General features: G+C 48.4%; 6 protein-coding genes across 16 annotated transcripts; 2 read left to right on the forward strand and 4 right to left on the reverse strand.

Moving 5' to 3' along the window:
* Positions 1-723: 723 nt before the first annotated feature.
* On the reverse strand, positions 724-52,431 carry MBTPS1 (membrane bound transcription factor peptidase, site 1). 3 transcript variants are annotated; one of them, XM_045191740.3, is made up of 24 exons: positions 52,220-52,431; positions 47,392-47,542; positions 41,124-41,609; positions 40,148-40,405; positions 36,930-37,133; positions 35,257-35,367; positions 34,685-34,794; positions 33,305-33,421; positions 32,810-32,877; positions 29,119-29,221; positions 27,231-27,382; positions 24,546-24,707; positions 19,586-19,730; positions 16,668-16,856; positions 15,955-16,127; positions 14,413-14,528; positions 13,720-13,876; positions 12,826-12,950; positions 12,094-12,171; positions 9,571-9,711; positions 7,577-7,708; positions 6,101-6,227; positions 2,982-3,112; positions 724-1,600 (listed from the first exon to the last, which is right to left on the reverse strand). In XM_045191740.3, the coding sequence occupies exons 3-24, from the start codon at positions 41,284-41,286 to the stop codon at positions 1,404-1,406; spliced, it is 3,159 nt and encodes a 1,052-aa protein (XP_045047675.1). In that variant the 5' UTR covers positions 41,287-41,609; positions 47,392-47,542; positions 52,220-52,431; the 3' UTR covers positions 724-1,403. The 3 variants fall into 3 exon arrangements, with proteins under 3 accessions (XP_045047675.1, XP_024411805.1, XP_045047676.1); XM_024556037.4 differs by lacking the exon at positions 47,392-47,542; XM_045191741.3 differs by lacking the exon at positions 47,392-47,542 and having other exon boundaries at positions 52,122-52,431.
* Positions 52,432-54,068: 1,637 nt separating this feature from the next.
* On the reverse strand, positions 54,069-73,377 carry HSDL1 (hydroxysteroid dehydrogenase like 1). Of its 6 annotated transcripts, XM_053915539.1 has the most exons (10): positions 73,270-73,377; positions 69,978-70,082; positions 68,740-68,863; positions 68,360-68,461; positions 64,977-65,035; positions 62,621-62,720; positions 61,756-61,981; positions 60,629-61,074; positions 60,188-60,415; positions 54,069-56,831 (listed from the first exon to the last, which is right to left on the reverse strand). In XM_053915539.1, the coding sequence occupies exons 7-10, from the start codon at positions 61,973-61,975 to the stop codon at positions 56,733-56,735; spliced, it is 993 nt and encodes a 330-aa protein (XP_053771514.1). In that variant the 5' UTR covers positions 61,976-61,981; positions 62,621-62,720; positions 64,977-65,035; positions 68,360-68,461; positions 68,740-68,863; positions 69,978-70,082; positions 73,270-73,377; the 3' UTR covers positions 54,069-56,732. The 6 variants fall into 6 exon arrangements, with proteins under 6 accessions (XP_053771514.1, XP_053771515.1, XP_053771517.1 ...); XM_053915540.1 differs by lacking the exons at positions 68,360-68,461; positions 68,740-68,863; XM_053915542.2 differs by lacking the exons at positions 68,360-68,461; positions 68,740-68,863; positions 69,978-70,082 and adding an exon at positions 65,885-65,991 and having other exon boundaries at positions 73,270-73,348.
* Positions 73,378-73,476: 99 nt separating this feature from the next.
* DNAAF1 (dynein axonemal assembly factor 1) lies at positions 73,477-92,342 on the forward strand. 4 transcript variants are annotated; one of them, XM_045191877.2, is made up of 12 exons: positions 73,477-73,753; positions 75,587-75,722; positions 76,180-76,271; positions 77,831-78,052; positions 78,193-78,359; positions 81,085-81,206; positions 84,199-84,365; positions 85,340-85,606; positions 88,017-88,123; positions 89,798-89,866; positions 91,003-91,366; positions 92,216-92,342. In XM_045191877.2, the coding sequence occupies exons 1-12, from the start codon at positions 73,618-73,620 to the stop codon at positions 92,305-92,307; spliced, it is 1,941 nt and encodes a 646-aa protein (XP_045047812.1). In that variant the 5' UTR covers positions 73,477-73,617; the 3' UTR covers positions 92,308-92,342. The 4 variants fall into 4 exon arrangements, with proteins under 4 accessions (XP_045047812.1, XP_045047813.1, XP_045047814.1 ...); XM_045191878.2 differs by having other exon boundaries at positions 73,477-73,714; XM_045191879.2 differs by lacking the exon at positions 89,798-89,866.
* Positions 90,972-101,989, reverse strand: TAF1C (TATA-box binding protein associated factor, RNA polymerase I subunit C). Its single transcript, XM_045191875.3, has 15 exons — positions 101,835-101,989; positions 99,408-99,546; positions 98,222-98,303; positions 97,914-98,011; positions 97,752-97,841; positions 97,586-97,659; positions 96,725-96,963; positions 96,477-96,593; positions 96,283-96,400; positions 96,125-96,196; positions 95,846-95,981; positions 95,539-95,682; positions 94,719-94,893; positions 94,494-94,631; positions 90,972-94,416 (listed from the first exon to the last, which is right to left on the reverse strand). Exons 2-15 carry the CDS (start codon positions 99,543-99,545, stop codon positions 93,314-93,316), a joined length of 2,724 nt encoding a protein of 907 aa, XP_045047810.2. The 5' UTR covers position 99,546; positions 101,835-101,989; the 3' UTR covers positions 90,972-93,313.
* A 3,158-nt stretch (positions 101,990-105,147) lies between these two features.
* ADAD2 (adenosine deaminase domain containing 2) lies at positions 105,148-109,694 on the forward strand. The gene is made up of 10 exons (XM_024555857.3): positions 105,148-105,592; positions 107,160-107,300; positions 107,633-107,680; positions 107,770-107,895; positions 107,981-108,131; positions 108,217-108,384; positions 108,509-108,741; positions 108,841-109,084; positions 109,366-109,486; positions 109,573-109,694. The coding sequence occupies exons 1-10, from the start codon at positions 105,148-105,150 to the stop codon at positions 109,675-109,677; spliced, it is 1,782 nt and encodes a 593-aa protein (XP_024411625.2). The 3' UTR covers positions 109,678-109,694.
* A 10,180-nt stretch (positions 109,695-119,874) lies between these two features.
* Positions 119,875-130,818, reverse strand: KCNG4 (potassium voltage-gated channel modifier subfamily G member 4). Its single transcript, XM_024555837.4, has 2 exons — positions 130,063-130,818; positions 119,875-120,688 (listed from the first exon to the last, which is right to left on the reverse strand). Exons 1-2 carry the CDS (start codon positions 130,810-130,812, stop codon positions 119,918-119,920), a joined length of 1,521 nt encoding a protein of 506 aa, XP_024411605.2. The 5' UTR covers positions 130,813-130,818; the 3' UTR covers positions 119,875-119,917.
* Between the last annotated feature and the right edge of the window lie 9,832 nt (positions 130,819-140,650).

The raw sequence follows: 140,650 nt of genomic DNA on the forward strand, positions 1-140,650 counted from the left end.
AACGAGGCAGCCACTTGGAAACGAGGGGTCCCGCAGTTCCTCGGAAACTCGGGCCCAAGAGCTGTGCGATTTCCCTCCTGTGCGTCCACTCGACAGGCGTGAAAACTCACATCCGTCCAAAAACTCGTGCACGTGCTCAGAGCAGCACTGCTCCCAGCAGCCAAAAAGGGGACAGCTGCGATGTCTGCCGGCTGGGAAATGCATGGACAAAATGAGGTTATCCACTCAACGGGACGTTACTCCACCGTAAGAAGGAACAAGGGACTGACCTGCTACAACAGGAATGTCTTGAAAACGTGCCAAGTGTCGGAAGCCAGTCACGAAAGGCCAGGTGCTGCGTGGTTCTGTTTATACAAAACATTCCCCAACAGGCGAATCCGCACAGACAGCAAATCAGTGGGTGCCATGGGCTGTGGGGGAGGGAACAGGGACTGACTTGCAGACAGGTGCAGGGTTTCTTCTGGGGGTGACAAAAACGTTCTGGAATTAGAGGGGTGACGGCTGCATGACCTTGTGAATATACTGTAAGGCACTGACCTGTACACTTTAAAATGGAGATTTTGGAAGTGTATGAGACGACGAGATTACGGAGAAATCATGATGGGAGAAATGGAGACTACGGAAGGCCAAAATTAACAGGCTGCCACAGAACCATTCCGGGGCGTCACCAAAGGGAAACGGGACAGGTGGAAAAACAGCCCATGACACACAGTTCTCTTTCACTTCATACAGGTAATGCATATTTATTGAAAATTTGCTTCACCGACAATGGTGAAATCAAGACCCCATTATTACAAAACATGATGGCTGTTGAGACTTACAAAAATAAAGCGAAGGTCTATGTTTCACAGATCTGTGCAATCTGCCTTCAAATCTCAGGCTGTCCTTTCATCAAAAAGGAGATCACGGATCTAGTATTCCTCATGACGGAACAGTAAAAAACCGCATTCCACTGACAAAAAAATAGCTTTGCTTCCAAATAGCACAAGTCTTTAAAGTGACTTTTTCCCAACAATAAATATAGAAAATAGCCTTAATGAGCGCATCTTAGCTTGGTCAGTTGTGTTGTTTCCAAGTACATCCTCCCTCTTGGGTCAGGAGACCCCAGCCAGCCTCTGCCGTTCTCCGAGTCTTTGGTGCATGCAGCGGCTGGGTGCAGTGCCCCCTGAGGCTGATCTGTGGAGCCCCTCCTGTGGGACCCTGGCCACAGCACACTTCAAGCTGTATGTGAGCCTCCATGCATCACAGGGGGAGGCCCTTGTACAACGGACTCCCAGAGCCCCACAGGCTGAAGATTCAGGCCCTTTAAGCAGGCGGCCCCTCTGGAATCATCACAGCTCCGCCTGCACACCAAGGCGGTCAGGAAAAGGCTCTCTCTGGCTCTCTCAGGCAGTGGCCTGATGTCACACAGAAGGGGTCTTTGGTGGGTGAACTTGCTGCATGAGCTGTGGGCGCTTCACCCTGGGTTTCCTCCGCTTCGGCCTGCTTTTGGCCTTGTTGATCTGTACCACAAAGAAGGCCAGGACCACCATGGCTCCCAGGAAGGCAAAGACGGGAATGGTCTGGCCCACCTCCTGGTTGTAGCGGCCAGGCATGATCCCTGCAAGAAGACAGCAGGGAATGATCAGTAATACCACAGCTCCTTCTGCCATGATAGGCAGGCTCACCAGAAACAAAACGCTAAGCTCATTAGCTGGGCTTGCAGGGCAAACATAATTTTTAAACGTCAGTTAAACAGCCCAGGCCATTAGGAGAGAATGACTGAGAGCGACCTGCACCCTCGCTGTTCAGACTGGCAGCTTCTGAGTGCGTGTGCGTGCATGTGTGTGTCTGGGCAGGAGGTGCAGGGAGGTCTTCACTCCTCCCCATGCTCACTTCAGACAAAGACCAGCACTGGCCTCCCTTCTGTCACACAGAATCTACAGCGGAGCTGCCCCGAGCTGCTTTTTGTTTAAAAACAATGAAAGATAGACACGTTTGGATGCTGGGAAGGAGACAGGGTGCTTCTTTCCTAGCTGAGTGGAAGGAAGGAGGGGGAGGCCAGGCAGGAAGTTAAGGACGGTTGGCTGTGGCCCCACCTCCTGGGAAAGCCTTCCACAGAGGACATGTGTCAGAAATGAAGAGTGGCCACTGGAGAACCCTGCTTCACAGTCAGAATTACTCTGTAACTGAGCAGTGCTGGGACCCCATAATTCCTGCCCGCAGCGCACCCCAGGACCTGCAGGTGAGGCCCTCAGGGGCTCGGCACCAGCACACAGAGTTCCGAGGGTTGCACTGAACCAGCAGGGGCGCCCCCTTCTAGTCTCTGGACTTTCTGGCCAACTCCTGGAACCAGAAGAAACGCTGCTTGGGAGCGGCACACGCCTGGAAGAGCACAGGGTACCCAGAGCAGGGGCTGCCCGCACACTGCGGAGATGACTCTGTGCCAACTGCCCCGGGTGAGGGAGGGTCTGTCCCACAGGCCAGTCAGGCCACGGACCGTTATCTGTAGAGGGTACATCTGAGGTCACTCAAGGTGAGGGAACAGAATCAGGTCAGATCTCCTGAATGTAACTGAGAGCCCTGCCCAAGCAGGACAGGGCAGAGCATCAGTGGAGACCTCTGGGCAGAGGGCTCAGGGGCCCCAACCAGCTGATGACAGGCACCTCCTAGGGTATGTAATACATGCATGTTTGCAGAACTTCAATAAAAATGTGCAAGTTACTCTGTTGGAAAAAATTTATGTGTAATATTGGGCCATCATAAAAGAAATTCAAATGTGAAAATCACAGAACTTTCTCAGGGAGATGATGCTGTGTTACTCTCTTAGGCCTGCTTACGGCCTTGCTGACTGATCCCACGAGGAAGGCCAGGAAGGCCAAGACCGCAGTGCCTCTCAGGAAGGCAAAGAGGGAACTGGGGGCCTGCCACCTGGGGAGGGGAGACAATGCTAAACAAAGAAGCAGGTGAGTCAGCACAATGCGGAAGCACTAAGAACTGACCTCCAGGGATGTCCCAGGCTCCACTTTCTCCGGGAGATAAGGGTCTCACTTGAGGGCGATTTGATCGGAAGTTGGGTAATACCACTTTGTCCAGGTCGATGGAGAGTAACTTCTGATGTTTCCAAAGATTACTTCAGGAAAATGGATTAAAACAAAATAAAAATAAGCAACCAGCCTAGGAAGCTTACTTAGCCAATACCTAAGAAACAAAGTGATTTAAAGAGAAGTGTGAAATGTCGTCCCATTTACATCTCCCTAAATGCAACTGTGTGACAGCTGTAGTGACAATGACCAGGTCCTGAGGGAGAAATGTCAAAACTGAGTCCATACCCACAGGACTTTAGTGCCGGAGCAGGGATCAGTCCTGCTGGGTCTGTAACACTGCCACCTGGGAAATTCGCTAGGCACTGGGAGAGGAAACGACACCTCAACCTCCACAAGGAGCTCAAGCCAGAGGCCCGTGGAGGTCTCTGCCTGGAGACGCTTTCGGATGAATGCAAACCAATGCAGCAAAGGTGGCGACCCCCTTGGCCAGAGGCTGTCTCTGCCCTCAAGGACGGCACCAGAAGGAAGGAGAGTAAGCGGACACACCGGAGCCCAGGAGCTGGGAGAGGCAAATGGGGAGGGGCAGCTGGCCCCTGAGCCAGGACGAGGAGGAAAGGGAGCACGGACTTTGTGAAATGTGCTGGACTTGTTACAGCAGCGCTACGGTTATTCATTCTTAGACCAGAAGAACTTGTTTAGGCCAATACAACTCAGACCTGAAGAACAGAGAGGTTGACACCCTGCAAAGATCAATAGGGAGCTTGGGAGGATGCCTAGATGCAAGAGCGAAGAATGCAAACGGGAAAATGTGAAAACAGTTCCGGCCAAAGTGAGGAAATGAAATAAATGTGTTTGCAAATTATGAATTCCACATTTTTCTGCTTGTTATTTTCATTTGGAAATGGCTGGTCTGTCTCTTACTTCGGCCAAGTGAAAGCAAAGACGTTCAGTCCCACTGGCAATCAGAGGAAGCCGGTCACGCTAGGCCGGCGGAAGAGCGGATTTCTGGGAGGGGAGAGATAAAGTACTATCCGCACTTCCACCTGGGCGACTGCCTGGGAAATACCAACGGGTATGACAACCCGTTCCATTCCGTACGATTCACCCTCCGTGTCAGGCTTACTCAGTCTGAAAATTAAACAATGTTAAATTAAGGAATCAATGACATTTAAGCTTTATGACTCTGTAGCTGAAGATATGTGGGGCTATATTTTAATTCTAGTACGTGATACCTACTCTGGAATCTACGTCTCTGGTAATGGCATTTTCTAGTTAGGCAACTGTGGTAACAGTGCATGACGTTATCATTAGAGAATTTCACAAGGTTCTGATGGAAGGAGAGAAGGGGAGCCTTGCCCAGGGGTTTCCAGTGGGGGGGGGGCGACACTCCTGCAGCTGCTCTGAGGACCCCAATGCTCAACCAAGATACCAGGGGAATGAGCATGAGTTTCAGAAACCGACCAGAAACTGGCACTCAGCACTGATGGACACCCAGGCCCTTCAAAGGCTGTCTGACACTGTCTCAGATCTCTCCAGAGATTCAGAACGTAGACCTAGGTCTAGGTCTCTGAGCATTGAGGATAATATTCAACAAGATGTTAAATGTGAGATGAAGGTGAAGCCTGGTGGGTGTATAAGGAAGGAGTTCCTGAGCGCCATCGTGAAAATCAAATTCTAGGAGCAGTGTGTTATCGGCACGCCTGAGAGATTATCTGATGTGGACCGGGAGACCAAGGATGCTCTTATCGGTTTCTCAGAACCCTGGACAGCACCCTGGAGAATAGCTGGGTTTCGGAAACTTTAGCCAACAACAACTGTTCAGTGCGTATGAACTGCTGACCATGGCTGGAATTAAAGTCTGGTGTGAATGCTAGGATAGATAATGGTGGGTTATAAATAGATGACATGTAAAAATGGAATCTTATCAGAAATTTTTAAACAATGGGATGGTGACTGGAATGGAAAAGCACCCAGCAACCAAAGTCGTAGCAAAACTGCTGACGAGAAGACAGTGTGACGACCCTACGATTCCCGGTGTCTGTTAAGCAGGCTCTAAACCAGACAGGTGGTCTGTCAGTGGCGCACTCAGTGCTTCTGTTCACAGCAACAGCTCAGCGGAGCAGGCGCCAAGGTCCCCAGGCAGGCAGCCTCATTTTGGTAGTTCGCAGCAAAGGTGGTGGTCCTCTGTCCCCTGCCACATGCCCATTAGCCACACCAACACCTGTACACACTGAGACCCAGACAAAGGGGGCAGTCTGACGGCGAGGAGAAAGGAGCCTCCCTCGAGGGGAACCTGCTGCCTGAGGGCCGTGGGGGCGCTGTGCTACCTGTGAGGGGAGGGCGGTTTCTCACAGCCCCCTCAAAGGAGGGGGGGGCCTACTCCACAGCTGTACCAGGACCCCAAGGCAGGAAAAACCCCCACTCTCCTTGACAGATCAGGATACTGTCTATAGATCACTCGAATTGTGGTTTCCGAAAAGAAATGATGCAAATTAGAAGATCAAGTCCGACAGTAAGATGGAGACCCACAGGTCAACAATGCACACCACGCAGAGAAGTGCCCTGACTGACAGCAACCCTGTCACGGGAGGAGGTCGCTCTCCCAGGCACGGGCACCGCACCAGCCCAGGAGGAGGGCACCACCGTCCCTTCAGGCCAGCCTGGACCAGCTCTGCCGTGAGCAGCCCCAGACCCTTGGTGTGACAGAAAAAGGACCCATCTGTATTTCAGGATCAGTCGCAAACAGGGAGCATGCAAACCCCGAACCCCACGCCCAACGAGTCAGAGCTCCTGTTCAAGTGACGTCACTATCAGATCGCAGCTTTTCAAGCAAGAACAGACCAAAACCTAAAAATGCCAATTACCCAAAGCACATCTTCATGCAGAACACCACCAGAGCGCAGAATTCTAAAGGTCAACATGGGGGCTCACTAATTTAAATCACCACCACAGATGACAAGCTAGAAGACTTAATTATTTGATAATAATGCCAGTAAAATTCCATTTTCTTATATAAAAAAATAGTAATGAATCATAAATCCTGCAGGAGTGGAAAAGCACAGAAAGACACGAACCTGGGAGCCGTCTCATTTAAAGGCTGGGGCTTGGCCCATGACAGGTGCGGACAGGCTGGCAGGGCCCGAGGCTCTGGGCCTCCCAAACGGGCCTCCAGGACCTTGGAGTAGCGGTGCAGGTGGTTCCCTGGGCAGTGTCGGCGCCGACAGCAGGCAAAGGTCAGTGTTGCGAAGATGCAAGGGGGAAAACGAAGCTTCGTTAGTTTGTCTGTCTGCTTTCCTGCCAACAGGCCCAGGGAGCGCCTCCATTAACCTGTCCTTCAGGTGCTTCAGGAGTGAGACCGGACTGGGGCCGCCTGAGATGTGCGCTCACTGCTGCAGGGAGGGAGAGAGCAGCCGCTCCCTGTGAAGCGGCCACACGCACTCGGGCAGCGGCTGGGCCGCCCAGTCTGACTGCAGTTACACACCCCGGGCTGTACCTGAGGGTTCTAACCTACAGAGAGGATGCACAGAAAAAATCTCTCTCTTGAAATATTTAATTCTCGGTCCGAAAAAAGAAATCTGCATTTTTAAACTTCAAAACTTTTTATTTTTTAGATCTATGCTGTCCAATACTGTAGCCACCAGCCACACACGGCTACTGACCAGAGGAAACAGGGTGTCACGTGTTTAAGTAGCAACACTGTGGTGTTCCAGGCTGAAGGATTTTGTTAAAGTGAGTTTCACCTGTTTCCTTTTATTTTTAACGTGGCCACTGGGAAGCTGGGCTGCGTGCAGCGTGCCCCACACGCTCCTATGGACAGCGCTGCGAGGACCACCACGTCGGGCTGTGAGGGCTGCAGGTCAGTCCCGCCTGCGGCACACCTGCGGGAGGCCGCAGTGCCCACACAGTCTTTTCTTCAGGCTCCAGGGCAGAACCACTGGGTGCCTTGAGCAGGTACTGTATTTGGCTGTGTATAATGTGCACTGTTTAGCCAAATTTTTGAGGGAAAAATAGGATGCACATTATACATGGGTACAATAATCCCGTGTATAACGCGCACAAAACCGTGGGTGTGCATTATACACGGCACTTAACTTCCCTCAGCTCCTGTTTCTTCACTGGTGAATGGAAAGAATAGTCTCTGTTTCCTCGGAGTTCTGGGAGGGCCTAGCGAGGGACTCTGTGTAAAGCACCCCTGGCCTGGTGCCTAGTACCTAGTGAGAGCTCAAAGATGTTGGCCATCCCTCCCAAAGACCACCAGAAGCCAGGGTCTTCGTCTGTGAGTGGGACACAAAACAGTAACTTGGGGTGGTGTGAGGACACTGGAGTGAGCACAGGAGAGCACGTGACACTCCAGGTCCTTGGGACGTGCCCATCCTGTGCTCGGGAGTAGCCCCGTCTAGAGGTTAGAGCTACAGGCCCCTATTCCGCCTGCGGTCCTTAAGAAAAACCACAGTGGCACCACGAGCTGGCTCTGTTTTCTGGCAGGCATGCCTATTTCCTGAGCCGGGCTCCACCCAATGCCCGCACTGAGCGCCTGTGAGCCCACTCACCTTCCATCCTCTCTGGAGTGGCCAAGCCCGCCCCACTGGGAGGGCGCTGCCGGTGCCCAGAATGGCTGAGGCTGGGAGGGGTCACCCCATACGACGTGTACTGAAGGAGCGCGTCCAGGAGCCAAAAGCAGTCTGTGGGTTCAACAAGCATGCTGCTTAGCAATTAGATTTTTTAAAGAAATTTCTACAGGAAAACAAAAGTTAGCCCCCAGAGTGAGGGGGTGGGGGAGATGGGAGGTGAAATTAGACAAAAAATAAAACCCTATTCTTGAGACACATGCATTCTCCACAGTCAGCACCAGCTATAGAGAACAGCAAGAAACACGACCAGGCCTAGGCCTCACCCCAGAACCAGGGCTCAGGCAGGGCGGCAACACTGCGCCCCGGCTGGGCAAGTGGCTGCAGCACCACGGGGCTCTGGGCACCTCACGATGAGGACGGAATCCAGCTCATCCAGGGATGGCGAGACCACGCAACACCCGCCGAGAAAAGAGTTGGGACTCCAGAAAAGAGGAGGAGAAAGGGGTGCTAAAGCTTCTGTCAATGGCCAAGGCTGTCCTGGGGGGGGGAGTATCCTGATTTATACAGTGAGGGCAGAGCCAGGACCACAGTGTGTGCTCCACAGGGAGGTGGGTTCAAGGTCAACACAAGTACAGAGTCCAATAACTTCAGCTGTCCTCTGAGTTGGTGGCCCCCACCCGAGTGTGAAAACAGAAAATCTCAATGACTCTGGGACACACCACAGGGAGTCTCGGTGCTGGTCTGTGATCACCACTCCCACCACTGAGCTGCGTGGGTGGGCCCTTCTATCGAGAGACAGATGCTGCTGTCCCTGATTCTGGGATCGCTGCTTCCACCCCAGTTTTCCCTGCACTGCAACTCCAAGCCCCGTCAACACCAGCCTGGACCAGATGAGACTCCCAAGAGGTGACACCACCCCAGGAAGCACCTGTCGCACTGAAAAGCGCCTCTGGCCGAGTGCTCGGGGCCCCGAAGGTCCTCTATGCTGCCGTCTGAAGTGTAAGGACTGGGACATTTGAAATTTTAATAGAAAGTCTTACCAGGAGATTTTAAGTCTTAAAAAAAAATCTCTGTGGAAATAAAACATTAACCTTCTTTGAACTGTGACTTTAACCATCACCTTTGATTTTTAAAAATACCAATCTGATGCTAAGGATGCACATAAAATACTAGAAATTCAGTCAACTTTAAGTCAGAGGAGAGGTGCTCCACACAACTCCCAGTTCACGCTCTCCTGGCCTCGCTTCTTCCAGCTCAGCCTGTCCTCTGTTTGCCAGGATGAGGGGGAGACTCCTCAGGTTCCCCTCAACCCAGTTCTGCAGGGAGTTAGAAGACGAGGTTTTAGTCCTGGTGTTGCCAGCATCTGACCAGGGAAAAAGATGAAGCACTTGCACCATTCCGTTTCCACCTTCATAAGAAGAGAAACACAAGCTATGCCCAGATTTGGAGGCTGCAATGAGAGATGCTGAAAAAGAGAGGACCAGCTCCCTCACTGGCGAAGGCTCCTAACAGCCAAAATGCCCTGGTCTGGAGGAGAGCGAAGTGCTGGCCCTCCCGGGCAGAGTGGGCCCGACCCGAGAGGAGCACCTGCAGCAGTGGCAGTGGCAGTGACGGACAGACCCAGAGGGGGAGTGGACAGCGCAGGCTGGGTGGAGCAGCAAAGGGTCTCTCCACTGAACTATGGTGGTGCTGACCCCTGCTGGCCCCTGGACAGCGAACACGGAGGGGAAGGCAGTGGAGGCAGTAAACAGGTTTCACTTTGCCGATTAAATTCATCCGGACTCACGAATCTGTCAAGATATTCCAAGCAATCAAAGCAGCAGGGACTGCCCCTGCCGCCCCGGCCCTCGAGAGCAGGTCTCTACTAATTTAACAGCAACTTGGCAGTGCCTTTTCGGGGACAAGGGGAGAGGGGATGCGAATGTCAAAGTCACAAAGCGCAATCCACTTTCCAGCCACAGCAGCATTCTCACCCTTCTGTCGGTGACTGTCATCCAAGCAGTTGGAGTCTCCGTACAACACAATCCGGCCTCCGCCCTCAGCTGGAATCTGATAAAGTCCCAGGATGGGGACGTTCTCAACAACTGCTGTTTCTTGCTTTAAAACCTCCAACCCTGAAACAACACAACAAAAACAATGAGAATTCCTGTCGAGGAATGAATTATCTTCCAGTTGCCACGTAACTTGACATGTGACAAAGAAATCATAGCAAAATCCACTCTCCAATCACATTTTAGCAAAATTCACTTATATGTATGTACATACATTTCCATATCCAACCTGTTTCTTTCATTTTCACTTGAAATTGTGGTAACAGTATTTATACTTTTAAAGGTCTCAGTTTCCCCCTTTTATATTAAAACACAAACTTGTGTCCCTTCTCATGCTGAAAGGCTTATGTCCTTGGACCGCACCCACTAGGGGCAGCCGGCCAGGCAGCTCCTGCTAAACACACAGGTACATCCACATAGACGGTCACAGATACTCGCATCCAGTTCTGTGTCTTATTATTCAAAGCTAGGACAAACACAACTAATCTTTAATATATGCGCCCACATATTTTAGATTTAGGTTTAAGATATCTGTCATATCAACCTCACAAATTCAAATGTTCCAAAGCACAGCCTTCTTATCTGTGCCCAAACTGACAGCACAATGTACAACGTTTAGTGAACCAGAAGTCAAAATCGCACACTCGCCAGAGGCAGCACCTGCCGGGGACACCATCACAGACTCCAGGCGTCTCTGCCCCGGAAGGGAGCGCATTCCTCGGCACTAGAAGATGCCTGTCTTCCTCAGGACCCAGTACTTAGCGTGTTGGGAACCTCTAAACCGTCTGTGGCTACTAAAATGCAGCACGTCCTGCGCTCTGTGTTTAACCCCACTCGGAACTGAGTGGGGAGAGGGACAGAGCGGCAGACAGGGGAGTGGGGAGCACACACTGCACTGCCACGGGCCTCACGGCCTCGTGTTTCAGTTTTGCTTCTGACAATAAGATCCTTTGTGATCCAGGGTAACCCAGATTTTCAAATCCCTCTTGTGCCCAACAGATCATTCAACTTAAAGCCTGTGTGCAGATAAAAATCCTACAAAAGGATTTCAAGGTAATTTTCATTTTCAAGCTAGCAGAACTCCAAAATGAAGTATGTACCCATAAGTCTGCCTTTGATTCCTCTCCCAAGAAAACGGGGCACTACCAGCTGGCCCCCGTTTGGCCCCTACCAGAAATGGCACTGCCCCGTGAGAAACCGACTCCGGAAGGACCACTAACACACAGCACTGTGCCACGTGACGGGAAGACATGACCATGTACGTGCTCGAAGCGGAAACAGGGCCCTCCGAACACAGACCTAGTGATCGACCTGCCTGGGTGAAGGGGAAGTGCCCTTCTTCAGGCAAGACTCCTGGGAATACAAAAATACATTCTACCTCACAGCTGCAAACAGATGACTGAGAAATCCTTTCTGCCTCCTTGTCATTTTCAACCAATGAAACTCCCTAATTACCAATTACAGCAAATGGCAAACTTTGCAATGGAGGGGCCTTCCATTGTGAAATTTTAAAAAATACCAGCTTGCATGGGGAAACAAATACTTCCTGGAAATCCGCACAGGCCTGCCCTGTTGGGCAGGGGCAGTCTCACAACTCTAGCAGAGGTGAGAGAGGCACACGGGGCACAATCCGAGCCTGGAGCAGGGGCTGCAGGAAGATGGCCCGCATCGGGGCAGGTGGACGGCTTCCCGCCTCCGGGGAGGACGGGGCAGCCCAGGTTGCGCTGGCTCTGCCTGCTCCGCAGATTCGCTCAGGGCACTCGGCACAGTCCCAGATGCGAAGGGGAGGGGGGCTGCAGCATTTGCCTTCTTGGGTGATGCCCGGCTACAGTTAAAATAAACAAAACTGAAAGGGAGGGCCTTTCTTTCCTTCAAATTCTTAAGGGAATTTTAAGAGAGGACTCTGTAATTAGTATTCTTTACCTTTATACAGCTAAGAACAACAACACAAGGTCAACATTTTTCAAAATTTTAGGAATCTGGCAATCATGGATGTAGAAGAATTTACAGATAGTAACAAAAACTTTAAGCAACTTTAAAGGTAGTTTTAAAGAATATCTACATACATTCAACAGCCCCTCCCGCAGGAAATCTGATTTAGTCTGCAGTGCTCAGCACACACACATACTCAAACTGCCAGCAAGGGGCTGTCGTATCTATCTCTGCATCTTTCAGAGCTGCTTCCCAGGAGTCTTGCCTGAAGTAGGTGCCGTGCAAGTGGTATTGCAATAAATTACAAAAACAAAACTGTTCATGAGTTTGGGGATTTCTTTTCGGGGTGATGAAAGTGCTCTGGAAGTAGATGGGCTGATGAATGCACCACTGTGAGAGTACACTAAACATCACAGAATCGCACCCTTTAAAAGGGTGAATCGTATGCAATAAAACTGTTACTTCAAAGGAAAAAAGAAAGAAAACCAGAAAGCACATAACAGCTCTCCTTACCTTGGTCTTTAAAAGTCTGTGTAATCACTATGCCATCTTCTGGGAACTTAGCGATGCTGCACCCTGACGCATAATACACTGGAAAGCAGTTATGGGAACACAGAAACACAGCATTTTATCAACAGCTACTAACGTACCTAAAATGCACTCTTCAAACATTATGTTTTCTAAAATTGTTTTCAATCTTAGGAGAGGAGCCGCTATTACTGCCTGGTCACACTTAAACTACAAGAAATGACCTCCAAGTTGAAGTTAAAAAAATACCACGAAGATAAAGTTTCCGGACGGGTGCCAGAGTCAGAGCTGTCGCAGACCTGCGGTGGCGAAGGCAGGACGAGCAGCGGCAGTAGCGGCAGTGCTCACTGTCCTGGGAACTAGCTCCCACCACCAGTCTGGGGAAACTTCTGACAGGAGGTTTGCAAAGCTACTGCACAAACAGCATTACACAGATAACAGGGACCTGTGAGGTATTCCCTATTTGGGAAAATACAGGATACAGAGCACCGTATAGGTGGCACTAAAACCAGAAACACGTGCAGAAAATTCTATCATTAAAAAACCTGGACAGGCCTAGCGTGGTTAGCACCCAGCCTTCCAGATGTTCCCCATGAGGATACTGAACCATTCTCTCCGCGGAGCCCAGCTTCTTCAGGAAGCACACTGTCCCGCTCTCTGAAACTTAGACTCTCCTGGAATAACGCATTCCATTAAAACAGAGGCACAAAACCTTACTGTCATGGCTTGCCAAGGTAAAGTCCCCTTCGTACAGGCCATCGCTGAAGGCCATGTTCCAGACAGAGAGAAGTTCGTTCAGAGCTGGGACGTTGGCGCCCCCGGTGTCGGGCATCCACCACTGCCTGCGAAAGAGACGACAGGCGGGAGGAAGGAAAGAGCTGAAGTGCTCGGTACACACTGGGTACACACTGTCTTCACGACAAGACTAAATTTCCTCTGCCAGAGCCCAGTCCGGCCATGCTAAGGTTTCAGCTGAAACTAAAAGCCACGGTTTGAGCAATACTGTGGCGCTGATGCTTCAGCCAGTGGGCAGAGTAAATCAAAGTACATGTATTTCATGAAATGCACCCCACGTGACATGAATACACTGCACATTAAGCCTAGACCTCAAGAGTGTCAGTGACGAAAAAGAGGTAAGGAAGAAGCTTGTAAAATTCGTCACAGACTCTAAAGAAAAAAATCCAAACTATATTACTGGGATGACATTCACAATGCACTGGGAATCCTTGGTTAGTAACTAATTTACTAGAAAGTTTCTTTAAATAATAGGTCCTTTGGTGCATTTAAATTTGTCTAGATTCAGTAATACGGCAACAGAAGAATGGGAAAGAACCAGACAGAAATTTAAAGCTCGAGTATCTACAATCAACAAGGAAAGACAATGAGCTTTTAAATTAGCACCTGGAATCAATGAGCACTTTACTGACTTCACAAGCGGCTGTCAAGAACATCTCTACTACATGGAGAGAGAGCTTTCTATAACCAAGGGTCGGAACCTGTCTCTAACAGCTAAAAAGACCGCCATGGGTCAGACAATTTACGTATTTGCTAGGTAGAACTTAACTCCCCAAAAGTGAAATTTCTTATTCAAATACCAACTCATATCAATACCTTGTGTTTTCATCGTAAAACTTGACTTTTCTCATGACAGACGTGTTGTACCAGTCACTGAAAACGATGAGAGAGAGGCCATTATCCACGTCCCGCCGCAGTTTGGCCACCTCCTCGGGGAAGTACTCCTCCTCACTGTCCACCAAGAGCAAAGTTCCTGAGGGACAAAGTGCCGAGCTCTGAGAAATTTCACCTCCGAACGACAGAATGTCACTGTTTCACAAACACAATGTTTTACTGGCAGCCACACTCCAGGTACTGGCTTTTGACATTTTGTTCTGTGCCCCCTGAACCACGTTAGAGGACGGTGGGGAAGAAGGGGCCAGCGCCCTGCAGTACAAAGATACCAGTTGGCTGTGGCCTTCTGCTTCGTCTGTGATGCCCCCACAGATATTTCACTTACTGGAGAAGGAGCAAAAGACGGGGCTGGAGCTTCTTTTCATTAAAAAGAAATGAACATACTAAAAAATGTACAAGTGTCCTTGTCCCCAGTCATTCCAATAGTGCTGCATTTCATATGAACATTACCGCTGCACCGGTCCGCTTGGCGCCTCGCCTGGCCTCCAATGGGACCGGGGACCCCACGTGCGCCCTTTGCTGGCCTCTCATTTAAACCACGATTCACCTTTCAAACTTTTCATAACACCCAACAGAGAGGAAAGAACCCCTGGCCAGCACCTCGCTGCTGCTCACCGTACTGACTGGCATCAAAGCACGTGAAGGGGGAGCCGAGGACTTCGACAAAGTAGCCCATGCTTCTCAAGTGCTGGTACATGTCCCTGAAGTTGGTGTGGATGTGGTCACCATTCCTGGAAAACACAAGTCCTGGCATTTAAATGATCGGTCTCCACTCGTAGTAACGGCTACCTAGCCACAGAGTGAACTCCTGAAGGCCGGTTGTGTCTGTGGGAGCACAGCTCTGGCCCCAGCAGAGGCCTGGGGGCGGACGGGGGTATGCGGGCGGGGGATGGGGGGTGGCCGGCCACAGGCGCAGCAGCCCGCAGTCACACTCAGACTGGTGGGGTCGGTGCATGAAATGGGTGATAGGAAATCGTGCTCACGGCACAGGAGTGAACCGGTAAGATGACAAGGAGAAATGGCCAAAGACATGTGCTGAGGCATCACTTTAGTGGTGGCACGCACGTAAATGGCCCGCCAGCACTAGCATTTGGCAAATTCAGTGTAGGAACGCAGACCTGCAGGACAAGCCACAAAGGGCAAGAGAACTAAGATAGTGACAAATAGTTAACTTTACATCACCACTACTAATCACTTTTCCATCCTTTCTCCTCAACATGCTTGTGTTCCTACTGTGTACTCTATGTCGGCCACCTACCCAAGTGCCCCAAGGAACACTGGGCATCATTCTATCTGCCACCCCCACCTCACAGACCATCAGAGACTGCCTCCCATGTGTTCCCCTCTGGGCCCACAGCCATTACCCTGTCAACTTCTCCTCACTTCTTGTCTACCTGCCTCTGGTCTGAGCCCCTCTAAACTGCCTTCCAGACATCTTTGTAAGAACTGACCTTTCAAGTGTCCTGCTCAACTCCATCATTGCTGCTCACCGTTTTCAGGGTCAAGCCCAAACTCCTTTACTTACACTAAGGCAGAAACGAATTTGGCATATGGGCAGGAAAGTCGGCCCACCTGCCCTGAAAGGGCTGTGACGGGGCAGGGCCTGGAGGCTTGCGGAGGACACACCAGGAAGCCTGGCACATGAAGAGGTCTGGAGAGGCAGCCACTGCAGTTTTAAGCAAGCTGCAATGGAATTTATGTCTTCAGGTGACCAGGGATGCTGCATGAACAGTGGTACTTAAGGGAGAGACAGTGGCAGCAGCCACTCGTTGGGAAGTGACTGATGCCATCCAGGCAAGATATGACGATGGCCTGAACAAGAGTGGGAGTGGAGGTGGCAGCCACCAGATAGGGCAGGAATCAGGACATGGTCTGGAGAGAGGACTAACAGGATCGGCTGAATGATTCAACAGGAGAAGCCAGGGAAGGAGAACAATTAAGGATGAGCTCAAGGCTTTTTACGGCACAATTGTGCAAGTCTGAAGGGGAACGCGTGGGGGGCCTAAGAGAATGACGGGGACCTGCAAAGTCTGGGGTTGCGGGAGTCAGGCTCAGTCAGGAGCAACGTCTGCTTCCCACAGGGACACGACCCCTAGGCCTGCTGTGGAAGAACTGGGGTTGGGGGGGTGACGAGCACCATGTCTGGTGGCTGCTTACCAGTCCAAAGGATCATTCTTCATCCTCAGATTATCCCTGGGGAAGTAGCCGGGTGGATAGCGGAGGTTGTGGTACTGGTCCCAAAGAATTCTCTTGCTTCGAGGAGGAGCAGGAATTATCTTCACCTTTATTGGGAGCTTCACTGTGGAAGTCTGTTCTGCACCATTTTTTGACTGAAAAAAATAAAAGAAACTTGAGGCGCCCCTTTTGTTCAGAAGGTTTGGGGGTTTGTTTAAAATGTTGATTCTATTTATCAATTTAATCCTAACAATTTGAACACAAGAATTTCCAATAACAAACGTGGAAAGGAACCTTCGTGTATTGCAATTAATTCCATTCAAAACCTCAAGAATTTGAGACCGAAAATTTAAATCATCTTGTTCCCAAAACACTAGTGCTACATAGGATTAACCCTACATTCCCATTTAGAGAACACATATTTTCTACAATCATTCAGAGCTTGAAATTTGGCACAAAATATTTCTATCTGCTGTTGCTCAGCAACAGAATCAAAGGCACCATCACTCATTACTGAGCTGGCTTTTAAACTCCAGCTGCTCTACAGGCCCTGGAATCAGCGATGATTGCCTTCAAGCCTAATCACACCAACTGTGCTTCCAACCCGGAGCCCCTGGGCACTCAACCCGCCCCTCCCTTCCAGGCTACGGATGTGAAAGGTTCAGAAAAACCAGCACCTCCTGCTGTGCACTCACTTCCGCCTCTGCTGGGGAAGCCACAGTGATCATGACGTGCCCCTGCGCAATGCCTTCCCAGGAAGCCGCCTTCTTGGTGACAGAAATGGAAATGGCCAGGTAGCCTGACCAAGGCCACAGCACGGAGGAGTAAGAGAAAGCCACTTCGATGTTGTCTCCATTCTGTGGTAAGTAGGGCTGCCAGTCAGGCTGCAGAAGAAAAACCAGCAGAGGCCGAGGTGTAAGTGCTCACCTCCTCAATTACCTACAGCAGTTTCCAAGAAATACTGCATATTTTAAATAAGGCAAAATGAAATTATACAGATACCAAGCAACCTATAACCCATGCAGCCCATGGAGCGTCTAACAATCATCCACTAGGAAAGGCTAGAATCCACTATTTCTGAGAGCCTCCAATTTTAAAGAGAATTTCCCCCCCAAAGCTTAAAAAGACAAGGGACATATCATTTAATGCACAACTTGTATCTGATAGAGAGCTTCAACAGAAGAAAACTCCCAGGTTCGAGGTCAGATCCCACTTAGTTGTACGCTTAAAGAACCACATTAACAGAAAGGACTCAAATAATAAAATGACGTGGATGCAAACTGTCCCCAAATTCTGAAGCCAGTGATGGGGCAGGTGGAGGTTTACAGGACACCCACAGGAAGGGCTAGCTGGGCCCTTTCAGCCCCTCCCAGGCGTGAGGAAAGCCAAAAGGGAAGCGTGAGAGGAGAGCATCTGGAAGAAACATAAATGAGCTCTTATTCCAATTTTTCAACATTTCCATAACCAGTATTTGAAACTAACCTAAATTACTAATGTCCCTCACAAGCCAGAGAGCAACAATATACTACCCAAGTGAGTCAGCATACTTTAAGAAGTTCTCAAAAAGGAGAAAAATATTTGTAGGATACAGTATCACAAATAATGAAAAGGAGAGGGATTTTTAATAAATGTTCTTGAGATCACTGGTTAGCAATTGATAAAAAATGTTAATTTTCACAGATAAAAACATTACATATTTAATTACATATTTAAGAAACATAAAAATCAGTAGAAAATGAAATTGAGATTTTTATTATATCTGTGGAGAAAAAGTTTCTAATTTTTGAAACAAAAGAAATCACCAAAGGTCAAAATTCAACTACATGAAAATGTGAAACTTTGCAGAACTTCTACCCCAAAATAAAAACCACCACTGAAAATTAAACAATGATCTGTGGGAATTTTTTGCATAAAATACAACAATGGCAAATGTCTCTATGATAGGAAGATCTTGCTTAGACAGATTGGGAAAACCTAAATTCCAGTATCAAAAAATGGGCCCAGGCAGTACAAAGCTAATTCACATAAGAGAAAATACAATCGGTAAACAGACCTGGAGACAGTCACCTCACAAATAACTGAAATGCACAATGAACAAGGTACCCATTTTACCCCTCTAAACTTAAAGTTAACAGATGAACCGCCCAGAAACACACCCAATGCCCACTGAACAAAGTGAGGTCCATCCCTACCGCGGACTACGACTCGGCCACGAACAGGAACGAAGCACTGACATGCTGCGACACAGACGAGCCTTAAGGACATCACGCGTGGTGAAAGAGACCAGTCACAACAGACCACGTGTGCAGGTTCCCATGTAGGGAAACCCAAGAGAGGACGTGTGTTCATGGTGGCCGGGGGTTGGGGTGGGACGGAGAATGGAGAGTGACTGTAAATGGGTGCATCTTCCTGGGGTGACAAAAATGTTCCAGAATTGTATAGTAGTGATGGTTGCATCATTACTTATGAATACACTTAAAAACTACTGAACTGCACAATTTAAAAGGGTGAATTATGTTAAGTGAATTTTATTTTTTTTAAAAACCTCATGGAATTGAATAAAGAAAAAAATGTACCACCCAGTGCAGGCCTAGTGGAGATAGTGCCTCTGCAACCACCGGCAGCAGCCCGAGATGGCGGGCTCTTCTCCTGGGAAGAATGGTGGGGAGGGTGTACCAGGAGCCCTAATAATGTCCACAGCCTCTGGATTCAGGATTCCAGCCCAGAGGGTTATGTTAGGGAAACAATTCAGAAGAAAAGGAAACCACATGTGCAGAGATACTCAGTGAGACGGTTACATTTGAAATCCACCTGTTTTTTAGTTCATACAAAGGAAAGTAGTATGCAAATTATTATTTGGCAGTTCCACGTAATATTAAATAACCATTAAAAAGTATTGGTGTCTGTATACGTTTTTAAATGTTTCCAACATAATGACAACTAAAAAAAAGGAAAGACTAAATTTTTGCCTATTTTGCATAATCATAACAAAAAATATATATATCAGGTAAGGGCTGCAAAAGAATATTTAAAAAATAGTGGCTATGACCACTATGCTGTGCACTGGAAACTAATACAAAATAATGCTGAATGTACACAGTACTTGAAAAATAAAATAAACCAGCTGATAATGCAAATTAAAAAAACAATGGCTATGTTCGTGTGCTGGTGCTGGAAGTAATCTGTTCTCTTTCCCTATCCTTTAATGTTGTGACAATGCTTATGCAGTAAGTATAAAAAACATATAAAAACAAAATTCAAAAAAGGCCATACCTTTTAGACCTTAAGGCCCATTACTCATTAAAGAATAAAATAACTACAAATGGGCCTTTAATTATAGGTGGGGAATAATAAAGATAAAAAATCAAATATAATTAGTTGATTCAGAAGTCAAACTAAGATGCCGAAGTAAAACAACAGCAAATGGGTTTCACTCACTTATCCCTGACTTATGTGTAAGTCAGGCTTAGGGAAACATAGACCACTGCTTCCAACACCCTGGCATCCCGGACAGGAGGAGGGAATCTTTTCGGTTTCAATTTCAGGAGGAAATGCTAAGGCACCAGGGTCTGGGCCAGGACTAAGTTCGTTGAAAGTCAGAGAGCAGCTTCACCTTGTCCACAATTCTTCCTGTGACGCCCATGCCGTTGAGGATCGTGACGTTGACGATGGTCGGCATCCCTCCATAGTAGATGGGCTGGGAGCAGTAGGGCCACATGTAGGGGCACTCGGTCAGATCTATGTAGCTGGGGCTCAAACTGAAACAAAGAACACAGTGTGAAGAGTACAGCGTGCTGGAGAACAACACTCAAGTGGCATAACTGTGTAGGGAGAGTCAACACTGTGGATCTGAGCCTTAGAAGGGCCTGCTTGCAGGGCTGCTCTCAGCAGGCATCTGGGAACTTGGCTTTGAAACGCCCCCTGCACCGAGCAGGTCACCGGGCCAGCTTGCCTGGACTGTCCCGTACAAACAATGGGATGGTGTGAAACACCTCCTTCCTTCTGCAAGGCTGGAACTTTGGTGGCTGTAGCTTACAGAGAATGTGGACGCGACCAGCTCCACTGAACGCCTCAGACTCAAGGAGTCTCAAATCACTGGGGCAAAGATGGACTTTCTAATAAATCCAGCTGTGACAAACGGGTGGATCACTTGGCAAAAAATAAAGTTACATTCATACCTCACACCACACACAAGAATGAACCCCAATGGATCATGGCATCTCAAGAAAATAAAAAGAAAGCAAACAAGTATTAGAAGAAAGCATGTGTGAATTTCTCTTTCATCTCAGTGCAGAAAAAAGCTTTCTGTGAGTCAAAACCCAGGAACAACAGCAACAGACTAGTAACATTGGCTATTTAAAAAAAAAAAAAACTGCATGGCAAAACCATACAAAATCAAAAGACAACTGACAAACTGGGAAAAACATCTACAAATATATATCACCAACAAATGGTCACTAACCTTAATGTATGAAAAACCCTTAACAACCAAGGGACCAAAAGCCCCAGAAAAAGGGGAAAAGAAAGGAAGAGACACTTAGCAAGAAAGGTATAAATATGGCTGTTAACTACAGACAAACGTGTTCAAGCTCACTCCTAACTAGAGAAATGCGAATTACAATAATATTGAGAGACCTTTCTCACCACTCAGGTTGGCAGAAAGTGACCAGCATGACAGAACTTTCTGCCGATGAGGCTCTGGGAAAAGACACTCACGAATCGCTGTGGAATATAAAACAGACACAATCCTTCTGAGGGGAATGGAGCAAAACCTCACAAAGCTCCTTCACCCAGCAATCCCACTTCTAAGAATTTTCTCTGAAGACTCAGCTTCAACAAAACTAAAATACTAGACACAAGGTTATTCGAAGCAATAGTTCATAACTGCAAAATACTGGAAACAATTTAAATGCCCAAAAATAAATAAATGAATGAATAAACTATGGTACAACCACACTATACAGCTGTAAAAAGAAGGAAGATCTCTATGAATTAATAGAGTGATTTTCAGGATACTGTTAAGTGAAAAAAGCAAAGTGCAAAGAATATTTGTAGTAATGCTATCCTTTGTGTAAGAAAAGGAACATAAGAAAATATAGGGTGGGCAAGTTTACAGTTGTAAGTATGCAAAACAGAGTTTGTTCTTGTATTATTATTAATTCTTGTATTATTTTCCATACCAACAACTGTAAACCTACATTTGCCTACCCTGTATACATGTATCTGTTCATTTGTGCAAAAAGAAATACACGAAAGATAAGCCAACAACTGAGACTGTTACCCACAGGGGCTGGGGGAATAGCGTGGAGAGAATGGGGGAGTGGGAACAGGGGCAGACGGATGAGGTCACAGTTGTGTGCAGTTCTGACCGTAGAGCCACGGTAATATTTCGCATACCCGATGCATAACTAGTTGAAATCAACCAGAAAGTGGGGGGAATCTAAAAAGAGAGACAACACTGACAGGTGAGTTCAACTGTATTAAAACTGCCTAGCAAAACCACACTGATGGGGTGCAGGACAAAAAGAACTAAACTAACTTTGGAAAACAGTATGACTATATTCTGTAAAGTGAAAGATAAAAAGAACTCAATATAAATACTGTAGTCAAGTTAGTAAATTTGTTTTTTGCAAGGGCGTGGGTTCAAAAACTACTCAAATGCATATACTAGGACAGAGCAGATAAACACATTGTGGATAACGACAGCCAGGTTTCTCGCTGTTGGAGAGGAGCTACAGATAAGGAGAGGGGAGACGAGGCTGAGAATCGTGGCGTTGGGTGGGATCGGGAGACAGATAAACTCCTGGTTTTAGCAGATCTGCAGAGAGCTATATCAAGAAATAGGCACAGACGTGTGAGCACACAGACACTTCCTGTCTGCTGAAAAGGCCGAGGAACAATGAGGGGCACAGCTGCAAGGAGCGCACCAGGCACCCAGGTGCTAGTTTCTCAACACCACTCTCCAATGAACGGACCCAGGCTGCCTGGAGAAAGAACTGAGACCAAGGCTGAACATGTTGTGCTGCCAAAAAGAAAAACCACTCAAAAAATGATGGAGACATCTGAAAAGAGACAGGAGACAACCAGAAGGAGCTCACATTGGCCAAATCTGGTACAATTTGAGCAAGAAAATAAATGATATTATTGGAATGTTACCCACAGAGTCAAATAAGTATCTGTGTTTCTATATTGAATAAATAAGTAAATGGAAGAGACAGCTCTTCCTTACAGCAGAATTCAAATTAATGAGTGAGAAAAACACAAAGTCGCCATGGGGCAACCTCTGCAGTACTAATCACTACAGGCAAGAACCATCAATGGGTGTTAAAATTAGTGAGTGAAAATATGTTAAGAAGCAAGATCTTCTGAAAGTGAACCCCAAGTGACACTTAGTACTCACAAAGGGACAAACAGTAACTGCAGTGGAGAACCCTGGCAGATGCCACCTAAGGCAGGCACCAGGGGCCATGCTGCTCCGATCTCCTGCTGCAGCAGCATAGCTCTATGGACACCTCCAGCTGCTGCCCCTCCAGACCCCCAACCAGCTCTGTGCCAAGGCCCCGCTTCTCCCCGAGTCTCCGAGGGCTGCTCCTATCCAATGACGGAACACACAGGGGCAGGAGGGCAGGCCTGCCCCTGTGGGACAGAGGGTCCTCTAACAGGTGACTTTGGTGCAAGGATCCCCCATTAGCAGACACGTTTTCAGACCTGTGCTGCAGCCTGAGTGCCTCCCTCTGTAACCCTCCTTCCTCCTACCTCTTTTCACAGGCGCTGGGTCAGCACGGCCATCCTGATACTCTTTCCTGCCTCTTCCTGCCTCCTTCCCTTTATCTTTCACAGGCCCTTCTCCCCCAGCAGATCTCTTGGGCAGCTAACCCCAACTCAGGGTCTACTTCCTGGAGGGCCTGGACTGACACATCACCTAAATTAAACAATGCAAATGAACTCTGCCAGTAATGAGAGGAAGAACGCTAAGGAAGTATCCTCAATTGGAGGAGACCAAGGAGACCTGACGATGAAATACAATGCCAGGCGCCAGACCGCATCCTGGGCCAGGAAAAGGACAGTAGTGGGGCAATGGGTGAAAACTGAATACAGCCTATAGATTAATCAATGGTAATGTATCGACTGATTTCCAGGCTTTGAGGCTTATACTACCGGGTGGAGCAATAGTAGATTTACAGTTGTTCGCATAGAAAATGCAATAAATAAACACTTTATTTTGCTGTGTATAATGCGCACCCATGTTTTTGGTCCAAACTTTCAGGGGAAAAAAACTTTCAATTTTTAAATTCAGTTATTTATTTATATTTAGAAACAAAACTGATTATTGTATTCCAGGATATTATTTTGCATACGGATATCATTATTGCTTTCTAGAGTTATACTTTTAACACATACGCATAAATAAAAAAATTAAAAACACTTATATAGACACTGAGTTAGTACTACCCATGTATAATGCGCATCCTTGTTTTTCCCTCAAAAATCTGGGCAAAAAAGTGCACATTATACACAACAAAATACGGTAATAATAGAAGAACAAACTCTGTGTTTCAGGTACAACTATGAACTTACTTTTTGCCCACCTCTGTACGGTTATGTAAGATGTTAACATTAGGGAGAGCTGGGTGAAGGACTATGGATCCTCATGCACTACTTCTGGAACTCTGTTGTAAATCTAAAATATTCAAAATAAAAAATAAAAAAAAATTTCTTACCAAAAATACATAACCTCAAACTGATCATAAAAAAGCATCAGCCCTGGCTAGTGTGGCTCAGTGGATTGAGCACCGGCCTGCGAACCAACGGGTCGCCAGTTCAATTCCCAGTCAGGGCACACACCTGGGTTGTGGGCCAGGTCCCCAGTAGGGGGTGCACAAGAGGCAACCACACACTGATGTTTCTCTCCCTCACTTTCTCCCTCCCTTCCCCACTGTCTCAAAATAAATAAATAAACTCCTTAAAAAGAAAAAGCATCTGATAAACCCATGGCAAGATGGTGTCTACAAAATAAGTAACCTGCACTCCCAAAAGAGTCAGTCATGAACGACAACACAGGTGAATTGTCAAAGGCTTAGGAAACCCAGAAGACATGACAACTGAATGCAACGTGGGGCCTGGATCCTGGACTAAGCAGAGAACATGAGGGGGAAACTGTTGAGCTATGACTAAAGCCTGTAAGTTTATTACAGTATCAATGTTCACTCGTTAGTTTTAATAGTTAAATTGTGGTCATCTAAGATGTTGGCATTACAGGAAGCTCAGTAAAGGGTATATGAGAACTCTCTATACCATTTTTGCAAATTTCTGTAAACCCAAGATAATTTCAAAAGGAAGTTTTAATAGGAAATCATGTTAAACCATTCATATTAAAAATAAAAGAACATTAGGAAGCAGAGAGCAGTTAAAGTGCTGGCAGCCCAAGCGGCGGAGTGAAGCTCCCACTGGGACCCTGAGTACAGTGTGACCAGTGACTAGTTCCTGTTTGGAGGCTAATATTCTGTGCAGAGGGAAAACACCCGCAGAACGCTGAGAAGAGAAAGGCCTGTTCAAAAGGAAAACATACTGACCTTGCCTGTGGTTTGTAACTGTTGAGGATCTGATAGGCTCTGAGTAGGTCCAGCTTGCCATGGCCTTGCTCAAACATATTGACACCAGGAAGCCTCCGGGCTGATGCAATCAGGGCCTGCTTCATACTGGCCGGGTTCACCAATTCACGTTTCTGGACGGTGCTGGGGGGGAAATCATGTATTTGCTCATTTTCTTGTAAAAGAGTGAAAAGCTGATTATTTCTAACCTGCCGATGTGCAACTGTGACCTCCAATCTTGTTTTGTCTGCAATGAAAGCTTCTTTGGTAGGGCCCGTGCCAAGATAAAAATGGACGTCTCTCATTTCTGTACCACCTTCTGGAGTGACCAGTCATTAGCCTCCCACATGGCTTGTGAGAACAGTGACTCACAGGCGAGTGCTTGTTTATACTAAATGGGTCAGAAAAACACACTTTTCCAACTATATCAACCTTACAGGTTGTAGGAGGCAAGAATGGATAAGAGGTATTGGCTCCTCAGGGGAAGCCAGGAGGAAGAAGACAGACTGGGACACAACCTAACTGGGGAAAGCAAAGGAAAACAGATGGCTTCTGGAAAGGGAAGCTGATGCAAGACAGGCCAGAGGCACAGCACCGGGTGAAGGCCCCGCCTCCACAGCAAAAGCCTGCCTTTTTGTTCTGGAGGCCTCTGTGACGGCCCCCTGGCAGATGCAGCCTGACGGAACCCTTGGGTTTCAGCATCAGGATGCATCAGGACAGAGTGGAACACTCAGCTCTAACTGGCTGGGAACTTAGTGACATCTAGGCAGTATCGACTTCTTAAGAACGTCAGCATTAAAAATTCATTTTTGTGTGTCTATGTATTATAAATACAAGTAAATTTTAAGCTCTAAATGCAAGGAAGAAAATCCAGTAAGCAAAAAAGAAAAACTTACTCTGGTAAATTCCTAAATCTTTTTCTATAATGCTGGTTGGTCTTAGAATGTACGCAAGTTGTTTTGTTTTTTGAAACAGGTCTGGACGGGAAATCTGACATAAGGAGAAAAGGACATAAAGTGGGACTGATTCTCAATGAAAATAAAGAATTGCTAAAAGCTCAGCTATCGGTCAACAATCTTCCCCTCTTCCTGCCAATAAAGCAAGACCAAAGGTCAGGTTCTAGTTCTTTACGGAGCTGGAAGTTAAGGAAGCAGTTCTTTGTTGCTTGGCATCTGTTCTGAGCTATTTGTCAGGCCATAAAAATACTTCTGAACTATCACAGTGGCATTTTCATCTGCTGTAGGGAGATGAGGGAAGTGAAAGGTTTCCCTGACACTGAAAATATCTGCGCTTGGAGATGCCACCGGAAATGGAAAGCTCACCCTCCTTATCTCCCCACTTATCCAACAGGAGGGAGATTTGACAGACTTAACAGGAGAGTCTGAAACCAGACCCCTGCTAAAAATGACAGCACGTGAGAGATGGAAACCGGTATTTTTTGTTTCACAATCAACAAGAGTGGAAACACGGGCACTAGTACAGAAGCCCAAGTGAGCCAGGTAACTCCACAGTCTGCATTCCCTTCCCTCTTCTTTTACTGTATGTAGCGGGGTGAGAAAAACAGCTGGAACAGAGAGACAATGTTTCCAACAGGCACATGGTTATTCTTCAAAGACTACTCTGGCCAATGTCAACAATTTCAAGAATTTGGCTCCCAACTATAAAGGAAGAATGATAAAGGTGGAAAGAGGTAAATATCTACCTTTATGGAGGATTACTAATAAAAACATCTCTGGCATTAGGAGCTAAAATCAACATAAATTTACTTGCTTTTAAAGAGAAATTTAAATACAGAACCATTCACTATCATTTGCCTGTTCTAATTTAATTTTAAAATTAACATAAAGGGTGGCTTTAAAAAATACAGAGTTTTGTGTTATCACAACAGAAAAGCTCAGCTAAAGCCTCATGGTGTAAAATACAAAATAAGCGCCGGCCCCTACGACACCTTCTATAACTCTGAGAGTAAGGGGCCGTGGCCTCAGCACGTGCGCACTGGTTCCAGTGGACTGTCTTTGAGAACTTCCGGTTTCCTTAACTGCAAAATTAAGGGTCGATCACTAAGCTCCATTCGAACCACAGATGGGATTCAACAAGACAAAGACAGTAAGTGAATTACAGAGAGAAACTTGTTCCACATAAAGCGGTGGTGACTGTCAGTCCCGCAGTCTGGTTTGACAGCCCCTTAGCTAACAGAGAACATTCAAAGGTGCATCCCCAAGGAAATGGAGAACATGGCAGGGAACAGCTTACTTTCTAATCCCTGCCTGATGGACACACTTGTTTGGGCACAACAAACACAGCTGTGGCGCAGAAATGGTATAAAGCAAACAACTGGGGACAAAGGGACACGGGGATCTCTGTACTGTCCTCTCAATTTTGCTGTGAGCCTAAAATTTCTCTAAGTAGTCTTTTAAAAAGACCGTAACAGGTATTCTGTCCTTACACGCTGCTTTAATGGTTCAAGTTTACAGAGTGTGTTTCCATGCACACCCTCTAACTCTGACAAGAATCCTCTGTCCAAAACGCACTCTGACCTCTTTAGCAGTGATGCACAAACAGGTGGGGCAAGGCTGCGCGATATGCTCCTGAACTCTAGGCTGGTGACAAGCAAGACTCGGCTCCTGGTCTGCTGGCACCACCTTCCCTCTGCTAGGCAACACTCACCTTACTAGCAAGGTGACAGCGCCGGCGACCACCGGAGAAGCTACACTGGTCCCCGAGAGGGCCCTGCACCCTCCTTTCATACCGGAGCCCCTCACTCCAGCACCATAGGTGACGATATCAGGTTTCACTCGGCCATAGCCTCCTGGTAGCTCCTGTAAGTGAAAGGAGGCTGGTTTGCACCACAGCGCACCCACTGGCACACAGCTGCATGCGGTCAGCAGTGAACAAACCCAGAACAGAAGGTGGGCTACTTAAACACACTTAGTAAGGTACTGGCTTTAGGCTGAAATTCACTGCAATACAGGAAACTAGCTTAAATGATAATGCAGAAATACAATTATTTTTTGGATTGTTTTATAATAACCAGTGCAATAGTAATGCTATAAAGCAATTAAAAAGTATTTTAAATTTTGTTAGCATGCAACACTAGAAATAGGAAACTAGTTTATCTCTAGATAACTTAAAAATCAGAAATATCTTAGAAAGATCAGAAATACTAAAAATTAAAAAAAGGAACATTTTCTTTATAAGGAAAAAAAGTGCATAATATATATTACTGAAGATTTTAATCTGCCACCAGAAGGGAAAATAAAAACCATTCAGAATGATAAATGTAACTATATGAGAAACTTAAGATTTTAACTGAATACTCTGAAATTCCCTGGAAAGTGAGGCAAAATGAGAATTGCAACAGGATCTTATGTTCTGTAGAAAGCAGTACTCCAACTGAAGTGAAAAAACCTTTCACGGCAATCAATCAAAAATGGACTTTGCACCCATATGGGGGACACTGCATAAAGATATCTTCAATTACAGCTCTTCAGATAATTCAAACATTTCCTAAAATGCCATTAAGAAACAAGGCCTTGATAAAAGGCCGAGGGAATGAAAAAGCATTATATTTCTGTGAAAGCATTTGCGAGGGAGCCAGAGAAACATCAACTGGTGGAGTCTCGTCCAAGTATTCAGCAGCACAAAGGAAGTGCTGGGGGAGCACAGGCCAACCGGCAGGACACACATCCCTGGGACCGACTTTCTCAGGGTGGGGTCCCCGGACTGAGATGACAATCGAACATCATCAAAAAGAAGGCACCTGAGGGCTCCGGCGTGGACCCACTGTGGACCCAACTGAAAACGACGCCCGGAGAGGCAACACTGTAGATGGAGAAGGCCATCCCATAAAGTGGCGCCAGTGTGGACAAGGCCACAATGTGCTCAGGAGGCCGTGACTCTTTTTTCTGGGACTTCCCAAGACCTCAAGTTTGGCACCCTTGACTTAGAGCATCCAAGAGGTGATCTGACCCTGAAGACTGCAAGGGGCAGGCAAGAGCGCCCACTGCCGCCTGAGGGAGCGCCTATCTGACTCTGACCTCTGTTCTGATGGGCAGAGGAGGATGAATTAACTGCAAGATTAAACCCGGAACAACTGCATTAACTAACTTGCCAGAGTTACTTCCATTTTGTCCAGCTAAATACAATTATTTCTGTGTTATCAGAGTTGATATTAAATTCTTCTCACTAGCTTCTCTTGCTTCTTAAGACCAAAAAAATCATCTCACCTAGGAGAACAGAGGACTGCTCACCTTGCTACTAGTTAGGACAACTGGGCATGAACCCAGCTGACCTAGAAATAAAAAGAAGTGGAACCAGGAAACACCACTCAGAACCAGCCCCGCCCTGACACACCACAGTGAAGTGGTAGACGTCGAAGGAGCCAGATCTCACGTCTCAGTGGCTGGGCAAGTACCCACACACCTGGCTATGCCGACCATGCCTGTGGAGGCTGGGCTTACAAGCTGCTTTTCTACCTGCGCACTTATAGATAACACCCAAAGGCGCTAAGACAAATGGTTCCTTTAGGCACATTTAACCAATGAAAAAAGCCTACCCAGGTAGTCATTCCCCTTGAAGAGAAGCGGGCGATGTTATCCTCAAAGTCAATGCCACCTACTCCAATCACATCCATTTGATCAGCAGGGTTATTCAGAGTGCTAAATTGAGGCACAAAAACAAGGAAAAAGAAGTAATTTTAAATGAATAATTCAAATAAGGGCAAAACTCCCCCAAAATCTAAGACTGTATTAGGTTCTTCTGTGACGAGATGCGCGCCTGGGATGGACTTCAGTACTTCCAGCTGTCCTATGGGGGCCATGCTCACTGCCACCCACCCACTGGCTCCATTCATTTCCTCACACCTGAACGCCCATCTGTCCTGTCTACTGATCATGCTTCTGCCCAAGACTTACCTTTTCCCTCACTACCTCCAGGCCTGAAGGGATTTCCCCCCTCTCCAGCTTCACAAGACTTAACACTATGACACTTTATCACCTACTGATACATCCTCACATCCCTTTCAAATTGCTCCAAGTGTATTCATCTCCCCCCCCCGCCCCCAGCCGAATTAAAGGAACTGCAATCACACATTTGCATCTGCCATGGTCAGGAAGTTAGTTTCCAACCACTGGTTTGCAGGGTGCCCCACCCTCCTCACAGGGACTGTGGCAATGACTATCATTACTCCGTCATCCTGAGCTCCTCAAAGAGGAGACGCAAAGAAAAAACCACGGACTTCTCCTCAATACCTCATGTGTACTAGATCTTCAAAGAAATTATGGTGAACTCTAAAATGACAAAAATGTCTGAACTATAAAATCAAGACATAAATCTAGATGCAACTAAACTATTCTAAAGTATAAAACAACCAGTTACGAAACTGTGTTTCTGAGCTTTATCTATTACATACAGCTCTGCTACCAAAAAAAAAAAAAAGAACTCTGGCAATTCAATAACCAAAACTGATTCCAAGTGGCTTAACCAATATTAGTAGCAAGATTATAAAGCATGTGCTTTTAACCAACTGTTTTAAACCACAGTGAGTCAACCCTGACACTGCCTTCTTGGCCCACTGGCATGCTACAGGTGGTTGTTCAGAGGCACTAACAGTAATATTTTACTGGCTGATGCTAAAAATTTATGAATTTCTATGAAATCAAGGAGCAGAGCTTAGAAGTCACTGACAAAACCTCCCAATGTAGTTAACACAGAAAGCCGCCGCCTTCCCACCCTCCCTGTGCCTGTCAATCCCCGTAACAGTGTGCTTTAAACTCTGAAAATTAAGGGAAGGCATCAGGAAATCAAGCTGGTACTGAAAGGGGGGAGCTGCAGCTGCAGACCTGCTGCACCGTTCAGTCTGAGTCAAGGGTGCAGCACCCTGAGAGAGTTCACGGCAGGGGGTACCTGGGGAGACGAGCATTATTTCCAGACTAGTCAGTCCAGACTAGTCAGCTCAAAGCCTGCAATGAGTGACTCAGCAATTTGGTACACTACTGTCATTGCACCAGCCCTACCCAAGGCCCCAACAGTAAGCCAGCAGTGCACAAGCTGTGCTGTTCTGATTACATGCCATTGCCAGCACTACAAAGCAGCTGGCAGATGCCAGCCTCTGTGCAGCTCTAAGAAGATACAATGAATCTGACACAGGGCCCCCCTCTCCAGAGTTCTCTCATACACTGGAATGAGCAACTCTTTGTTTGGAAGCCATTGAGTGTAACAGCCCAGAGAAGTCACAGGATTTCAGAAGAGCAACTAGTGTGTGGCCAGGGAGGCGGAATGGCATGTGGAAGAGCTGGGAGTCCAGAGGTGTGAACAGAAGGCAAGCCAGGAGGGTCGGCAACAGGGAGAGGTGGTAAAGACTGGGATAAACGTGGTCTCCCACAGGGAGACCCAGGAGGAGACCGGACCTGAGGGAGATGTACATGCCGTAGGGAAAAATAAAGCTGAGCCAACACCACATGGCCCTACATTCTAAGTATTTACTATCTGATCCTTTATAGAAAAAGTCTGCCAACTTCAGGATGGAATATTGAGGGCCCTGAAAACCAAGAAGAAAAATTTGATTTGATTTGGCAATAACCCACCGCAGAACCTGGAATAAGAAAACTGCTAGAACATGTGTTTTAACAGCAGAAACATACACACAAAAAGGAAGAGCAAAATAGCCAACACTTATAGAGGCTCCGTATTCAGGGTGCTTTTCCTCCATTGTCTTATTTCATTCTCAAAACGACCAACTGGGGGCAGGTCTCACACCTACCTGTGACAGGCGAGGAGTCTGAGGCTGAAGAGTAAAGACCCCATAGCCGAAAAGGGCAGGTGGGGCTAGTCTGGCTCCACACCTGTGCTTTTCCCACAACCCCATGTTGCCAATGTGGGAAGAGCTGGGATGGGAAAAGCCTGAAGGCAGAAGGACGGGCTAGAAAACCAACTGATAACCTGGTGACTCTGAACTGATGAGGGCTGGCCTTGGGTGGACACATCAAAAGCGGGAGAAGTGGCAAACAGTTGAAAAGGAAAACAAGAAAACCTGATGAGACAGTTTAGAAACTGGTGTTTCTCACAGTAGAGCTATAGTTAGAAATGCCACCTGTTGGTCACAACATGCATTACTGACGACACAGGAAAAGCCAGTACCTTCAGCCCCTTACAAGGGGATAGAACCCTCACTAAAGAACTCTTAGGTTAGAAACATGACTGCCGATATGTATGGTTTTTGACCTACAAAAACATTCATTTCATATATTCACCCCAACCTTATGCCCTGAACACTTTGCATAAGCTCAGCCAGTGCTCAAGGCCACCTGCTCTCCCTAGCACGCACTCCAGGGATGTCGCTGCCAGACGCAGGGAGTGAGCCTTTCCAAAGGCTCAAGCACACCTCTTCACTGTGCACACCGTGGACACACACGCATGTGGGAGGGAACACACACATTTGTGTCTACCTCTACAGGGCTATGATACACTGAGGGCAGACCCTGGTGACCTCCAACTCTTTGTCACTGCACCGAACTATACACATCCTGGGTACCCAATAAGGAGGGTGACAAATCCTACTGCAAACCCATCTCAGCACAAGAGATTATTTATACGTATTCCGCAGAGAACAGGAACTGGAGCTGGAGGGGGAAATAAAGCTGGGATCTCTAACCCGAGTTCACTGCCTGTGACTCGGTGACTAACGTTTCGCATCTCACACTACTTCAGTTCACCACCACTGCACAGCACAAAGGATGGTTTCTGCAACACCGTTCTCTCTGCTTCCCCCTTCCCAGCCCTCTGTCAATCTCCAAAGCACCATCTGTCCACCCTGTGCTTTCTCCCGTGTTAGTTTCACTGTGTTTACACCTATTTTTCCTAAAGAGGCAGACCCCTCATCTATCTACCTCCCTCACACCTGAGCCTGGTACAGAATGGGTCTCAAAAAATACTGCAGAATTCATTTATTTCTAATAGATTGACTTCCTGACTGACTTTTGAAAAACAAAGTATAATAAAAACTTCAGGCCTCCAAATTTCTATTTATAGCAAAGTAAGAAAGCAAATTAAACAGAAACAAGACTGGCCTTGAGTTGCCAGCTGCTGAAGCAAATGATTATGCAGCCTACTTTTTCGTGTGTGGAAAATTTTCATATGCAGTGTAGGACAGATACAAACAGGTACAGGTAGATACAGAAACAGACTACATTTTTCACTTACTTCCGAGAACAGAACCCTCGGAGTGCGGCCCTACTGGGGGTACATACCCATACAGAGGCCCGTCGTTGCCAATCGCGGAAACCATGATCACGTTGTTGGCCGTTAGCTCCCACACCTACAGAATCAGCAAGCGCTTAATTGTGGAAGTGCACCACTTTTAAACAATCGACAGAGAACTGTCAAAAAATAACTACAACTTTGAAAAACAGTCCTAAATAAAAAAGGATTCCCATTGAAAGTGGAACCCTAGACCCTCACAGGCATGAGTATACTCGGTAACTGGTATGTTTAGAGATGATAAAAGCTAGCACGTGCTGCAAACACCAGCTTTCCAGGTGTGTTCAGAAAACACAGGTGATACGTTCACATGAGAAGTAATCCACAAGGCACCATGTGCTACTTCCACTGCAAGTCACTGAAGCTCAGGTCACCACCCACCTGTCCTTACAAAGCAGCCACCTCGTGGGAGGAAGCCCTCAGAGTCAGGCGTGTGAAAAGGAGCCGTTACCAAATGCAACGTTCCGTGCAGTGACATGACCGACCTTGTCCACGAAGGGATGGTCCATGAAGTCGGGGCCGCCAATGCTGAGGTTGAGCACATCGATCTTCTTTAAGATGGCGTAGTTGAAGGCGTCCAGGAACCAGGACGTGTAGGACACCTGGTGAGTGTTAACACAGCCCTTCAGGTGCTTCTGCGAAAGTCTCAAAGTGCCACAACCGAGTTTCTCACTTTTAGGGTAAAGTCTGAACTCTTAGCAGCATGAGATATTAACTTAAACTTCAGAAATCAATCCCAAAGACAAGTAATACCCAAAAATGTAAACTAGTACATCCGGAAACCCCAAACTCCTGGAGGGAGCTGGGTTTCAGCAACTTAGCGTGTTCCAAGGGTGCCTGTCTCTCCAGGCCTCAGGTACAGCTCGTCACCTTAAAGTACACAAAATCCCAGACTTCCAACTGCCCCTCTCATACAATGATTTTCCTAACACACTTGAAGTAAGTCAAGCGTTTCTAAATAGTTTAATGTATTTGTCCAATAATCTTTATTGCTAAAATAGACTGAATAAATAGCATCAATAAAAATTATTTCATAGAATTATTTTATTCCTCCTAGTTTCCTAAAAGAAGTTAAATTACTTTGTGTATCACCATACAGAATTAAACTTACAATGGAAACAAGATGAGTGTAATAATTAAAAACCACGTTTTTAAAAGGCTTTAAAAAAATACGACTACATGTTTATATTTGCTTGTATATGCCAAAGAAATTCTAGGAGAGGGTACAAGAAACAGAAACTCTCACGAGAGACGGGGGGAAGGTAAATGCCTGCTAGATGGGGACAGGGTTGGGAGAGTTATCCTGTGTTGTCTTTTACATAAATACATAAATTATGTATCACCTATACAAAAATTAAATTTTAAACGTAAATACTAGGACCCTCCCCCTTTTTCTATAAATAGTTTCAAAACAAAGAGTAAGGGAAGAGGCTCATAAATCCACATTATTCAGCACTTTGCTAGCTGCTGGGCTACACAGGTGATGGGCAAGGTGGTCGCAGTCCAGTAGGGGACAACCATGCGATTATTCTCTCATGTAGAAAGTACAGGAAATGTGCCCGAGACGTGGTAGCACAGGAGCCTCGGCCAGGCCCGAGAGAGGAAGAAACAGGCGGTCACAGAACCCCCTGCACAGCTGCCCGGGGCAGGGTCTTCCGAGTTCCAATGAGGCCGATGAGGGGCAGGGGGAGAAGGGCAGAGCCACACAGAAGGGACAGCAGGGGACAGCATGGCACGCGTGGGACGCCAGCTGCAGCTCACCCACTGGTGTGTGCTACATTTCACCCAGCATGCATTTTCTAGAGTTTTAATTTTTTCACATTTCAGTATCAATTCTTTAAGTTTCAGGGGTCCTCAACACCCACCTGGTTGTTGGTAAAGACCCTGAAAATATGAAGTTCAGCATCAGGAGCGAATCCTTGGCATTCCCTCATGCTGGCTATCACACCTGCCACGAATGTGCCGTGGCCCAGCCCTGTTGCCCAACAAGGAAAAGAAGTCATCAAACTGCTGGTAGTGTGTGCCAACACGTAACACTTCACACCACCAATTCAATAGGCTCCTTCTCCAGCCCCAGGTGTCCAATCCCTGCTCCTCGGTACTGTCTCCCACGCAGAGCCATGCCGTACGTGACCTACTTCTGGGTCAGCCACTCCTGCTCTCTCCCCAACAGGGGGCTTCTCCTCCACCTGGCACCCCTCTCTTTCCCCTCGAACACTACCTCCCACATCCTGAGACAGTTAGAAGTTTCTGCCAAAAGGCAGAACCACCACCTGAGTGTGTCTGAACAACTATTTCACACGGACTGGTTAAACACGGACACACGGAGAAAGCACTTCACTGATGAAACGGGGGAAGGCAGTCATGCATGAAGCCCGCATGCGACCGGAAAACGCCTCCCCTGGGGTCTCACCACTACACTACCACCTCCACCTACCGTCATCCAGCGTTCGCTCATTGGTCCAGTTGGTTCTCTCCTTCACGTTTTTGAAGTGGGGATGCTTCTCACTCAGCCCAGTGTCGAACACAGCAACCCTTACGTTAGCACCTTATTCCGAAAAGCAAGCAAACACAATCAGGCTTGAGAAATCATCTTTTTCACTTGTTTTGTCTATAAAATACATCCCTCCTTGGGAGCCACGGAGAACATGCCATCAAGGGCCAAAGCCAGCCCAGAGCACACAAGGCAGGTCACGTGCCCCAGGGGCCCAGGCTGAGCCAAGGCTGAGAAAAGGGGACAGCAGGGAAACGCCTTCATCTGCTGCTGAACAAGACCTGAGGGTAAACCGAAAATCTCTCGGACACTCCTCCACTGTCACCGATGCTCCAGAAGGAACCACCTCTCCCCACTCCTCCACCCATGTGGGTTTTCCCCTCTGCTAACTTCCTCCAGGTCTTCATGCCCTCACCTCCTCAGAGAGGTGCCCACAAAGCACCCATCCCTGGGAGAGGGGCAACTATATACTGAGTCTGCTTCAGGTACTGGGCAAAAGCCATCGGCACCAATGTGAAACAACTGATGCTATCGGATCAAGAAAGTCCAGAAAACGTAGGCAAAAAACTAAGATCATTCTATTATTTAACAGCTGAAAGTGTAATGAAGGTAATGTCTTTCTGGTATGAAAGCTGTGTTTACATATCAATACTACCTTAAATAATCAACTACAGTGAGATAACCATCAACATGTATTGCTTCCTTTTTAAAAATGCACACATAAAATTGGAAACCTTTTGGTTTGGAGGGGATTAAAAAATGCTTTTCTGAAGATTAGAGCATTTGTTTTGTGAGGAAGTTTAAACCCTAAAAAGATAAAACCAAGAGGAGACAGTCATCTCGATAAAATCAGTTCACCAGGTGTTAAAGGTATCTCAGGTGTTCTGAAAGGCAGACAGCTGAGGAACTCAAGGGAGGAGTAGGGTCCCCAAGTCTAGGAGATACAGGCAAAGGCACCTAGACAATCATGACGTGCTAGGGGCTAGGGAGATGGGTTACATTTAAAGGTCAGGGCTCTAATCTTCACATTAGTTGAAAAAGAGATTTTCTGCCAGGATGAATCAGTAAGAAAGAAAACCTTATTGGATGTGAGTTTCTTTCACAGAACATGGTCGTTAATATTGTTTCCTGTTCAGAAATAAATGATCAACAAGTGCAAGTCAATTACTTAGCCATTCCGCACACAGGGCACCCTACTGGAGTGAAAACCCACTTTCACGAAACTGCCCAAATCGAGGTAACTCTCTGAGTCTGCTCTCTCCCCTGAGAAAACAGAGAACTTTGCCGGACTACCAGTGGGCCCTAAAGGCAAGCAGTGCTGTGTTTGTTCACGAACCTGTCAAGAGGAAAGAAACGCTCCACAACCTGCCTCGTGTAACCTCAGACATGGTACAGAAAAATAAGACACAAACAGCGAACAGGGTTAAACAACTAGAAAAGCCACAGAAACAGATGCCCAGCACAGCAGGAATCGAAGATGAGGGGCAGTCAACTGCGTCTAGCTCAGCAAACAATGAGAAGCAGAGATGCACGAGGCCACCTGGCTTCGGCGCCAGCACTCGAGGGGGTGGCCTCCCGGACACCAGACCCTGCGCTGCCTCCGTCACAGCACACACCTGTATATCCCATCTGCCAAAGCACGTCGGCCTGCAGGGTCTGGGCAACCTGGCGCGGGATGGCTCTCAGCAGCCGTCGACTCGAATGTCTCCCCGTGGCGTGCCAGAACCCAGAGCCCAGGGAGAGACTGGCTCTTCGCAGGGGACGGGACGACTGCCACTTCTGGCTCCATCGGGTTTCATTGCAGGGCACGATGGGGTCGGCTAGGGCCAAGAAAGGAAAAATACTGAAATGACACGATGCCTGTCAGGGAAAACATCATTCTACACAGGATTGATTACCGTCTGAAATCCTGTTTCATCATCTCCCTTTGCTAGACGAGTTTTCTCGATGCAGTTATATTTATAGCATGTTACTGGCCATCATGTGGTTCCCAAATAGTTTACCTGGAATTTTATCACCAACGCAAGGCAGAAAGACTGATAGAAATACCATGTTTTTCGGACCATAAGATGCACCTAGGTTTTAGAGCAGGAAAATAGGAAAAAAAATTTTGAAGCAAAAAATATGGTAAAATATTTAATAACATCCTTTAAAGCAGAAATCCTGCAGCAAGCCAGGTAAGCTACATTCGGAATATTCAGACGGACCCCCATTTCCCTCCCAAATTGGGGGGGGGACGTCTTACAGTCCGAAAAATATGGTAATCATTTTTTAAACAATAAAGTCAATTGTGGTAGTAAAACTGAAGATTTTTCATCAGCAACTTGCTCTCACTGGTCAAGAAAAAGGGAGGGGGAGTTTAAGGGAATGGCCGCTATTCAACTGTAAGGTTTTGCAGCGCTGGATTTCTGGGACGGGAAAAGGCCGTGTTATCCCATTACACCCATCTCCGGCCCAACAGCCCTAGGACCTTTTCCAACTGCATTTTTCTCGATATTTTCAATATGCTTCTCTACCAGAATGCCAACTTTCAAAATGCAAAAGAACTACAAACGAGTCAGGGCATTTCTGAGGGTGAGGAAACTGTGTTTTATCTTAATTTGGTTGCTAGGTACCTGACTGATTCTTTCATCAAAACTTGCCAAAATGTTGGCTAAAAGGCATGGATTTTACTACCTGTAAATAACTTATTTTTTAAATGGAGAAAGCAAAAGAAGTATCATAAGAGCTGTCCCTTCACTTTTCAAAGACTATGCTATAATGAAGAAGAAACTATTTCAACTCAGTTTTAAGAAAAGCAAATCTGTAATATTACTGAAGTTCTGTTTATAAAGCAAATTACTATCATTCTTATTCTGGTCTTACCAGGCTACACCCATGAAAGTACAGGGAAATGGCAAAATATATAGTCATGTCAACTCCATGAAGTAATTATTTGCACAATCCAACTGAAATTGTTCTGTATTGAACTTCCTGTGTTGATTCTGTTCTTTAAGTCAACAGCATGGGACAACAGTAGAGGTGCTTACTGAAGAATAATATTTAGAACAAGGGAAGGGTCTGTTCTGCTTTAAGTACTGAATTCAGTTCTGGCTTCCACTCTTTGAGAGGGTAATTTAGAAAAAATGAAGAACATTCCAAGGAAAGCAATTAAAATGATGACAGGACTTGAAATCATGTCACATGAATAAGTGTTAAAAGAACTGGAGATTTTTATTATCCTAGAGAGAGGCATGGATATCTTTAAAATACATCTTTGAATACTCTCTTATGGAAACCAGGTTAGCTCTGTCTCACAGCTCATGGGGTAGAGCCAGGAATGAGAGCGACAGTGAGAGAGGTTTCAGCCTAAAATAAAGCAAAGCTATCTAACAATGGAGCCATAGAAATAAGTAACATTTAATGTCTACCTACAGTACCCTAAAACCTGCTAGGCTCTCCTTACACGCACTATTTCATTTTATCTTCGTAAGAACCCTATGAGGTAAGTAGTATTACCTTCACTTCTGGGATGAAAGAAGTTGAAACTTAAAGAAAGACTGCTTACCACACAAAGTCACAAATGACACCCAGAGACGCTGGGCCCATGGGGAAGTGCGTGATCTCCTGAGTCAGGCACAGCCACGCACAGCAGCAGACTGTGACGGGCAGAGCGTATCCGGCCCAACCACGAGGCGGCGCTCTGATTACTGTGTTAAAATTAGGCATTTCCATCTTTCCTAAGATATGCTGAAGCTTTTTAAGATTAAAAGAACAAAAAGGAACACTGTATAATACTTGGTAATTGTACAAGGTTTGGTTTGTTTTTATCTTCCTGGATTGTCTTGAAGTCACTGCTTTTTAAAGAGAAAAAGCACCACAAACATCTGGACAGCTAGGAGGAGCTCTGAAGAAGCCAGACACCTGAACCACAAAGCGACCGAGACTGGAAGTGGCTGGTCACACGATGCAAATCAGTCAGCCTTATTCCCTGCTCTGCTTTGTTTCTTCCCTTTAATCTCAGAGGCTCTCAGGCCTAGTATATGAAGGAACAAAAACAACATTTTATCTATTCTTCCAATGAAATACATAGTAGTAAATGATAACAGAACTACACATCTGTTATCTCCGTTTATAACAAGTTGGAAAAAAAACCCTTTCCTTTGCTAACACACATGCTTTGGAAAATATGTAAGAAGCAGACAACTAATATTTGAGGATAAATTCTACGTTGACAGGCCCAAGTTGTAAAGATGTAGGAACAACTTAGTGCTCAAACTGAAAAGGAAGTAACCGCACCCTCCCGTCCTCCCGCCTGCACAGCTCAGGACTAGAAGGGGCCCGGTGAAGGCAGGGTCACACGAGGTCAAGAGGCTCTAAGAATACAGAGCGAGCCCCAAGGAAAAGGCATTTTGCAAGGTGCCACAAAAAATCAAAACACCCTGACAGAAGCAAAATGCAAGCAAGGAGGAGCCTCGAAGTCACCACCTGTCATTCCACAGTGTGAAGGGACATCACGGCCTCTGAGACAAACATGGGTAAAAATCACTCCCAACAGAAATGAAAATCACTATCATCTTCTACTGTAAACTCTGATTTTTCTTCCCTACCCAAATAGCATGAAGCCTCTTTGATTTTTAAATTCCTGCTAAGAAAATGTCCACAATTGAGTAAACTAGATGAAAGGACATGTATGATCACTATTTTTCAACTATCTGCCAGGCTGAAAATTTTCAAAATACAGTCGAGGGTGGGGACGGGGCAGCGGAGCACAACATGGGTAATCTGTACATTCTCTCTCCAACCCCAAGTGCACGGAAACGGACGCAGAGCAGCCTGAGACCTCAGTACTCACTCTCAGCGCACTTGAGGGAGCGCAAGACCTTCCGCTGGGGAGTCACCCGTTTGATGTTTGGATGGTCTTCAAGTGTCAGCAGCCCCGCTTTCTGGTTTTCTTTTATCTGAATCACCTCGAAGTCACTAGGGTAGTCACTGGATGGGTTATTTCGAGGAATAATTCTCCAATTGTCTATTTCACTGCTCTTCAGGGCACTTGAAATAAATGAATTTCTAGCTTTGGCTGTAAAGTATCCATTGAAAGCCACAATATATTCTGAAATCAATGACCACAAATAAAAATAAGAATTTATGTACATATGTAACATAAGATTACATATAACCTGAACTTCCCTGCTGAAAAAAAAAACCTTACACATCTTAAACCCCAGAGTGAAAAGAGGAGTGAACACAGACAGGTTTAAATGCTCCGGACAGCAGTTCCCCTGGCTCAGAATGAAAACGGTCTGTCTGCACCCCCTGGTCACAGACCACATTCCTCAAAACTGGACACCTCGGCTATTTTTGGATAAAGCAAATATTAACAGAAATTTGAATATATAGCAAAGAAATGCATTAAGTTTTTCAAACATGCAAAAGGAATCCAGAAAAGGCTCAATTTTATTTTACTGAAAACAGCAGCAAAATTTGGAGATTGTATAAGACTATGTGGTAGTTATCACATCTGCTCACTTGAACTTCAGAACACAAAGATTCAGCACCTGCAAACTCCCCACCCTCACCAGCTCATGTCACCTGTTCCACGCAATCAAGTTTTAGGGAAATAATTCAGAATGTCAACTGCCTTGCTTCATATAAGCTAACTACACTGGGAAAAGAAACTTCCGCAGAGTTGACAAGTGCTAGGCATCACCCCATTCGAAATTTATTGTTAAAAAAGAGGGAAATGCTGTTGCAGTAAAAGCTAATGTTTAAAGTAAGTTTGAAACGAAAACCATGGATGGAGTCCCTGACATTTAACATAGTATCATTACCATATTCCACAACTGTTGAGGAGAACTCCACCTTCAGAGTCAGGTGGGAGCAGCCAGGGCATGGAGCCTTTTCGAAAGGTCTCTTCTCCAGTCTGTCACCCAGATGTTTCCTCCCACAGAGCAAAACCACGAGCAGCCGGAGCCAGATGTTGACAAGCTTCATGGTCCTAAGTGAATATGGTCATAAAATCGCATAAATTCAAATCACACTTTTTTCTTCCTTGATTATAAGTTAGTTTTTGTTTCTGCTAAAAGCTGAAACATTACTGATCAGCCATTTTACAGTCTTGTCCAATGTAAATAAAAGTTAAATTTCATGGCCTCTTGTGACGTGGCCTGAAAAGAGGCTTTCATTTCTTTCTTCGTTTCTTCTCCATCTTGGACATGAGGCTTCTGTCACTGCAGCCCAGCAAAGTGAGTCCTGCGCTCCATTGGCACCACAGAACCAAAGTCCGAGGGGGATGAGCAGCCACTCCGAGAGCCAATCTACAAAACAAGCAGAGACGTCAGCAGCACGCTGACAGAACCAGGTAGGGTTTAGTCACAGGTGCACTTTAGCTAACGGAGTCAAAAAGGTACCCTCGTCATAAGACAATAATGTGTAACACAACCATGAAACACCGTATTATTTCCCTTTTAGTTATTCCTCATCTCCTTCAGGGAAAATAAAGTTTAAGTGTCAGTTTCAAAAAAAAAAAAAAAAAGAAAGGATAAAATAACTGAACAAAATGAAGAAAACTAAGGATAAGAAATAACACCAGGAATGTTGAGCATATTGGCAGTGAGCATCTTGGCAGCCAAAGAGAAGGGCAAATCATGATACTTTGCTTACCAGCCTTTCCTTTGCTTCTAAGATTCTGTATTTCCCTACCATTTGCAACTCTCCAACAGGCATTTTCCCAATCAACACTTTAATCCCCCATAATTTTTCAGGCAAAAGTTTGGTACCTACACCCTTACCTTCCAGTTCAAAATTAATACCTAAAAACAAACTAACTTCCATTCAAGTCATGTACGTAACACCTTTTTAAAGAGACATTGTGCTTTAAAATTATTCAAGGTATGCTTTTTGAAATTTTGAAATATTTTCTGCCATTTCTATAAAAAGGGCATTGAAGGGTTTTTAATATCATTAAATTTACCTAATGCCTCAACTTAAAAGAAATTTAATCTGCTAAATATGTTATAAAACCAGATTATCTCTTCATTGGAAATAATATGAGAGGACAGTTTGTGAGGTAAGCTGTTGCCAAAGAAAAATGTTATTTGGGTGTTAAATTACACATGGGCGCAAATGCATTTCAAAATATCTCCATAGTTTAAAAAAATGATCATTTTTCACAATAGAAAATAGAGCAGCAAAAACAAAACAAAACAAAACAAAAACTGGCTGCAGCATGCACACAAAAATCAGTTGCACAAATCACACCAGAAACATAAATAACCCAGCAAGGGGAAGACAAATGAATGAGACGAGACAGGCCTTATATTGCCGCTTGTTTCTAAAATGAAAACACGTAGGACAAGGAGTCAGCCCCTTTCTGCAGAGGTCTGCCAAGCTGCTAGCCCGTCTTCCCGTGGAAAACAGTCTTCAGAGGAGTCTGTAGCTTCTGGACCACTCACATGGGCTTCTGTGAACAGGGAACACTGACTGAGAGACAGGAGTCTAAAGAACTTGGATAAGTATAATAATTACGACTTTCGCTGTTGTAATAACAAAGATCCTGCTGAGGTCTATCTTTGGAACTGAGGACTAAGCTTGGTGACACAGAGCTCATCAGACAGAAATGAAAATGAAGACCAAAGGAAAGGAACAGGGGACCCCAAAAGTCACTCCAACATGTTTTATAGCAATTCGCTTGGGAGCGAGCCCCAATTTTTTCTGTTTATACTTGACACTTGCAGCAATGGAGTATCACAGAATCTGCCTTCGTGAAGCACAAGCCTCACCTAATTATAGTATTACTGGCAAAGATAAAGCTAATCACTGGTGATTAAGAGTGCTCAGGTCATATTATAGTTAGTAAGATTTAAATGACTCTCTCACTTAAATAAAGAAACAAATCTCTTAAAAACTCTTCTGTCCAAACTAAAGAATCTATGGCATGTTTGAGCTACTTATAACACAAATATGAGTGAGTGATACTGGTGAGCAAATCCAGAACTAAACGTGTCAGATCAGCTCTAATCAAACCTGCCCCCCCCCCCCCCAATGCAGCCTATGCAAAAGAGATGGCTGCCGTTCTCTCACCTCTGAGGCAGGAACCTGACTTTAAAAGAAGAGAAACAAAAAAGTTTGGGGGAGGGAGGGTGGGTTACATTTTTTTAAAAATGACTAGGATAATCAGTTCTCTCCCAAATAGAAAAAACTTTTTAGGCTTCTGGAAAATAGGACGCTGCAATATCATAATGCATTCTACCTCAATTTACTCATTAAATCATGCGAGTTTATAGAGTGCTAAGCAAGTTTCAGACACCAGCAGGTGTTGCAGAAGAAACAAGTATTGTTTGTTAGTAAGTGAGGGACACAGTCCTCCAGGTGTGACCCAGCAACTAGGCCACCACAACCGCAAGCAGCTAAACGTAGCACAGGAAAGGAAAGTGCCAGAGAGGCACACGTGCCAGGGCCACTGGATTGAGAGTTCTTCCTGGGTGCAAAGTGGAGGTTTCTGCTGATGAAGTGAAGGGCGGCTGGCTCTGACGGAATCCGAGCTGGTAGGGCTGGACGTACGGGAATAGGGAGGAGGAAGGGGGCATCCTGAGCAGAGCTCCATCAAAGAGGAGGAAAACACCAGCCATGCACAGAATCAGCAAGTCATCTGGATGAGGGGGAGGCAGTGAGATGCCAGTGTGGAGAAGCTGAAAGTTGGGGGCAAGGACCTCAAGCAGGTATGAAGTCTCAGCAGAACATCCAGCAAACAACTGGAAATACAGACCCTCTCCATCTAAACGCAGTGAACTGCACAGATAAAACAGAGCCAGGAGGGACTGCTGAGCATTCTCTTCACTCATCCCACTCACAGAGCAACTGTGAAGAGCCAGGCACTGTTCTAGAAGGGAGGAACAGAGCAGCAAACTACACAGACACCTCCAGCCTTGTGAGGTTACTTGCCAGTGTGGGGAGATGGGTAATACACAAGATAATAGCTTAGTACATACACTACTAAGCTATTGATAAATACTGTATTTTATTTTTAACATCTTTTTATTGTATTTTTTCCATTACCATTTAGTCCCCCTTATACCCCCCTCGCCCCTGCAATCACCACACTGTCGTCCATGTCCATGAGTCCTTTTTCTTTTTTGCTCAATCCCTCTACCCCCCCCAGCTCCTCTCCACCCAGAGTTGTCAGCCTGCTTTCTCTCTGCAAGTCTGTCTCTATTTTGCTTGTTAATTGTTTGTTCATTAGATCCGATGTTTAATTGAAATCATGTGGTATTTGTCTTTCTCTGACTGGCTTATTTCACTTTGCATAGTGTTCTCCAGGTCCATCCACACCGTCGCAAAGGGTAAAACTTCTTTTATGGCCAAGTAGTATTCCATTGTGTAAATGTCTCATAGTTGTTTTATCCACTCATCTACTGATGGACACTTGGGCTGTTATATTTGAAAGGAGAAAAAAGAAAGAAGGGGAAGGGCTGAACTTTTAGATAGAGTGCTCCAGAACTGTCTCAGCCTCTGACGGAAGCAGGAAGCTGGTTGAGCCACTGAAGAAAGAAAATTGCAGGCACTGGGAAAAACAAGTGCAAAAGCCCCGAGGCAAGGAGCATGCATGGCTTATGTAAAGAAAGGCAAAGAGGCCAGTGCAGCTGGGGCAGCCTGAAGGAAGGGGAATCACAAGAGATGTGATGTCTGGGAGGAAGACTAGGGAGGGGCTTGTCGGTCAGAGAAAGGCCTCAGCTTTCACCATGAATGGGAAGGTGGGAAGGGAACACAGGACTGGAGCAGAGAAGTGACACAGGCAGGAACAGGGGACCAACTGGAAAAGTCCTGTACAGATGGTGGTCTGGGCCAGGGTGAGGCAGGGGAGGTGATGAAGGTGGTCATATTACAGATGTTGACCACAGAGTTGACAGAATCTGCTGACAACCAGATGCAGAAGGTGTGCGAGTGAGGAGCCAAGGCCAACTCCAAGGCCTCTTGCCCCGAACTGAAACTGAGATGAGAAAGCTGCAGGAAAACTGGTTTGGGAAACACTAGCAGGAGGTTAGTTCTGAACATGTGAAATTCTGGGATCATGAGAGTTGGGAGGACACAGCTCAGGGCAGAAGGGAACAGGGACCCAAAATCAATGAGAAGGACTTTCCACATACAGGGTGGTCAAATGAGAGAGACCACTGGTTCAGTAATTAGAAGGTCACTGACTTTCCCCAAAAGGGCCACACTAGTGAAGGTCAGCTGCTCTTGTCTCCCAACCCATCTGTGGCTGGAAGGAAGATAAGATACCTTCAAGAAAAGCCCTATGGGGATAAATGATAAGGTTGGGAATGACAGGGGCAGAGACACGCGTTTTGTTTGGGTCCGGCTGACCTGCTTATGCACTTTAAAGGTGTGCTAAAATCTGGGTTCTAAGAAGACACTCTCTTCAAAGACCTATCGATCATAAAAGTTGTGATGACACAGACTGAGGATTCTATAGTGTCCCAATCCCAGAAGTCCCAGGCTTCAAAACATAAATTCGCTTTGAGGGGAACAAAAAACGCCACTGGGGAGCTAGAGGCATGGGCACTGGGGTCGCAACACTGCCCACTTACAGCCAACCTCTGTGCCTCTGGCCTGTGTGTTTTACAGACAGCCAGTCCCCACTGACTGCACTTTCCCATATGTGAGTCATCCACTCACACGTGTCCGCGACAGATCCTTCCTGGCTCTCACTACGTAACGCAACCCTGGTGAGCACTCTCCCCAAGGCAGGCTCACCATCTACTGGCAAGCAGCGTGTAGCAACAGGTATAAGTTCAGGCACACACACACACATACATGAGAAGAAAAACACTTTTTAAATAACTTTTCCTTTTCTTCCCTTTCTGAATAATTCAGCTGAGGACAAGAAGGTAGATGCTGGTGGGAGAGCCACAGCGGCCCGGTATGGGGCGATGGTGTCTGAGAGGGTCAGAAAGACACCTGGTAAGGGAGAGGCACCTGGTAAAGGTGGTCAGAGCCTGAATTGGGTGATGGCAGTGACAAAGGGAAATTCATTTGATCAAATACTTATTTTACAGATAATGGGAGGCAGCTTTCTCATTGTCAGAGAATGAAAATATGAAAAGGGAAGAAACTTAAACCATGCAGGACCAGACTGAACTTGGAAGTACTGGTGTGAACTCAAGGTGTTCAATACAGAGACAAACGTAGAAAGAAATACAAGCAAACGTGTGTGCGCACATGCACACACACACACATTTCCTAGCTTTGTCTAGTTCCAGAACTGGTCTTCTAAACGCCACTCCCCACTAAAAGCAAGCAGGCTCTCTGGAGAAGCCAGTTCCAGGCTAGGCAGGTTAAGAACCGATGAGTGTGGCACATCTTGCAGAGAGGGAGAAAGTGCTAAAAGAACCGTGGAGGTGTCAAAGGGACACAGAGGCCACCTTGGTATAATGTGAGCACCAAAATAAATAGTGGAAGTAAAAGATCCTAACCCAGTGAGCAAAGCAGGAAAACACGAGTCCACGATGACACATATAAGTAAAATAAATTGGGAAGTTTAAAGAAAGAGATATTTGTATATCTCGGAATGGCTCCCAACAAAATCCTGATTTACAAAGGGGAAAAAAAGGTAACGATGTGGAGAAGCTTCAAGTTAACCAGGAATGGGATACACAGAACTGGGGCCACCAACAGATGCCCTGGAAGAGCCTGGCATCCCCCGTGGGGTTCCTGCCAAAGACGCACAACCTGAATCGGATCATGGCAAATGTCAGAACCCAAACCAAGGGACGGTTTTCACGCTGAACGAGGCGAGGCCTGCCTGTGATTACTCAGCAGTGCTGTACCAAGACTAGTTTCCCGATTTGAAGGCTGAGCTATGATCATGTAAGAAGGTCCAAGCAATAGCAGGAAATGCCCACTGAAGTACCTGGGGATAATTGCTATTGGGTTTGCAACTTATTTTCAAGTGGTTCAAAGAGTAAAAAGGTCTTATACTGTTCTCGGAACCTTTCTGGGAGATTGAATTTGTTTCCAAAATACACAAATAAATGAGTCCCATGTTTATTAGGTGGAGTACTGGATTCTAAAATGTGGGGAGTGCACTTACAAGCCCCTTACCTTAGGCTCCTGTGTGCACAAGCAGTCCACATCACACGTCAAAGAGGGTTACACGCACCAACCGTTACACTGAAGGCCATCCTAACAGACGGGACTGAGCTAGTCAAAGTGAAGTCACAAGTACTTCTTACTCTAAGGAATTGAGGGACTCCTGAAAAGATTCATGATAAAGTAAATTTCTGTTAAAATTATTCTCAGTGTTTCTATAATGTACATTATAAAAATCAAGTAACATTTTGACAGACATAAATTGAGACACTAAGTATAAGATAAAAATCTTTAAGAAATGTTGCTAGCGAACATAAAAAATTCTTAGAACCTTTTAGAATGATAATTTGTCAATGTGTATTTAAGAGCCTTAAAAATGGTTGTTAAAGATGGTGGTCTAGTAAATCCAGTGATAACAACAAAAAAGAGCACTTACTGAGCTATTCTAAGTAATTTCCACGTGTTAACTCATTTGATTCTCAGGACAACCTATTACTACCCCAATTTTCAGATGAGAAAACTGAGGCCCAAGGCAGGTCAGAACCTTGCCTGGAGCCCTATAGCCAGTGAGTGGGAAAGCTGGGCTGGGGACTTGGGAAGCCTGGCTCCAGAGACCACACTCTTTAAGAGATAGGCTACAGGGTTTTTCTAAAATCTCCCCTAGAAATTCATTCCATGTGTGGTGAATTTAAAAGCGAACAATGAATTATGTCCAAGGATTAAAACTGGGAAAAATTAGAGACCATTTGAAAGTGCAATAGGGGACTAGCTAAATAATTACGGTTCATCCACACTACGGAATGCTACGCAGCAATTCCCAATTGTGTTCCTTTGGAAAGCTGCATAACGGTCCCAAAAGATGTCCACATCCTCATCCCCAGAACCTCTAAGTGTTACTCTGAACGACCACAGGGAGTTTGCCAGTGTAATGAAACTAAGGATCTGGAGATGGGGGGAGTACCCTGATCATCCAGGCAGGTCCACTGTAATTATTAGAGTCTTCACAAGAGGGAGGCTGGTAGTAGGAACCATGATGATGGAAGCATGTGGGTTAAGTAATCAGAGAAAGGGGTCAGCAGCCAAGGCAGGCAGGTGCGCCCTGGAATTGAAAAAGGGGCGAAGCCCTCTGACACCTTGACTTGAGCCCAGTGAGACCATTACAGACTACTGACCTCCATAACTATAGGACAGTAGATCTGTGTTGTTTTAAGACACTAAGTTGGAATTTGTTACAGCAGCAATAGGAATCTATTTCCCAAACATTGTGGGGAAAATCTAATGAAACATTAAGTAAAACTGTTCACGTACAGTGTGAGCAATGTTTCGGTTTTTAAGTATGTATCCATGTGCAGAGAAAAAGAAAAGAACATGAAAGATGTCTACCCAAGTGGTAACAGTGGTTCTACATTTCAGTGGTGTGATCACTGGTAGTTGTCTTCTTTTTCATTCTATTTACTTACATTTTTACAAAGAATATGTGTTAGGCTTTTATGCTTAGATAAAATGTATTATTTAAATACCTATAAACCTTTTAAAATAAAATTTTATAAAAAACATTTTCTGGTAAGACAGTGGTACAAAGATTCAAAATATGTCAAAATTTAACTTTATTTGTAACAGAGTAGAGCTTAAAAGGGATCTATATCCCAGGAACTGTTTACTAAAATCTGTGTCTACCTCCTAAAGTAAGGCTAAGCTTTTAGCTAGTTCATTCTCAACAGGCTTATTACCACCTGTAGTATCACTTACTCATAGGGCCTAATTAGGGCTGTTGCTGGATCCACTGAGTGTTTACTGCATTTAATATCTATCAATTCTTTACAGAGAAGACCTGGTTATCTTTCCTTATGACAGTAAGCTCTAAAAGATGATATTTACGATAATTATGAGTTTCCATAATTGAGTGTAATTATGCCTCTAATACAGGTGTAATAAAAAATAATGGACATCAAAGACTGAATGCAAAAAACCCACTTCAAATAATACATGCCAAGAATAAGATTTAATGACACAAGTGTAAAAGGGAGACAAAATAGAGGGAATGTACTACTTAGACTGGCAACTGGTCTCGCTGACGGCTAACATTCCTTGCAACTCTGAGATTCTTCTACTTTGCATTATAAAAGAGTATCACTAAGATTATAATTCTGGATAGTGCTAAAGTACATCTGAAATTATTTCTTCACAAATAATTAAAAAACACAATTCAGGTGAGAGAGAATTACTTGTATCACCCAATAGTCATCTAATTATGCAGATACACCTTGCTTTTTAATGAACCTTTACTGAAATAGCTCCAGAGAAAACTGAATTGTGTTTAGGCTATGAAAGGGCACCATTCAGTTCAATTAAAATTTGGCTGTAAAACCACCACTTTCGTAACTAATGGCATAGTTGGCTGTATTATCAATGTTATCACAGGCTAACATTTAAGTGATGCCAGACCACATTATCTTAAAAAAAGAAAAAAAAAAAAGGTGGGTTCTTAAGCCTGATTGAACCATTCCTCCAGGCACATTCTGTCCATTAGTAGGTTTCACAGGGGAAAAACCACAAATACTTCAGTCCAAAGAGTCAACAGTGCCAAACTTAAAAAACCTTCGTCCACACTGTCTTTTTTATTGCCTACTCTTTCGCACATGAGGCTCCTGTCTCCTATTCCCTCCACCCTGCAGTCCTCTAGTACTGACTAGCCACATATGAGGTACCTCCAAAATCAGTACTTTCCCCATTTTACCTTAAACTGATTTCCTTAAACAAAAAGATGTTGTCAAGATGAATAAATCTAGTTAATAGATTTCCGCAGCACATCAAAACTGACGAAGAAAACAGAGAAGGAAAAAATCAACCTGTCTCTAACTACCTCCTAACCTCAGACAAAAGCCTGGAAGAGACCAAGGTCCCCTACCCAAATACCAAATACAAGGTCTGGCCTCCCATTCTTAATATTTCACGTCACCAAGAGTTAGAGTTGTCAAGTTTTCCCAATAAAATATAACCAATGTCTCAACTTCCGCCTAACGCAAAGATGCAGTTGCAAATCTGCCCCCCCCCCCAAAAAAAAACACACACTGCTTAAAACACTAATGGGAGCCATGTGCAGGTCACTTGAGTCTTCAGACTTCTTAGCTTTTGTTACTTACTGTGCCACAAAAATAAGGAGGGAGTGGGCAAGAGCCACCTACCACCAGAATGACAGAAATGGAATCAAGGAACATGTGAATTTGAAAACCCCTTGATTAGAAGAGATCCCATGGGTGCTTCAAAGGCTCTGCAAGCACTTAATTAGAATTTTTCTTTTGCCATAGATACAAGCAACTCTTGATTATAACGGATGCTTGAAGAATGCAATGGAGAGAACTAACAAACAAGAGTCACAACCCCCCCTCCCCCTTCCAATAAAGGGCTCTTGGCCCTCGGCACCATACATGGGAACATAAAACAAAATTTTATTTGCAAAAGGTGTTCTGTGTGAATGAATACACAATGTGTTTTATATCCATAACATAGAATATCATTGGGCCATAAAAAGGAACGGTGATACATGTTACAACATGGAAGAACCCTGAAAACATTATGCTAAATTTAAGAAGCCAGACACGAAAAGCCACGTGTGATTCTGCCTGCATCTATTAAATAGTGGGGAAGGACAAATCTAGGGAGACAGAAAGGTTAGTGGTGATCTGGGGATGGGGTTAGAAACGGGTAGTGGCTACACATGGGCACCAGAGATCTTTCTGGGATGACAGAAATGCTGTAAAAGCGGGTTGTGGTGATGGCTGACAACTCTAAATTTGATTTTTAAGAAACCACTGAATAAGTATCTTTTAAAAAAGGTGAATTTCGTGGTATGTAAATCATACCTTAACAAAGTTCTTACACTGAAATATAAACAGACCGACAAGTGGGTGCTGCAGGTAAAAAGCCTGGGAAGAATCACTGTTCTCCAGGCCCCTTGTTTTTATGCATATGCAAAATGAGACCTTGAAGTCAGAGAGCTACTTTCTAGCAGGGCCATAGGAAACTACTGATAAGTTCTCCAGAGATCAGTTCAGATCTCATGCTAATCTACCTTACTTAGAAGTATCTTAATGTAAATATTGAACTTAATTTGCATACACAAATAGGCCAAGACTCTCAGTGGCTCTAACAAAAACAAAGGGTTAAATACCTTGATAAAAAATCATGTTCATCTCTAGGAGTGCTGGGAAGCACATCACGAGAGGGCGGTATGAAAAGCATTCTGGTTGTGAGAGTAAACCAACCAGCCTCATGGCCCCAACTTGCAGACGAGTTCCCACACTGCATTTTTGAAAATCAGTGGAACTGTATGTACAGACTCAGCTAGGGCAAAGAACTGAGGTCATTTAAAATCTGATACCAGAACTCTTCTGGGAGTATACCCAGCACTATGTTCGAAGGCTGAGGGTCAAAGCCAGGTATACTGTTTCACTCCGTTAAAGCTTATGTCACTTAAAGAAAATGAAATTGAGCGGGTTACCCCACCATGTAAACAACGGAGAGAAGGCCAGCCAGGGACACAAGCCCTAAGTCCAGGCCGGGTCCCGGACGGAGGGAACTGCTCATTTCCTACTGCCATGCACTCCGCGTAGCGGGTGCGTCCAAATGTCTCGCTTTACCGCGCTCCTCCCGGCCTGCGCCCCACGCCCTGCACCCCAGGTCCGCTCCCGGAGGATCCAGGGGCGCAGGGAGGCCCTAGTCACCGCCGCGCAGACACCCACCCTCGGGGCCTCGGGCGCCGGGGGAACACACGAACGCACTAGCAGCCGCGTACAAGTGGAGGAAGCGAGGAGCCTCAGAAACTGGCAGCCTGACGTACCTGCGGCTGCCTCAAGCTCGGGTCCGGCGGGCCCGGGATAACGGCGCCTCTACGGCAAACACGCCGCGAGTCTCCATTCGGGGCTGTTTACTCCCAACTCTCGCGACACTGCGGCATCCGGGCGGGGAGACCGACGGCTGGGAACGCCGGACCTGCCGGCCGTGCGTGCCCTGCGTGGGGCCTGCGTGCGTGCTCTGGACGCTCTGGGCCGCCCGGCGGATGGACAGTGGTCTCGCGACGTTTGCGGCCCTGCGGAAGAGGCGGGGCTGTAGGTTGGAAAGCACGGTCACGTGGCTCTCATGGTGTCGGTAGGCGGGGTGAGTGGACTGTAGAAACGGACCAGTGTGGGATGCTCAGGGCTTTGGGCCAGGACCTTGGAGAACCTGCACAGGCAGAAAAGCGGCCGCGCTGGCCCCCAGTGGAAAACAAACCTGGCGCAACGTTCCGTGTGGCCAGCATTTGCAGTGAACGCCAGAGGCTGTACTCCAATGCTGCCTTCCTGGGGCGTTTGTGTTCGCATTCAGGGCAATCTCTGGCACCCACTCCGCAAACCTCTACCCATTTCACCCACGTGGTAGCTGGGACGCAGACTCCCACCCAGACAGTCGAAACCCTTGTCCGAAGTCTTGTCTGCTCCACTCTTGTCTCCTCTCTGCCTCACCTGGACCACTAATACCAAGTGTTACCCTTTTTGAAGAAACAAGGATCAAAAGTTTGCCCCTCCCAAAAAAATGCCTGGGTGATTTTGATACTAGGATCACAGGCTATTCTGTCTAAATGCTGAATTGGCCCACACTTGGTATGGGGCACAACTGGGGGACTAAAAACATGTTTTAGGTAACTAATGAAAATGTACAATGTGCAACGCAGTCAAAAATAGCAAAGCTTATGTCTTGTTGAACTTAACTGCCGCATCATGATATGCTGAATGGGACTGATATGAAAAAAAATCAGCACTCACCTTCAACAAACTGATTTAATATAATGGATACAGAACCACCTGCTAGCTCTGTGATCTTGGGCAAGTTGTACTTCTTTGTACCTCATCTTCCTGACCCCAAAAAGAGGTATTAATACCTACCTCATAGAACACAGGTGGCAAACACAAGGCCTGAGGGCCGAATCCAGCCCTCCACCTTGTTTTATCCGGCCGGGCCGGCACCTTGTTTCTACCCGGCAGCGGTGCTGAGCTCTCGCTTAACTGTTACGGAGTAGTTACATTTACACAGTCCTAAAATTACATTCAGCCCTTTGAAGGCAACCACAAGGCTGATGTGGCCCCCAGTGAAAATGAGTTTGACACCCCTGTCATAGAATGAGGGTTAAATGAGGCATACAGAGCTTGAGTCATACATGCTCAATAAACACACCTGGTTAAATACCCCTCACCCCCCATTCTGAGATTGTATCAATGTTAGGAACTTGCAGAGACTTGACTCTTGCATTTGTCCTCAACAAGAAGCACTCTGTGCTGCCACCATTAATGCACTTAATCAACTTAACTGCTCTGATCTGGAGTAAATTAATCTTGGCCAGGGTTCTTTTAACAGCCCTTTAAGTCACTATGCCATTGAATACATAGCCCCACTGATAGGGACTGAGGTAGGCCAGTGAATTGCAAACATCTTTGCCATGTGATAGGGAAGCCACAAAATGGGGACGAGAAGCAAGCCGCCAGCTTCTGAGAACCCTATAAACCGAAGGGGGCCGGGAAAGGAGACGGATGGCTGGGCTATCTACCAAGACAGGCTGAGAACCACAGGATCCTGGTCTCCCGGTTTCCCGCCACTCCAGGGTCTATAATAACTTCCTAAACCCCTGCTTCATGTGTGTAATAAAGCATTCAGAATTCCGTGGCAGGTGAATATTTATTCAAACTAAATGTTATTTTAAAGAGTAACAGCTTAGCCAATACTGAGACAGAGACACGGAGAGACTGGACTTGGTTTTAGAGGGCACACTGTCAAAAACGGAAGACACCACCTAAAACCCTCTGGTTCCCAAATGTGACAGGATTTTAACTATCTAAGGTTAAACCAAACAAACAAACAAAAAAGACTGCTCAATAGAGCTCTCTTTCCTTCCTGTCTCCCTGTTCTTCCCGCCCTTTCTTGAACCCACTACAATCTACCTTTCACCCCCACCAGTCGGTAAAACGGCTCGTGGAAAAACTGCGAGCGACCTCCACGTTGCAAAGTCAGTGATCAAAATCAGCCTTCATCTTACTCAACCTATCAGGAGGATGAGACGAAAAAATCAACTTCACATTTTCAAAAGACATGCTTATGGACAATTTTGTCTTGAATTGCATCCAAGGTGTTCATAAATTAAGTTCTTGTAATTTTAAAATAATCGTTCCTATGAGAAAAAAATGTATCTCTCATTCCAGGCAACCCATTTACAAATATAAGGAGCAAACCTCTTCCAAAGGAGAAGGCAAGTACTTTCATTGTTAAATTTTCAGTTCACGCACTGTTTCAAAGGTTATTTCCCACATTCTTAATAAGAAACCCCACCTCCAGTGGTCCAACTATGACTCTAAAATGAGCTCTGGGAAAAAGTATTTTATGAAAGACGAAACCTAAGGAAGATTCTAAGTTTTGATCTTTCACTAACTTTGCACCAATCAGCTTATTTACCTGCGTCCTGCCAGGCAGAGAATTTTAAAACATCACTGATATGGTTTACTTATTCTCATCACGTAACAATGATTCAATACCTAATCTGTAAATACAAAACACTGTTGTACCACATAACACCTTAGGTATAAATGCGGTATTTTTCCCCACAAAGTTGCTGCTGCTTATTACATATCAAAGTTCAGGTCAATGTGGCATGAAGTCAATTTTTTTCTAGTATTAATTACACTAAATTATTTGTTGGGTGAGGGAAAATGCCAAATGTGACCAAATAAAGGCTCCTAAGCTACATAAAACCTTCAGTGTTACGTAGTGTCGCTAGTGTGTAAGTTTTCACATCTGAATGTCTTCCTTTCATGTCTTGAAGGCCCGATCTGTGGGTGGAAGAGTTTCTGAACTGAATCCAAGTGACATCTGGAAATACCGCAGCAATGTTACCAGCAAATGTTACAATGTTACTGTGGTTATAACATAAAAGCATGTTTAGGCCTACTCATAATGGAACATCATCTCAGGAGAAAACAATTCCATAAAAGTCCTGATTTCAATTTCCTAGCTTTTGCATCAGTTTCCCAATATTAAACTCGTCGTTTGTACATATTGTTATATTCATATAGTGATTTACAATTGTCAGAGCACTAGGTATGCGGTCCTCAAAATGTTTGGCTTCATAGGACCTGAGCCAAAAGCATTTCACAGCAGGTATCAATGCTAACCCATGTTGTATATGGGGGGGGGGGGGTTGCATCATTATCTTCATACCAATAAAAATTTCACTAAAATGCTTAAACTAATCACAAGAACAGGAATGAGCTTCTAACATTTTTCAACAGATACAATACATATCACACACATAATCTGTCCATATTTTAACTATTCCATAAATACTTGATGTTTACACCAATAATGCCACTGGAATAAAATAATATTACATAGAAAAGTATACGAAAACCAGATTTAACAAGATCTAAAGGGCTAAATTTCAATTATAAAATGGGTCATAGGCTGGGAAATCACTACTTATCCACAATAATTATAAATCAAGAGGCTAATGACAGTCAATCATTACATGTTGAAATCTAGGAATGAATTCCATGGTAGGTTAAAAAAAATGTAGGTAATATTGTACATGGCAAGCTTATAGCACAAAATTAGGTAAGGTTTTTTGGTACAAAGAGGAATAATCTAGAACTTTAATACCCTGTAAGGTTCCACATTAAACCAACTTGACAAAATTTTCTAAAGGAACTTCCCCATAAAGTCCCCCAGATGCACACAGTACCCAGACGTACGCAGTTGTCTGAAGAAGTATCAGCTGAAGAGCAGCATTTTCATACAGACAGTCAAACGACTAATAATATACGCTATTAACACACAGATTTCTACTGCTAATCGTACCAGCAATCTTACTTATAAAATGACACTCGTAATAGTCTTTCCTGATGAACATTTGAAAACCAATACTACAGTTCATCTACTGAAATAATTTCCCTTAAAAGACAACATATGAAATTGTAAGAGGTTACAAAGCATGTTACAAGTGTATTTCAATATCAGATTGCTGTAGCTCCTAGAACAACATAAATCACATGACATTTGAACAGCGAGGGGGAAACAGCATCAAAACTTAGGTTTCCTCAAGCAGTTCTTATGCCTCAGTCATTACTTACTCTGTGCCATCCATGTGGCCCTTGAGGTTTTTCCACGGCATTCTCTACAAGTATTATGTTTGCTTTGCAAATGATGAGTCAGCAGTATGCTAAATAACCAGTGATAAAAGAAAATACAGAGGATAAATTAAACATGTTCTTCCAAATGTCGGAATACTGTAGGTTCCTGTGAGCTGGCCGAACTTCCCAAACCATCATCCAGTTTCATGCTTTGCAGGATAAGGCCTCCTTACGTAATGACCGATTAAGAATATTTGCTCCCCATACCCAGAGCCATTCAGGCATATACTGTGCAAAAAGAAACTAAAAATGAAAGAGAAAAAAGTTGTAAGATTAGAACCCAAAGCCACTGACACTGCAATGTACAGATCAGCATCTGACTTAATCCAACAAATATCACCAATCACTTTAAATACAGAAAAGGAAAAAGATCTGAGGTGCTGCTTTACTTAGCATCTACTCTCGCATAAGACCCTCCGTGAGACCTATGGGAACAGAAACACGACCGCCACCACCCACCCACCCCCGTTCTCAGTGAGGACGGACCTACATGCAGTAATAGGATTCCATCTTTACTCGATACAAATAGTATGCTAACTTGCTTAATTTGGTTAAAAATTACAAAATCATTCCAGAAGAAAGGCAGCTGAAGTAGATAAATGCATGTGTGGTTAGTACTATGTGAGACAACAGGTTTGAGGGGCAGAATGGAGCCAAGCTAAACAGAAAAACTGAGTCAAAAACACCAGGACCCTAGTCCACCATCTTGAGATGTGAGGAGGATGGATGGCTTGGGAACCCAGGGAGGAAGTTCTGCTGACGTTGTTCTGCTACAAGGATTCTCAACCAGGGCCACTTGCCCCCCTCTCCCAGGGGACACATGGCAATGTGTAGAAACATCACTGGTTGTCACAACTGGGGCGGTGGCACTACTGGCATCCAGTGGGCAGAGGTCAGGGATGGGCCGAACATCCTCAATGCATAGGACAGTCCCTCAACAAGGAATTATCCAACCCCAAATTCCAATAGTGCTGAGCTGGAGAAACCCTGGGCAATGCTGAGAGATTTGTCAGTACCGCTGAAGTTACGCTGAGTGAAATTTTCACTGCCTTGTGTGTTAGGAAAGGGAGATGGACAGGCCCCTGCAAGTGCTGAAATTCTAGCCTAGATTACTCTGCACCTCCAGGGAACCACACCAAGTAAGGAGGGGGTCCCAGTACGGTGAACTGCAGGTGACAGGCTCACAGCAGGTTCCATAGGGGCTCCAGCTTACCACCTCAGAGCCAAGGGCTCAGTATTTTGCATGGAGTCATGGGTAACTTTCTGGGGAAAAGACTAAGGTCTCTGGACCTCTTTAAACAACTAGGATTTCATGGGGGAAAACACACTGGGATATTCCTCCTTGGACCTGCTGTCCTAAAGCAAGAGGTTCTACATCCAAGGAGATGAGAGAAGTCCACTTACGGTCCCGGAGGAGGACCCTGTGAGTAATATAGCACTCAAACGTGTAGATGCCTGAGACAGACTTGATAACTGGATCCCCTTTCAAAGTACATTTTTTCAGCATTTATTTCCTGGAGGAAAAAGATCAGCATCTAAAAATCTGTTCTCAATTTCCATCCATGACCACTGTCTGTTGTAGGGGGACCAGCATCAAGGCGTATTTTGACCAATTCCTAAGGTGCCAATGAGGTTTCAGCATCCTGGGCGGTAAGGTGGAAAGAGCTTGGTGGAAAGGGCTCATGAGAGAGGAGGGGGCAACGTGACCCCAGGTACTGACAGCTAAACTAAAGGGGCTGACTGGTCGACCTGTTTGAGCAGCAACAGTCACTGGAAAGGAATGCCAAGTCTCTGGGTGCTCCCAACTGCAGAAAAGCACCTGAAGTGAAGAGGAAGAGGGTGTGAGTGTGTATATAAGAGAGAGAGGAGGGTGGGTTTTTGGTTCTGTAAGGCTTTGCGCATGCTCAGGACTCCTGACCAGTCTGTCCGACCTAAGAAAGGAGCCGGTTCTCCTCTGCAGCAAAACCCACAGGAGGGCTTTAACCTCTGACCCAGTTGTTGGCCTGGCTCCCTTGGGCCCTCACCCACATCTCAATATGGAGCCTCAGGGCCTTCTCACTTCCACCGAGCTCCACCTCTCCCCTCAATGCCACGTTTTCTCTTCCCAATAGCAACACAGAGTATGTGTGAACAAATACCTCAAAAGTAGGTAGCAATTCAGAAAAGACTATGAGCCAGTCAGAGAGCTCAGATTCTCCCACTCCATGCTCCATTCCCCAGAGCTTTCCCTATAGACCCCATCACCTGGAACACAGTCTCGATGTTCATAAGCAAGAGACTTACTGGTCAAGTTGTCAAGTTAATTGTTTTTCAACCCAACACATAACCAGCATGTTTCTGGCCTTTATGTCAAGGATCACAAACAGAAAGCTCTAAAGGAAAAGCTCTTTTTCTGTTGGACTTACTATGTGTTCCAAAGTGGACAATTTAATATTGCCTAATGCCACTTCTGAAAGTAAGAAATGCTCCCAAATCAATGTTAATAACTACTTAATGATTAAAGCAAATCCTTTGATTCCTTTCTAGCTGTTTTTAAAATCCAAATCATTTTTTTAAATTTTTTGCTTGCAAATGTCTATTAAGACAACTAGCATAATACACATAAGATGCAGTTGTTAAATTATACGAAATGGTTGCCAAGGAAGCGAAGATGTCATGGTTGTGAGTCGGTTCTAACTGCCCCTGATTAGAAATGCTGTTTTACAGACGTGTGTAAGGAAACGAGGCCGTGTGTAAGGAAGGCTGAGGCATGGGGCAGGAGTGAGAAAACGTGCTCCCTAACCTCTGTGCAAGCGCATCAAAAACAATCTCTTGCCCTGGCTGGGTAGCTCAATGGTCAGAGCATTGTTCCAATACACCAAGGTTGCAGGTTCAATCCCCGATCAGGGAACATACAAGAAGCAACCACTGAATGATAAATAAGTGAAATAACAAATCGATGTTTCTCTCTCTCTTTTTCTCCCTCTTCCTCTTTCTCTAAAATCAATTTTAAAAAATTTTCAAAAAACTTTTCACACAAACACAGACACGTTCTCAGCGGTGCCTCCTTTGAAGTGGCTTCAAGAAGCATCACACACACATGACTGTGCTGAGTACCGCTGAAGAGAAGCTGCACACACCAAAGCCACCATCAATTCTCAGTCCCCTTTGTCACTGGGGCCTCCTCTCTGCTCGGCAATCCACCGATGGTTCCCCAGGCACTTCACTCTCCTTTCTTCGCAATTATTATTTCAAAGCTCCTCACTCTTTCAAGCCTCACACTCCCTCCACCTCACCCTCTGGTTCTGCACAGACCCGACCTCACAGGAGCCATCACACAGGGTCCCTCAGCTTCCAAGTGGTCTCCCAGCCTCTCTGCTCCCCTCCACCACTTTCTAATTGTTTCCGAAGTCCACATTACTTCCCCTCTACTTGTGCTCTCAGCCCAACTTCCACAAAAGAGTATTGTGACTTACCAGAACCACTAAGAGTATGAGGTTTAAGAATCATCATTTGCAATTCTCATCTTTCAGCCTTAGGCTTCAGTCAGATTCTCATGTACCATTTAGAAAGGGTTATTATGCATTAACATAATCCCAACAGTGAACGCATGCTATTACCTGAATGGAATGGGACCAGTATCCTGTGGTCCTTTTTGAAATGCCGAGGGTCGAAACAGCATGATGTGCGTACACTCTCGGTGAAGGCACCAGCCACGGGCACTTGTGCAGAAAGCTGCCAGGCGCAGTCATGCTGGTAGCCACGCAGAACGGGATCAGACTCTGCACGAAGATTCCTTTAGAAGCATATTCGTACTGCAATGCTCTGCTGAAGTGGTCTAAATAAGCCTGTTAAAATGAAGCAGGGGGAAAGACTTCTAGTATTCTAGAACTTGGAAGAAAACTCAGGAGAGTAAAAGGGCTTGCTTATTATCATTTCAGGAGAAAAATACAGCATAAGCAAACATGAGTTGCTGACAGAGAGGTCAACAAATGGGGCCAAACCACTGTAATAAACGTCCTATCACATAATAATCTCATTTCCAATCAGGAATACATTACCTTAGAAGCAGAATAGGCAGCCAGCTGAGGGGTGGGTTTGCAGCAGGAGCCAGAAGAGATAGTGACAACAGCGCCTTTCTTTCTCTCCACCATCCCCGGCAACACTATGTGGACCATCAAACTAGCCGCAGCAATGTTTACATGTACAATGTCCCAGAGTTTGTCCTCGGAGACCTGAGTAAAATACTGAGGGTAGGGATAAAACACGCCCACGTTATTTACCAAGATGCCAATGTCTTTGTCTCTCAAGGCTTCTCGAATTGGGTCATAGATCTCACGGCCATTGCTGAAGTCTGCCACTATAACATCGGTTTCCACTTTGTAGGTGTCAGCAATGTCTTTAGCCACCATCTGCAACTTCTCTTGGTTCCGACTAATCAGGACGATATTGAGACCACGGCTGGCTAACTCTTCTGCATAGGCTTTTCCAATCCCATCTGTTGCACCTGCAATACAACCAAGAACAGTGAGCATACTCATTTCATGGTGACATCTTTAAAATGAACCTTACATACCCCTCTCACATTTCTGGGCTTAATCAGCAAAAAGACTCACACTGAAAGTAAAGCAAGTTCTAATACTGATCAGTCAAGCACAATGTCATAACATGAATGACACATGCTAGTCAAACACTCTCCCAGACATCTGATAGGTAGCCGAAGAGTTGTTTTACATCCACCAACTTCATAAGGAGACACAGCAGGAAACTGTTTTCAAACACGTGTCTGGCTTGCACAAGTGCCAGGAGACACTTTCCTGGGAAATGATACATTTAAATGATATTTAAAATAAGGAAAGCATTTCTGAAAGTGGTGACAGTTTGTAATGACAATTTCAAAACAGAGAGCAAAAAGAAAAAGCAAAGCGTAGGAAGGTGGGGCTGGAGCAATACTGGGAGTAAGACAGGGCAGAATAAGGACAAAAATCAAAGGAAAATTCTTCCAAGATGATGGCAGTGAGAAAATGTGGACATAATCATAACAGAGTGTTTTTTTTTAATCAACAAATTCCCACGAAAAGTCACATTAAATTCAGTAACTCCTTGAATAATGCACCCAAGTTAAAACACAAACAGGAAAGCTTATTTCGATGTGAAATTAGACAAGAACTGAAATCTCATTTCTTACCACTCACGACTGCCCATCTCCCATACTGCTTGACCAGATCTGCTCTGCTCACCAGGCGAGGGACAAAGTGCAGCCGGATGAGGCTGTAAAAGTCACAGATGACGGTGATGCTTTTTCTGGCCGTATACCAGGCTCCAACCAAAGCTAGAGCTTCCATATAGCAATTGCACGACCTGGCGATTTCCCTATATAAGAGGTAGAAGCTGTCAACAGCAGCCATGGCAGCCTGCAGGCAAGGGAAAGAGAGATGTTCTTTGCTTAATAAGTTAAAGAAACATGCATAGCCTGAGTGAAGAAAAATACCTGACAACATCAAAACTGGGTAATTTTGCACGCAAACAACACTAATAGTTCAAATTCACGCATGGGTCCAGGAAAGTTAACATTTGTCGTTTTATGAAGTTCTTCTCTTCCAAGGAGAGTAGTCAACACAACTACCAAGAGTTACAAAATTCCTACTAAAATTCAAGCACTTGTTGTGGATACAGAGATAAACACAATATGCTCTGTGCCCTAAAAAAGCTCCGAGCTCAGTATAGTGACATGCACAGGCTTTTTAATTTATGTAACAGATGAGAGGGATGTTTATTTCTTTGCTTTATTCCTAATGAGCAAGTGCAAAGGCCTACTGCCCATGTAGAGACAAAGCAGAAGAAACAGAGGTAATATTAAGACATGGCCTTAGCTGCAAAGAGCTTACAGCCCATTTGAGACAAAACTAAATAATAAGCTTTCACATAAATAATATCCACAAACGTATATTTAAAAAGAAATACTCCCCCAGCTGGCCTGAGTGGCTCAGTTGGTTGGAGCGTTGTCCCATAACTGAAAGGCTGCGAGTTCGATTCCAGGTCAGGGCACATACCTAGGTTGCAGGTTCAATCCCCAGTCCAGATGTGTATGGGAGGCAACCAATTGATGTTCCTCTCTCACGTCAATGTTTCTCTCTCTCCCTTCCTTTCTCTCTAAAAAACAATGAAAAAGATATCCTGGGATGAAGATGAAAAAGAAGAAGAAGAAGAAGAAATACTACCTAAACTCGAAGACATGGTTTTCTCAAATGGCAATGGGGTAAGCACCCCTCCATCTCCCCAGGTTAGTTTGTACGCCATTATCTTTGACTGGGCCCTTATGTCTGAGAAAAGAAAAGCCCAATACAACTCTCGGGCTAGGGATCCATGGGGCAGACATTTACAAAGCACTTCGTATATTCCATGTACGGGGACAGATGCTAAGGATTCAGTGGTGAATTAAATAACTGTACCTAGGAGAAGAAACAAACATTCAACAAAACAGTTTTAAATGCCATATGAACTGGTGCACACGTGCCTGCAACCAGAGATACGCCTGCAGAGGTAGACAAAGGCCAGGCATACCCAGAACTGATGAGCTTCGCCCTATACTGGCCCTGGGGAGCCACTGATCCCACTGTGTGCTACCATGAGGGACAAAATAGCAAACACACCAGAACAGACTACAGTGAAATCACGGGGACCTCAGATAACACGAACACAAGGATATTTATTATAGAAAAGAAAACTGATTTTAAGCCAACATATATGTACATAAAACTTCTGAGATTAGTATCTTTTATAGAAATCCCATTAAAAGAGAAAAAAACAAATCCTGAAACTAAGAAAACAACCAATAGCAGCAAAACTTGACCTAAGCTTAAGGCAGAATGAGTGAATTCCCTCCCACTTTACTATAACGTGAGCTCAGCCAAGTTGCAGAGTAAAATGAACTAAGCAGAAAAATTAATTAACAACAAATGGATATGTTTATATAAGAATGACACAATACTGTGATTAAAAGGCACATAAAATAATTTTAAAACTACTGAATATACATATGAATATATATGTCAAATGTTAACATTTGCGGTCCAAATCACAAACCAAAAAAACATACAAAGGAAATATGATAGACTGAAGAGATACATAGGCAACAGGATTCTTAAATGACCCACAATAAGGATGTAATCTCTCATCAAACAAAATGTTTTACATTGTTACCATACTGCTAATTAAGTTGATATGACACTAAGTTAAAGAATGTTTTCTCAAATAACAATACAAAATGACTGAAGTTGGGCCACCTTATTTCCTATACATAAAATGCTACATACTAGGAATATGTTCATAGAAACCCCCTACAAGAAGAACGCCAGGATTGATCATGAAAACATTATACACTTTATTAAGTGCACAAACCAAATACTGAAATACAATTCAGTGCTCCTTTGGGGTCAATCTTCCTCATGGACCACTGGCTAAGGTTTCCTGAAATATGAAGTACCAAGATCAACCAAGTTTAGACTGAAGATGCCTTTCTTTCCCTGACCAATCCAGACCACAGGCAGTAATACTCCTTGTTGCTCCGAGAGCTTCCGAATACTTTTAAAGTTAGGATCATGTCTCGAAAAGTTCCTTCCTTTTCGGCTGTGCGTGAATGCCTCTCAAGGTTTCCAGACACTAGACAAGAGGGAATGCCATGCTGCCCCTTTCCAAGGGTCCCTTGCTCCACCGTCTCCACACACAGCTGAGGCGCCTGGCCGCTGTGTGTGCCCCGGACCCACCATGGTATCACAGTGCTCACGGTGGTCGCAGTCCCTGAATAGGAGTAACTGCAAGATTCCCAAAGAAATAACCAAAACAGTCATTTCTTATAAGAGAGAACATAAAAACTGAGATTCTATGTCAAACCAGCCTAAGCTGGGGAATTTCTGAAATAACATTTGAAAGAGTACATGTGCCTTTGTCATAACTAATCAAATACTAGGCATGACATGCAAAAAATAATGACTTGTACGCACTAGCACTTTTCAAACAAAAAGTAACAAAATTAGAAATAACAAAACTACGACAAAAAACTAGATACTTGGAATATTCTATCTTTTCTTCTAAATAACAGGTGGGCATATAGCTAAGATGTTAAAACAATGTTTCCCATGAAAACTTAAACGCCACATATCAAGATCTAATGGGCGGTAACCAAAGTAACGATTCTGGGAAAGGTAATTGTACAAAGTGTACACAACAAGGTCCCAGCTGAAAAGGGGGAGGTCTGATATGCTTCATGGAATGACCTCACACTAATGAGAAACCGAATTGCTTCCCTCTCAAATACAATTTTTTTCAAGAATTTGAAAGATGTTTGACTACAAAGGAGTTTCCCGATTTTTCAGCTCTAGTCATTAACTTCCCTGGGTTTCCTCTTACCTTCTCTCCCAGTTCTAGGCCTTCAGGAATATGCTGTTCAGTCTCTCCTTAAGGCTAATCTGTGAACAAAGACCAACACAAAATAAACTCCTTTTCTGCCCTGGCTGGTGTAGCTCAGTGGGTTGAGCGCCAGCCAGCAATCAAAGGATCCCAGGTTTGATTCCCAGTCAGGCACATGCCTGGGTTGCTGGCCAGGTCCCCAGTAGGGGGTGCATGAGAGGCAACCACAAAATGGTATTTCTCTCCCTCTCTTTTTCCTTACCTTCCTCTCTCTCTAAAAATAAATAAATAAAATCTTAAAAAAAAACCCCACCAAATTCCTTTCTTTTGCCCTCATAGCTGAGCAAGGAGAACTTTATATAAAACTAAGATCAAAGATTTTTTTAAATTAAGAAAGCACAAGAATTCTTATGCTGTGAATCCTTATATTTATTTATATATTTTTATAGAGAGATATAGATATAGATAGATGATTGATAGATAGATAGAGAGAGAGACATAGGCAGCAAAGCATTTCCTCATCACAGAATAAGGAAGACACTAAAAGTATCCGGTGAAAGGCTTGGCAGGAATGCCACTCAGTTCCTGCACCTTTTTTAAGGAATATTTCATCGAATGGGACAGAGCCTGTTCATATAGCTCAGAGAGAGATGACGCTCTGCACAGACTTCAGCAGCTTAGGACACGATGTGCAGGAAGAGGCTGGCAGCCCAGGAGACAGGCGGACACAGCCATCCTCCCTCTCTCCCTCTTCCCCTGGTGCCCACCTGGGCTCTCCCCTGGGCCTCATCCTTCTCTTTGCAAACCACCTGCCTGTGTTCTACCTGCAGAGCACTTGAACTTCCACATGACTGCAGCCACCTGGCATCTCTATTCCAAATTCCTGGCAGACTTTCTGCCCAGCCCACCTGAGCTCAGGTATCCAGCACTTGTCTAATCAGCGGGCAGAGGTGGCAGGGAGGAAGGGTTCTGTGGTATTTGGAGCAGTTTCTTCTGGCCTGTGAGTGGGCAGGTGCTGTAAGAATGAGGGAATGAAAAGAAACCCTGGTACACCTTTTCCCTCTCTGTCCACCCTCAACACTGCATTGGAACTGTTCTGTTTTGAACCAACCTCAGGAGGCTGAGTTCCTCTAGGGCGGAGGCCAAATCTTACTCCTCTGTGCCTCCAGTACCTTCCACAACCCCTGGCACTGAACGGGAGCCCAACGGATGTCTGTGGCGTTGAGCTGTGCTCCCCAGTCTCTGCTCAGCTCCCAGACTGTTTTCCCACCGAGCTCTCAGTCTCCACACCCTATGTTGCTCCCCCACTCCAGAGGGGACCACCCAACCAACGATCCTTTGATCCTTTACAAAAAGAAAAACCTCACGCACAAACTCCACCAGGGACCTCCTGCTCAGGTCTAGCAGGAGAGATGCACCCACTGCAGGGGTGAGCTGAGCTCAGTCAAGTGAAGGGGCTTCAACCCCAGGCTGGCCCCGCTTCTCAACTCTACCCATCCAATTCCCCTTCATCATCCTGTCGGAAGAATACCATTACCACATTTGAACATTATAGTTCCACCATAGACAAACACATCAAACATCTATTATCATTGCTATATTTTTTAAAGTCACAGAGAATCAGAGGGCTGATAACATTCTAGGTCTGGACTTCAGCCCTGAAGTACAGAAAGGTAACTTGATCATTCCCCAGACATAGCTTGAGTTGGGGAGATCTGACTCACGCCAACCAAACTCACAGAAGACTGAAAAATTCAAACACCAATTTATTTATGAATAATAGCCGAGAAGCCGAAGCACACACAGTCACTGAGCTGCAGGAAAGACTACGGGGAAATCCAAACTATTAGAAGAGCAATGAAGAAAACTACATGCTGGATGCTGAGGACCATCCCGAGTAAGCCAGGAGTCCCTGCCACCCTGTGCACACAGAATTCCTTGAGGTGAACAGAGGGACTCGATGCCATGGGGTGAGAGTGCTGCCGAAGAAGGTGCGGGACTCTTCGGGGCAGACAGGAGCAAGGGCCCAGCACTGTAAAAGACCCAGCCTGCCAGGAAACAGTGACAAGTTCAACGTGCTTACAGCACAGGATGTGCACCTGGGGCTGGGAAGGGGCATGTGAGGGGAGGCCAGGTGGTGAAACGTCTTTCCGGCAAAGGGTAGCCTTTGGCCTTACTCTCTGAGTAAGGCCCTTAGGCCACAGGAACGGGCTAACGGGGTTCGCTGGCAGAAGTGCAGGCGGCTGTAGTGGCACAGGCAGGAAGTGCGGCGTGCTGAACGCTGGCCCATCCCGAAGGGGACGAAGCACGGCTGGACTGAGAGAGAACACGGCTTTGTGACTGATTCCCTGCTGCTCCTCAGACACACCATTTTCACACTGTTCATAACTTGATGGACCATAAATGAACAATAACAGGAAATTATAAATTTCTTATGTTCTCTCAATCGTCTTCTCTACCCTTAAGTGCGTGATGGAAAATAACGTCTTGTTTTTTAAATCCTCACCTGAGGATATGTTTATTGATTTTTAGAGAGAAAGGGAGAGGAAGAGAAATGTGGATATGAGAGAAACATCGATCAATTGCCTCCCATACCTACCCCAACTGGGGATCGAACCCATAATCTTTTGGTGAATGCAATGGCACTCCAACCAACTTAGCCACCAGCCAGGGCAATAATGTCCTTTTAATGAAAGGAGAAATCAGGACTTCTCCCAAAGCCACTAAATTCCAAGAAAGCTCATGAAAACACAGTTTTAAAGGAGTATAATACACTCTTAAGTCTAGATGCCGGCCAAAACGTGTGCAGACATTGAGCTGCTAGCTTGCTTTGGAGGTTTGACTAGTTAATTTCTCTGTGGATAGGTACTAGTCTAAAACTTGGAGAAATCCATTATTTAGAAAGCAACACTAAATCACAGTAAAATTCTGGACCCTGTACAATCTACCTTAAAAGTTATTAGAAAACTTTGTTTCTTGCCTCTAAAGAAAATTTAAACTTCAAGAGAGAAACAGTAAAATACTAAGGAAAATAGTGAGCAGGAAAACAGTAAGTCACAACTTCCCAAAATAAGAAAAGAGCAATTCTCACCCTGACTGGCGTGGCTCACTGGGATGTGTGTCATCCCACAAACAGAACGGTCACTGGTTCGATTCCCAGTCAGGGCATATGTCTGGGTTGTAGGCCAGGTCCCCAGTTGGGGGCTTGCAAGAGGCAACTGATCTATGTTTTTTCCCTTTCTCTTCCTCCTCCCTTTCCCTCTCTCCAAAAATAAATAAAATCTTTTTTTTTTTTAAAAGAGCAGTTCTCTGTTGTCTATTAGGCATCTGTACTCTGATAAGGCAATATTCACCTGGGCTAGTTCATCAAGCACCTGAAGTACCTTAGGTAACCTGTGGGCTCTGGGCGGTTATGATGTCAGTGTAGGTTTATCTTTGGTAAGAAGGTGCCATTCTGGTAAGTGATGCTGATAACGGAGGGGGCTCTGCACGTGTGAGAGAAGGAGATACATGAGAAATCTTTGCACCTTCCTTTCAATTTTATTGTAAACTAAAACTGCTCCCCAAAAAAGTCATAAAATGAAAATCTTAAAAAGAAACCTTAATGGTAACATCACAACTATAAAAGTGTCGTGGGAAAATTACGGTCAAAACCACAAAGAGCAGAGTCCCCTCCTGAAAGCACAACCGCTGTGGCCTGTAACAGTATCCGGGCCTACAATGCAGCTGATGCAACCAGCAACCGAATCTGCTACAGGCGTACCCGGGAGACACCGTGGGTTCGGTTCTACCGTGCGTCTGTGTGAAAACCTTCATGAATCAAGAGTTCTGGGAAAGGTGTCTTGGCTGAAACACAGACATCACCAGGCTATCCAAACGAATGGCACCTGGGGTAGATGGTAAACGAACACAAGGCAGACAAACCACAATGTTGTCAAAGGAAACAAAGCAAGTATTACAAAGCCCCACCAGTAAGGCATTGTGGCTGTCTGAATCATGGACCCCCAAGATGTCGACCTCCTAATCCTCAACCATCGTAAATAAGCCACTTTATGTAGCAAAGAGGACTTTGCTAAGAGATACAATTAAGTTAAGGACCTTGAGATGGGGAGACTACCCTGGATTATCCGGGTGGTCTAATGTGATCACTCGTATCCTTAGTAAGGGGAGGAAGAAGGGTCAGAGTCAGAAAAGAAGTAAGCAAAGAGCAGAGGTCAGAAAGTGTCAAGGACAGAGAGAGATTAAAGATGCTAAACTGCTGGATTTGAAGAGGGAAAAGGGGTCATGAGATGCAGGCCCCTCTAGAATCTGGCAAAGGCAAGGAAATGGATTCTCCCCTGGAGCCTCGGAAGTGACAGCCCTGCTGATACCCTGACTTTAGCCAAGTGAGACTGATCACAGACTTTCTGACCTCCAGAACTGAAAGAGAACAAGGTTGTGTCCTTGTAAGCCACTAAGTTTGCGGTCACTTGTTACAGGAGGCATGGGAAATTGATGGATGGACGGACAGTCAGTCCTATTTTCAGGACAGTAAAAAGACGAGTTTAAAATCCTGCAACACCCTTTAAACCAAAATCTTCAAGTGTATTCAGGAAGCAGAAAGTGGCCTCAGAGATTCCTAGGATCTTCAATTGACTGGGATAGACCTGTGGTGGTCCCACCATCCTCATCAACAGCTGGTACTGTAAAACTTTTCAGTCAGGCTCCATGGCTTGGACTATATTTTCATTGACATTTTTTATAGGAATTTTACTTCCTTCACACAGAGTCTGAATCTGTCTAGGCACTCAGCACTCAAACCCTGTCTTTCTCAGAATAGCTCAAATCCCATTCCTTCTCCCCAGTTCAATCCCTGCACTCACTGATGAGCGCCGATGGCACACCAGGCCCTGGGGATGAGCCAGAGACCCCACACCTCTTCCCTTCCCTTCCTAGCACATGGCAGGAGCCCCCACCTCTGAGTTCCACTCTGTCTCTCTTACCAACGTGGCACTTACCGACCGCACTGCTCTGCATTCCACTTAAGTGTTTAACTTGTCCCTTTCTTGGTTCCCCAACTAGAGCACAGGCCTCTGAGGGCAGGAGTGTTATCTAGAATTAACTTTTCTGTCATTTAAAAAAAATGGAAAAAAACACATGAAAGTTGTTCACCCTACTGCATAAATAAAACCAGTCTTAGAAGCCCCATCTGCTGCTTCCCTGACAGTATCCCCTTCTGCCACCCTGGGGGTAACCACTCTCCTAAATTGTGACACAATCATCCTCCCCCCCTTTTTTAAGTAGTTGTGCTATGACCCCAGCATAGATTCTGAAATAACTGTGTTCCGTTTTGCCTGGTTTTGAACTTTATGCAGAAGAATCATGCTGCACGTGTTCTTTGGGGACTTGTTTCTGTCACTCAGCACTGTTTCTGAGACGCCTCCATGCTCCTGTAGCTGCAAGGTACGCCTTCACCACGGCAGACTACCTCATGGTACAGACATACTATATTCACATATCCGTTCTACTGCTGACGGGCATTTGGGTTGTTTGCTGGTTTTCACTTTACAATCATAATCAGGAGTGTCGTGGACATTTTTATGCATGTCTCCTGGGCACGTGTGTAAGTTTCTAAAAGAAATAAGCCTAAGAGTCAAATTGCTAGGGCATAAGACATCCGTGTATTCAAGAAGACACTGCCGAAGTGACTGAACCAATTTGCACACCCGCAACAGTGAGTGTGAGTTCACACAGCCTCTTCTTCAGTAGCTGGCACTGTCCAACAGTTCGCCTTCTGCCCATCGGGTACTGTGGAATGGGATCTCATTATGGTTTTAATTGACATTTCCTGATTACTAGTAAGGTTGAGTGGCATTCTTCTAATGTCCGTGTGCTGTGTTTTCTCACCTCTGAAATGCCTATTCCTAGCTTTTGCCTTATTTCTATTGTGTTGTCTTTTTATTTCAGAATTGTAAGAATTCCTTCTATATCCTAGACACCAGTTCTCTGCCTGTTTTGTCTCTTTATAGTACTAGGAGACAAAATAAACATTCAATAAACCGAGTATCTTCATTTTAATGCGGACAAATTCACCAATGTTTTTTCTGTATAATTTATGCGTGTGTTTCATTTCAGGAATCTCGTCTTAGCCCCAGGTGAGAGAGATACTTTTCTATATTGTTTACTAAAAGTTTTTGGTTTTGTTTTTCAGACTTCCATCTTTAATCCCCGCCGCGGCCATGCGAAGGTGTGAGGCCGGGATCACACCCACCTTCAACGTTCCTCCTCAGGGCCTGGCATGGTGCTGTGTACACAAGAGTTGTTTAATAAACAGAAGCCAGTTCTGCTCTGCATTCAATGCTCAAATTTCATTCTCGAGGATGAAACTTAAAAAGCTTCTCCAACTTCGTGTCGGTACGCTGACAGTTACTGTGGTGTGTGATGACTTTTTCAAACCGCCCTGCCGTCCTTCGCCGCTTTTTGTGGATCGCTAACCTGAATTCATGGGCAGCTGAGTAGAAACGGAATCGAGTGCTCATCGAAGAGCCAATGCTCCTCAGTTTCAGGTCTCCATTTGTGACGTAAAAATTAAACTAACAATAGCACCTACTCCTAGGTATACACCAAAGACAACTCAGAACTTATGCTCACACAAAAACTTGTATAGAGCAGCACTATTCACAGGAGGTGAAAGTGGGACCAGCCCCAATGTCCATCAACAACAGATGAATAAACAAAATGCGGTCTACCCACAAAATGAATAAAGGAATGAAGTAATGACTCACGTTACAACCTAGACAACCCTTTAAAACATGATGCTGAGTGAAAAAAAGCCAGACAGAAAAGGCCAAATATCATGATTCCATTTATATGAAATGTCCAGAAAAGGCAAACCCACAGAAACAGAAAGTAGATTAGGGTTGCCGAGGGACAGTGGAGTAGAAAATAGGGAGTGACCTCCTAATGGGGTGGGGCTTCTCTGGGAGATGGGAATGTTCTGGAATTAAATAGTGGTATGGCTGCACACTGGATGTGCGTCTATGAAAAGTATATTTTTAAATGGCTAATAGGGTAAATTTTATGTTATGTAATTTATCTTAATTAAAAAACCACTCCATGCCCCTAAACTATTACTGTAGTGATTAAAACCACAGACTGAAAAGACTTCCTGGATTCGAATCTGGGCTCCCCATGTAAGAGCTGTGTGTTTCAGGTGAAGGTGAAGTTACTTCACCTCTGAGCTTTCTTTTCATCACCTACAAACATGGGGATAATAGTTCCGAAGGTTATAATGATGATTAAATAAGGTCATACACATAAAGCACTTAGAACAGTGACTGGGGCATAAGTGCCTCAATAAACCTTAGTTATTAGTCACTATCATTCAGTGTTCAGTGTTAGCTATGGGCTATTTGTGGTGCTCAGGGTTAAAACTGAGTGCTGGCTTTATGCAAAAGACTCTAAGTGCTTTGTTCCTGCCGGCTCACTTATTCTCTCATCAACCTTATGAGGCAGCGTTATAATAATCATCTCCAGTTTAAAGAAGGGGAAACTAAGGTAAAGTGACATGGCCAGGGCCCCGCAGTTAGGAAGTGAGCGGTGGTGATTCAGACCAAACTCTATGGAAGTCCAGAACTCTGGCTGGCGGCCCCACTGGGAGACTCCCAGGAGGGCATCTTGTTGGCATCACCGGGGGCCGCAGCGTTTGCTGGGCTCTGTCTGGGCTGCACGCTTTGGACAGGGGGCTGCCTCACTGGTCTCCAGAAGCCCTCCCAGCACCTGTCAGGACGGAGCAAGCGACCGCCGCTTCAGGAACTGGTGGTGCCATTTCTTCGAGCGCTACCTTATTCTGAATTACTTCTAATTCAGAAGAAATCCCACTCAAACCAAGTCCTTTGGTAATGAGAATAAAGAAGCATGGACAAAGAGAGTGATTTTTCAGAGCCTCGTGGGGAGCACCCGGGTCAGGATCTGGGGGAGAGGGAGACCAAAGGCTTGGGTGGGTGGGGCCCAAGATCTGCTGGGTCCTGGGGGGAGGGGACGGACCCAGTAGAGAGGGTCCTCTGGAGTGCAGCGTCGGAACGGAGTTGGGAAAGGGCGCTTTCGGTTTGGGGAACACGGGTCTGCAGGGAGCGGTGCTGAGGACGAGGGTCTAAGGGAAGAGAGGGAGGAAGGGGTCCGAAATGCCGACGGCGCAGAAAGACAACAGTCCCGAGGGGCGTGGCGCGGAGGGAGAAACGGGCCAAGACCCTGCACGCGCCCAGGGGCAGGGGGCGGGTCTAGGGCCCAGGGTCGGGCGCTGGGGTCGCGGTACCTGTAAAGGCGGCGCAGTCTCCTAGCCGCTCTGGGCTGACCCGTGCGACCGCAAACCCCGTCACCGCCGCCGCAGCTGCCTGGGCCGCGCCCCCACGTGACCCGCGCCGGCGCCGGTGGGCGGAGCCGTTGTGAGGCCCGCCCCTGGCGTCTCCACTAGCGGATCGTCGGAGTGCGCGGATGCAGCGGTTGCCGTGGAGACCTAGAAAGCGTTGGGTTGCAGAAGACGCGTGCGCTGGTAGTTGGGTGCGAAGGAAAGTCGGATCTCCCTGGCTCAGCTAGGGGCAGTACCTACCCGGCGAAACGGGGTCCCCATTGCTACGGGGTGTTCGGTGTTTCCGGAGTAAACATGCACCCTGAGGTCTCGGAGCCCACGGAGGACGGGGTGGAGAAACAGGACTGCGCGCAGAAGCCGGGTGTGGTGCCGGTTGTGGAGGAGTCTGCAGGTGACCACGGGAACGCAGGCCAAGGCGGCCGCAAGGAAGGTGCTGACCGCTGCCCTAGGGAGGCGAGGGGGGCAACGGGCTGCGCGCAACACCACATACCTGATCTTTGCAGCCAGCAATAACAATAATAATAGCAATGGCAGCCCACACTTATTAAAGGATGCGTGCCAAGTGCTCACTGCATTTGAGCTGTACACTCGCCCTCTGCGGAAGTCACTGCTCCCTCCATTTCATACAGATAAGGAAACTGGTACTTTTTAAACAGGTTATAGAACTTGCTTCAAACAGCTTACCCTCAGCCAGTCCATAACAGAACAAACTCAGGCCTAGACAGTCTGACTCCAGAGCCCAAGTCCTTATCCAATACACATCCTTTCCCTCTTCGTTACTATCACCATGTAGGATCAAAAGATGCCAGGGCAGGACATCTTAATTGAATTCACAGTGACCAGTTCAATGTCTGACTCATGATAGAGAGAATGAAGAGCTGGCCGTTCTGGGGTCAGCAGGTGATTCTTTGCCATTTTCCCAGAATGGGCATAGAAAAGAGAATTCAGTTTCTGCTCCCACTTGACTTGGGGCCCTACGGGAATTTGAACCCAGTCAACAAGTATACCTTGAACATCAACTGTCCGGGCAAGCCCTGTATGAGGAGCTATTGGAAAGCCATGTTGTTCTGTGGAAAGCCACTCACCCTCGGTTCAGATTGCAGCTCTGCAGTGGGCCAGCTTTATGGCTGTTGGCCCAGAGCTTAACCTCTCTGTGGAGCAGTCTCCTCATCTGCAAGCAGGGAAAATTACAATTAGAGTTTCTGACATACAATGGGCCATTAATAAATTAATGCAATAGCTCTTGTTATTAATATAATCAAGCAATTATGTATTTTAAGTGCCTATTATTTATTTTACGAACCTTTACCTGGTGTTTCTTGTGACTGGGCATTGTATGCAGTGGGAGACGGGGAAGTGTAACAGTCATTTCCACATAAGGAGGGTAGAGTATCATTCGGTAGACCTCACAAATACACACAGAGCAGAAGCCAGCAACCCTTAAGATTAAGTGCCTTTAAATGTGCTCATTTCCACTATTTTGGTTTCTATTTTGTTTTGTTTGGGTTTTTTTTTTTTTTTGCTTTTGAGAACTTTTTAAAGAGAACAGAGAACATTATACCAAACACCAATGTATCACCACTAAGAACTGAAAATGATTAACATTTTCATTATATTCACTTGAAGTGTTTTTCAGATAATTTTTATTAGGTTTATTGGGGTGACATTGGTTAATAAGATCATATAAGTTTCAAGTGTACATTTCTATGATCCGTGATCTATATATTGCATTGTGTGCTCACCACCCAAAGTCAAATCATCTTATATCACCATGTAGTTCAAATAAATTTGATGCCCCTCATCCTAGTCCCATTTCTTTCTCCTCTATAATTTTGTATGGATTCATTCTATCACTTTTCTCTCTCCTGAGATATATATATATATATCTCGGGAGAGAAAGAGAGAGAGAATTAGCCATATTGGTGATGTAGCTCTGCTGCTTCTTTTCCAATGCAGAATAATAATCCATTTCTTTATTTAATTAGCTCCTATGGATGGACATTTGCACTGTTAACAGTCCGCGGCTGTTACAAATAATGCAGAAATGAATGTCTTTGTACACATCTCCTTGTGCACCTGTACAAGAGCTTTCACAGAGGACCTACGTGGAAGCAAAATTCCCATAGTCCTCTAAAAATGTTTATACATCTAGAGAGTACTGGTGTTTCATACTATGAAGTGGACAGTTATTAATCAGTTGAAATTGGAGGAACTTGTAAATATACTTCTTGACCTCCATAGAACCAATCTCTTAATTTTACAGAATTTAATGATCCTAAGGAAACATGTGCGAGTCCTCCTGACACATCCGACAAAAGTGAGCAGAGACAGAGCGGTGATAGTGGGTCAGACAGTTGCTTAGCTCACCAAGGAAATGACAAGGAAGATCACGGCCCCAGGTACGTGGACATGGCGCTGCCCATCGCAGCACATGTTTACCAAGTAAGGTAGAGGGTGTGACCGCCCCACTGCACGGTAAGGAAGTGAGGCTCAGGGAGCTTAAACAGCCCAATGTCTGTGGGAGTGGAGTCAGGGCGGCCGGCCTCTGTGGCACAACTACCCACAATCTGTTAAACTTGAATGCCAGACCTGGAGAGAGGAACATCAGTAGTTCTTGATGACACTATTAAAAGCATTTTTATTAGAACATACATTGCAATTTTTTAAATGCTGAAAGTAACAATATTAGATAAGTACTTGAAAGCTATTAAAAATGAAGGATTTTAAAATAGTTATCAGGCATATAGGGTCTTGTGGATTTGGGGGAAGGAACGGATGTGGTAAAGAATTTTTGGAATGTGTTTCACAGCTGACAAACTCAAATAAATTTCTTGTTCATGTTTTTCATTTCAACAGAATGACTAAAAATTTTCTGCGAAAACTCTGCAAGCAACACAAGCTTTATATTACCCCAGCATTGAATGATACACTGTATTTACACTTTAAAGGTAAGGACCTGGGAGAGGAGGTGTCTCAGTCAGGCAGAAAGATTCTGCTGGTGTAAAAAATTACTTGCAGGGATCATCTGGATTTCTCAAACCATAAGTAGAAATTTCAGAATTTAGTGGAGACTTATGGAAGAGCAATAATATTTCTTTGAAAAATAAGTCTTTCCTTCGAGTTTATAAAGGGCTCTGTGGATACAAGGAAAACACATTGGTATCTTTTACTTAAGTTTTCCAATGACTTAATAATTTTTCAAGCCAAAACCTAGTTGTAAATGCTTTGGGCTTGGGTGACCCATGCTGTGAAGGATTGAAGACTGGCCTAGAAGACGAAGGATGAGGGTCATGGGGTGCCTCTCAGAATGGAGAGGTAGAAACTGTGGCATTCCCGGGGGCTCGGGGCTGGTGTCCATCTCATACGTAAACTGAAGTTTGGGTTCGTAAACAGGGACAGTCCTTGCAATGAGGACGAGTGCTAACTCCCAGTCAGGGCTGAATTTCCAGCGGATGGCCACCTGCCACAGCCGTCCTCTGCTTATTTAGTAAGTGTTTGCTGAGGGCTGCCTGTGTGCCCGGCACTGCCCCGTGCTAGAGACACAGAGGTAGACACGGAGAGGATGCCTTTGGTGTCCTGGCACAGCCCCCATGAGGGGTGCTGGGCCGGGGGCTTCGCAAAGGGCTCCAGCAGCACAAATCCCTTAACAGTTTGGAACAACCAGTCTCCTCACCTCCGTGTTGTCCCCTTCAAAATTCTCCAGCCAATGTCCAGGGGTAGCGGTGAGGAGATGACTTAGGAAGGCAGATCCTAGGGGACTGATATTTAAGAGGCAGGAAGAAGAAGAGGACCCAGTAGGTTAGACCAAGTGGGAGTCGGAGAAGTAGAAGAGCCGGGAGAGAGATGGGCCCACGCTATGTACTGCAGCGTGCCAACTTCGCCACAAGCTTAGCCACCTAAACTCATCATCCCACATAGTTTCCCAGGGCCAGGGATCTGGGAATGACTTAGCTGGATGGTTCTAGCTCAGTCTCTCACGAGGTTGCAGGGAAGCTGTCGACTCTTTGTTTTCCTAACTTTCAATTTGGCTCGTAAAACTGAAAAGTGAATTAAAACAAGACCTAGTTTGCACTAGCTTCAGGCTTAGCTACATCTGGTGCTCATAATATATCTCCATAAGGTTCTCTCTCTCCTTTTCTTGACCCCCGTTTCCTCCAATTCATTTCAAGTAAGTCAATCCTTACCTTCACCCATGAAGGGAAGGCGGCTGCTGCTGTGCTAGGTGCCCCCTTGCCAAGCTGGCCTCTCCCACATAAAGAATGCCTTTTCCCAGTGGAGCCAGCCACACGCCCCAGGATTCATCCAAGTTGGGCCCGCTTATCTAAGCATGACCAGCCTAGAATGAACCATGGTGACGCTGAGAGCCATGGGGTAGTGTCAAAGAGGGATGTCCCTCAAACCAAAGTAGAGGAGGGAGGTGTGGATGCTAGGTGGGTAGGGAAAAGCAAGGGTGACTCTTGTCTCTTACGTGCATGGAGGAGCTTCATCGACACTCCATTCTCCCTAGGTTTCGATCGCATCGAGAACTTGGAAGAGTACACGGGGCTGCGCTGTCTCTGGCTGGAGTGCAATGGAATACAGAAAATCGAGAACCTAGAAGCCCTCACCGAATTGCGTTGCCTCTTCTTGCAAGTGAACTTGCTGCATAAAATCGAGAACCTAGAACCTCTGCAGAAACTGGACGCTATCAACCTCAGCAACAATTATATCAAGACCATCGAAAACCTCTGTGAGGATGCCCCACGCGGGGTCTTTCTAAATGCTGTTATGTCCACTGCTTTCCCCTGGGGGAGGCTCTACAATTCTATGTTATGGGCAAAAAACATTTGTATACCTTTGTTGTTTACCCCTGCTGACCTCATCTTCCAGCCTGCCTGCCAGTCCTGAACACGCTCCAGATAGCCCACAATCACCTAGAGACGGTGGAGGACATTCAGCATCTAAAGGAGTGTTCGAAACTTTGCGTCCTTGATCTTTCCCACAATAAGCTGAGTGACCCGGAAATCCTGAGCGTTCTGGAGATCATACCTGATTTGGTAAAACACACAAAACTTGCATATTTTAACTTTCTTTTGATTGTAAATCTCTTCTCCTCTCCTTTTCCTCTCTCCCTCCCTTCATACTCTTTTTCTCTTTGTATTTTTAGCTGGAGTAGCTTCAATGCCAGGTGCTACATCATTTCTCCCACAAATACTTTAGTGTGTATCTGACAGCTAAGGATTTTTTTTTTTAGCACAATGTACTGTTATTATATCTAAACTATTGTAATAACTACATTTAATGTGTAGATCATGTTCAATATTTCCCATTTGTCTAAAAAATGCATTTTTTGACCATTGGGTTGTTCAAATTCAAACCAGATGCACACATCACATTTGTATTATTTGTCTCAAATCTCCTGCTCTCTTACTCTTCCCCTTCTCTGTTTCCCCGCCTCCCTATTAATCTTCCAGAGAAACTGGGTCCTTCCCCTGGCAGTGCGCCACACTCTGCACCTGGTCGATTGCATCCTCATGGTGTCGTTTAACATGTACTGCTGTTCCCAGTATTCCCTGCAGAATGATAGTGGGGCCAGAGGCTTCATCAGGTCCAGGCTGAATATTTGACTTTGAGGTGCGCTGTGGTACAGCACACTGGGGCGTGTCATACCTGGTGGTCTCCCTTTTTGTAGCTTTAGAATTGATGAGTGGGTTTGGGTGCCATCAGCCTGACCAGCCATCACAAAGTCCCCACTGACGGGCACTGCCTAGGTGCCCTGTTTCATTAGAAGTCACATGACGGCCACTTTCTACTTCTCGTACTCCTTCTGCATTTATTAGCTGGAATGCTTCTGCAAAAACTTTCCCTCATCAACTATGAAATGGCTGTGACGTGAATAGTTGACATGTACCGTGTGCTAAGAATAAATAAAGAAAGAGGAAGTGCCAGCATCGTGTCCTGACGACTTGGTCGGCGGAGCCGGAAGGGCGCCATTGTTCCTGTGCTATCAGAACCGTCCTGGTAACAGTTCACACGGAAAAGGCTGGGGGAAATGTCTGCGGCTTTTTTCTTTTAATTGATCAATTTTCAGAGAAGTGAGTTAAGAACCCAGCAACAAATTAATGGTGCCAGTAAAAGGTTTTTCTTTTTTCCATACCATTACAAACTCATGGATTTCTATATACGCTATTCGATATGTTTAACCCTTGCTGTCATTTTAACTTTGGGTGCTCAAATGGCCCCATCTTCTGGTCCATGACAACCCCTCCAGGTGGCACCTGTGTCCTTTTGACTGAACCCCACTGGCTTTTGATGGCTTCCTTGCTTTTCAGGGTAGATGTGTTGCCATTTGTACTCGGAAAAAACACTTAAAGTAGCACACAAGGCCCTCGAGTTCACTGTTTACTGCTTAGGGCATCGATAAATAAGGAAAAGGTGAGTCAACCAGAAAAAAACCGTTCAGGAATAGCCTGCAGAGAATGCTATCATGAAGGACTAGTCTAGAATTGCTAGCACATGGTGATAATATAAAGCTGTATTATATCATAATATTTTTTTCTCACTAGCTGCCATAACAGGTTACCACGGGCTTGGGGGCTTAAACAACAGAAATTAATTTGCCCATAATTCTAGAGGTTAGAAGTCCAAGATCAGGGTATCAGCAAGGTTAGTTTTATTCTGAGGCCTCTGTCTTTGGCTATCTTTCCCCGGTGTTTTCACACGGTCTTTCCTCCGTGCTTGCTGTGCCCTCATCTCTTCTTTTTATGAGTGCATCAGTCATATTGGATTGGGGCCCGCTGCTGTGACCACATTTAATCCTAATTTACTTCTTAAAGGCCCCATCTCTGAATACAGTCACATTCTAAGGTGCTGGGGGCTAGGACTTCAATATGCAATGCCCGTAACAAGAGCAGTCTGCCGTACAGTGTGCCTTATGATTGCTCTAAACTTCTCCACACCCCGAGCACCCCTTGAGTGCCTGTGCTTAGGGTGCACCGCTGCCACCAGCCCACCCCCCACAGGATAGGTCACTTAAATATGACAAGCACGGTGAAGGCAGTATGAGAACGAAATTAGGGAAAGGCTAAGCTAACTACTTCACAGTGTATTTTCTCCAACCACCAAAACCACTTTAGATATGAAAAATATTTCATCAGTTTAACCGGTTTTAAATGGCTCACCCACACGTCTCCTTACGTGTTCGTCTGCTTTGAGGTTCATAGGCAGAAGGGAAGGTGACAGTGCTTAAAGGTGGGGGACGGCATGCTGTCATTGAGTAACCCTTTCTCGTCCGTGATACCAACAAGACATCCAGGAGACCGGTGGGCCTGGCGAGATAGTCCCTCGCGGTAGACAAGCAGGCCCTTGCCACCCTTTCCCCTTAGTCACTGCGTCTTATCTGTCAAGCCACTGTGTACTTTTCTTAAAATGGGTCCTGGCTGGGAAGGAGAAAAAACAATCCGTTAGACTGAGATAAATTCCAGTCCAAGAGGTTGTGTGAGCAAAACGAACGGGATCGTCGCTGTTGGAAAAAGCCTCAGGAAATGCTTTGCAGCACTGCTCTGCCAGGACAAGGAGGCAGGTCGAAGGTCAGGCAGAGAACGTCAGCACGGCTCTGAGGGCACAGGAACAATGACACCCTTCTGGCTTCACTAACAAAGTCATCAGAATATGATGTCGCCACTTCCTTTTTATTTCTTCTTAGAGCACAGCACATGTTAAATAGTTAAATCACATCCCTTTTTTTTAGTAATTAACTTGGCTCTGCCTGTCTGCTTACAGCGTGTCCTGAATTTGATGGGAAACCCAGTTATTCGGAACATCCCCAGTTATCGGAGGACAGTCACCATTCGACTAAAACACTTAACGTACCTGGATGACAGACCGGTTTTCCCAAAGGACAGGTAAGGGCGAGCGAAGCCTCTGCACCACATTTCAATATGGATGGATGGGCATGCTCACTAAACTTCTAAAGAGTTCCGATTTTTGACCATTTTCACCCATCATTAAATTCCTTAGAAATGGGTTAAATGGCTATATAACTATTCATAATAGAAAATTCTCTATTTTTGAACATTTATTCATAGGTTTTCAGAAATAATCCTTGGATAAATATCATTGTATCTACGTCTCTGACCTCGTGGCTGATTATTTCCTTAGGATGGAATTTAAGGAGTTGTACTGTTGGATCAAAGAATGTGGTCTGAGCCTTGTTAAAGGTGCTCATATTTTCTAATTGTTTTTGAGAAAGTTTGTTGTATTTTATAGCGTCACCAGACACTGCCATGTAAAAGAAATCTTGGCGAGGTGAACTGATGCGTAAAGATGGTGTGTCCTTTCAAATTTGCATTTTTGGATGACAGACGAGGTTGGTTACATTTTCCATCTTTGTCAAACATGTTTCATCCTGAGTATTCCATTCATGATTGCCTCCCAGTTGCCTTTATTCTGGAAGGGCTTTTCTTATTGATTAATAAGAACTCTTTTTACGTTAAGGATAATAAACCCAGGATGGCCATGTGTGTTGTCACTATTTTATCTGTTTTTAACTGAGATCACTATTCATTCTAACTTACAATAAAACCTTAATCACATAGACAGCTTGAAGGGAAGTGAAATCTGAATTTTAAATGATACAACACTTAAAAAGAAATGTAGCTGGTAATATGTTTTTGAACTCACAAACTTAAGTCCACCTAACAAATACTTTGAGTAGAAGTGAGAGCTTCCACTCCAGACTGGATGAGAAAACAAGAAGACCTGCTTCTGAGAAGTTGGCACAGATGCACCCACGCCCCAGGTCCCCAGCCCTGGTGGTGACGGGGCACAGCAAACGGAACCTGTGTGCTGACTTGGAAGTCCAGCTCTGCAGCCAAGAGTTATGTCCCCTTAGGTGGGCACGCTAATCTCCCGAGCCTTATGTTCCTCATCTGGGAAATGGGGACAATACCCACCACAGGGTCCTCATGAGTACCTGTGGGACTTGAGCAGATACCGGGCTCAAAGGAGTGAACCAGTGGGCTTGGCCCCGGGGGCAGCACTGGCCCACTAGAAAGTGTAAACAGGAGTATCAGGCAGGCCCCTCACAGTGAGACCCATTCATTGCCCATTACCCTGAGGATTCAGACCCTCTATCTCATTGTCTTTGCAGAACAATATTGTAAAACATTTCCCAACGGTAATGGGTAATGGGTAATGGAGTGTAGCACGACTCCAGTGAAGGACTCAGATTCACCTGGGTCTGGAGGGTAATTCCACCACTCACTGGCTGGTCCATGTTGGGCACGTGCTCTTCTCTCTGCCTGGGATGCGCATTGCAGGTGCTGGCAGGCACCTGCTCACCTATCATCCTTTAAGATCTCCGTGACCCATTGCCCTATCTAGGTAGCACCTTTTCCTCCTGCTGTCTTTTCAGCCTGGTTTCTTTTCTCAGGACACAACAGCCTCTGACACACTTGTTCCCCTGTTTAGGGTCTGTCTCTCCCCATTAAAGGGCAGCGCTGACAGAGAGCAATGTCATCTCCTATGTCACCTGCCGTAATGTAACCCCAGCCCCTAGAACAGTTCTCCCATTTAAGGTGTACCATTCAGCAGTTTTCAGTATATTCACACCACCACAATCAGTTCTAGAATATTATTATTCCCCTAAAAAGGAGCCCTTATTCATTAGCAGTCACCCCCCCATTCCCCCTCTCCCAGCTCTTGGCAATCACAAATCTACTTTCTATCTCTATAGGTTTACCTATTCTAGACACTTCCTATAAGGGAATCATATAGGATGTGGTCTTTTTTGATCGGCTTTATTTACTGAGCATAATGTTTCCAAGGTTCATCCACACTGCAGCAGGGGTCACTAATTCATTCCAAAATAATGTTGCAAAATAATATTCTATTTGGACATGCCACATTTTATTTATCCTTCAGTTAAGGGACATTTGGGTCATTTCCACTTTATGGCTCCTGTGACTAGTGGTACTATGAATATTTGTGTGCAGGTTTTGTGTGGACATTTGTTTTCAACTCATTTGGGTAAATACTTAGGAGGACGATCGCTGGATTGTGCGGTAAACTATGATTAGCTTTGTAATTTCCAAGCTGTCTTCCAAAGCGGCTGTGCCATCCTGCGCTCTCACCAGCAGTGAATGACAGTTCCCGTGGCCCCACGTCCTCACTAGCACTGGGGGCTGACGGGGCTTTCTGTTCTAGCTGTTCTAATGGGTGTGTGGTGGTGTCTTGTTTTAATTTGCATTTCTATAATCGCATATGAAACTGGACATCTTTTCATATGTTTACCAACTGTATATCTTCTTTGGTGAGGTTTCCAGATCCTTTTCTCCCTCCCCTTTTTTTTTAAGTTTTGAAGTTTAATTAGCTCTTCGTATGTTTTTGGATACAAGCCCTATTCAGTTATCTTTCTTGCAAATATATTCTCCCTGTCTGTGGCTTATCTTCTCATTCTTTTAACCTTTGCTCATTTTCAAATGTTGTCTTTTTATTAATGAGTTGTAACTTTCTTTATATATTCTAGGTACGTCTCTTATCAGGTATATGATTTACAAATATATTCTCGTATTCTGAGGGTTGTATTTTTACTTTATGGTATTCTTTGCATCGCAAACATTTTTAATGTCGATGAAGAAAAGTATCTCTATTTGATTTTTGTCACTTGCACTTTCGGTATCGTATCTAGAAGACCTGCAAACCATTTGACCTGAAAGAGTAAAATGTACGTATTTTAGCTGCGGTCCGTACAGTCCCGTGTCCTGTGTGGCTTCGGCTTGACTTGGGGGAATATGAACAAGCTTAGTCAGACAGCGTGTGTTTTGAATGTCCCTTTAACCTGTGAACATGCAAACCTCCCTGGTTTCTGTTTCTTTTCAAAATCCTTCTAAACAGAGCTTGTGCAGAGGCCTGGGCGAGGGGAGGGTCTGCAGCTGAGAAGGAGGAGAGACAGCAGTGGGAGGACAGAGAAAGGAAGAAGATCACAGACAGCATCGAAGCCTTGGCGATGATCAAGCGGCGGGCCGCCGAGAGAAAGCTGCAGAAAGAAAGACAAGAGAGAGGTGCGCGTCCACTCCCAGCTGGCACCCAGAGCTGTGTTTGGGTCAGAAATCCATGCTGCCCAACTCGCAGCCTTTCATCTCCAGGATTTTGTGGGCTTTATTTATTTATTTTTTTGGACCACACCTGAGATGCCCCTGGCCAGCATCTGATAGAGGCTTCTAGTGAGTGCGCAAGCCTGTAGGGTCCCGGGATGGTGCTCAGGGCACCTTAATTAGTAAGACGCCCCTTCCTTGTCCTGTACCACAGAGAAGCAAGGGTCTCCATGTATATTCTTAAGTGACATCTATTGTTTTTCGCCTAATTACAAAATGTGAACACACTGCACGTGGAAAATCACAGGAATAACATAATTTCAGCAAGAGCCAACCAATATTTAGTGTGGGTATTTCCTGTTTTTTCCCAGGCATGTAACACATATGTGTTTTATAGAAAAATGGCATAATTATATTGCTTTCTGCCTACTCTTTTGAATTAGCATAATACATTTTCCATAAAATAGACTTTCTCTTTCAGCATGATTTTTCTTTCCTCAACTTTTTATTTGAATATTTTTAAAATTTGCAGGAAAGCTTAAAGAATAGTAAAATGAACAGCTATGTTGTATCTTTAGGTCAGATGGTTTTTAACATTTTCTCACACACTCACACTCTCCTGTTCTGCTGAACCATCTGAGAGTGAAGGCAGCCATCCGTCGTGCCCTTAAACCCGTTTGCTTCCCTGCATAGCTCCCAACTTCCCGAGTTGTTTTCTTAATGGCCGCGTCTCATTCCATTAGACGGATGGGCTGAGTGACACTGAGCTCTGTTTATCTGGCAATCATAAAAAGCGACGAACACCCCCACGGGCAGTTCTTTGCTGGTCCCGCCAGTTCCCTGGGCTCACTCAGCAGTTCACTGCATGTCCCCAGTGACCTGCAGATACCCTCGTCCTCCCAGCACGTTTCCCTGTCCACCTTTGGACTTTTCTTGTCCAGGGGAGGTGCCGGCGCCAGAGGAGACTGAGACCGTGGGTGTCGGTGAGGAAGGGAAGGGAGAGCCTCGTGAGGATGGAGAAAGGCAGCAGAAAATGGAGCTGTTTGTCAAGGAGAGCTTCGAGGCCAAGGATGAGCTCTTCCCAGAAAAGTCGAGTCTCCTAGAGGAGCTGCCTGCAGATGTCAATGCAGAGACTGAGGACCAGGGTCCAGGACGGGTACTCCCAGATGAGGCCCCCACGCCAGCCACCCTGGGAGCTACCTGGGAAGGTAATGTGATCAGTACAACACAGGTGCTGGCTCAGGGCAGCACTCCTGGAATCGCAGCCTCTGAGTCACGAGCCTGTACCTATGGGCCCAGGGGCAGGTCTCCACTCCCGGCCGCTGTTTCGATGAGACAAAGTGCACAGGTTGTCTCGTTGTCTAGGGCAGTGCTGCTCAGAGAAACGTAACAGGAGCCAGAACTACATTCTCTAGTAGTCACATTAAACAAGGTAAAAAGAAATGGGGGAAACACAAACAATAGAGTTTATTTAACCCGAGATAGCAAAATATATTCATTTAAATCAATATAAAATTACTAAGGAGATACTTTACTTTGGGGGGGGAGGAGCACTAGGTCTTCAAATCCAGTACGTGTTTGACACCCAAACAGCGCATCATAATCCAGAGGCTAACTTTTCCACAAAGTAAAAGTCCTACTAAAAGGAGCGAGTTCTTTAATACTGCTTCAGCTTTTACACTCAATTAAAAATAAAAGCAATTATATTGCAGGAGGGGAGGGTGGTAGGTGGAGGTAGAAGAGGGTCTAAGGGGGAATAAATGGTAATGGAAAAAACACAATAAAAATAAATTTAAAAACCCAATGAAATAAAATTAAAAATCAAACATTCAGTTCCTTAGGAGTACTGGCCACATCGTAAGCACTCAGTAGCCATCCGTGGCTCTGGCCACCACAGGGGAGGCGGCAGATCTAGAGGAAGGACCCCCAGCAGGTTCTACCCAAGGTACCCGGGGCCTGGCGGCTAACAGATAAACCCAGGTCTTGTGGGACGCCGTCCTGTCGCTGTGGCATTGGTGAGGATGAGCCAGACCTGGAACTTGCGCAGTCCACAGGGCCTGGGAGGCAGGGATCGTTCTGTCCCCAGCCCATGAAGTATTTGAGGTCTGCTTGGGGACTCTAGCTGGTCTGGCCCAGAACACAAGTTCTCCCGAATGAAGGCTCCCACTGTCTGAGAGAGACCCAGAAGAACTGCTACGTCTTGACATCTGTATTTCCTGCCCGATCACTCCCTGTCCTGTAATTTCTCACTTTGGAACCGCGGCAGGGCTTTCTATGAGTGAAACCAGCCTTTGCCTCACCGAACAAAGGGCGCGTTCCAAAAGGAGCGGGTGAACTGCAGCACCGGCGATTAACAGATGCTGGTGACTGGGACAAAGGCAGCTCTTTGTTACCCAGCCGGCACGGGCACTCAGCAAAGGCCGCAGCTTCACAGGCTGACTTGTTTGGCTTTCCCAACAGCCTTAGGAGCCAGGGGCATTGCTGCATTTTGGAGTTGGGAACCGAGGCTCAGAGAGGTGAAGTAACTTGCTCCAAGTCGCAAGGCAAGTCAATGGTGGAGCGTGCTGCGGGCCTGGGGTCATCCACAGCAGCAACCATGGAGGCCCTCGGCCTCCTTCCATGTTTTATCCTGAACTGGTGCCCCGCAGTGGCGCTGTGAATCCAGCTGGACACAGCCAGTGCTCCGGGTGGACACACGGGTCTGACCTGGAGTGGGAAAAGTTGGCCGTTAATCTTTCCTGTGGTGACTGAAGCCATGAGACTGATGAGAAAGCAGAGAACGAGACCCAAAGGCACAGCCTTGGGAAGCGTGAAGAGTGGGGGCCCTGAACGAAAAGTGGGGGCTCGAGGGGTTGGGCATTGCCCTGGAAAGTGAAAGGTCGCTGGCTCAATTCCTGGTCAGGGCACGTGCCTGGGTTGCAGGTTTGGTCCCCAGTCAGGGCGCATGCAAGAGGCAACCAGGGTTTCTCTCTCCCTCCCTGATGTTTCTCTGCCTCTCTTTCTCCCTCCCTTCCCCGCTCTCTAAAAATAAACAAAATCTTTTTAAAAAGAAAGAAAAGTGGGGGTCTGGAGGAGAAAGAGGAACCCCATCTGGACTCTGTATTTATTCCCTAGGCAACACTGAGACCGTTTCACAGGTCTCCCTAACACCTGTGCAGTGAGAGGGGCAGTCCCTGAGGGACAGGCAGTCCAGGAAGGTGGTAGGTTCAGCGCTTCCAGACGGAGCTATGAAACTTGGTTCTCCAGCTTCCTCTTCTCTGGCTCCCCAGTAGGCCTTCCATGCCATTGCCTTACTCAGTCTCTCCTGGACCATCAATCATGCCTTTTCCAAGTTTCCTGCGTATTCAGCATCAATTCCTGGCTGGCACTTTCACCTCATCCGAGTCATCTCCGGGCTCCGGAAGGGGACAGTTCCCTCCTTTTCCCTTTCCTTTCTTTTTAGATATAACCCCATCCTTATTTGGGGGTTTCTCACAGCTTCTGCCACAGGGACTGAACTTTCAGATCCAGGAGGGTTTGTCCTTCCTATTCTCTTGGAATCCACCTTGACCTTGTTGATCTGACCACTGTGTATAAAACTAATTCCAAGATTATTAACTCTTTGTTGTTGTTCCTTAGAATCAGCTCCCCAGATTGTGGCCACCGAGAGTGCATCAGGTGCAAGACTTGATGGAAATGAGGATTTGGAAACCATCACACTGGAGACAGAGAAGCTCTTCATTGATGTATGTAAATAGTTGCGCGTGGAGATGTCTGTTTTACCACGTGTAACACAGGTGATCCGATACAACCCTCAAAATCCTCACTCCCCTAAGTGTGGGCCTTGGGCCAGCAGGCTTGGCATCGCCTGGGAGCTAGTTAGAGTGCAGAATCCCAGGCCCCGCCCACACCTACTGATCTGAATCTGCATTTTGATAAGATCTCCCTGAGGGTAAGGGTGGCTGTTCCTACTTGAGCAGGTTCAAGACTGTGAGGTGCTAGCCCCAATGATTTCCTTTGAACGATGTCTACAAAACACTTGGATTTGTTTTCCCCAAAGTTACACTGCTAAGCCATTCTGTCCAGCTAGCCTTATACCTAATGGGTGAGAAAGTTACATTTTATCATCAGAGCCTCTGATCTATGGATAGCTGCCCAGCAAGTGGCTGATGCCATCTTCCCATTGTGGGGCAACTCCAGCTTCCTGATGTGGCTGTCCAGTGTCTGGTGCCCCGATGCCAGTTCAGTGAGGGGCTGCCTGACCTAATTATAGATCACAGCCTCATGCGCCCTCTCCTTCCTGGAGCCCTTCCTGTTTCAATAAGTCTTCAGTGCTCTGGCCCCAGGAATGAGAACTTACACATGTTGTCACCCCGTGCCCCCCACCCCAGGAATTGGAGTTTGGTGAGGCAGGGAGCGGGAGGCACTTCTCGTACCTTTAGCCTCACACCTGGTAGGCATTTGGTGCTCCCTGTGCTCAGCCCTGCTCCTCTGCCCATGAATGCGCTCCTCCCATTTAAACCCGGGGCTGCAACTTTGCCCCCTGCCCACTTCCTTGATAAACATCTGAACTGTGTTTCATTCCTAACTTCATAATTTCACGTGGCTCGGTAAGACAGACTGACTGGGTTTCTAGTTCTCTGGGTCTGTGAAGAAACAACTAGGCAATTAATGTCTAGCATTTGAGAACCAACTGTATACAGGACAACTAATAGCCAACCCTTATTGTTCTTACTCTTTGCTGGGCACTGTTCTGAATACATCTTGTATTGATTGATTTACCCCTCCAATAACTCAGAGAGGTTGGAACATTTCCCATCCCCATTTTACAGATGAGGAAATTGAGAAACAGAGGGGTTAAGCAACCTGTCCATGGCTACACAGCTGGGCAACAGTGGAGGAGAAATACCAACCCAGGCAGCCTGGCTCCAGAGTTCACACATCCAGCCACACACGGTGCTGCCTGCCTCGCATGCTGGACCAGTTGCTAGAGATAAAGACACCAAAGCACAACACAAAAGCCGCCCCAGTATTGGGGAGGCCCAAAATATACGCACTTTACACCACATAGCATCCCGAGACTAATTTGTACATACAAGGTGCATTTGGTTTGGGCCCCATCACGTGCCCCCAGGTAACCTGGCTGTACATCTAATGACAGTCGAGGGGAGAAAGATGTGGAAATTCTTCAAACATGTCACACCTTGCGGATCTCAGGTCCAGATACTTGAAGTAGCCCGTGTGTGCGCTGTGAGCGTGCGAGGGGCCGCCCGCGTGGTTGGGGTTATTCCCTATTTCCCCTCCATGCTTCGCTTGCACATGACTCAGGCTTCCTTGACTGCTGGAGGCGTCTGTCTCCCCTCCCCGATGTCCAGAGTGTGCACGCCTGCCTGGTGACAGGGGCTCATTTGCTCTTTCAGGACCTACCTGACTTAGAAGATGTGGATACAGGCGAATCTCTAGAAGACCAAGACAAGGCTGTAACACAGGTCTTCCCAAATCAGCATAATTTCCCCTTTCACTTCCGGTCTTGTCGTTTACAAAGTATATCCCCTTAATTCAAAAGTAACATGCTCTCTGTGCTAAAACGACTGCACACCCCTGGTATTTTCACCTTTCAAAAGGAAACATAGCTGCTGGCTGTTACTTCTTTAAGGTTTTACGATGAAGGTTTTCTTGGACATATTTTATCACTAATATTTTTACGATTATTTTTTATCTTCACCCAAGAACATGGTTATTAATTTTAGAGGGAGGAGGGAGAAAGAGAAACATCAATTCGAGAGAGAAACATTGATCGGCTGCCTCTCATATGTGCCCCAACTGGGGACTGAATCCACAATCTAGGCATGTGCCCTGACCAGGAATTGAACCTGTGACCTTTCGGTTTACAGGATGATACTCCACCAACTGAGCCACACTGGCCAGGGCTATCACTGATTTTTAATAACTATGTACTCACACCATTCCGACATTTTTTCTGCCCTTCTGATGTATTTGTATGTCCATCTTACATGTGTGTGTACTATGGTGATACATAGAGAGGGAAGGGAGACGGGAGGAGAGTGCACGAGGCCTGATGGGGAGTTCTACCAATCTCACCTGACCCTCCTGCCTCCAGCTATGCCGAAAACCTGTGTGTGCCAGACCCAGGCCTCGCAGGACAGGAAAGGATAGGACATATCTGTGCAGGACCTCATCACTGAGGGAGGGAGGGACGCAGACCACAGGTCCCATAGGGCATGACCTCCAAGGGGACTAAGTCCAGGGGGCTGGGTTAGGTGCATGCCAGCCAGAGGCCGAGGCACAGAGACTGAGCCTATTCAGGGCCCCAGGGACGCGTAAGTGCAGCCAGAACAGAATGGGCAGAGCGGAGACCCAACGGAGGGTGAGAAAGAAATGTAGAGGTGGTTGTGGAGCTCACCCCAACTCTGGGGCTCAGAAATGGCTAAGGGTGTCCGTCCTGAGACCCAGCTGTCCAGGGGGAGCTCTGCTCCCTGGGCCCTTTCTCGTATGTAGCAATAGAGCATTTTGTGCTAGAAAAAAGTGGAATCAGCATTGCGCATTTTAGAACGACTACTGTGAAAGCAGTGCTTCTTCTTCTTTTTTTTTTTTTTTTTAACAGATGTGCTTTCCAAAGATTACAACCATCTCAAGCCTGAGTGATGACAGTGACCCGGAGCTGGACTATAGCTCACTGCTGGCCTTGGACAGCATGCCCACAGACAGCCTTTCAAACATATTTGCAGTCTCCAAGGACACCTCCAGGAAGGCTGAGGCACCCTGTGCACACATATTCAAAGCAGCAGCAAAGACGGGTTTGGAGACCCAAAGCAGAGACTCCAAGTCCCCACACCCGCTGATTCAGGAGCTCGACGACGACGACCTTTTGAGCCAACCACCGCCACCCCCAGCCTGCGAGAGGGACCCTGCACCACCCTCTTCCAGTCAGGATGGGCATGGGGACCTACTTCTGGCCTCGCCTCCAGGTAATGCCACCCTACCCTCGAGGGCACGGGAGTCAAAAGCTGTGGCTGTGGGGAAATGAACTGTTTCATTGCGGTCAGGGACCACCCAGACCCTGCAGGGGACAACCACCTGAGCCTTTGCCCCAAGAGTCCTCTACTCTTGGAGAGGGTCGGTCCCTCACAACTGAACAGAGATGGTTGTGACCTCGTTCCTAGCTTTATGACTCTCTGAAGCTGCCCAGCCAACCCATTCCCGGGCAGTGGCATCTTTGGGCCACTTAGAGCTGTGCAGATCTTGGCAGGCTTGTTCAGCAGGTGTAGACGGGGCTGGAGAGCCTGCACTTTCACCCCCTTCCTCAGCATCCCAATCCTCGGCTTTCCCAGACCAAGCTTCTAAGGGAGGGAGGGGACTGGTGACACAATCGCTAGGAATGTGGGACAAACAAGGGCGACAGCAGGCCTGAGATCGTGGCCCCCAACAGCAAAGGTCCAGAATCAGGTTGCATGACGTGGCGACAGTGCTGGCAGAGACGGAAGGTTCACCAGGCAGGGACGGTGTCCAGATCAGCTGACTGAGGGGGTGCAAATGGAGTCACAATGTGGCACATCACCCTGGCCTGGTGATGAGGGCCTGCGCGTGGACCAGGGAGATGCAGCTCTGGGCGAAGCTGGCTGGTGCTTACGACAGCAAGCCAACCGGCAGGAGTCTGCACAGCAGCTGCCTTGGGAACCCAGACAAGCTCTGCTCTCACTCGACGCTACAGCAGCCAGGTCTCTCTCTCACGCCAGCTGGCATGGTTGATGCAAGGCTTGCATGCAGGAAGAATCAAGAGGATGTCCACCCTAATACTGAGCACCTTTCCTCTTTAGAAAACAGTGGAGTGCGGTCTGACACGAAGCCTGAAAAACCCACGGTACCCGAGGCGGGAGACCAGGAAGACATTGAATTTGGCTTGGACTGAACTCCTCTGTGCTTGAACAGGGAGCCAGTGGCTGGGTGCAGGTCACCCCCGGGCTGGGACCCCCTTCCTGCAATTCCTGAGAGTGCTCTGGGGCCTTGGCTGTGACATGTGCCCATCACACAACTCATCTCCTTCGCTCTCAGCCCCTCCCCATGCCCGGCAGCACTGGGTTCCTTGTTCTCGAAGCACGACCCATTTCCTGCAGCCATAGGCGGTACAGCTGTCAACGTCTCATTGGAACGTCATAAACAGTTCAGTACTCACAGGAGATGTGCTGCTGGGTTATTTAGTGTCTCCAAGTCACATGTGAGCCATGTCATCAGGCACACCAAGATAAGACCACTCCTCTCACACGTGATTAGAAATGTAGCTCAGATCCTGGCGTCCTGTGAAATTTCAAGTGGGTGTTTTCCTCACAGGCGAGCAGAATCTTCCACCAGAGCCACAGAGCTTTGAGGAAGTGAACTTTATGCATTAGACACCAAAAGCTACATAAGTGGACACGTCCCAGTCCTAGAAACTTTACCCCTCAAAACCACATTCAGGTGACAAGTTTATTCAGTCCCTAAAGGCAGGTCCAGAACATCTCCCTCATGGTAGGATTTGCTCCACACACACAAACTAGCCTATGGCAGCTGCTCAGTGTCCCGTTCACTGTCTTTCCCTGTCACTGGGGACACTGGGGACACAGCCTGCCTGACTGGAGCCCCTGCTTCGAGCACAGCGCTGCCCCTGAAGGGAACCTGACGACAGACCTTCAGGTCTCGACCATGAGGTCTTGTCACCGACCTGCCTTTGGAAGCAGCTTCAGGCAAAACAAACTGCAGGAAATTCCTGTCCCTGCGAACTGGCTCCACACCATCCGTGCCTGTCTCCAGCCACAGCGGCCTTCAGGAAGCAGAGAAGCCTGCACCCTGAGACTGTTCCCAAAGTTTCAGTCACAGAAGGCACAGCTGGTCCAGGACCAAGGGCTCCGCGGAGGTGGGGGAGCAGCTTTCCCAGGCCCTCAGAAGCCCATACGGGGCTTCTTTCGGCGTGGCTGAGAGCTAGAGAGGACAGGCGCCTGCTGCCTGGAGTGGGTGGTGCGGAGGCTGGAAGTCTGGGAAGAGGGCACAGCGGCACCCCTCAGCAGGTCCCTCTGGAGTGACAGCTTGGCTGCACAGTCCTGAGAGGCCTGTTGTCTGGAAGGGGTGGTCCGGATGCTGGAGGTCTGGGAAAGGGGCACAGTGGCACCTCTCAGGGTGTCCCTTTGGTGTGGCAGCTCAGCTGTGCCGTCCCGGAGAGTCTGCTGCCTGGAGGGGGTGGCCTGGATGCTGGAGGTCTGGGAGGGGGGCACAGAGGCACCTTCTGGGGTGTCCCCTTGAAGAGGTAGCTTGGCCATATAGTCCCGGAGAGTCTGCTGCCGCTCCGAGGGGATGCCCTGGGCCCACAGATCCTGGCTCAACTCCTGGGAGGGCAAGGTCCCTGGGAGCTGAGGCCTGGACACAGGGGATGTCCGGTCAGGGCTGTGAGGGGGGCTGGTGGCATCTGAGAGGTCCAGGCGGCCGCTGAGAGAGGAGAAGGTACTGGACAGCTGCATCCGACGCTTGTGTCGCTTGGGCTGTTTCCCGGGCCCGGAGCCCCTGCCCTGCTGCTGCTCCCACCAGGCGGCTGCCCGGCCTTCCCAGGCTGCCTCCAACCGCTCACTGAGCTCATCCCTGGGGCCTGGCTCAGGGGCCGGGGGTGGCTCTGCCATGGGGAGCGAGCCCAGGTCCCTCTGCCGCAGCAGCCTTCCTTTAGCCATGGCTGCCCGGAGACCCTCTGGCACTTTCCCCTCAACCTTCTGCTGCTCCTTGAGGCCCAGCAGGTGGCGGTGGGAAAAGGTGGGCGCGGCCCACACAGCGGGAGCCGGAGGCACCTCCAGGAGGGCCTTCAGCCACCTGCGGCAGCAAGAAGTGGCGTGGGGGCTCCAGGAAGCTGTGGGGACATGGCAGTTGGGCCCAGGGTCTCCGGGGGACTGGGAGTCTTCCCGAAGATGGAGGCGCTGGTGGAAGACATCTCCAGCTGCTGAGAGTTGGAAGAGTGACAGGACTGGTGTGGAGGCAGAGGGTAGAAGGGTGGCGACCAGACCTGCAGACAGGAATGAGTGTGACCCCAAGGCATGCTGGGGTGCGGCCCCTCAATCTCTCTCCCTTACCCCAACATACCTATAGTTGGTGCTTGTAGACGTTCCTGTAGCTGTTGCTGACTCTTGGGCTCCAGCAGGGGGAACGCGGAGAGGGAATCACTCCTGGAAGGGAGAGACTGGGGCGGCCCTGCCAGCCGTGGCATGAAGGCCCCCTCCCCTGGAGGGAGGACAGACAGCTGAGGTCCCATCCAGGCTCCAGCATTGCCCACCTTCTTCACACCCCCTGCCCTCACCGGACCCTCACCTGTGATGTGCAGCAGCTGCAGCTGCCCGCCATGGCCTCCGAGAAGCAGTGGCCTCGGGCAGCCGGGGCGCGGTGGAGGCAGCAGCTGGGCCAGGAGGGGAGCAGAAGGGAGGCCGTGGTCCCACTTCAGCATGGGCACCAAGGGGAGGCGTTCATCCACCAGGTAGAGTGAGAACTGGGCACCCAGCAGAAACGAGAGAAGGGATGTGACTGAGACGGGGAACAATGGTCTGATGACATCAGTGGCCCCACGTGGCTCTCAGGACGAGTCCAAACCCTAGTGGTCACACACTCCATGACTGGCCCTGATCACCTCTCCACCTTCAAGGGCCCCGCCCCGCCCAAGAGGTGCTTCCTGAGTGGGCAGAACCATCTCTCATCCTGATGGCCACAACTGGGAGAAGGGATCTCAGGTGAGGTGCGGAGGAGTCCTGTCACACAGAAACCCACCTGGCTTTCCCCCAGCCTTCTCCCGACTCACCAGACCCTGGGATCCATGCTTGAGACGCACCTACTGGCACCCCGGGAACCCTCAGACCCCTGCCCTTCCCTGAGCACAGGGGGAACCGTCCAGCCGTGCAAAGACCGCCCCAGACCCCTACCCCATGCCTTTCCTCCCCCCTGGTTCACCCCCACTGGCGGCTTAAAGCCCTGCTCGGCTGGCACCCCCACAAGGCCATTCCCACCTGCTGGCCAGCATGTTTCAGCCACAGACTCTTCAGCGTTTTGTGATTACTTCACCTGCAGTTAGTGGCCCCGGGACCCTCTAGTAACTGGCTGAGACAGTGCCAAGGGATGGCAGGGGGAAGGTGTCACTTACCTGGGTACAGATGAGATGGAGTGTGGGCTGCAGAGAATCAGGGCCACACTCCCCCAGGTACTGGGTTAGCAGGACACGTTCCCCCTTCTGGCACGACGCTTCTGCACCCCCACGGAAAAGCAGCAAACCACAGCCTGGCGGGCCCTGGGGTAGAAAGCTGGGTCAGCCCTCCCACAGTCCAAGGTCTGGGGCACCACCAAGCCGTGTAAGTCCCTGACCTGTTGCTTTTCATGCTCTGGGGGACGTCCCTCATGCCAGCCCCCACCCCATTATCTACTCTGTCCCACTGCTAAGCACCCCCCCTCACCTGAGTGTCGATAATTTTCACTCCAGTGCGATCACCCACAGTCAGCACCCGAGGGTGGGCGGTGAAGTCGGCCCAACGCCAGGGAGAGGGGTCGCGAAACACAAGGGTCTCGGGATCCTTGTAGATCTGCTGAAGCCTTGGGGAGACAGGGCAGCCATGTGTGGGGAGATACGGGGCAACCAGGCCCTGGGTCCAGGACAAGCTCTGTAGGGAGTGCGGGCCCCAGTCCAGGGGGAGCCATTTGTGGAGGTGGAAGGTTTTTCAGGAAAGGGGTATTACCCATCTTGGGGTGTCCACAGGCAGACGGTTCCCGAACGGCTGCAGACAACCAGTTCCCCAGGCAGGTGAGGGCTACAGGGCATAAGTGGAATTAACATTGGGCCCCCCCTCCTCCCATGCCTGTCTCCTTGCCAACCAGCCCGACCCGGCCCCCTTACCTAAGGTTGATCCCTGTGGCCCCCTTCTCCACCTGCAGCACCTGGAGAGGCGAGGGCTGTCCCTGCTTACTGACCTTCCATAGGGCACAGTGGTAGTCAGAGCGGACAGCCAGCAGAGCTGAGGAGGGGAGGGAGAGGCTCAGGGTCAGGCAGCAGGTCAGTCAGCGGGGGAGGGAGGTATCCAAGGGCCTTACATTCTCCCTGCACGGTGCAGGTCACCACCTGCCGCACAGGTCCCCGGAGTTGGATGTGGCTGGGTTTCCCAAGGATCCGAGGGTCACCGCCTGGGGTCAGACGAACCTCTTGGAAATCTGAGTCTCTTGCTAAGGATACACACAGGAGCTCTGATCACTACAAGGCCCCCCAACTACCTGGACCATGCCGAGAGCACGTCCTCCACCAGCGGGAGCTGGCTGGGGTTCTGCCCAGCGAGAAAGGATACACAGCCTGTCCAAGGCACCTCCTGTAGGGTAGACCAGCTGCCTGACCCGGGGCGTCCTTCCGGGCAGCCAGGCCAGCGCGCCTCCGGTGAAAGCATCATCTAGGAGCAGCTGCTCCCACCGCATCATCAACTCCTCATGCAGCAGCTCTCCCAGGAGGTTCGACACTGACTTGCCCAGGATCGGGTCCCCAAGGATGGAGAAACGGCGCTGTCGATGGCTGAAGTAAGCCCAGGGACACCTGGGGACAAGAGGATGGCAGAATGGTCAGGCTGTAGCACTGATGAGGAGGAGGACTGGGTACCATCCCCGGGGAGGCCAGGTGTAGCAGACGCATTGTTCATCTACCTAGAATTTCTTCCTGTAGGAACCACCCCACCAGGAGCAGTCACATGACCCAGACCCAGCCACTGGAGTACTCCATCACCCTGGCCACAGTGACCAGCTCAGAGATGGGCAGGACACCCAAGCCAAGCCAGCAACACCCTTTCTGGGACTTCTGATGGTGCCTGAGGAAAAGTCACTGGCTCTCTCCTTGGACTCATAAGCCATCTTGCTGCACTTGGAAACTGTGTAGGAATTAAGCCAGGCAGAGGCAAGCGGATGAGAAAACAAAGAGACACAGCCGTATCTCAAACATCATTTAAAAACTCGGATGCAGCCATGCCTGTAGCCCATGAACTGAAATTCCCTTTCCCCGTCAGACTGGTGGAGCTGGGAGGTTGGTGTGAGTCACCTGGCTCACGACTGCATGGGATGGGGAGCAACTGTGACGGAAACCTGGACCCACCCATGCCCGGTTCCTTCCACATCCCCACCGCCAGCTAGGTCTACCACGCCATCCTTTCTCACTAGCCACTTGCCCCCAGGGCTGGTGTCCACCGAGGTCCTGGAGTATCCTCTTCACACTGACCACTGTCTTCTTCTTAGAGTAGCTCTGCGTGGAAAGGCCTTGTCAAGCATGTACACCCTAGGGCTCACCCGGATGTGAAATGGGAGCCCCTCTCCTGGCTGATGAGGGTCACTCACCCGTGCCCCCTCCAGTTTGAAATTTTCCAGCATCAGTTTCCCCAGGGGTGCAAAGGCTATGTCCCCATGGTCCCACAGGAACCGGCTGAACTGTAGGAGAGGACACCAGGTCACTAAGCGTAGCCCCAGCCACATGGCACTGCCCACTGTGGGACCACTTACCTGTTCAGTAACATCCAGCACAGCTTTCGGCTGTCTCCGGAACTTGGGACCTCCCCGGAAAAGCAGGTCCTGGGCAGTCAGGCCAGGGTCCCAGCGATCTGAGGGATGAGTGCGGTTGGGGAAGGAGTCTGTCCCAGGGACCAGGAAGGGCCCAGAAGTGGGACCATGTGTCCCAGGTGACTGGAGGTACCCAAGGACCCTGGGGGTGGAGGGCATTAGCAGGGAGAGGGAAGGTCTCAGGGAGGGGTGGAGGAGAGAAGCAATGGGGGAGCAGCTTGGAAGGGGGCCCCTAGGACCAAAACCCTTACCGGGACCAGGAGGCAGCAAGGGAAGGGGCCCAGGGGTATCCGGCTCCCAGAGCAGGCCCTCGGCCGAATGTGACGTACCATTCTGTGGAAATACAACCACGGACACAACGTAACAGTGAGCACACTCCCAGGACAGGCACTGTCACCAGCACTTGTCTTTTACTGACACGTTCAATCCTCATGAAGAGCCCACCAAGTCGGTGCGATGATCGTTGTCACTTTACTGATGAAAAAATGGGGGCACAAGGAGGCTGCTGCCACTTGTCCAAGGTGCCAGCCAGTCCATGCTTTTGACCTCCAGGCTGCACTGGCTCTCAAAGGAGCCCCTGCCCCATGACCAGCCACCCCGAATCCTACCTGACTCTCACTTCCACTTAAGACCCCATGGTCACTTACTCAGGGCAGCCGCAGGCCACCCCACTCCCCACCACAGGGCTGGGGGTGGCGCGGCTCAAACTCACGGGGGCATGGCTCAAACTCACAGGGGGATGGAGGGGTTGGCAAGCCAGGCTCCCTGAAGGGCCGATCACTTCAGCCCTTCCTTGTCAAGGAAGCCCCACGGCTCCCCTCCCTCACCCCCACCATCTCTTTTAATGTTCTCACCCACTTGTCTCTGCCCGCACGCAATAACCCTTAGCCGGCCTGTCTCCGAGTAGCAGCCAAATGGCTTAGGCTTCCAGGGAAAGAGCTGATGTCCTTCCCATCCCAGGAGGTCTCCCCACCCCTCCCCGCCACATCTCCACTGCATCTTTCAGCATACTTTTGGTTTCGCTTGAAGCTATTATCCCATTTTGTAATGATTTTGTCTCTGGGGCTGCTCACTTGTCTATTCCCACTCAACCTAAGTTCCACAGGGGCAGGGATGGTACCCGACTTGTTCACATTGGATTCCCAGGGCCTAATGAGGTATCTGGCACATCATAGGAGCTGTTCAATGACTATCTTTTGAACAAACAGAGGAAGGAAAGTCTGGGGGAGAGAGGTAGGAAGAGCGAGCCAGCCTGCTCCCGCTCAGTAAACCCTTTGTGGGTGGTAGGTCATCCCATTGACCCCAAAGGAGGGGATTCTGGTTTGGCCTGTGTCTTAGCAGATATACCACTTTGTACTCCTGCCAACTGGTATAAATGCTAGAAAACAGTGAAGGTACCCACCCCAGAACCTCCAGGGTTCTTCCCACCATCCTCACCTGGGAGGTCTGGGGCAGGGACTCTGGAAGGGTCAGTGCATCTCTCCAGCTGCACATGAAGGACATGTCAGGGACATCGCTCAGTCCAAGGGGGCCGGTCATAAACAACGTGGGACGGAGGGCGCTGGGGAAGTCCATCCTAGAAAACAAGAACCACACATCACACTGGCCTTCCAAAGGCCTGAACCTGACCAACAGCCCCCAGAGTTCCTGGGAGAGATGTGCCCTCAGAGGAGTATACTTTGAGGAAGCAATTAATAAAGAACAGATGAATATATACCCTCCTGCCCGATAATAAGTGCTATATTAAAACCAACTAACCATCCATGAGGGAGGGGATAGCGGTGGACCAAGGGTGTGGTTTTGGGAATAGCTAGGGAAAGCGTCACTGAGAAGGTGGCATTTGGCACAGCCTAAACCTAATGAGGCAGAGAACCAGAGACAACTAGGAAGAGGGCTCCTGGCAGAATGGACAGCAAGTGCAAAAGTCCTGGGGCAGGAATGTTTAAGAAACAACTAGGCCATAGAATGAGCGAGGAGGAGAGTGGTAGGGCATAGTCAGACAGGTGGCGAGGGGTCAGCTTCTATCATTACTCTCAAGTATTATAATCACATATTTGGTAGCCTACACATACCCTATACTCCAGCCTACACTCTCAATACTAACCCAAGTTCTCCAAAGCCAGGGATTGAGTCTTATTTGTCTATCGAGTATAGTATCTTCCAGAAAATGCACTGTGTTGAATAAAAATAAATTTAGTGAAAGGGCTTTGCCTACTACAAAGTGCTCTAGAAGTATAAGTGGCCACATTATCCCTCTTTATTTTATTAACCGCAAAAACAAAAGCAGCGCTCACTTACTGAGGGCAGGCAAACACCTGCCAGGCACGGTATACTACAGGTTCTGCTCTCCTATTCTCCCAATTCAGAGTTGAGGGGACTGAAGCTCAGGAAAGAACCACTTGCCCAAGGCCAACAGCTCGATCCCCTCTCTGATTCAAAGTCAGGTCCTGCACCATTACTCTCAGGTGCATCCAAAAGCAACGCTACCATTAGGGTCTTAGTAAGCGTAAGTCTTTCCCCTTGGCACGGCCACGGCATGCCATCAGTTTATTCTGTAAGCTCCGTACATCCATGTACCCTCATGACCGTGCAAAATACCTGTCACACGGTGAATGCGTGTCAGATGAATGAATATGTTTCTCCAGCACGTCAGCCCCATTCTAATTGTGGCTTATGTGTACGGACTTACCTCTCCCACCAGACTGCAAGCCCTCTGAGGGCCAGGACTGTCTCTGATTCACTCCTGAGTTACCGGTGTCTGGCTGCTGCCGTCATTCTGTTTTCCATAACCAGGGAGGATAGCAACAAGAATTGGGGGTGCTCAGTGAGTCCCCGTGAAAAAAACGCCAGCTTGCATAGGACGGACTGCACTGAGTGCAGGTTAAGGAGCAACCAAGACTCCTGGGGGTGGCTGCATTCCTGATAAACCAGCGCACACACAAGTTTCCACTTTGTCTCTTGTTCCTGGGCACACTGACCTCTTCTAGATTCTTCCTCACCATGCTTTTCACCACAGGGCCGCTGCACGTTCTCCCTCTGCTTCAAATGAGTGCCAAGGCCCTTCTTCCTACCCACCTAGAAAATCCTACTCCTCCAGCTTTCAAATCAGGAAGCCTCTCTCAGTTTCCCCAACCCTAGCCTCCCACAACACCCTGCATGCTTCCTCCAAAACACACATGTAACGTGTAACTACATATTTAAAGACGAAGCTGTTTGATTAAAAGCTGCTGCAAGAGTCCCCATGGGAAATGGACCTGATTTATCCCCAGTGCCTTGGTATTCGCTACATCGTAACAATCAGTACAAGTAAGCTGAAGGAACAAATCCAGGACTAAATGAAGAGAAGAAAAAGGAACCTAACAGACTCAAACAAACCCAGGCAGTTTGAGAGTACTGCCGGAGCCTACAACCTCAGAAAAGCCCTTGGGCAAGGCAGCCTCAACTTCCCAACCTCACTCCGTGGCTCCCCAGGTCCCTTCAGATCTCCAAGGATGCATTACTGCCACGCGGAACACCGCAAAAAGTGAGCTTGCCGCAGCGGATGGGCGAGGGGATCTGGACGGTCCCTCCCCTTACACACCTACTCGGCTCGGCTACCCTGTCCTCCCTACCCTCCTCCAGGCCCCAGAATTTCAACAGCAAAGGACTCTCATCAAGCGCTGCATACCAAACAGCTGCTACCACGCGCCAAATTTGTAGGATCCTCACCACTCCACGAGCTAGAGGCTAATAACTAATTTTGCTGGTGTTGGGTGACTTGTCCCAAAGCCACACAGCTCGGGGCCGCTGGACCCGCGCAGAGGGCAGACCCGAACTCTCCTCCTGGCCCCCTCCCGCTGCCCTCCGGCAGGCCCCAGCACTTACGTGGCCCAGGCCTCGCCGTGCCCGTCTGGGGCACGGACCTCCGCTTGACGCTTGTCCGACCCTCGTGACCGAAGGAGCCCAAAAGCAGTACCCTAGCTGCAGCAACCCTCGTGGATCACACCCACAACAGCAATTAACAGACTTCCGGGCTGGGACGGAAGAGCTCCCGGGAAGACAAAAAGTTCCGCCTCCCAGCCCGACCTCACGGGCGCCCTACAGCGCCACCTCCCGGGTGGAGGGGGAGTGGGAGTGGAGGCGGTGCCCTGGGCACCAGAAATAGAAACTTAAGTCCCTATTGTGAAGGCCCCGTTGAAGCCTTCACAATAGCCTCCTAATTGGAAGTTCTAATTCCACCTCTGCTTAACTAACTTCCTATTTCGCACGATTCTTGTGAGTATTAAATGAATTCATTCAACACACACTTACTGAGCACCTACTATGTGCCAGACACTGTATTACTCAGTAGGTATCTTAATGATCGTTTTTACACCCTTTGAAGCAGGCTTTGCAAGCAGAAGCCCAGGTACCCCTGGGAGTCATTTGGAGAGCATTTTTCAGAAGTGGAATAAGCTCAGTCTTCATCTCCACAGTTTTGATAAAAACATACAAAAATATATTTAAACTTGTGACTACAAAATTTGGAATACATAATTTTTCAAAAATTTTCGGCTATGCATGCAAAAAAAGACCACTTTTATTAGTTTCCTCATGCTGCTGTAACAAATGACCACAAACTTAGTGGCTTAAAACAACACAATACTGTACAGTCTGGAGGGCTGAAGCCTGAAGCGGGTCTCTCTGGGCTAAAGTTAAGGTGAGGGCGGGGCTGTGTTCCTTGCTGGAGGCTCCAGGGGAGAATCAGGTATGTTTTTTTTAAATATCATTATTATGATTATTAAATTATTTTTAGAGAGAGGGGATTGGAGGGAGAAAGAGAGGGAGGGAGAGAAACATCGATTGGTTGCCTGTTGTAGGCCCCCTAACTGGGGACTGAGCCAGGCATGTGCCCTGACTGGGAATCAAACTGGTGACCCCTCGCTTAGCGGGACAACACCCAACCCACTAAGCCACACCGGTTAAGGCTGTTTTTGTTTTTTGCCTTTTCCAGCTTCTGAAAGCTGCCTGAATTCCCTGGTTCACAGCCCCCACCCATCTTCAAAAGTCTGCAATGGCCAGCTGAGGTTTTCTCAGGATGCCGTCTCTGATTTTGACTCTTCTGCCTCCCTCTTCCCCATTGGTGATTACATGGGACCTACCCAAATAATCCAGAATAATCTCCTTATCTTAAATTCATCTGAGCAGAAACCTTAATTCCACCTGCAACCTTAATTCCTCTTTATCATAGGATATAACATATTTATAGGCTGTGGGAATCAGGTCCTGGACATCTTTGAAGGACCATAATTTTGCTTACCACTCTTATGAGACACCCATCTAGGTTCTGCACTGGGAGGCCAAGTCCATTTCTTCCTTCTCTCCCTCTTTCTCTAAACAAGCTGTTATGTTTCCTTTTGTAACTTACACATATTTAACATGCAGTAAAGTGCACAGGTCTTAAGTGTACAGCTCACTGAATTTTGACATACATTATAAACCCATGTAATCACCACCCAGCCCAGGACAGAGAGCATTTCCATTACTACAAAAAATTCCCTGGGGCCGCTTCCCAGCTAATGCCTGCTTTAAGAAGTAACCACAATTCTGCATCATTACCTGGATTAATTTTGCCAGTTCAAGAAGTAATGTAAATACAACCATGCAGAAGTGACTCTTTTTAGGCTGGCTTTTTTCATACAACATACCTATGAGATTTACCCACGTTGTACATATAACAGTAGTTTTTTTTATTACTGAGTAATAGTCCATTGTGTGAACGTATCGCTATTAGTTCGTGCAACTCCCTGTTGGTGATGTTTCTGGGTTTGGAAACTCTGTTCAAACACCTCGTGGTTTCAGACAGCCGCCACTTCACTGCTGAAGCCCTGCCGCGCTGGCTTTCTACCTCCTAGGCCCGATTCTGCTCTCCGAACTCCACTCCAAAACCAGAACTGTTCTCCCTGGTGCCAATCCTTGAAACGCTTAGAAGGATGAATCTACCTTGCCCCCCACCCTGCGCTTCCCAAGTAATACATTCCTGGTTCCATCAGCTCTTTCTCAGCATCCACACGGCCACCATCCCGGTCTGCGCTGTGAGGCCCAGAGGCGGCAATCTGCAGCAACAAGGGGGCAAGACTGTGAACAGAGTTATTGGTCCTGTATTCCCACTCACTGGCCCCTATGAGACTCCAACGTTTGGCCCCCTTCAAGCACTTACGTGCTGCATCACAGCAGGCCACATGATTGTCTTCGTCCCTAATTTCACCTTATTCTTGTTATTTCTCCTGCATCCTTCATCTCCCATTGTAAAGGATTTGTGTTGTGGTATTGTTATGAGGCAAGTCAAAATCCTTTTTGAGGAGAGAAAGAGCAGGGGACCAAGTGTTTAGTTTTGGCTAGAGAGTACTTCTGGTTGGCTTCAGGAAGGCATACAGTTTACAGGTTTTTGTCTGTGGTATTTTTGAGAGAGAGAGAGAGAGAGAGAGAGAAAGAGAAAAAGAAAGAAAGAGAGGGGAGAGAGAAAAGAGGAAGGAAGGGAGGGAGGGAGGGAGGGAGGGGAGAGAGAGAGAGAAACTTGTTCCACTTGCTCATGTGTTCATGTGTGCCCTGACTGGGGACTGAACCCACAACCTTGGAGCATCAGACTGGTGCTCTAAGGAACTGAGCTAGCCAACGAGGGCCCGGTTTATGGTTTTAAAATGTAAATGCCAAAGACACTGTGGGGCTGCTTCCATGTAGAACACCTTCACTTACCTAATAAGGATCTCCAGGCTCAGCTAAGTAACTTGGGTGGGCTGCTGGGTTGGCTGTGGTTTCAGGAAATTTTTGCGCAGCAGCAAGGTAGGACGCTGGATTTGGGGTCCCCAGACTCCTTCCCTAGTCTTTGCTTCCCCAGGACCATGACAGGTCGGAGTTCCCTCATACCATCCCCGCCTCCCAACCCCTGCCCCGGAAGTGGGATGTGGGCCAGGTGACCACTCTGCCCACAGTCAGGAGGTCGCTGTCCAGAAGACTGGCCTTCCCTTTGGTTGAGAGCCCTGTCTGCCACAGCTCCACGGGCTCTCATTGGCCAATGGCGTGTGGGGGGTGGGGGGGCTGAGCTCACCACGCACACTACGCCGCACCACGTGCTCTCCACATGCGAGCTGGGTGGCTGGTGTAAAACGGCACGCGCCGTGAAATCGGCCGCTGTTCTACCTGGTCCTTGTGTGCGGCCATGGCTTCATTGGCCAGCACGAGCCCAGGAGCCGATGACGGTGGCCGCAGGAAGCCCCGCCTGGCGGCTTCATTGCAGATTAGTCCAAGGCATCCTTCTGCCAGCCCAGGCCAAGATCCTAGGCAGCCTCGGCCTGTCCCCAGCGTGGACAGTGAGGGGGGTGGGCAGGCCCCGGCCTCGACTCTGGGGGACGGCGGGCCCTTGGTGGGGGCCAGAGTTGGAGTATTGGGGACAGCTCAGGCACCGGAAGACTTACAGGGACAGATGGGAAGATCCCCGAGGGTCTGTGTCCCGCCTACAGGTCCCGCTGGGGACTTCCGAAGGGCGGCCAGACAGCTGGGCCTGCAACTCAAAGATCTGCCGCCTGACCAGGCCGTGGCCTCGCTCATACAGTACGCGGCCAGTCTGGGAGTCTCCCTGATCTTCCGCGAGGACCGGACGGCAGGTGAGGTCTAGCGGCCCGGGATGGCAGCACGTCCCAGGCTAACCCCAGATCAAGAGGGGGATCCATGAGCTGGGCCTGAGCCTAGGATCTGAGGCAGACCCCCTCTTCAGCTTAAGGTACCCCGTCCACTGTTTCCATGGATAGGTACGGGTTTTATTCATTTATTTTTATTTTTTATTTTGACAGAGTTTCAGAGTGTGAAAGAACTCCCACAAACTCTTCACCCAAACTCTTCATTTAACATTTGCCACCTTTGCTTTGTGTATGTCTCTCTGTCCGTTCTGTGTGTTTATTTATATATGAACATCCACATTGAGTTTTTGAACAGTCTGAAAACTTAGCATTGACATACCATTGCCCGATTACCATTCACATTCAGATTTTGCCAGTTGTCCCAAGAATGGCCACTTCTTTCCAAACCAGCAGGAACTATCACATTTAGCTGCCACACCTCTTCAATCTTCGTTTGTCTGAACCAGTTCTTCAGTGTCTTCGTCTTCAGGACGTTGATGGTTTTGGAGAGTCGGCTAGAGTTGTTTTTGAAGAGTTGTTTTGTAGAATGTTCTGTACTGGGGTTTGGCTCTTTCCTCAGGCTTGGGTTCAAGATATGCATTGTTGTTGGCAGGCGCACGTGGGCGCAAATCCCACCAGGACGCCTGTGGTCTGTCTGTCCTACCACTGGCAGTAACAGCTGGGAGGGCCGGGCTGGGCAGCATGCAACAGGTGTCTTTACTTTCCCTTTGTGCTTCATCAGTCATGGGGGGGTGGCACCTGGAGGTGGTGTGAGCATCCTGTTACCCCTAATACCATCCCTGGTTCTGTTTGTTTGATGATTGTCTGCAGATTCAGTCACTACTGTGCGGGCTGCTGTGTGTTGGTTTTCTGATACCAGTCTTCCTTCTGTACCTACCAGCTGCATGCTCGATGCCCTTTTAAAGTGGGTGAATCTGGGTGCTAGTGAGCAGCGCTGAGTTGGGGGTTCTCTTCTAGAAGAGCAGTCCTTTTGGGGAAACAGTTTAGCAGCGAGTACCAGCAACTGCCATGAACTGAACTGAGTTTATGCGCTTTGACCAAGTGATCCCAGTCTGAGGATTTCATGTTTCGTGTCATAAGTAACACCTGAAATGATAACGTGTGCTAGTCGGAACTTTCACACGCAGAAGAGAAACAGAGGCATGTCTGCGGAAAAGCCGCGGGTGCTCTGTGCTCAGGGCCATTATCCTGAGAACAGCACGGCCCTGGATTTGGGTCCTGGCACCACCGGGGCACCCTGTCTGCCCTTTGTGTGGCCTTTAGTAAAAGGGGGTCATACAGTCCTGTTTCAGGGGGTTTGTGAGGGTTCTCTGAGTGATGGTGGCCCCGCACACCAAGGCACCACGTTCTGTGCCTGGGGCAGGAGTCGGCAGTCTCTGTGCCTATCATTCTGGCCAGCACGGGCGTCAGAGGGTGGGAGGAAGCACAGCTGAGCTGCTGGGGCTCAGGTGGGACAGCCGTCGAGGCCCTCCTAGAGAGGACCCATGACAGACATGGAGTACAGGACACCACTTCATGCCCCCTCCTTCCCTAGACCCCTGCTGCCCCTTCTCTGTATGGGCGGAACTGGATGGGGTGGCCTGCCCTGCAGGCACTGCCAACAGCAAGAAGGAGGCCAAAGAACAGGCGGCTCTCTCTGCCCTCAAGTACATCCAGAGTCAGATGGAAAGCCCAGGTAAGGGGCCAGGTAACCCAGGTGACTGAGCCCGAGCTGGTGCTGAAGCCCTGTGTGCATGAGTGTGGGCAGGGCGGGTTGCTGCAGAGACTGTCTGGGCATTAGGACCAGGCCGGCGGCGAGCTGCAGAGGAGGATGTGGGCTGGCCCTTGCCCTAATGTCCTTTGAAGCCTGCCCATCCTGGGGGCAAGGACTGCTAGAGGGACAGCCAGGAACTGGTTTCTGGAAGATGACCCCACTCAACAATGGAACCTCTTGGTTTCCTGAAGGACAAAAGACAGGAGGGCAGACCCCAGCATCCATGGCGACCCACACCCTTGCCTCTCTTCCAGAGCCCCCAAAGACCCCCAGCGGGCCTCCACTCAGAGATCTGAATGTAGGTAAGTGGGCCCCTGTTGACCTGACACCTGTGGCGACAGGAGGGGCATGGCCTGTGGGGCCCCCACCTCTGCCTTCTCCCCATACGCAGAGAATATCCTGACCCATGAGCAGCGCTGCGCAGCTGTGGTCAGTGCTGGCTTTGACCGCCTGGTGAGTGAGACCTCACCATACCGGGCCTGTAAGGGAACCGTGGCTGCCGTCATCCTGGAGAGAGGTAGGAGTTGCCTCACCCACCTCGGAAGGCCCCTGTTGGTCTCTTGCCTTACTTAGACCACTGTCTCTGCTTTCTCCCCTCACAGAGGTCCCAGGTGCCAGGGGCCATGCCAAGGAGATCTATAACCTGGTGGCACTGGGCACAGGCAACAGCAGCTGTGCTGGCTGGCTGGAGTTCTCAGGCCGGCAGCTCCATGACTGCCACGGCCTAGTGGTCGCGCGCCGGGCCCTGCTGAGGTGAAGGGTGGGCTGGGTGGGTGGTTTGCGGCAGCCCTGCCCAGGAAGCGGCATCTCCCAGTTGCTTCCTCCCTGTCTCTCCCAGATTCTTGTACCGGCAGCTCTTGCTGGCAACACAGGGTGGCCCCAAGGGCAGGGAGCAGTCTGTGCTGACCCCCCAGGCTGGGCCTGGGTTCCCCTTTGTCCTCAAGCCCCGGATCTTCATACACTTATATGTCAGCAACACCCCCAAGGGAGCTGCTCACGACATCTAGTATGTGGAGAACCCCTGTGGGGTCCCTTGGTGTGACAGATTGGGAAGGGCAGTGTCAGGTGGGGTCAGAAGAGTGGCCCTGGCTCTGGTGTCCAAGGTCCTGCCTCCTCCCTTGCCTCTGCAGCCTCCCACCACCATCCTCAGAAGGTCGTCTCCTGCATGGCGCCCCCTTCCGACTGCAAGCCCACATCCGGGGGGAGCTGAAGCCTGTGTGCTTCGTGTCCCCGACGATCCGGGACACCCACGTGGGCTGCCTCTCAGCCAGCGACAAGCTGTCTCGCTGGACTGTGCTAGGGCTGGGTGGCGCCCTGCTGGCCCACTTCTTGCCTCCCCTCTACGCCACCAGCCTTGTCCTGGGTGAGGGCCCTGAGGGGCATGAAGGTGGAAGGGGGCTCTGGGCGGTCTGAAGGAGACGGTGGTGACTCAGACCTTGTCTTACTCCTTCCGCTTCCACAGCTGACCCCTGCCACGACCCCCCCACGCTGAGCAGTGCCATCCACACCCGGCCCAACCTAGACAGGGCCTTGGGGTCCTGCCTGCCTCCTCCCTACACCCGTACCACACTACACCTGTTTTCAGGCCCCCATGTGGCTCCTTTAGACCCCACCTCCAACAGCTGCCATGACGTGAGCCTCAACTGGAGCCTGGGGGACACTGATGTCGAGGTTGTGGATGCGACTACCGGACGTGTGAAAGCCGAGTGAGAAGGGCCTGTGGGAGGGACGGGGACGGGGCCTGGTGGTGGGGGGCCCCATCTCCCTGCCCGTGGGGTAAGCATACATCTAGTCACCAGCCTGGGTTCCAGTCCCAGCTCCGCCTCTTACAGCAATGTGACCGTGGCCAGCACTTCTGTAACCCACACCGTGGCCCCCCATGACATCCCCTGAGATCCTCATGGCACTTGGGGGGCGTGGTGCAGACTTGTACTTCAGTCCATCTTCTCCTTCCCCTGATCTTTGTGTCCTTTCTCTCCTTCTCCAGTGTTGCCCTCGGGCCTCCCTCCCGCCTCTGCAAGGCAGCCTTTCTCCGGGCCTTCCGCCAGGCTACCCAAGCTTTGGGGAAGTCCCACCTCCTGGCCTTGAAGACCTACGAGGAGGCCAAGGTCAGCTCCTTCCCTCCCCTCCATTCCCCTTTTCCTGCGCCCCCAGCAGGCACTCTCTCTTCACCCCTTCTCACCTCTTACCCTAGGCTGGGCCCTACCAGGAGGTTCGCCAGCAGCTGTCTCTCCTCCTAGAACAGCAGGGCCTGGGGGCTTGGCCCTCGAAGCCATTGGTGGGCAAATTCAGAAACTGAAGAGACTTCCCAAGGGCTGACATCCCTGAGCTGAGCTGGACCCCACTAGAGGAGAGCTGTTTCTGGGGAGGGGTGAGGGGTGGTTGGGAGAGAGTGGTGGGTGCACGGGATGAAGTTGGAATTGGAGGGAGGGGCCTGCCTGACATGATGGAGGGATGGAGGCTGCTGCAGATCTGGGCTTGAATAAAGAAACTGTGGTCCTTCTATGTGTTCTTGGCTGTTTTGTGGGGAGGGGCAGCCTGGACCCCATCTCTTTGTGGAGAGAGAAGCCCAGCCATGGCCAGCTCTTGGCTGGATCCCCTCCTCACAGCAGCGCTGCACATTCTAGGGGAAGCTGAGGCTGTGTTGCGTTGGGTCCAGGCTGTTGGTAGCAGGTGTGGGGCTCCAACCTCCCTCCCTGTCCCAGGGCTCGACCTGGGACAGGTGGTAGAGAAGAGAGGTGCCTACTCTTGGACCCCCTGCGTCCGGTTGAGGAAGCTCCGTAGGTGAGCATCCCGTGTTGAAGGGTGCCTGGATGGTGTGAGCACTGTAGTCCCCAGGGGAGGGGAGGCAGGGCCCTGGGCCCACAGCACCCGCAGCAGCCCCAGTCCCTGCCTGTAAGGTCCTCCGGGTTTCGGCAAGTGGTAGGGCCTGGAGCCCTGTGGGCCTGCTGGGGTGAATGGTGACTCTCACAATTCATGTTTACCTGAAGCCTGTAAAAGCGACCTACTTAGAAATGAGGTTTTGCAGATGTAATCAAGATGAGGTCATACCAGGTCTGGGTGGGCCCTGAATCCAGTGACTGGGGCTCTTGGAAGCAGAGACACGCAGACAGACAGGCACAGGGCCATGTGAAGGAGGCAGAGATGGACCCAATGCTGCCAAAGCCTAGGAATGCCTGCAATCACAGGAAGCTGGGGGGGAGGCGTGGAAAGGTTTCAGAGGCGAGGATGGGCACAGGGATAACTTCTGGGAGGGGGGAGCCGGGGCCGGGGAGCTGCCATTGCCATGCAGGCGGCTGCTTCCCAGCCCTTCAGCCCCACTCACTGCCTGGGCTGCTGCTGGATTGGCTTCTGCGACCTCGCATGAAGTTCCCAACCCCTTCTATAAAATGAGAACTGGATGATACGGTTCCTAACCCCCCTCCTGGCTTTGATGTTCTCACCTTCCCTCCCAGGGTGAGAAAGTGGCTGGTGAGAGGGCAGGCTAGGGGCGTCCAGGCAGGAACAAGACAGGTGTTCAGGAACGGGCCTGGGGGCAGGTCAGAGGGAGGGGGGTTTGAACCAGGAGGGAGGGTCTCAAAAGCCAGTGAGCACTGATTTTGTTTGAGAAAATTATTTACTGTTAGGTTGCTCTTTCTTTTTAAACAACTTCTAAAGCCAACTTTGAAATGGTTTTTTGTGGTCATTTTTTTCAGAGATGGAGAGGATTCTTAAAACGCCCAAGCCTATTAATTAGCCCATTTATTACATATAATTTTCCTCCGGAGATAATTTAAATTGATTTACTTCTTGTGCTTCGGTGGTGACTACAACCAAGTCTAGAAACATACCAGCCACTCACACTGCAGTTTCATGCAGTGAGTCTTTCGATACTCATTAGTCACATAATCACCGGGTAAACAAGTTATTCAGAATGACATAAACTCTGCTGGATTATGCCAAGTAAGTAATATTTGTGCCAGCGTCGCATAAATCTGCCCGTCCAGTCCTTGCTCCCGACGGCCCTCCTTGCACAGTTCTCGCTCCGGCCCTTTGCCTCAGCTCCTTACTGCGGAGTGATGAGAATGCTGCCTTGGAAATGGGCAGTCTGTTGATGTCTTCTTGGCCGAACCCCCTCTGGGAGAAGTTTTGCCAACACTGGCATACTTAAATCAGGAGGGGATGTGATCTAGTGGGCCCAGCTCAAACGCTGCTTCCTCCAACGGTTCCCTGCAGCTCTGAGCTCTGGGGATCTCTCCGGGGCCCTGGGCACCCCCTGCACCATGCTGTCCTTCCTCTGTGCGGTCTTCACCACTGAGCAGAATTGTGGACCTAGCTGCCCCAGGGGCCACCTCACCTTTCCAAGCCCCAGTTTCCCATCCAGCAAATGTTAGTTGGTAACAGAGGCGCAGCGTTGGGAACGGATGAGCTGGTCGGTGTGCAGAGCGCTGTTCTGGCTGTTAGCGGTCCTCAGTGTGGGACTGACGGCAGTCCTGCCCGCTCTCCGCTCCCAGAGGCAGGCCCAGTGTCTGTCTCCTTTCCCTCCTGTGGGGTCTGCCGCCCAGGAGATGCCCAGCAGACACGCACTGAATGGGAAATTGGTGATTTGCAGGGTTTCCTGTTTACAGGAGGGGGTTAGAGGGAGAACAGAGTGACCCTGTTCTAAGATCTGGTTTTAGGGGACATTCTGAAAATTTCCATTTCATTGTGGGCCATTTTTCCTCTGCCCTGTGAAAGCAGTCAGTAAGACCTCAGGAGACTTAGTGAGAGTCTAGAGAAAGAGGATCTGCTCCGCCAGTTGTCTCTCTGCTCCGTGATTCAGTGGTGGAATGACAGTGTTAAAAGACACTGGGTACATGCTAAGCTGCTGTGACAGAGCCGCATGCTCTGGCTTTTGTTAGAGCTCATTCTTTACAGTGGTCCAGAGGTGATCAGTCCTTAGATGACTGTCCACCATCCTCACATCAGAAGAAGGTGGCCTCCTCTTGAAGGACGTGACCCAGAGCTTCCCCACATCTCTCTGCTCACACGCCCATCGGTCCAAACTTAGTTGGACACCATGCCCAGCTGCTGCAGTAGCTGAGAACTGGGTACCTGGCTACAGTTTCGGTGGGTTCTATTACTAAAAGAATGCAGGTGGGGATGATATTGGCAGTGGTTGGTGGTCTCTCCCACACAGTACTGGGAGGACCAACAGGCTCTACCCCTTGAGGAAGAACCAGGCAGTGCAGGGAGCATCACACAGCAAGAAGGGGAGCACAAGCAGGCCCCACACAGTCTGCATGTCCAGCATCACATCAGGGAGTCCTTCCCTCTGTCTCCTATTGGTCCCTGACTTCACCTCCACTCCATTAGTCCCCCTACTCCAGAGGCCATGTACCTCAGGCCATCCTTTGAAGAACCAAATGCATTCCTGCCTCAGGACCTTTGCAGCTGCTGTTCATTCTTCCTCAAAGCACTTGCCCCAGAGATCCACATGCCTTGCTCCCTTCATTCTTCCAGGATTTACTCAAATGTCATGACTTAGAAAGGTCTTCCAAGTCACTCTTCACAAAATTGCAACCCCCTCTGGCAATCCCACCCCTTACCCTGCTGTATCTCTTGTCTGTTTTGTTCCCTGCTGAGCCTCCAGTGCCTGGAATGGTGCCCAGCACTATAAAGACTTGTTGATGAATGAATGAAGAATAAGTGTGGGGGAAAAAATCAGCATTCCCTGCTGTCACTGCAGGGGCCTGGCAGCCCAGCCCGTTTCCACAGCCTCCCCCATGCCCAGCATCCTCCTCTGACTCCCTGGATTTTCTTGCTGGCTTATCCCGGTGGTCTCCGGGGTGAGCCTGGGGTCGGTTACTTGCTTTCTAAAGACCCCAGAGTTTCTAGCTCAGACACAGGAGTTAAGTAAATGTGAGCACTTGTGTGTGCACCTGAGAAGCTCATCAGGAGGCAGGTCCAGCCTTCTCGTGGACCAGACTGGGACTGACAGGACAGCTGGCACACGCAGGGCACTTGGCAAGATGAGGAGAAGGAAACCTTCCTGGGAAGGGAGGGGCGCTGGCATTTGCTCCCCTCCTACTGTGTGCCAGGCCCTGCCACTGAAGGCAGGAATGGGCTGGGGGCGGAGGCTGGTGACTTACACACGCTTGTAGGACTAAACAACTAAGCAGGAGCATCATGAGAAAGGACTATTTCATTGGCTAGAGTAGGTGTCTGCTGAGAAGACCTCCTGTGTGGATGCTGGCCCTGCTCTGGGGGAGGTGGTAATGGATTTGGTGCACATTTTCTCAACAGAGATTTGCTTTTGCACTTTGGGTACAGATTCCTGCTTCCAGAGTGGCATGTCACCAGAGCCAGCCAAGGAGGATGGAGAGCCAGGCTCCTCACACCACTAGGGCTAGCGGCCAGGGAATGTCTGGCCCAAGGACACCTTTGGAAGCTGCTACAGGAAATGGACACTTTGTGGGGTGCAGGGTGGGAGGGTGGACCAACCGCTATGGCACACAACCCCCCAGTTGCAGTGGCTTGCACAGAGGAGGTTTTCTCTCACTTGTTCAGTCCACTGATGCAGGTGATCAGCATGCAGAGTTCAGGACACAGCTGCTTCCCTCCCGTGGCTCCATTGCTCTCAGGGCGGCGCGAAGGCCGTAACAGCCTCTGGTGCACAACTCGGCTCTACCACTGTAGCCCCAAAGCTCCTTAGACAATATCTGAATGAATGGGCCTGGCGGTGTTTCAATAAAACTTTACTTACAATAACAAGCAGGGGGCTGATGTAGTTGACTAAGCTCTGCCTTAGGACTTTGAGTATTCCTTCTGTCTGCATTGCGGGTGGGGGAGGGGCCGGAGGGAGAGTGCACAGGATGAGGCAGGGGGTGTTTGCAACTGGCCCTGCATTGGCTCCAGCCCCTGCAACGGCATTCCAATGCCCAGAACTTCGGCCCTGCCTCCCACTACTTGCAGGGAGACTGGAAGAGGAACCACATGTTGACAAACCCACTGCAACCTCAGAAACCTGTTCAAATTCAGCACTCCTGTGCCCCCACATATAGTTACTCCTCTTCCTTCCTAGGACTTATCACAGGATCTGCTTGTCCTGTATATTTCCTTCTTGACTTATTTGTGGTGTGCCTTCCTACCTCCCCTCTTCCCACCCACCCAGGTCCCCGTGAGCAACTGTCTTGGTAACTAGTGTCTGCACTGAGCTAGAACAACATTGGGCACATGGCGGGCACGTAGAAATGCTGCCCCAGAACCCAACAACTACCCCTCCTGACTTCTGACTTGGCAGTGCCCCTGGGGTATGTGACCCTCACCCCTGCCACCCCTCACTTGGGGGACCCTTCCGCCTCCTCCCACATCCCAAGGTCAGCCCCACAGGCTTTGAGATTAGACCTGGCCCAACGTACCAGAGAAGCCACAACACCTCTTCTTAATATCGTTTAATGCTTCTCTCCGAGTTGGGGCGGGGTTGCCGGGTGAAACTGCTGAGTCATTGGCCGAGCACAGTGGAAGCCTATGGAACAGCAAGGCTGGCTAATTTTAGCTCAGGGCGCCCACATTTGTTCCCTTTTCCTCGGCTTCCTCCCCCTCACAGCAAAGGTGAGTGGCAACAGTCACACATTCTCCGTGTGTCATCTACAGCAGGCTGCGCAGAAGCAAGGCTGGGCTCCGAGCAGCCCCAGCCATGGTGGCTTCGACAGTGGAAGATCCACTGGGCCCTCGGAGACAGCCAGCGGCGTCCCTTACTTTCATTCTCTTTTTAACCGACCCTGTGTTCCCGGAGGTGCCCCTTGGTTAGATGTGAAATGCTGGAGGAGGCAGGTGCTGGGGGAGGGTCAAGGGCAGAGCTGAGGGCACTGGATTGGCAGCCCCAGCTTTGCCACCCCTGGCTGTGCTGTGTGACTTGCCACATTAAGTCCCCTCCCGGGGCCTCTGTGTCCACGACTGTAAAATGGGCAGGTTGGGTCTGGTGACCCTAAAGTTACTTTTAGCTCTAGGAAGCTATGAGGCAGGGCTTCCAAAGCTGGCAGGGTAGGGAAAGGACAACGGAGGGCCCCCTCCTGGTGGCAGATGGAAAGAGATGAGCTGCCCTGAATCTCCGGGACTAGTTCCTCTTCAAGGCAGACACTCTCTCCTCACAGCGGTGGCCCAAGGTGACCTGCACACCCTCAGCCTTCCGTCATGTTCTATCTGGCCTGCCTAGGGGCAGAAGTTAATTTTGTTTCTTCTTCCAATACCTTTGGGCTCAGCCAGCTCTTCCCAAGTCTTCTTCCCTTTCTCACTGTCCACTCCCCCACCAGTTTTCCTGGAGTCCTCTCCTCAACAAAGGGCTCCTATGTCACTGGAGAGAGCATGGTGTCCCCAGATGTGACGCCCGGAGAGGGACACAACCTTGTGAGCGCTGCATCCGTCTCAGCACTGGGAGACGTAAACACCCACGAGACAGTTCTACTAAAAGGGGATGAGGGTTATCCAAAAATTCAGTGGCATCTACGTCAAGGAAAGGCTGGCGAAAGGTTCAGATCCCAGGAGACTAAAGAGATAGGACAAGCAAATGCAACATCTGGTCCTAGGCTAGACCCTGTCCTGGAGGGGAAAAGGCTAGAAAGGATATTATTACGTCAGTTGGCAAAATGGGAACAGACAGTAGATTAAATTAAAATATTGCATCCAAGTTAAATGTGCTGATGCAGATAACTGCATGTGGTTTTCCAGGAGAATATCCCCACTCTCAGGGTCGACACACTGAAGTAATTCTGGTTTTCCTGGGCTCTCCGCCTTACAGTGAAGGGGCTGCTTTACCTTAAAGCTTCCTATCCCTGGATTTTGGGGGAGAATCATGGGTTCCTTTGAGACACTGATGATACATCTCTGGACACTCTGCACTGGGAAACAACACACCCATTCTTTGTTGCACGTCATGTCCAGAGGTATAGACCCTCACGGAAACTCTCAGCTAAGGGCCCTTGAGTGATGTTCTTCTGGTAGGTCTTCCGTTACCGCATTCTAGAGTTCCGAAAGCAAAGGGCACGGTGGAGTCAACTTCCTCTCACACGGTCCAGAGAAACATACCACGTGTATATAATAAAAATAAAGCTCTGGCTGGTGTGGCTCAGTGGATTGAGCGCCGGCCTGCAAACCACGGGTCACTGGTTTGATTCCCAGTCAGAGCACATGCCTGGGTTGCGGGCCGGGTCCCCAGTTTGGGATGTGTGGGAGACAACCTATCGATTTATCTCTCACACGTGGATGTTTCTCTCCCTCTTTCTCCCTCCCTTCCTCTCTCTAAAAATAAATAAATAAAATCTTTTAAAAAATAGAGAGAAACAGCAAATAATAAAACAAATGGGGCAACGAGTTTAAAAAAGAGGTGTATTCGAGTGTTCTAGATATTATTTTTGTTCTTGCAACACTTTTTTTTGTGTTAGTTTAACATGTTTTTCCAAATAAGATGTTAACAAATCGCTTGCCTAAATATCATTCAGTAAGTGATGCCCATTATTAGCATTTCAATTCGAAGAAGGGGAGGCAGGGAGTGTAATGCTGCTGGAGAGCGGCCGGCAGCTGGGCACGAACAGCCATGTAGCCACCCGGGTCAGGTGGGGTAAGGACCCAGGTGGGGTGGGTAGGAACACAGCAGGCAGCTGGTGGACAGAGGTCTCAGTGAACTCCTATTCAGACTTGAACCACTTGCTGACTCTTGCTAAGGGAGCAACTCTATGGAGAGTCAGGGGCCATGGTCTGTCTTTCTCTCTCACCTCTCTCCTTGTTTCTTACCTGCCCCTCCACGGTATAAATCACCGCAGTGAACTCCACCTCCCAGAACCATCGGCTGTCCACGCTGAGAGAGACTTTAAGCACCGTCGCACCTGCTGTTTCCATGGGATCAATGGGAACGGGAAGGCGTGGTGAAACCAAGCTCCAGGTCCACTGTTACCCAGGGAAGGAGGGTGAGAGTGGGCACCCGAAATATCCCAGACAGCCCCATTTGCTCCACTCAGGATAGTATGGCGGAGTGTCGTTACAACCCTGTCCTAAGTATTTTCTTTGAGGGTTTGGCGCCGTGTCAGACTGGCCTAAGAGCTGCAGCGTCCCACGTGCACTGCAAAGGGTGTACTGCTGGGAACCTGGACCTTGGGTCTGACTAAATGAACCGGCTATGTGGCCTCAGGCAGGTGGCTTTCCCTCTCTGAGCCTTGGTCTCTCCATCTTAAAATGCAGGAGTTGACTTACTCAAGACCGTTTTATTCCTTTTGCAGGATCATGGATTCCTCTGGGGATCTGATGAAACCACTGGACCCCTATTCAAAGCTGTGCACTTTGAAATGCATGATCTCCAGAGGTTCACAGACCCTCTCATGGAAAGTCTCTGCTTAGACTTCTGAGGGGCCCTCCAGTTACCAATTTATCAAGTCCTAAAAGCCATCAAAATAGAGTCAGTGGGTGGAGTTCCATTTTCATTGCATTGAAGAATTAACCATCCATCCCCGACTCATTTTGGGGGGCTCAACTCTCTCTGTCTAGAATGATGTTGAAACAACATTTTAACGTTGCCTCTTGGAGACATAGCTACGATACAACATGAAAATGGCTTGAAGTAAAGGCCATTTGCTCTTTGCTTATAGCTGGAAATTTTCTCCCTTTGGCTATAGTCACACCCATCGGCCTCAGATAAAACAAACCATCTGGGAATCACAAGACTCCTTCCAGCCAATAGGGATAAAGAGACTGCCTAGCAACTCTCTTGGCTCCACTAGGCCATCCAATCAGCATGAAGGAAAGTCTGCTCGGAGGCTAGACTACTAGTCCCCCAGAACATTACGGAGGATTAAAAATAGACCATTTAATTAAACTCCACATGTGAGTAATTGATTCCAATTTTCCACTTCTAATTTCATAAAGAATTTCCACTGGGCACGTACTAAGAAACTATAGAACCTCATAATGTTGCTGATAGGCTTACCTATTTTTCTTTCAGACCCTGCACAATTTTGTTAAGATGCCTGCTTTGTGACACAAAGGGAAACGAAGATGCCGGGCTGGAAGCCAGTCCCAGCAACAGGCAGAGCTGGAGTGAGAAGCAGCCGAGCACTCACGGCACGTGCCGTGGAGACCTCTCCCGGGTGTGCTTTGCTGGGGAACGACAGACAAGATGCCAGAACGTGGCTTCACCACGTACAATGAATAACTGGCAGGAGGTGGACCCTCGTGCCTCACCTGAATTGCTTAGTCATTCTCTGTGCCAAACCAGTCTTCCCACGTCCCATCCGATCATCATCAACCACCCCTGCAGTTCATTCACATCGCTTCTTTCTCCAGCATCTCCAACATCCCCTTTCCATTCACCAAATCTTCCAGATCCTCTGCGCAGCACCCACAGCCCACCACTTCTCACCCCAACCCACTTTTCCAGCCTCCAAACACCCCTCCCTACTCAACCGTTCCGCGTCTCTTGAGCAACCTCTGTGAGCTTAATGCTCAGAATCCATTGCTCTTTCCTCTCTGGTCTCAGTCTGAACTGCTTTTATCTCACATGACTTGGTCCTGTATCTGCCCCCTACACTGGATGCAAAGGGCCAGTTGTGTTATTGAATGAATGGATAAATAGATACATTTAAATATAAGCTGAGGATGTCCATCCTCTGGCATCGAAGGCTTGATCCAGGGGGCCGGCGAGGGGCAGATCCTAAGGCTGCCCTTGTTTCTGCACTGAAGCTACACCGTGTCCGTGCATGGTGGCTTCGCTGAGGGTGGAAAGCCTAGGTCCCCGCAGTGCTAGAACAACCAGCAGCAGGAATGATCCTCTCAAGGGACAATTCAGAGCCCTGCAAGAGTAAGCCTCTGTCAAGGTCAAGGACTGGATAATTGGAGAATGTCCCACCAGGAGTCTAGTTGGCCAAGGGGGTCTTGCTGTGGCTGGCAAGTAGCATTTCTGCCCAGGTCCCAGGCAACTCAGGAAGGATGGCAGGCTCACAGCCACTGTACAATTTAACACAAAGAGGCCAGTTCTACCTTCTTGGTAAGAGCTTCCAGAGCTAGGGGAAGGCAGCCTTGTTAGGAAAACCACTGGCAGTGGTGAGCAGATTCCTGCTGGAATCCCTGATGCGGCTAGGTGGGGAGATCTGAGCAGAGGGGGTCTGCAGTGACTGGACCCTCTGGTTCCTAGTGCTGGGGTGGCCTAGGAAAGAGGGTCTTCAGGTAGGAATGGACTTCTGTAGGCTCAATTCTGCAGGAGAATGGATTCCAGCTTGGGATGTTGAACACTCTGCTGGGAAGGCAATGAGAATGGAGACTGACCTAACCCAGCAAAAGTGGACGTGCTCAGGGACAGAAAGGGAGACAAGTAAAGACAGGTGACATGGCTAATGGCAGCCTGGACTGTGGTGGCCGGGAGGGTCGGGAATCACAACCCCCCCCCACTGTTGGCCTTGAGCCCCTCTTAGCTTCAGGAGCTGCCCCCCAGCTCTAGAAACGTACCGCCACGTGGTCTACACCTGCCGTTCTCAAGCCCATATCAGCTGTGGGCAATGGATTGAAGTGCTGGCGTGTTCATGAGGGGTTTTGACTCAAATGTATTTGATGGGGGAGGTGGGTCCCTCCAGGATCAGGTCATCTACATCACTCAGGAGTTCGTGTTCACTGGCTGTGGTGGCTTTTTGCAGGCTGCGGAGGCGGGCCTGGAGTTGTTCTTGCTCCCTCTTGAGCTCCAAGTAGGAGTGTGAGAAGGTGTGGAAGATGGACGTGGCCGGGAAGGCCATGATGAGTATCCCACTCAGGATGCTGCTGAGGGCCACCACCTGACCTGGCACACTGCGTGGGACCATGTCTCCGTAGCCCACCGTCGTCATGGAGATGATGGCCCACCAGTAGGAGGACGGGATGCTGGTGAACTCCAGGACCCACCCGGACTCATTCTCAGCCACGTAGACCAGAGGGGAGAAGAGGGTGATGGCCACGCCGAGGAAAAGGAGAAGCAGGCCAAACTCTCGCGTGCAGCGGCGCACGGTGAGGCCCAGCGTCTGCAGCCCCAGCGAGTGGCGGGCCAGGCGCATCACGTAGAGGATGCGCAGAGCCCGCAGCACGCGCAGCACCAGCCCCACCTTCTCCAGGTAGGAGCTCCCGCCCGGCCTGTCATCCTCCTCCTGGGGCTCCTCGGACACCGCCAGGGACACATAATAGGGGAAGATGGCCAGGATGTCGATGATGTTCAGGGGCCCTTGGAAGAACTGGCACTTGTTCCGGGCCTGGACAAACCGCAGGCAGAACTCCAGGGAAAACCACGCCACGCAGATGGTCTCCACAATGAAAATGTAGTAGCACTTCTGAGAGCACTCACCCTAGAGCAGCAACGAAACACAGGGTAGGGTGGATGGGCAAAAGCACCGGAAATGGGGGAGGCGACTGCACCAGAAAACCATCCCATATGTTTATATCGATACTGATATCAGTAGATAGACATATGGAATAAGTGGAATACTGATATACTGAACATTGATATTGATTCTATATGTAGATTCTACATATTAATATACTTCTATATATTCTATATGGACCACATACTTTCTCTTTATTCTATATATTATCTATCTCAACTGAGCTGTGCTGTAGACTCTTAGTTGTCCACCCAAACCCCCTCTTTTGAGATTATTTATTTATTTATTTGAGAGAGAGAGGAAGGGAGGAAATAGAAACATCGATGTGAAAGAGAAACATCAAACGGTTGCCTCCCACACACCCCCCCCCCCCCCCAGCCAGGGATCAAACTGTAACCTAAGCATGAGCCCTGACTGGGAATCGAACCGGCAACCTTACAGTTCATGAAACAACTTTCCGACCAACTGAGCCACGTGACCAGAGCCCCCTTTTACATAGTTGTCAAGTTGTGTCTGGGCACGAGCCTGGTCAGCTAGACCACAGGCCATCCTTCCAGTCTCCCTTGCAGCTAGGTGTGGCCAAAGAACCAAGTCCCCACCTGTGGAATGTAAACATATGTGATGCATGCCACCTCTGGTTCTGGAATTTATGGTGTGGGTGTGAATTCCTGCACGCTGTTTCTCCCCATGAGCTGACACAACCCATTTGGCCCTGCAGCCCAACTTGGAACCAGCAGATTGAACCAACAGCCCAGGGGAGGATGGAGCATCAGGGTAGAAAAAAGAAATCTGGGTCTCAGAGTGAGAGGCTCACTCGCCTTGATTCCTCTTTATGGAGAAATCAATTTCGATGTTGCTCAAAGCCATTCCATCTTGGGGCCTCTTTGTTCTAGCAGCCAGACTTCACCTTTCCCGGTGGAAGCCCCTCTTGTGGACCAGGCACTGCTCTAGTGCTGTCGCTTAAGCCCCACAGTGACACTGTGAGTGGGCCGCACAGCCTCACTTTGTGACCCAGGACACGGTTCCCAGCAGTGAGATGACTTGCCTGAGCTCACATATGTAGTGGATGGTCTCTCAGCCACTACACTCTGTTTTGTGACTTCTTTGCCTGCCATCCCTTGTTTATTATTCATCTAAGAAAAACATCTAAAGCATTCACCCTGGGCCAGGCCCTGAGCAAGGCTTTGGGTGGGGTAAAGTACTGGAGAAGCAGATGTTTCTGGGGGCTTGGAGGCTAGTGGGGCAGAGGGGCTCCCACATCCCTATAAAGGCCCTGTGACATGGATTGCAGCTGTTCCCACAATTGTCTGGTGGGGGCTGCTGTGGATTCATCGTTCTGCCATCCACACTCCCTGCCTCTGACGTCTAGCAGACCCCACCAGCCCCTCTGCTCCTCAAACTGTGGTCCTCGAACCAGAAGCATCCACCTCCCGGGGAGCTTGTTAGAAACACAGAATCTTGGGCCCTACCCTATCCCTGAGGAATCAGAGTCTGCATTTTAACAAGACCCCCCAAGTGTTTTTATGCATGTTGAAGTCTGAGAGGCTCTGGCCCCCTGCAGTGGTTCCCAGCCTTGGCTGCACATCAGAATCACCTGGGTGGCTTTGCAAAAAATCCCAGTGTCTGGGCTGGGACCTCAGAGATGCTGATTAATTGATCTAGATTTGAGCTTGAGCAGTAGAATTTCCCAGAAGCTCCATAGGTGATTCTAATGTGAAGCCAGAGTTGAGAACCTGAATACACAAATATATATAGATGAACAAATATATATATATATTTATATTTATGATGGATGAGTAAATGCATGACCGAAGCCAGTTGCCTCAGTGAAAGGCAAAATGTTGACAACTGCAATTTTCTTTGTATTAAAAGGCTCTGCGGTGGAAAAAGAAATTATTTCCAGTGTCTGGGCTCACAGGAATACCAAATTGAAATGTCCTTTATGTCTGGCCACTGGAGGAAGAGAAACGGCTCGTCTGTTCTGCTCTCTGTCTGCCTGTCCAGGGCTGGGCAGCTTTCTCCCTTGAGCTGTATCTGGTCTACAGAAGGGGTGGGAGGAGGCGGGAGTGCTATGGAGGGTGTGGAGCCTGTAACCCACTTCAAACCCCACACTTCTGCTTACTCGGGAATGTTATTTAGCCCCTCCAGGCTTTCAGTTCTCCGCCCTGGAAGTTGCTGTGATGAATGGAAACACTGCCTGTAAAGCAGGTAACAGGCTGCGGCACCTGCAGGCACATCACACTTTGGAGCTGTCTTTCTGAGATGAGTGACTGGTCACAGACATGGCCCGACGGTCAGTTTGAGGGTCACAATACCCTCCTCCTATCGCTGGATTCTACAGGAACCTGAGAAAATTCTCCAACTCACTGGGAAGTCTTTGCTACGCCTGCCCAGGTTTGCTTCAGGATCCTGGAGAGCTCAGGAGTTAGGATCCTGATTCACCAATCCTGCTACAAATTTGCTGTGTGACCAAGCAGCAGTCACCACCCATCTCTGTGCTCCAGTTTCCAATGAAGACATTGGAACAGAAACAGTATTTCTTAAAACTCAATTAGAACCCCTTGCATCAGAACCTCCCACGGTGTTTGTTACAAATGTAGATACTTGGGCATCTGGAAGTTTTTCAGACTATGGGCTAGATTCTCCCTTCAAGGCTTTTTACATTGTTGACCTTCTGGGGATTTGCCTCCTGGTTTAAGAGCCTGTGGTTGCCGGAAATAACTGTTTCAGGCCAGTGACCCAATAGCTCAGGAAGGTGACTCCTGAGAGCTCTGTGGGTCCCCCTACTGCCTCTGGTGCTGGTGTTTGGATATTCAAGGCATGCACCAGCCACCTCCCTCCTGCGGCCTGGCCCTGGCTGGCCTGGCCACCTCCCCGCACTGCAGCAAGCGCCGTCTCTGTCGACTCACCCCCTGCATTGCCCTTCTGCTCCGAATCCTTAAACCGGCCTCCCAGCCCTGATCCCCAGAGAAACTCCCCGTTAGTTGCTGGCCTTGGGGCAGTGGGGATTTATGGGGCTCCAGCTAAGAAAAGAATTCCCAAAACAGCCAACACTTGAAGAAAAATAGACAGGAACAAAATGTTACTTTTTTCTCTCCAAGGAAGTTTCCAGTTGTGTTTTGTAGGTGGGGTGAACAACTCAACCTGGTTTGTCCAGAATTTTCTGGATTTGAACACAAAAAATCCCAGGTCACCCGAACCCTCTCAGTCCTGGGCAAACCAGGATGGCTGGTCACCCTCTTGGTGGCCCTTGTCACCAGCAGAAATGAGGTGTGCTCTGTTTCCCTCAGGCAGCGAAGACGAACGTGAGTCAGCCTGAGGAGTCTGAAGGTGTGAGCAACGCTACCACGTGGGCAGACAAGGTGTGGTGCAGCACCAGCCAGACGCACACCGCCATTCGTGTCAAGTTCAAGAACAGGCAAAACTCCTCTACAGCGGACAACATCACCCAAACAGTAGCTGCCTCTGGTGGGGGGGAGGGATGAACTGTGAAGGGACCTCAGAGAATTTTCTGGGCTGATGGGACTATCCAATTGTTAAATTGAACAGCTAAATATAGTGTGCATCTCAATGCTTATAAATTTGACTTATAAAACTGTGAAATAAAAATAAAATGAATGATACTAAGCAACTGGAGAAGGGAGGAGGTGGAGAGAGAGAGAGCAAGAATGGCAGATGTGGGCAATTGTGGAAGCTGAGTCATGGGTGCTTGGGGTGCATCATGTTGTTCTATTTGCTGTAAATGCCTGAAATTTTCCATAATGAAGAGTTTAAAAAAAAAAAAAAACTGGGTCAGGCTGTGGCTGGTGTGGCTCAATGGATTGAGTGCCAGCCTGCAAACCAAAAGGTCACCGTTTGATTCCCAGACAGGGCACAGGCCTGGGTTGCAGGCCAAGTCCCCAGCACTGGGCGCTCGAGAGGCAACCACACATGGATGTTTCTCTCCCTCTCTTTCTCCCTCCCTTCCCCTCTCTCTAAAAGTAAATAAATTTTTAAAAATAAATAAAAACTTAAAAATCTGGGTCAGAAATCAAGCCCACAGTGAGATACCACTCCGCACCCACGAGGACGGCTCTGATTCTAAAGACGAAGTAACGAGGGTTGGTGAGGATGTGGAGAACTTAGAACTCTCAGACGTTGCTGGCGGGGCTGTCAGCGTGCTGCTGCTGGGGAGACAGGTTGGTGGCTCCTCAAGCAGACATTTGCTCTCCGACCCGACACCACGCTCCTAGGTGGGCACCTGAAGGAAGCGAAAACCGGCATCCACACCAAACTTGTTCGTGAGCGCCCATAGCAGCCGGCACTATTCATGACAGCCCCAGTGTGCAAACAACCCGGATGCCCGCCAGCTGAAGAATGAACAAACGAACCTTGGTGTACTCTTGAAGGGGGACACTATCCAGTCGTAAGAAACATGAAGCACTAAAAGAAGAAAAAGGATCGAATACTGAGCTCGCTTCACATGGATGAACCTTGAAACCCTTAGCTCAGTGAAAGGCGCCAGGCACAAAAGGCCAGATGTTATTGTATGATTCCATCTACATGAAATATCCAGAAACGGCAAGTCCTTGGAGACAGAAAGTACATTCGTGGCTGACTGCATCTGGGGGTTTGGGAATGGGGAGTAGCTAGTAGTGTGTGCAGGGGTTTTTTTGGGGGGGGTGACAAAAATGTTCTGAAATTATTGATAGGTAGTGGGGATGATTGCACAGCTGTAAACTAAAACCCACTGATTTGTGCACTTTAAAAGGATGACTGTTACAGGGTATGAAGTATATCTTAAAAAGAAAGAAACAAGGGTCTGAGTGTGAAGGGGCCACGTCAGTCCTGGGTGAGGAGGCAGTGTGAGTGGGGGCCCCGCAGCCTTGCCCCGACTTCTTTCCCCAGGTTCCAGAGCAGAGCTGCTCTGAAGGGCTCTGGAGTCAGAGGGTGGGCAGGACTTTCTGAGGGCAAAGCCACTGCCCCTGAGGGTCCATCTGGACAGGCTGCCCAGCAGACTGCTGTGGGTTCAGTGAGGGCTGGTTCTAGAATCCCATCTGGGAGGGACTCGGCAGAATTCTTGACCTTGGAGCTTTCCTGCACCCTGCTGCCTCTCACAGCGATGCCTGCCAGCTCCCCCTTTGGGAATATGGCCTATTCAGCCACTTCTCACCTCCAGTTTAGCTCAGTGCTGGTCCCAGAGCTCCATTCAGCAGCTCAGGCCTTGCTCCGTCCCTTCTGCCTGCCTGTGATTTCCCCCATCTGTGCCTCTGGCCCTGTCCTCGTCTGGGCTGATTATCTGGCCCTGTCTTCATCTGGGCTGATTATTCTGACACTTTTCCGGGCCTGGCCATGCTGATTCATCCCTCTTCCTGGCTTCTCCCTTCCTCTCTGCCCTCTCTGGCCTCCTTTGTGACCCTTTGAGAACTCTCTCCTGACTCTTCCCTTGCCTTGAGCCACTCCTCCCCTCCCCAGGTCTCCCTGTCCCCTGCACTCCCTCCTCCCAGCTGCCCCCACTCCCCAACACTGGGACAAGGGGTTCTGAGAGTGTGTGGAGCCAAGCCGATGGGGACTAGGAGCCGGGCCCAGGGGCCCAGAGATGGAGATCATGCCTAAGCCAGAGGAACAGCATGAGCTCCAGATTCAGGAAAGGTGGGCCCCTTCCAGGAAACGGGGAAAACTTCTTGTTGGCCAAAACACAGGGACACTCAGCTGGGGAGAAAAACCCCAAAACCAAAAAACCAGGTTAAGAAGAATTCCCTAGAGTAATTACCAAATACCACCAAACACAGAGAGTGGGCAGTTCTCTATGGAGCCGATTTGTGATCTAGGAGAGGGACAGGGAGGAGGAGGAGCTGGCTCCAGCACGAGGCTTTTTATCAAAGTGGGGAGGTAGAAACTGCCGCCCAAAAGTTGAGTGGCACCCACGTGAGAAGGCCACTGGCCATATCCTCAAGGGAGAGCTGGCAGGCATCGCTGTGAGAGACCAAAGGGCGCGGGGAAAGCTCCAAGGTCAAGAATTCGGCCCCGAGTCCCTCCCAGATGGAACTTCTAGAACCGACCCTGCAGCAGTCTGCCAGCTTCCCCTCTGGGACGGTGGCCAGATTCAGCCACTTCTCACCTCCAGTTCAGCTCAGTGTTGGCCCCAGAGCTCCACTGAGCGGCTCAGGCCTCCTTCCCTCCTTCCTGCCTGTAATTTCCCCCATTTGTGCCTCTGGGCAGCCTGCTGCAGGTTCAAGGTGTCCCCACTAGTTCCACTGGTCTTTTAAAAATCTCTCTGTGCCTTTCTTCCCCAGCCCAGCACTGTAGCAAGATACCTAGACCACAGTACAGGATGTGAGGGACAGGGAGACGCAGAGCCCCCGCTGTCCCAGCCGGAGCCCCACCACGGTTCCTGTGACCACCCAGGGCACTCTGTGCAGCTGCAACCCAGTGCATGCATCAAGCAAACCTTGGGGACGGAAGGAGAATCTACAGTGGGAAGAGAATGAGCAAAGGCTGCTGGGCAGGTAGAGAGAGCAGGTTTGTGCCTGTACTTGTCACCACTGAGTCCCCAGCACAGAGTAGGCCCTCAGGGAAGATCTATTGATCGCAGGAAGGATGGTGACAGGCACTGGAAACAGACAGAGAAGACATCTGAGTAGACTGGCCGCTGACTTTGCCACCGCCCTGTGGGTTCTGTGGAGCTGGGAGAAAAGTTGATGAGCGAAGCAGATGAGCAGGTGGGAGGGGTGTGAGCTGAGTTCCAAAGGGTGGGTAAAAGCAGCGAGCTGCACTCTGCCAGCACACGATAAATCAGGTTACTTAATCCTACTGCCCCTCTCTGAGTACCTGTTGGCATTATCCACTTTGATAGATGACAAAACAGAGGCACAGAGAAATAGAGCAACTCATCCAAGGGCCAAGCCAGGGAGTGCCAGAGCTGGGATTTGAACCCAGGACCACCGAAACAGAGATTCTGGCTTCTTTCCAGGAAGAGATACTGTCTGTCTGCAGCTGTTGGGATATCTCAGTGCCAGTGAAGAGGAAGAAAGAGGTCAAGAGAGGAGGAATGAGTGTTCAGCTGCAGCTGGCGGTGACCTTCAGCCTCCCCCAGAGGAAGGGAAAGTGCTCTGACCAGCAGGCTGCCCGGCAAGGCTGGGGCCGTGTGGAAAGGCACGAGAAATGAAGGACGGAGTTGACAATCTTTGCAGAGGACTTGGCAGACTGTGGGAGCAAAGGCTGTGGGAAGTTGCAGCATTTGTGACCAAACGGATGGATAAGCAAACTGTGGCAGAACAGACAGGGGAATATTATTCAGCCACAAAAAGCAGTGCGGTACTGACACATGCTACAACGTGGATGAATCTTGGACACACGCTAAGTGAGTAAGCCAGAAGGAAGCGGCCAGCATGGCCTGCATCGCAGCCCGTTCGCCCAATCGCTGCTTTCGGACTGATATCCCTGGAGGCAAATATGAAACACAGGCATTTGCAGTGGGGAGAGAACATCATCTTCTTACGTAAATGGAAGGACATGGTCTTGAAAGAACAAAGACAGCCCCATCCTCAGCCTCCTGGCTCTCCGAATTATTATGATTGTTGAAACAGAAATAGACACTTGTTCTGAGGGCCGCATCTCCCAGACTCTCGCGGCAGTGCGAGGAAGGGCGGTTCCACAAGGTGACATCCCCCTGACCCCGGGAGTAGGAATGACAGCTGATTGCTCCGCTCAGACCTGGGGCTGCCTGGCTCTGCGGCCCCTTCTCCACCTTTGATTTGATTTTCCGAGCTTCCATTAAACCAGGCTTGGGTTCGTACCCTGGGTAATTCTCAAAGCGGTAGGCTTTGAAAAGTCCTTGTCCCTCTGCCCAGCCTGAATCCTGGCTCCCTGGAAATCCCTAACAGGAGCGGGCTGGCAGAAATCCAGGGGTCCTCCCTCAGTTACTGGGATCAAGGGCACCCTCTGAGACAGGGGGCAAAGGCCATTATTTTGTCCCAATATTTTTTTACTGCAGTGTCCACCTGTAAATACTTCTGTGAACGAGCAGGATCTTAAATCACGTGAGACTGTGCTGAAGAATGTAAACACCGCCTGCAGCTGGGGCTATAGCCCTCTATGGGGAGGAAAAGCTGTTTGAAAGTAACATTTTCGTTCGTTTGCTTTAGGACTGAGCATTTATAAGTTGCACAAGATACATTTTACTGAACAAATAATTGTTGAGAGCCTACTCTGTGTGAGGAACTGGCTGGCTCTCCATCTAAGTCCTTTCTATCTGGAAAGTTCTCTGATCCTACCATACTGCCCTGGAATACATCCCTAAGGGAAGGGGACTTACACTGACTGACCGTGGCAATGGCTCATGTACGGGCTGCACTGTCTCACATATGTGTTTCACTTATGGGTTCCCTCCACGTACAGTAATATAAGCTCTGTAAGTTAGGGTGATGGGGAGCCAGGGAGGAGTATAAAGCTGGGCAGCAGCAACATTTTAAATTAGTTTGAAGCTCTCCAATAACCTTCCCAACAAAATTTTAGATTCTTATCTCATTCCTCAGGTCATCTGACTCTCTGGGCAGTGGGCTGTGGGGGTTGGGATCTTTGTCACTCCTGAGAAGTGAGCGCAAGAGTAGATAAGAAAATGTTTTGCTCTGGCCTCCCAGGGCAGAGTCACTTAGAAGTTAACGTACCTCTCAGTTCCCCATTCCGTAAGAATGACTAAGAAGCTCAGGAGTGAAGTAAGAAGCAGGAAAGCTGAGGACAGAGTATCTCTGCCTCCTTGGCATATACATATGCTGTAACTGTGAGAGAGCCAAATGCCCTGTGCCTCAGTTTCTTCGTCTGGAAAGGGCGTTGGGATGCCTGCTGAGTGATGGCTCAGGAAGGCAGGGAGTCCTGGCCTGGCATAGTGCATGGCACAGAGTATTGCCCAATGAACCCAGGGTGAGTGCCCTGGATGTAGAGCAGAGTGTAGAACTCTGCTCATTTTATGGGGGGGGGGGAACTGAGGCTCAGAGGAATGAAGCCAATTGCCAATGGTCGCAGAGCTGGGAGCCGGGAGGCTGGACCTGCCAGGCCTATTAAGAACAGGGGTGGCTTTGTCAATGTCCAGGGTTCACTATCAGAAGCAGGGCCACCTCATGACTTTCATGAGGCCCAAGGTACTTTGGCCTTTGAGGGCCTCTTCCCCCAAAAAATATATTAAAAATTCTCTTTCATGACTGTGTTGGTCTAAAAATAAATATAATCCATGCTGGATAATACTCATTTTTTTCCTTCTTGTTTTCAAAGACATTGAAATGTTTTCATGAGCCCTAAGTCGTGTGGGCCCTGGGCACTGTGCCCGATGGAGAAATGAGCCCTGGTCAGAAGCCACTTACCTTGTCCTCCTCGGCCCTCAGGTCAGGCATGGTGCTGACACACAGGCTGACCGCCGTGGTGGCCACGAAGAGGACGGACAGGCAAGCAAAGACCTTCCCAGGCAGCCCCGACTGCGGGTTTTCCACCATCTCCCGCAGCCAGTTCATGAAGAGCCCCCAGCGTGAGGTGACCACAGCGGGGCCACACGCCTCCCTCTGTCGCTGCAGGGCCTCCTCCCTGCGCAGCTCGGCCAGCTCCTCTAGCTTCTTCAGCAGCTTCCGCAGGCAGCATTTCTCCAGGTTGGCCTCCTCGATGCCCCAGTAGGTCAGCTCCTCCTGGAAGGACAGCACGCACATCTCCCGCAGCAGTGCCAGCTTTCCGGCCGCCAGGAAGCTCACGATCATCCCGAAAGCACTGGGGCTCCTGTCGAAGAAGAACTCCTGGTTGTCCTCATCGTAATCATCACAGAGCTGCGCGATCTCCTCCTGGTTCCGGCAGAACTTGAGCTTGCTCAGGCGGCTCAGGGGAAACTCGTCCAGCGTGCTCCATGGAAGAACGTACCTCCTGCCCCCAACGTTCACCAGGATCTCCTTCTTCAGGTCTGCCGCTGGGGAGGCATCCAGCGTGCCCACCTTCCGGGCCCTGCGGTAGTAATGGCCCTTGATGGGCGGCGGCTCCACGGAGCTAGGCAAGAGCTGACTCAGAGGGCTGCAGGAGCTGGAGTGATGGTGCCTGGCATGCAGGCCCCTGACTCTGGAGGCTACGGGCATTGCCGTGGATGTCCTGGCACCCAAGGGGAAAAGAGCAAGAAAGTAGAAGAAATCAGCCTTAATGGCAGAGTCCTAGATGTCCCAGATGTTTTCTCAGGCCCGCTTTCCTGCCGCTGTATCTGCATTATTCATTCTTTTAATCTTTCCTCTAACACAGATTTATTGGGCACCTACTATGCACTTGGCATCTGTCAGGGAACAAAAGGAGACAATGCCATCCCTTCCTGGAGAAGCGCATACCTATCTCTCAGCAGAGCTCCCTGGAACTAGACATTATGTGGACCGGGACTTGGGGAGCTGGGTCCTGAGCTGGACGAGTCAGAGCTCTGCCACTTTCAGTCTGTGTGGCCTCGGGCGTGTACCTTAACCTCTTTGACTTCAGCATTATTCATTCCACGACAAAACTTGTACCAACCTTGCAATGTACAGTTGGTAAAAATAGGGCTTCAGTGTGTAAGAGGTTCTCAGGGTCACTGCCAGGTTCTGCCCCTTTAAGAACTGCCACCGCAGGTGGATGACCCAGCCACTCTAAACCCTTCGGTTCGTCTGCACAGCTGGAGGAGTTTCAGTGCCCACCTCATGGGGCACAATGAGGGTTACATGCCGTAATATACATGCATATTAACAACACTTCTAGATGCTTCTGACAAGCCAGGCACCTTTTAACTCATCTCCACAACCCTGTGAAATAGACAGTAATGTTTCCATTTTACAGATGAGGAAACAGAGGCCCGGAAAGGTTAGGTAAGTAGGAATGTGACCACGGTTAGTGTGGCATCTGACTCTCAGAAGTTCCACAATGGTCACCTTGTCCTTCTTATTTGCTTTCTCATTTGGAGGATTTTACTCTCCATGACAGTGCTCCTCCATGTTCATTGGGTGCCTGTCTCACCACCCTTGCTATGTGACCTTGAGCCAGTTCCTCCCCCTCTCTGCGCCTCGGTCTTGTCATTTGCAAAATGAGGGGGCCTCTAATGCTCTCTCCATTTCAGACCTATCTGGGGCTCCTGGTTTAGAGTAGGGTTTTAGCTTTTGCCCACACCCTTTGAACAATCACCTCTGTGATAGCACTTATCCTCAGCATCCTGCAACCATTTCCTATGCTACTCATGGGACCGGAGCTGTTTCCAGAGCATCTATAACCTTACATTCCAAGACGCACTCCAATCAAGAGAAACAGCCGCTGAATGGAAAGGAAAGTTCCTCTCAACTGCAGAGCCAGTTGGATTCCAGCAGACAGTGAAGAATGGCATCACAGCCTGTGCATTTCACACCTGCTTGCCATACCACATCAGGCTATTCTGCGTGCCTTACTTTGTTTACAACGTACGGCCGGAGGAAGATGAGCAGCCTGCAGAGAGAAGAGTATTCGGAAATCCAGGGAGCCCTTCCCAAGTGTTTTCATTTTCTGATTGCAAAAACCAAGACTCAGAGAGCTGAAGTGACTCATCCAAGGTCACACAACGAATCCAAACCCAACCCAGGGCTCTATCTTGCAGCCTGGGTCTCTTTCTAGAGCCCCCCAAACTGTACTTTCTGCACTCACTGCACACCCCAACTTGGCAATCCACTGCCCCACCCCCGCCACCACCAAACAGCTGGCACACAGAGCTCCTTCCAGAGCATGGGAAAGGTGGTCACTTGCAACAGCACGTTAGTCAAGGATGTTTCAATGTCCTGCCGATGCCCCCCCCTGCAGCAAACACTAACTTCTTCCCCGGAAGTTTAACTCACCCTCCTGTCTCAGGGAGCCCGTTTCCAGCTGTTTCTCTTCCAGGTAAGAGGAGCCCATGTCTCGATGTCCTGGGAAGAGACGGGTTTGTGGTGGAAATGAAGGGAAATTTTAAAAATCCCAAACAAGCAGTTTCTGGCAGAGTTAGTTTCCAACCTTTCTTCCCTTGTCTCCTCCAGAAACCCAAAATTCATTCATTCGGCATCTCTCTCTCCAGCGGTTGCAGAACAGCCCTGGGGGAGTGGGGTGGGGGTTTTAAGGGGACCCCGAAGCCCCTTTCCCCACGAGAGGCAAGAGTCTGAGGGGTTCATGCTAGGAGGGAGTGGGTCCAGCTGCCCTGCTTCTGTTCCAGGCTCTGTACTCCGTGTCCCACTGGGACAGCCAGTGTGGTCCTGCAAGGGGCGGGGGTGTGGGGGGGTGGGGGGAAGGGGCTGGAAATGGGAAGGGCTTAGGAGTAATCTCTCAATCAGCCAGGCAGCAAGCTGGAGCAGCAGCAGCCGCTGTTCTGCCAACTGCCTTAAGAGCAAGGAGAGCTGTCCTCCCCTCCCCTCCAAGGAGGAGCATAATGGGAAGGAGCACAGGATAACTTGGGGCCAGGGCATCTGCAGCTACCTGTCCCTGGCACTCTGGAGGCTCCTCAGGGTATGCTGGTGAGGGCCAGGTATTCAGCTGCAGCTGCAGGAGGAACTTTTCGTTGCTTTGAACCAGCCCAGGTCTGGGACAGGTTCAGAGAAGCCCAGCCTCCCACCACTGGGTGGGAGTTCTGGAGGCTGCCTGACAGGTGAGGAGATGGACGGGGAAGAGGTGTGAGTCTGGAATCACACGCACCTGGATCCCTGACTCCAATGCGAATGGCTGGGTGACCTTGAGCAGGTGACTTAGTACCTCTGAGCCTCATTGTTCTTGTCTGGAAAAAAAAGGAGAATGGGAGGGGGTGGGGAGTGTCATAGCGGAAGCCACAGAGCAAGCCCCTTCTGTGGGTTTGGCTGGTGTGATCAGGGCCGGGGGGCAGAGGTGTAGTTCTGGGGTCCTGGCCTCGGGTCTGAGCTGCCTTGCTGTGTGTCTTTGGTCAGTCACTCCACCTCTCTGGGCCTCAGTAGTCTCCCTGGTCAAGTGAGGACAGTCAAAGAAGTGATGACAGAAATTGCAAAATCGTCTTCTCATATAGGCGCTCAATGTACATTGGCTCTTCTTAATTTTCTTAAGAGGTTCTGAGGTCTGGTCTCTTGGCTTCCAAACTTTGCTTTGCAGACAAGGTCCAGAAGCCTAGGAAAGAGGCTTGCTCAAGGTCACCTTGCTGATTGGAGTCTTCACTTAGAGACTTTGAGTCCTGATGCAAGGATCCAGGAGTGAAGAAGGTCTGCGCTTGAGCCTTTCACAGCCTCCTGGAGGGGCTAGCAGCAGCTGCTGGCCTCAGCGGGCTCCCTGAGACCTGGGCTATGGGGACACACCCACACCGGATCAGAGAGGCTGACTGAATGGAGGTGGTGCGGGGCAGTGGCTGTCACACAGCATTGCTCGAAACCCCACGGTTCCGCAAAATGATCGAGGGACCCGGAGTGGGGGATGACAAAAGAGAGAACACAGGGATGAGGCTCTCTGCCTCCCTGTGTCACCTCCACTCTGATCAGTTTCCCATAGTAAGTCTCCACGTGTAACCCAAATGAATGCCGTAGCCCCGCAGGCCCAGTCTCCACACTCAGCCCACTCGAAGAAACCACAGAGCACCTGTCAGCAATGGAGTTGCTCTCCCCCACCCCTGACTCCCCAGTTTTCTCAGTTCTGACAGCCGCTCTATCACCTCTCATTGACCAGACTCCAAAATGATCTTTCTAGCGCATGCTGCTTTTCCCCACCTCCTCTCTCTCTGTCTTCCCACCTCCCTGAGCTCTTTATTATTTATCTTGACTTAACCTCTGGCTAAATCTCCCCTAATCTGTCCCCTTGCCTCTCAGTTAGTTCTCTTTGGATCTGGAATATATGGGTCAAATCAAGAATTTACCTCTTCCTTGCTGGGTGACCTTCTGCAAGTTTCTTAACCTCTCTGTGCCTCAATTCCCTCATTTGCGAAATGAAGATGATAGAACGTACTTGTTGATATGTTCTGAGTATTGAACAAATCAATTCACATTTAGGAGGTGCTTGGAAGAGTGTGTGAGGTGAAGCAAGTCCCAGTTAAGTGCTTGCTGTTGTTATGAATATTATCTTAACAAATTCAAGTCACACAAGAAAGATTTTTTGAAGAAAGGAGTGTGCTATTTAAAAAAAGAAGTGTTTTAAAAGAAGGGTTGAGAAGTGCTGATCTAGTATAAGCTCCTGGTAACGCATAGAGGAGCTGAGACCCAGAGAAGGGGGAGAAGTGTCTGAGCTCTCGTGGCCAGTCGATGGCAGGACAAGGCCAGTTAGGACGCAGTCCAGCGATCTTCCCACAGCCCCAGCGCCTGCTGTCAGCACTGCCACTGGGCCGTAGCTGCAGGACCTTAGATTTTAGCCCGGCGTCCAGCCCATCAGCCCCTGACCTGAGGATTCACTGAGTCCTTCCACAGGGCTTACTAAAGTTCCAATCTCCTTTTAGGTTAAGGCCACTGCCTTCCTGTGTCCCTCCCTATCGAGTGCACTTGACCTCAGCTAACCAGGGCAGGCAGCCCAGCTCCTGGCTCTTTCCAGCATCCTGGCAGTCCTGGATACAGGACAGCCCACGCCAGCCCCTCCTTGCTCTCTTCTGAAGGATTACGCCTGCCACGCATTTCTGATATAGGGCGGGGCCACAGTGACCATGTATGTTTCCTGTGGCGGTTGTAACAAAAACACAGATCTTGCTGTTCTGCAGTGGCGGGGCTAAAGCCAGTGTGTTGTCAGGGCTGCATTCCTGCTGGAGGCTCCAGGGCAGAGGACGCTTCCAGCCGCTCGGGGCTGCCCGCACTCTCTGGCTTGTGCGCACATCGCTCTGACTTCCGCTTCTGTCCTCACACCTCCTCTGACATGCTCCGCCTCTCGTATAGGAACCCTCTGATTACATTGAGCCCGCTGGATAATCCAGGATAATCTCTGAATTTTAAAATCCTTAATTTAATCACTCCTGCAAAATTCCTTTTGTCGTGTCAGTAATATACTTGCAGGCCCCGGGATTAATTTTTGGACATCTTTTAGCCCGGGGGGGCCCCTTTGGGGGCTCCAGAACTGTAAGATAATAACTTTGTGCTGTTTTAAGCTGCTAGATTTGTGGTGTTTATTACAGCAGCAATGTAAGTCCTGACTGGTTCGGGGGCAGGCAGGTCAAACACGAACCATCATAGATATTGCAATCTGTTGAAGAGAAGGCTCTTCCTTGCCTATGTAACCAGGCCTCCCAACATCTGCTTCTAGAAGCTGGAATCCATCCATGCATTCAACAGACATTTATTGAGCTTCCACTCTGCTGTGGTGTTGCTCACTGGCTGTGTGGCCTTGGGCAAGTCCCCTTTCCTCTGTGCCCCTCGGGAACAATGGGGTAATCATAGTCCTTATTGTAAGGAGTGAATGAGTTAATGCATGGAAAACACTGATTTCAGTGTCTGACACCTAGTAAATACTCAACGAGAACCTACTATTTGCATCATTGCCATTATTATTATTGTAGCAGCTCAAGCCTCCTGGTAACAGAGATGAGAAGAGCTGAGTAGATCCCAGGGTGCCACGAGTGAGCAGAGGAGGCAACAAATGATGGCGTGCTACTGAGTGATAATAATTGGATTTCCAGGGATGGAGGGGGGGAGCTCTGATTGTAGCATTTGCCAATCACTGTAGTGTAAATACTACTACCATGACCAGTTTCATGCTAACAACACAACATCCCTGAATGCTGAGCAGGGAACAGATGCTAATGATTGGCTCTTGCAAGCCTGTGCCAGGCGGCCCCCTATATTACTGCACTCCAGGGAAGCCAGGGCAGCGCTCGCCAAGGCAGGACCCTGGGTAAACCTCGATGCGCAAGTAGCAGATACGTGAACAAGACAGCAGAGATGCAGATAGAAATAAAAAATGATGGGCTTCTCTATCTTGCTAAGAACTGTGGGCTTCACACTGGCCTGGGAGAGCCATTGGTGATTGAAGCTGTGTTTCTCCACTCTGGAACCTTTTAGCATCACCCTGGACACTTAAAAAAAATAAAATGAAAAACAAACTCCAAATGACTGATCTGCACCCAGATCAGTGAAATCAGATTTGAGGTGTGGGATCCCACACAGGGGATTGCTTTGAAGTTTCCCCAGGTGGTTCTGATGTGCAGTGGGGTTGGGAATGGGTGCTTGAAGTCAGGAGTGACCCGTCAGGTATGCCTTTTCCAGAGCTAACTTGAACTCCCTCAGGCCTTGCTGGAGGCAGCGTAAATTGGTCCCTTTTAAAGGGCAATTTGGCATTATTGATCAACATCAGAGATGCAGACGCTCCCTGGTTTGCAGCCACACGTCTGGGAATTCATCCTGCAGACACGGAGACATGTGCATAGAGACACTCACTGCAGCATTGTCTGCGAGAGCAGCGGGCTGGAAATGACCGAAATATCCCTCATTAGGGGGCTGGTTGAATAAAGGTTGGTCACAAAGGCAGGAGAAAACTCTGAAGCTGTTGAAAAGGAGCAGGGAATCTACATATACTGACGCAAAAGGACCAGCAAGATGCAGAAGAGACCAGACCGAATGCGCTGGCTTGGGTAAACATAGATGGGAGAGGTGTGTGTGCATGTGTGTGTGTGTGCATAAAACATGCATTTCTGGAAAATGGGTAAAGCAACCTAGAAACTGTGGTTGCCTCTGGGGAGGGAAACAGGAGTTGTGGGAAGGGGTGAGAGAGAGAGGGAAATTTCTTTATTGCTTAATTTTTTTAAAACCCTGGGTATGTATTGATTCAAAACTTTTTTTTGAAGTTATATTACAAGGCATCCCGGTACCAGTGCAGAGGAGGAGCCAGTCTTGAAGGGAGAGATGATTTATCAGGCCTGACTGGGGTGATATGGCCGTAAATAAGGCAGTGACAGAGGGGCTTGAGGGGAGGATGGGAAAGAAGCCGAACAGACAGGAGGAACCACATGGAAGGTGCTAGACAAACAGCTGTTGGTGGATCCTGCCTGGCCTTCAGCTCTTTTAGACTTAACCATGCTCCATCAGGGAGATTTAGTTATTGGTCAAGGCCACGGACTCTACTGGAGTGACCTGATTGCAGTCCTTGAGCCGCTGGGGCCCTTCAGCATGACCTTGCTGGGAAAACCAAGGCAGCTCAGTGGTGTTTATTAGGGATTGGAAGTAAAAGCACACCTGGGTCACTGACCACCGGGAGTCCCAAAGTCAAGGTGCCTCTAGGAGCCAGGCAGTGCCTCTAGGAGCTAGGATGATGCAAGGTAGACTGGTGGGGGTTGTGGCAAAGTGGGGAACCCACACCTCTGACTCATGAAGGTAGAATGTGGGTCCAGTGTTGTGGCACCTTGACATTTGGAAAAAGAGCTGAAATCCTGATTTCCTGGTAAATCTCTCAAGTTCTAAATGTTGCCAATTAACTCAGAAATTTATAAAGGGCCCTGGCTGGTGTGGCTCAGTAGACTGAGTGCCAGCCTGCGAACGGAAAGGTCATCGGTTCAATTCCCAGTCAGGGCATATACCTGGGCTACCGGTTCAGTCCCCATTTGGGGCGTGTGCAAGAAGCAATTGATGGATGTTTCTCTCACACATCAATGTTTCTCCCCTCTCTTCCTCTTTCTTTCCCTTCTCTCTGAAAATAAAAACAAATGAAACTTTTTTAAAAAGAATTTATAAAGCACTGTGGGGCTGAACATGTGCATAACTGATGACCCCGCAATTCTGCTCCTGCGTGTGTCCCCGTGAGAGACGTGCACCAAAGGCAAGGTGAGAAGGCTGGTCACAGCACTGTTTCCTAACAGCTGCACATTGGAATGCCCACTGGCGGAAGAATCAGTAGCTAAATTGTGTATATTCTCACAGCGGACCTCACACAGTAGTGACAGTGCATACACTATAGCCATTTGCAACAACATGGAAGAATCTCACAGTCACTTGAGCGAAGGAAGCCAGACACAAAAGAGCAGACGCATGATTCCATTGATATGCAATTCAAAACCAGGCAACACTAATTTCTGGTGGTAAAAGGCAGGAAGGTGATTACCTTTGGGGATGCATAGTGGGTTCTGGCGTCTGGTCATGTGTCTGACCTGTTTCATCAGGGGGCTGATTATACAGTGTGTTGTGTTTATGGAAGTGATGTGTGTACTTTAGTATGTACGTTGTATTTAAATTTTTAAGTGGGTTTTTTTCTTTTTGGTTTACTTTGTTTTAAATAACCATTACACAGAGGTCCAAATAAGATGTATCAGACATCTGGATTCAGTCTAGGGTTACGATCAGGTTGTCCCAGTGAATGGCTTTGAGGTGGCACGGCTTTCAAAGCTGCTCCAGCCTGGAACCTCTAGCTTTTTGTCAGTCACCACTGAAGTCAGTTACACTCAGCTCGGTGTCTTCGCCTGGACCAAGCCTCCCTCCGTTCCTCCCTCACTCCCTCTGGGAAGTCGGCGGTCCTAGAGGACAGAGGGAAGCCAGAGGCGAAGGTTTGCCCTGCCATCTTCCATTTCTACCTTCTTTTTCTGGAAGGGAGGAGAGAGATGATTGGACCACTTACAGGTGCTCGAGCTTTCTGTTTGAAAACATTGCTGGGATGTAATTAGCCCCAGTGAAAGACACAAGCTCTTTCTGAAAGCCAGTCCGTCCTTGGGGCAGTTTGCGGAAGTTGTGACCTGGCAGGGCGTCTGCCACAAAGGGGTGCGCGGTGTCTGAATGTCTGGCAGCTGAGCTCTGGAAGACCGAGCCCCTTGTTAAAGGAGGGGTTGCTTTCCAAGGAGACTGGCATTCTATCTTCTGCTTTGGAGGGGGGGTTATGGAGTAGAACACACACTGGGCTCTCAGCTCCCCCACCCCAATGTGCTTGCAGCTTTTTATTATGACATTTTCTAAACAAGCGGAAAAAATTGCAAGACTACTACAATGAATATCCCTATTCACTACTGCTAGGCTCATAATTACTAGCATTTTGTCATGTTGACTTTACATATGATTACATTTTCTTCTGAAACATATCAGTAAACTGCAGACACTGACAATTCTTCAGCATGGACATCCAGAAAAATAAATATAATTCTCTACATAACAACAAAGCCATTATCGCATCTAACACAATTAACAATAATTCCCTAATATCCCCTAATATCCAGTCCATAATCAAATTTTCCTGTCTCCATGTCTTTTATAGTTGTTTTTTCAAAAACCAAGATCCCAATAAGGACCGAACAGGACATTTGGTGATTAGGTTTGTTCCCTCGCCAACTGTCTCTGTCCCTCCTGGTACCTTCTGTTCCCCCCTCCGCCCCCCCCCCCCCCCCCCCCCCCCCCGCCCTGTGGCAGGCAGTGACTGCTGACGAGCGAGATCAGGCCGGTTGTCTTGTAGACTGCCTCCTTCTAGATTTATCCCACTGCTCCCAGGTGCCCCTCTCTCCCCTCTATTTTTGGAAATTAGGTCTACAGTATTGAATACACTCGAGTTAAACAGTCTGGACAAGGATGTTTCGTAGGTGGGGATGCTGGGAGCTCATGATGCTTGTCTGTCCTCGGGATATGACAAGGAGATAGATGTATGCCTGCGTTAAGGCAGCCACAGAATATGTGTCTATTTAAAAAGAATGCTTTCCCTCCACAACTAGCAAGGAGGAGTAGGAGTCTGAGCAGAGTAGGATGCTGACAGAGGCATTGGGGGCAGGAGGGAGGGCTGGAGTGTGCGGGGTGGGGGCACATCTGGGCAGTAGGGTGTGTGGCCAGCTGGGAAGGACAGTCAAAAATCAGGTTAAAAAGGGAAATAGGGGTCAGAGAGAAGATGGCTCTGAATGCTGGGTTGCACACTTAGATCTTATTCTAAGGGCATTACAGAGTCGTTGCAAGAACTCAAAAAGAATGTGACCAGGTCCGGTGTACCTCAGGGGAGGTATATCTAGGGTGAGAAAGACAAGGCACGGACTTCAGTTAGGAGACCATGAAAAGCTATGTGAGGGAGATGGGAAGGCCTGGAAGCGAG

This window comes from Desmodus rotundus, chromosome 12, assembly GCF_022682495.2.
Source record: "Desmodus rotundus isolate HL8 chromosome 12, HLdesRot8A.1, whole genome shotgun sequence".
Lineage (NCBI taxonomy): Eukaryota > Metazoa > Chordata > Mammalia > Chiroptera > Phyllostomidae > Desmodus > Desmodus rotundus.

Excerpts from the sequence above, each read along its gene's own strand:
- MBTPS1 (XM_024556037.4), bottom strand. The coding sequence starts at position 41,286 with ATGAAGCTTGTCAACATCTGGCTCCGGCTGCTCGTGGTTTTGCTCTGT. Across the intron at positions 32,878-33,304 it reads ACCATCCCTTCGTGGACAAG|GTGTGGGAGCTAACGGCCAA; the intron begins GTCGGTCATGTC and ends CTGATTCTGTAG. Across the intron at positions 3,113-6,100 it reads TTAAATGAGACGGCTCCCAG|TAATCTTTGGAAACATCAGA; the intron begins GTTCGTGTCTTT and ends ATTTTCCTGAAG.
- HSDL1 (XM_053915540.1), bottom strand. The coding sequence starts at position 61,975 with ATGGCTGCTGTTGACAGCTTCTACCTCTTATATAGGGAAATCGCCAGG. Across the intron at positions 61,075-61,755 it reads GAGATGGGCAGTCGTGAGTG|GTGCAACAGATGGGATTGGA; the intron begins GTAAGAAATGAG and ends GTTGTATTGCAG. Across the intron at positions 56,832-60,187 it reads ACTGGTCCCATTCCATTCAG|TTTCTTTTTGCACAGTATAT; the intron begins GTAATAGCATGC and ends TTTCATTTTTAG.
- DNAAF1 (XM_045191877.2), top strand. The coding sequence starts at position 73,618 with ATGCACCCTGAGGTCTCGGAGCCCACGGAGGACGGGGTGGAGAAACAG. Across the intron at positions 76,272-77,830 it reads ACTGTATTTACACTTTAAAG|GTTTCGATCGCATCGAGAAC; the intron begins GTAAGGACCTGG and ends CATTCTCCCTAG. Across the intron at positions 89,867-91,002 it reads AAGACAAGGCTGTAACACAG|ATGTGCTTTCCAAAGATTAC; the intron begins GTCTTCCCAAAT and ends TTTTTTTAACAG.
- TAF1C (XM_045191875.3), bottom strand. The coding sequence starts at position 99,545 with ATGGACTTCCCCAGCGCCCTCCGTCCCACGTTGTTTATGACCGGCCCC. Across the intron at positions 96,594-96,724 it reads AGGTGCCTTGGACAGGCTGT|ATTTCCAAGAGGTTCGTCTG; the intron begins GTATCCTTTCTC and ends CAAGAGACTCAG. Across the intron at positions 96,197-96,282 it reads GCCACAGGGATCAACCTTAG|CCCTCACCTGCCTGGGGAAC; the intron begins GTAAGGGGGCCG and ends TATGCCCTGTAG.
- ADAD2 (XM_024555857.3), top strand. The coding sequence starts at position 105,148 with ATGGCTTCATTGGCCAGCACGAGCCCAGGAGCCGATGACGGTGGCCGC. Across the intron at positions 108,385-108,508 it reads GGAGCTGCTCACGACATCTA|CCTCCCACCACCATCCTCAG; the intron begins GTATGTGGAGAA and ends TTGCCTCTGCAG. Across the intron at positions 109,487-109,572 it reads AGACCTACGAGGAGGCCAAG|GCTGGGCCCTACCAGGAGGT; the intron begins GTCAGCTCCTTC and ends CTCTTACCCTAG.
- KCNG4 (XM_024555837.4), bottom strand. The coding sequence starts at position 130,812 with ATGCCCGTAGCCTCCAGAGTCAGGGGCCTGCATGCCAGGCACCATCAC. Across the intron at positions 120,689-130,062 it reads TGAGGGCCGAGGAGGACAAG|GGTGAGTGCTCTCAGAAGTG; the intron begins GTAAGTGGCTTC and ends TTGCTGCTCTAG.